Source organism: Amaranthus tricolor, chromosome 11, assembly GCF_026212465.1.
Source record: "Amaranthus tricolor cultivar Red isolate AtriRed21 chromosome 11, ASM2621246v1, whole genome shotgun sequence".
NCBI classification, from domain to species: Eukaryota; Viridiplantae; Streptophyta; class Magnoliopsida; order Caryophyllales; family Amaranthaceae; genus Amaranthus; species Amaranthus tricolor.
Genome location: NC_080057.1, coordinates 26,713,182 through 26,833,388, shown reverse-complemented (window position 1 = coordinate 26,833,388; position 120,207 = coordinate 26,713,182). Strand labels below are relative to the sequence as shown.

Below are 120,207 nucleotides of genomic sequence, written 5' to 3'. Positions count from 1 at the left end.
CATAATAACCTATTTAACTCCTTCGTCTGAAAAAAAACGGAGGAAGTAGATGTATTACTGTAAGATGATATTTGCAATAAAGGTCAATCAAAACTGTATCTTATTCTTATAAAGATAAAATTTTGTAGGTACATCTGACTTCAGCAAATTCCGGTGAAAATCACCGGATAATGACATGATTTTGTATATGAGAAAAGGTCTTTATTACAAGTTTACAATTTTAGTTAACTAAGTCAGGTAAGTGCTGCCAACAACCTTTTTAATCTACATCTCAATGTCTTACCTAAATGTTCGGCCACTTAATTTAAGAGTAAAGACTTAAACTTGACTTTTATGCAATTATGTCCTTATTTAGAACTTGTTTACTAGTCTGATATACTCAATGTACCTTACTTTTTCCTATTGTATTATAATTAATCTGCATTATTTTTATTTTTAAATATGATATCATCACTTTTACTTTTCACAAGATTTTTTATTTTTATATACGCCACTATTTTAAACCATCACATTACACACAATTTTTTAGTCGTCGTGCCAAAAATAAGGAGTAAATTGGATGCCACGAAGGAATAATTTAGTGGATTTGAGCTTAACTAGTTGGTAGAATTATACACGATCTCATTTTGTTTATTTGACTTATATAATCATCAATATACTCTCTTTGTACTGTTAATATTGTTACACAACTACAAAAATATCATTTTGCAACACAATTTACAAAAAATTCTTACTTTGATTTCTACAATATAGCAAAATTAACAAGACTAAAAAGTATATATTATTTGTGATTGGTCATTAACAATAAACGTGTATATTCAACTTTACACAAATTTAAAATAACCCAAACATGATAAAGTAATATAAATTGTATGAGAGTCTATAGCATATCCTTGATCTTACTCAAAACACATATTTCTAATTGACTCTTAACAATATATGATGTCTGCTAGACTGCTACTAAAGAAGGTCAATAAGAAATAACTTTTTATTAGTGTTCACCAGCAACAATAAAGTTGCATGGCTTAATACACCTTTAAAAGAATCATGAAGAAATTATATAACAAAATGAGAAAAACAAAACAAGTCATTTTTGCTAAATATCATACATCCTCAAGGGTTATAGGAGTATCTTATAAGTAGAGGTGAACATTTAGTTGTCATGTAATTTATTATTCGGGTCAAAGCTTGTACCTTTGTAAACAAGAGATGATAATTCACTTTCATGTTATCGGGTCAGAAACAGATTCAGATTAATAAACTCATTTATCCACCTCTACATAACAAAATGGAATAAATATACTTCAAAAGTTCCTTATCATATCAATCTTTGGACTAATTCCTGATTCAAGTACAAAGCAATATATCCGCTTGCAACTCGCAACCTTACAGTCGATCAACACCAATTTCATTTAGTAGGCTCGAATCTGTTCAGAAGCAACGAAAAACTACCACCATCACCTTATCCTTCGTCGTCTATCCTTGTCTCTTTGGCTATCATCCCTTTCAAGACCACCACTCCTCTCGCGATCTCTACTTCTGCTCCTGTTCCTCTCGCTATCTGAATCATGAGATTTAGCCCTCTCTTTGGCACGGTAATCCCTATCGACATCTTCCTTCTCCCTATTTGACCCTCTTCGGGGCAGGCTCCCACTTCGACTCCTGCTGCGCTGTCGTTTTCGAGAAGATTCACGATGATTTCGCTCAGATGTTCTTTCTGCAGCAGTCATTGACACAATACATCAGCATCAACTGATGAACAGTGAATCAAAATTAGTGTAACATAATTCACTAGCTAATTTGCTTTTTGAATTTGCAATCCGCTCAAATTTTCCCAAGAATAGCACAAAACCGACCATAATTGGCTTTTTTCGATTCGCGGTTAGCAAGGAGATTGGCAAATCATATGACCCTGGTCAAAATATAAGCAACCAAAATAAAAGTTCCACGACTTCTAGGTCAGCTAATGCATTCAACAAACCAAAAAAGCTTGGTTTAGCTTATCAAGACTTCATATAAAGACCCCATACCAAGATCCACTCCAAATAGAAGCTTTTAGACTTCAGTGTGTAAATGTTGACAAGAAACCAAAACCATGCTCCATGACACGACAATTAGTGACCACCATTAACAATACTAATTAGCATACTAATTAACCCGATCATTTAAGTTGGTTTTAGCTATGACATTTAAAATTATCCAATTAGCATGGCTCGCATAAAGTTACTAGCCCTTATCTGATCTTGTTGGCCCATAATAGAATTTATAGTTGTCAATTGCACTTGGGCAACCCTTATTTGAACCTAATGCCTTTATTCACTCTTATTCAAACTTACTTGAACTTAATGGACCGGGAAAACCCACATATTGGACCTGTAAACATGCTTAAGCTCTTACTTCTGGAAGGGAGGGTAAAATATATAAACCAACAGAAAAGAATAAATAAGAATTTAAGGACAAATGGAATCCAGCAGAAATATAAAATAAAAATAGTATTAAACAGTATAAAATAAAAATCTTGGCATGTATAAAGTACAAAGGGAAAGAGCTTACTACTCCTGGAAAGATCTTTGCCCGAATCTGACAAACCGTACTCTGATTCCAGGCGTTTCCTATAAACAGCAACCTTCCGCTCAATGTCCTCTGGACTTTTGACACCTCCTTCCTCCAGTGACTCCCGATATTCCATCAATGCAACTTCTAGACGTCTCATTTTTTGTCTGAAGGAATAGAGCCAAACATCAAACATGTATGAAGTCACCATATATGCAACTACAATTTAAGAAAATGAAAACCAGGCACACTGGTGATCAGGGTTTAATAGTCAGAGGGAAATAAGATTACAACCATGTCGTAATCATGCAATAATTAACATCTCTTGGAGTTCTTATGGAAAATACAGACTAATACAAGTGAAGAACCCAGTAAGGGAGCCATAACAAAATAAAACTGAAAAAAGAAATAAGTAAAACAGCAGAACTAACCGCTGTTCTTCATTAATGGTGATTTCAGGTTGAGTTGCAGTACTAGTCTGAGCTGCAAGCTCGTCATCCTCAGCATTACCAAGATCATCTGCAGCATTCTCACTCCCAGATGATGAGTAACTTAACCCCAAACCTCTAGAACTTTGATTAGGCTCACCATCATCGTCCTCACGAGCCCATTTTGAAGCTGGTAAAAGATTTTCTGCTTTCTCCTTGAATGCTTTCAGTTCAGGTTGTGGAATAGAAAGTGATGCCGGCAGACTATTTGGCTCTCTTGCTTCAGAGATCACATCATCCCCATAATAGTTCCAAGCTGATGATCTTCCAGCCTCCATCTCAGCATTTGTGTCTTTCTGCACATTCGCATATCTATTTGTGCTTAGATGGGTCTGTGCATATTTCAAGTCCTCTTCCAGTTCAGATCCCCGTTGCTTCTCAGCTTCTCCGAGATAAAGTAATCGTGCAACCATCATTTCTCTTCCCCCAACAAGCGAAAGTCCATTGTGCCTACAGCGCCTCTCCAGCTCAGGAAGAGGGAGACTTAGCAGCTCTTTCATGGCAGCTCCCTCGCCCATAGCCAATGCCACATCCTGGTTAGCCTTGATCCCATCACTCACATTTTCAGCACGGCCTATCTTTTGTTCCAGTTCTGGTGCATCACCACTTATGGAATGGAAAGGAACAACCCCAGAAGAACTAGGTCGAAGAAAAGTAGCTCGCAATCCATTTACATATGCATCTGAAAACAAAAACCAGTCTGACCAAACCTGAAGCACTTTCAGCACCTTCTCCTATAATTGTTCAATCCACATTGGATCAGTGCAAAATAAATGTACAATGCCAAAGCTTTAATTTCCAACAATATAGGGTTGGCTACACAAACCAAAACAAATCGATGTGGGAAATCGTTGAAAGCAAAGATTATTCGGCCCTAACAAAAGAAATGTAAAAAATAAAAGAAAGCATATATAACAAAACAATTACCAAATCAAGGACAAACCTTGAGAGCTTCAGCAGTAATTCTTCCACTTATGCTACGGTACAAATCATTGAAGCTCTCCATAATGGTAGGCAATGTAGCCTCGAATTTTGTACGGTATGCAGATGCATTCTTCACAGGAGCGCTACTATTATGAAGGATGTCAGACACAAGCATCAATCTTGCAACTTTTGTGGGTATTGGTGTTTCTTTGAGGGTAAGAGATTCGGTTAGAACTTCAACTATCTGTCAGGGAAACCAAGACAATTTCAGTAAACCAACACAGAGGATCTGTCAGTGTACATTGTAGAATATGTAACTAATCTAAAAATGCACTACTTACGCAAAAGAAAGCTCAACAATATATATATATATATACACACACACACACACACAGATAGTGACACAACTATCAAGTACTAGAGTCTAGCCCTTACACACATCTTGTTCATCTACAATACACTGCCAATTTTATATTTATGGAACAGACACCATAATTTTCATATCTGCAAAACCACATTGATTCACAACTGCTACTAACTTACTTCCCCAATGTTGAACACACAGAATGCATACCTCCCCTGCAGCATCAGCGTTATCCAAAGAGAACCCCATAGCATCTTTGATCTGACTTCTCTCCAGTGTCAACGCACGTAACATATCCTCAAACTCATCCCTCTGAGAATCCGTAAGTGTCCTTTCAAGCTCGACACGCTGCACAAGAAAAGCAGAGTTCCCCTAGGTCAGAAGAGAGACCAAAATTCAAGAGCAAGGAGCACGGATGCATATATCTAGCCTACAAAAGAATAAAGCTCGCCATGAGCATAAAATGAAGAACTACCCTGCTTCGTCCTGCCGCATACGTTGCGCCTGACTCCTTCTCAGGGTCTGGGCTTTTTTCTGTAGGAAGAGAAGGTGGCACCCACCTGAAACCAAACACAATATAGACATGCATATAAAACAAGCGCAAAGATAAAACAACTTCCTGCACTCCCAAGATTCTAGGATAATACAAAGATACAATTAAGAAAAGAAGAATAAATTTACCTCCCACTACCAGTTATCATAATGAAAGGTTCTGTTCTCCATCTCTGGAGTGTGTCACCCTGAAATAAACAAACTGTTTAAGAGAACATTTTACCTGAAAAGACACTCCATACTTCGGAAATACAGAGCTTGCTAAAGCGCAGCAGGTGTTTAGACCTTCAGTCAATATATCATGATTGCGCTTAAAGACTCTTAGTAATCATTTTCCATAAGGCTATAAATTTACTAGCTCCATTTACAGTGTTCCATGAAACTCTCACTTCACTTCCATCATAATATACAATTTACCAACAGATATTAAAGTTCTTAAATATAAAATTTAAAACATGTTCATTATCACTCAGCTACATGACGGCACCTTATAAATGTTTGAAGATGATTAATGACAAAACAAAAAAATTATTAATTAGAAAGATGTATTGCAAATTGCAATAGACGTGAATATATCAATTCAAACAATGACCACAAACCAAGCTGTTAGAATCATTCACTTGCATCATGCTGCATGACTTTATAACAAGTTTCTGTAAATAACTTTGTAATAGTTGATTGCAAAATGAAGATAATGTCTTCTAATTGAAGGAAAGCCAAAAGGAATAAAGAAGGAAAAAGCTCCGATATGCTCATTGTTCACTTTCAGCCACTAACAAAAATTAGATTTTGAGATATCAAACGATGTAGTAAATTATATATGCCCAGTGGCCAGAATGCTCCATATCAATGATAAATATCACAAAGAATCAGAACCTTTTGGTACAAAAAGCAATATGTTATATTAAAACATGAGAAATAGACCAATGAAGCAAGAATTCAATAGTAAGCAACTAAGCATACATCATAAATTGAACCATTTCAGATAAGTACAGAAGAAAACACACCTGAGCAAAGGAATAAAGCCTCCAAACATAATACATATGCTCCTTCGAGCCAAGCTCGAACAAGAAACTAAAAAGAGGATTACCACGGCCACGCTCCATAATTGCTTGCTCAAAAGCACAACCTCCATCTAAAACATATAAAGCCATGGTATCAATGACATGGCGAAGATGTCTATCTTCAGGAGGTACAACTGTTATATCAGGAACATTAGGAGTAAGGACCTAAGATGGGAGCAACAAAGGGTCAGAAATACAAATTAGATGCTGAACATTAATAGTTTCAAAGGACAACTTATAACATTTTACGCATTTCAGAACAAAAAAGAGTAACAATTACAACGAAAATAATTTTTTTTATTTTGAAAAAACCTAGCATGCTTAATCAAAAAAGGAACGCCCACATCTTTACCAAATAATTGGGAGGAATAATCCTCAACTTGAAATTAAATTTAGATGAATAACCAAATTGGTACTCGTACATGATCAAGAAATGGATAGAAGCACTCATAACATATTTTACGTGGATTTGAGTACCAGGCTAGATAAGGCACGTGCCGAAATGTCCAGAGCACTAAATTTCAGCATACAGCACGAGATTGGAACAAAGTATAGAGACATGGACATCTAATAATCTTTTTTCTTTAATTTATTTGTATTGAAGCAGTATAGTATTCAACAATATATATTATATTCAATGAAAATGGTTTCTATTTTTTTCATGTTTATTATTTTTTGAAGGCAAAAGCTAACGAAATAATTTATTTATATTGAAGTAGAATTCAAAAATATATATTATAGTATACATAAAACATAATTTAGGAAACTGTAAAACTCATCCATTTTTAACCGGGACTATCAAAGGAAGAGTGGTGTATGTGGATCACACAAGCTCTTCAAATGTTCTTCAGAATGAAAAGACATTAGGCAAGTCAGAGGAGAGCATACCAACTCAGAGTTCTGATTAGGGGCAGGTGCCACAGGGGTGCCTGAACCAGACAAGATTACTGTGCTACCCTGTAAATCATACAAGTCAAATCCAACGAGAAAGACAATACAAACAGCTAAAGGTGAATCAGTTAAAACAGCACAAAAGCATCTAAAAAAGCATTGAGTGAAAAATAAGCAAGCCAACCTCTTTACTTCTGATTGCCATATGACCAGGTGGGGGTGCAGGTAACGCCTGTGATGGAAGAGAAACCGATTTACCCCATCCCATCTTCAATTCATTATCATACACGATGACCCCTAAAGCATATATCACACAGTTACACATATTAGTACATTTATAAATACGATATGCTCAACCAATAACAATTTTAAGCAAGAAAATACTCCCTTTGTCTCAGATAGTTTGCCCATACAAATGGCATGAAATTTTATAAGTTAGGTATAGCCATATAGTGGGTTAAGTAGGGTGTTTAGATATGAGAGAGAATATAAAGAGTGAAAGTGGTGGGTCATGTCCAAAAATAAAAATGAGGCAAATCCATTTGAACGAACTAAAATGAAAAATTAGGCAAATTCACAGGGCCAGTGCGAGTATATCTTAAGGTGTTGGAATGTCACTTCAGAATCATTTGTAATGATAGCAAGCTCTAGCCAATACTTCAAGACTTGGTAGAAAGAATATCACACATAAATTGCTTCACGTAATTTGAATGCCCTAGCCAAATAAAGGAAAGATCTATGGAGAGGTTACCAGAGGATTAGCCATTAGGTACTACGGGGGACGAAATATTGACATAGTACAAATTAAAGAAGACTGAACACTTTAGTCCTTAAACAATAATATCAACCAATAAGCCCTCCCAATGCAATAGACTATGCCCTAGAATTCCAACGTGATCAATGCCTTCTCCTGCAAACCCCCCTCCTCAACTTTACGCTCTTGTTATGTAGCTTGGAAAAATTGAACTAAAAAGTGGACACTATGCCTTCAAAATAAAGGGAAACACTACACAAAGTATTGAGGCAACATAACAAGCAATCAAATAAGTGAAATCTCACATTCTTTGCTACGAAGAGGTATGGTTATAAATGAAACAATAACTTACTAGAAGTATAGCGCAAAAATGCGGTAATGGTCGAAAATGCAGAAATGGACACATTGAAGCAGTAATGGGGGTTATGCAATTGTCATATCGCTAAATATAGGCCAAAACCATGAAGTATCCGTTGAAGCATCCTAAAGTGCGGCTTTTTTTACAACCTTATGATGCAAATAATATGTGTTCGGTAAATTTGAAAACACTTTTACAATAGGGCTGATACGATAAGACCTAGTTTTTGCACTAAGGCTAGTCCAATTTGACAACATGAGTGAAAACGACCAGGGCTCAGAGACAGCCCACTTATTATGTTCATATATACTCTAAATTATCACAAGGAAGAGAGGAAAGCTAACAAAAAAAGGTTATGAACAATAATAGTGCATGAGAACCAGGATGCTATTATATCTTACCTTGCATTTCATCTTTAGCAGCCTGTGCATCAGCCCTATTCATAAAAGCAACAAACCCACAATTCCTTTGCCGCCTTCGTTCTTCGTCTGTCCTTGGCCACATAATTTTTACACTAGCAATGGGTCCAAACCTTCCAAAGGTTCGCAAAAGAAAATTTTCATCAACCTATATGATATAAAGCAATTACAGTCTCATTATCTCATATGCCAATAAAGAATATTGTTCATACTAATAAAAAATCTATACCAGTATTTATTTTTAAAAAATTCCTAGCAAATTTAAGACGCTTAAAGACCTTTATACAGGCAAGGAAAGAAAAATAAAGAGGACCAAGTTTAGAAGCACTTTCACAAACTAACCGTTGGCGCTAAATTTCCAACATATAGATTTGTTGTTTGGGGATCACCATCGTCAAAAGAACCCCTCCCACTTGCATCAAAATCTTCAGGCAGCTCATCAAATCGAGTAAGTGTCTAGCAAATAAACAAAATTATTACAGTTAAAAACCATATGAGTTGAAAACTCCATTAACGATTACTCCAATGCCGTTGAAGAAAAACTATTGGCTTGCTATAGTAAAAACAAAATGATATTAAAAGGTGTAAAACTATAAATTAAGAATAAACCATATCATTAGTTTGTTTTGTACATAAGGCCTCATACCCAGCCATATTAAGTTTAAACTACTTCTAGCCCCCCCAACCCCTCCCTCCTCCCTCACAGCCTTCTCTCCTTCTCCAACCAAGCTGAACATATTAACAAGCCTATTAAATCCATCACTTTGAGAAATTAAGCATCACATGGTTGACTTAAGGAATGCCTATGGCATTGGGTATATGCACTCTACGCTCTAGATGCTAAAAGAGCAAGTCCTCTTCAGCAACAAATCAATTTGAAGATAACACAAAATGAGATCAAATGAAGCCCATTCCCATCTCTCTTTATATAATGGTAGGCGACAACCACAAAACCAAGTGAAGTCATGGTTAATTAAATAAATCATGCTTCTTTTTGTGTGAATTAAGAGATGATGTTTGTGATCAAGGATTAACCAAAAACAACCTTAATTAGTACAAGGGTGAGATTGTGTGCATCGGACCCCAAATTAGCAAGTGATACTGGTGGGTTGTTGCATATCGTTGTTTGTTTTCTTATATATCCACCATTGTTCCTTTTGAAAGTTTCTAATAAGTGCACCATTTTCTTATATGGATACCTTTTAGCATATAAAAGATAAGTTTACACTTGGGGGACCATACAATCACTTCCTATCACACAGGCATTTTGGTACACAATCACTCTCTTGTCATTCCTTATTTTTTATGCTCAAACCAAATGGTAATCAAACTATTTTGTGGGCCACTTACATTAGATTGTTCTTCATTACGACCATCACGCCATTTTCCACGCTCTTGATTTCTCTTTTCTCTCATCTCTTGCTCCTGCTTTAACTCCTCCATGAAGTTGTCAATATTTCTTGCTCTTCCTTTCTCCTTTTCCTTAGGTTTCTCCCTGGTTTCCTGTAGGAATCAATTAACAAAGAATCAAAACACCAACAAAATAGAAAACCAACAAGAACGTAGACACAAAGTTTCCTAACCTCCCTCTCTATTTCTCTGCCTTTAGTTGCCATTGGCGGTGGTAGGAATGATGGAACATATCTGCCAAGTGCGAACATTGAATTCACTCGGAAATACATGAAGAGAGTCCAAAAGTGACCATTTCAAGAAGATAAGAATACACAGACAATTTTTGGAAACAAACTAGCCTTACAAGTGATACAACATGAAATATAAACCTAATGAAGCAACATTATTAACATCACTTAAAAACTTCTACCAAAGAAAACAACAATGCAAAAATCTTAATTCAAAAATATCACGAACGAAAACAAATCAACGTAAGAGAATATCGATAGCACATTATGTCTTATCATATCTTCTCCCACTATTTTGACCAAATTTTATCTGTATCTCACATAATAATATACAATTATCTCTTATCATATAAAATTTTGTCCCCTAATACCCTTTATCTTTAATCAAATATAAAGTTTCTTTCATTTTAATATGAAATAAACCACACATTTTGATCAAAATAAATTCATATTGCTATCAAAAAATGACCCACTCGAGTATCTCTTTTGTTGTTCTAAAACAACAATTAGTTGTAATAGAAGGAATACTCCCGAAACAATTTTGCACAAGAGAAAACTATCATGGAACTTAATTAATTTTCATAATAATGCTATATAGAACACCCAAAAGAAAATTTGCAAGCTGGTCAAGTTTGCGCGACATAGTCACATGGTAGGTATAAAACAAACAAGGAATGCTTGGTTGCTTGTGAAAAAAGCATATGGGTGACCATAGAATAAGAGTCACGTATGGCGTCGCGACTGCACTAACAACCGCGATGTCGCAGGCACGACACCTCCCACAATTACGGCTCGTTTCACAGATATAGCAAAGATAAAATTTAACTTGAATAATATTCATTTTCTCATACTAATTCAAGTTTGTAGTACATATATTTAATTTAAAGATAATAATAAACCTTTTAGAATATAACACATATTAATAAAAGATTACATTGGCTAATATGTTAAAATAACAACCATTATTTAACAAACGGCCTCAGTTTTATTCAATGATATGGGAATCTTGAAATAGCATCTTATATGCATATACATATATAGATTATACACACTTTTATCTCCATCTTCCTCAATGACTAGGGTTTTTACTTTGACATATGTGTTGTGGTGAAGATGACTATGGGACGAGTAAACTTTCCAATCTAGCACTTACCTATTCACTGATTATCATGGTGCAAAATTTCAGATGCAATCAAGCCATCATACTAGTCATGGAAACATTTTCATGGACAATAAGAATGGTTTACAGCTATCGCAGCATACAATGAGACCAAGACTCAAGTTAGCAGGTTTCATATAATGCTAGCAACATTACAGTTGGTGAAGGTTAGAGTTCATGTTGTTGAAAGCAATTAAAAAACTCTAATTCTAATCCAGTACAACAATGATTGACCTATAACTCTAGAATAGAACAATCTTAAGTATTACATATTTTTGTTATTTTCACCTAAAAACTTTCCAGGGGATTGTCTCAAGTTTTCTGAATTAAAAAAAAAATTATTGTAAATTAACTTGAAACACGTCTATACTAACCAATTTATCTAATGAAGTAAAACCTAATGACTTATCTAAAATGATTTATTTAAACTAATTTATTCAAAAAATGCCTAACTATTAATACCATATCATTTTAAGTATAAAAAGTTAAAAATGGAACGAGTAGCATTACCAAATATTTAATATGAGATAAGCATAAGCCATACAACTATATGAAAAAGGTCTAAAGCAACACCATATGGTAATGAAATACATAAGAACTTAAAGAACATCGGTAGTAGCTGTCCAAGCACTAAATTCTTTAAAAAAGATGCCCCCATAGTACATTATAAGAATTTTTCAACACGCATTGTCTTATCAATGCAGCATTATAACATGTATAATCTAAAAGCATGCATTTACCTACTCCCCTTCTTGGAACCAGATACACCATCTTTGGAATTTCCACCTGCCATTTGTGAATGATAAAAGGCCCATACATTTATTAATGTACCCAAAGTATAGTGTAAAGCATCTCCATAACACAAATGAAACTATCAACTATTAAAAGTATGCACCAACCAATGTACAAAATTAATATTGAATGATTGTAACAAATTTCTTAAACGCACGATGCTAACCTTCAGAGTCGGCCTTTACTTTATCATTAGGATTGATTAATCCTCCACGCACAAACGCTTTTGAGCCAGGAAGATCCTCCCCTTGGAATGATTCTAGAAATTCTTCATATAGGCGAGCTGTTTCATCTTCAGCCCTCTATAATCACAACACAGCCCAACATAAAAATATGCTTCTTTTGATCCAAACAACAAATAATCAAGCCAATTAAAACACTTTACCTTCTTTTTTGCTTCTTTTTCTTCCCTATGCTTCTGGAAAGGAGTCTTCTTCCGAGTGATTGAAAAAGAACTCATCTTTCTGCACAAAGAGAATCCACATGGAAGTTATACAGAATCTTTAAAGAATTAAAACCAACAACCCAAACCACAACTAAGCCAACAAAATTATTTGGTATTAAGGGGATGTTTGGTTTTCCCCACTTTCGGTTTTTCGTTTGACAAACGAATTAAAATGGAAAACCTTGGGTGTAAAAGATTTTTCCATCTCTTACACAATATTTCATAAACCAAATTTCCTCCACGCTTCCATTCCCAACACCACCATTTCCCCGAGAGTTTTCCATCAAACCAAACTAAGTAAGATCAAGTATCAATTACAAATTCCATTGAAAACATGTTTCACCAGACCGAACACCCCCCAAGTTATACCACTATAAACAAGTAATTAGCTGTTATTCAGAAAGAACAAACATGTAGCTGATTAGAGAAATCAGTTCCAATAAATACTTCTACTAATCATCAATATGACTACAAATCTTGTTTACTGATCTATCGAAACTTCAGATTTGTAAAACTACAACAAAATCATATCATTCTACATTAACAGAAACCCTAGTCAAATCAAATATTACATTTATTTCTTTCTGCCCCTTCAATCTATTGAAGTTTATCTATCTATCATACTAAAATTTCAAAAAATCACCTCTAAACCAAAAGAGATATTCGGCGTCAACAGAAATGGCGACTGCGTGACTATTTGCAACAAAAGCTAGATCGATTCGGCGGCGGCGGATGAGATAACGTTTTAGCATCAAATTTATGCCCAAGATCTGATAATATGATGTTTGAATGTGGGATAATTACGGATAAATGTGTAGAGTAGGTCGCAAAATGGAGGTTTTGGCTTAAGAATTCTTTTTGTTTGGCTAATCTTTTTTTTCCCCTTTTCTTTACCTTCTTACCTTTTTCTTTCCATCATTTTTCCATTTAGGTTACTAATTGGTGAGGGAGATATCTTATTTGTTGTAAAACATAAATTTAAGTGATTATATCGAATTTTAATTGTTTACTAATTCAATTGAAATTGTCGAAATTTTATTCAATTGAATTTTTCTTATAACGTAGTTAGTGAAAATTTAGGTAAGAGTAAAGTTAATCGCTGTCAAATGCTTTTTATTTAAATCAGGACAGTCTTTAAACACGATTCATATATAATTTCCCAACCTGAATATAATCTATGTCGTGTATCCACCATATTTTGCGTTCTATACTTCGAAAAATGAGTTATTCTAATTGATGATTTAATTAGTGGAATAAGAGTGGTAGTTGTCTCTTATAGGTAGCAATGTAGTATATTTACACGTTATGACGCTTTTTACATTCTTTAATAAAGTTACTTAAAATGTAAACATTTTCTAAAATACCTTTTGATATCATTGAACTAATAACAACTACCATATAGTAATGTAACAATACAATAACGGTCGCGATCGCGGTTTCGTAACAGTGATGCAAAAGCAGAATCAATGTGGTTATTATAACGCTTAATTATTGGTTGAATTATAAGATATCTCTTAATACTACCTAAAACTCTTTTTTTTTTACACTTTACGATGCGAAAAGTATCATTTCACGTGTTTTAAAAACCGTTACAACGAGATTAATGCAATATGAATGCAGCATTATTTTTAAAGCATGGCACCTATATTCTCTATCCCTTCAAATTTGATAAAAATGATCAACATTTCTCCACACAACTTAGTAAGTTGTCACGCGGAACACGTCTTTTTATGGTTCGGCTCATCATCTCTACTCTCCAGACCAAACATTCTTCAACAAGAAGCTAAATCTTCCGATTCCGATTTTCGAGGTTCAGATTTCTCATATTTTCTGGTATGGGTAATTTTGTTTAGACTTTGATAAGTTTCAGCCGTTGATTTCCTTGTTTCCACCTTGTTTGATTCACAGTGAAGAAAAATGGCCACCTTCAAAGTTTCGCGCATTGATACCAAACCTTATGATGGTCAAAAACCAGGCACTTCTGGTCTTCGGAAGAAGGTTGTCGTCATTCATCACATTTATCACTTCTCAGTATTTTTTTCTTTCATAATAATTTTGTTTTGCTTGCATAGCTGCATCCCTGCATCCATTAGTTTTTATCAAATCTTCTGCATCCTCATATTTCCTGTCAGATCAGTCTGTTAACTTCTGATGTATATAGGTATTTTTGGATGTATTTTTTGAGCCCTTTAGTTTCATTTCTTTGTTGAATTCCACAAGTTGTTAGGCCTTGTTTGATTATGTCTAATGGTGACATTTGAAGTTTGTGATTGGATCAATTCATAAATATCATAATTGCTTGAATTTTTTAATTTAGATCAAATCTTATGCATAATTATTGTGTATTTGCGTGCATCCATTAGTTTTGATCAAATCCTATGCAATTCTTCTATTTCCTGTCAGATCGGTATCTTATTTCTTTTTTTTTTAAGAATATTCTATGAAGTTAGTATTTTTGGATATTTATATTCTGGATTATTCAATAGTTGTTACATTCCTCGGTTGAATTCCGCTGGTTGTTAGACCTTGTTTATTATGTGTAATTGTGACACTTGAAGTTTGTGATTGTTATTGCGTAAATTTTAACTGCTTGCATTAATGTGATGTTTGTGAGTTGTGATTTATCAAATGTCTGTTCCAAGCACTAAAATTGACATATCTGATCGTGTGATTGATGCAATTACAGTGTATAATATGCTTAAAGATGTGTCTGCATCAATTTTTACCCTTTGTGGACTTTCGTTATGGTTGGATAACTTGGATGACTGGATCGACAGTTGTTATGATTGTTAATGTGAACAAATTGCGATTGCTTACTCGATGCCTTTTCAAATAGGATGTTTCTATGATAAAGCTCTCTCAATTTCAGGATAAATAGACAAATAGTGCAATTAGAAATGAACGAAAGAAGTGTACATATGTTTACCATGTTGGCTCTTGATCTAGAATTGGAAGACGAATAGTGTTTGATCAGTGATACTAATCATGTGGAAAGTCTTAGAACTTTTTGGTTTTTTAATGTAAAGGAAGAGGCATGCTTCTTTAAGTGATAATTGATTGTTACATGTAGTTCATTTTTTTCAACTCTTGACACTTGTGCCTTCAATTTGACTGTATTTCAGATTGCTAGCTTAATGCCTTTCAAAGTATAAGTAAGAATAATCAAAAAGAAACTACAAATTATAATTTGAAATGTGAGCTGATTTTTTTTATGTTAAAGAATTTTAGTGACCATTTATTTTTTTCATTAACATTTTTGTGCTGCCTAAGACCTTCTTTCTTCCCAGTTTCCCCTTATGCTATAATTGATATGCATGGATATATGAAAGAACTGTAAATTAATATTCGAAAGATTAATTAGAGCTGTAAACACTATATATTGTAGTTATTAATTTATTCTTGATCTTTAACTACTGAGCTTGTACGGTTACTCATTGATTTGTGATAATCTTAGTTTCTTCTCATTGGTCTGATGAATGAGTGTTGTGCACTTTTTTGGCTGCAAGATTGTTCCAATTGTTATTGAAAATCTATATGTTTAGGAAAGGAAATGGCTAAAAGTATTATATTTTTACCTACTGATTAGTGAAATTGAAGGTTTACTCTTACAAACTCCCTTTATTTTTTGTTCATGCAGGTCAAAGTTTTTGCACAACCTCATTACTTACAAAATTTTGTTCAAGCCACTTTCAATGCCCTCACAGCTGATAGGATTAAAGGTGAGTTTGAATGTTTTCTTTGTTGTGGTTTTGTATTTTATGAGCAATTCAGTATTTGTTCATGACACTTTTTTTCTTATTATAATTATAATGGTGGTTGTAATGTGACAATTGTTACTTTTTAATGTGTGTTTTTTTAAATGTGGAAAAGAAATAGACAATAAATTTGATATAGAGTAATGATGACAACAATTTAAAAAAGTTCAGCAATCGTTGCTTCCCCAACTCACTTCTCCTCGTCAAATTCTTTACATAGCAATATGCTAATAACTAGTGCCGAAAAAAATTGTGTTTAATACCATGATGTATTGCATAATGCTACATGTGTACCATAACAATCCACTTTTAAACTTTTGTAACTTACAGTTTGTTTGAACTCAGGTGAAAGTTGGACAAGAGTGGCTAAAGTAATTTTTGACCTATTTTGGTGAAAGTATTCTAGGTATAGTAAATGCTAACTTAATCCAATCCAATTTTTCAATGTAACCCTATTTTGGTACGAATGATGGATTCGATATGAGTGTGTGATATCCTAGTGCTAAATATACTTCACTATATTGTGACAATTTTATAAAGGTTTTAAGATTATCGGGACCAAAGTATAGGCCAAGACAACCACAAAGTCATCCGCATTGATCATGAAAGCTTTTTTGAGACCATTATTGCCATTAAAACTGCAATTTTTGCACTGTGTTATATTGCAATTTTACTATTGCCTATTTTCTCATTTTCATTATATTTGTAGAATACATTCTTATAGATGATGGAAGTTAAAGATGAAATATTTGTAACGTGTAAATAATGGCATATACTCTCCTATTATATTATCGTTATTATTCAATTGTAATAGTTTAAGGACGGGAAAGAAAAATGGGCTAACAAAATAAAGGTTGAAAGAAGTGACAAGTACTAATTCTTGTGCAACATTTCCTTTTGGTTATGAAAATACTGGCATTTTGATTTTATTGAGCATATTTTCTTTTTACTTAGTTGCTTGAAATTAGTGGATTTCAACCGTCTCTTTCTTGAAGGATCTTTAGGAAAATTAGTTGTGAGTGAGGATGTCTCTGTAATTTTAGGGTATATAGTATCTGCATTTAGTATAAAGTCCTTGTGGTAGAGGTTTTCATATATGAATTGAGGTGATGAGATGGTTTGTAGTATTCTCCTACCTATGAACATGCTTTTTTCCAAGGGTAGGTGGATTAAGTGCATAACAGTCTTCGTTGCAACTGTTGTTGCTTTAGCAAAATATGGACTCTTGTTTGTCAAGATCATGAGGCATGGTTTCAATTTTGGTTGGTGAATGTTACTAGTACTTTTTATGTAGGTAGTAGATTTATCTAAAAGTATGTGTGAATGCAGGTAAAACACTTGTTGTTTCAGGCGATGGACGTTATTACTCCAAAGATGCTATCCAGGTTTGCTTGTTGACTTGACTTTATATATGATTTGTATACACATAATTGATGAGTTATATATTCTTCCCCTTCGTGAAGGGCCTAGAATGTTTATCAAGTTCGGGAAGCCAATATAATAATTTCCTAAAATGTTCAACTAGTACTCACTTCTCAGCCATAGGGATTCCTTGGACCTAAAACATCCATTCATCTGATAATTAAAAACTGAAATGGATAATTTCCCGTTGAGAAATTATTTTATTTACTGGACTCCTTATACACCTATGACCTATCAATGCACAATATGCCTGAACAACAAGCTTTTTGTATGTGGGCCTCAAAACAATGTGAACCTGGTTAAAAGATGCGTTTAGAGATCTTTTACGCCCCATCAAAATGAAATTCAATATATCTGATCTAGATTGTTTGTTCGAGCATTGTTTAGCTTTGCCTCTTTGTGAGGCCCCTTTGAATTTGAGCTTGTTCAAGCAAAATTTGCTTAAGCAACAGTTTGGCTTTATAGCATGTGTTCTGAACAGTTTGAGAATCTCTAAAGGTGACAACTACTGAGACTTTCTTTTGTTTACCAAAATGCTTTTGTTCGTACGTCACCTTTCTTCCATCTGTGGTATATGATAATTGATATAGTTTGATATGCTGCATTATGTGATTTGGTTGACCATTTTTTAAAGATGTGCACCTCACCTGAAGGCTGAAGCCCTAGGCACAGCTGCCCCAGCACTTCAAATGGCCTTGTTGAGACGCAAAAACCGCATCGAGATGCACTGGCTGCTTATTTTGTGTCTGCAACTTGTGTTGCACACATAGGACACTTATTTTGTGTCTGCGACCTGTTTTGCACATAGATTTGTAAAAATGTGAAGAATTTTGTATTGACCTTGTTTATGTGGAGCCTGGATGATGTATATAGCTTCCATTTGATTCTCTGTGCAAATGTTCTGCTATATTTCTTTCTTGAAACTTGGGTCTTGTAACTTATTACTTATAATTGTCTAATATTGCCTCTTTCTCAAAATACTACAGATAATTATTAAGATGTCTGCTGCAAATGGAGTCAAACGTGTTTGGGTTGGTCAAAGTGGGTTGCTTTCAACGCCTGCTGTGTCAGCTGTCATACGTGAAAGAGTTGGAAAAGATGTAAGTTGACATAGTTTCTGGTTATCTTTCTTTTTAGAAACAGTTCACGTTAGTCTAATCCTTGGGACTTCTAATGGTAGGGATCTAAGGCTTCTGGGGCGTTCATATTAACTGCTAGTCACAATCCTGGAGGCCCTACTGAGGTTTGTCATTTCATACAATAGTTCCTTCCTTGGTGGTGAATTCATTTACAGGATTTCTACTATGTTTATTTCTTGCTCTTTTAATTTGAATGTAGGACTTTGGAATAAAGTATAATATGGAAAATGGAGGACCTGCTCCAGAGGGAGTCACTGACAAGATTTATGAGAACTCAACTACCATAAAGGAGTACCTGATTGCTGAAGATCTACCTGATGTATTTTTTTTATTTTTGTGCATGATGGCTGTGAGTTTGTGATGATATCTTGTGTCAGATGATTGCTATTCTTTCCAGGTTGATATCTCTAAAATAGGCTCAACCAGCTTCTCTGGGCCCGATGGAGAGTTCGAGGTTGAAATCTTTGATTCAACTGATACCTACGTGAAGTTGATGAAGTAAGTTCTAATGATGGCTTACACCATCTACCTGTGCTTGCTTGATTTCATGTTTCTTATTTTAAAGTTCTCATTACTATGTATTGCACCATGAAGGAGTACCTATGAAGTTTCGTTTTTGTATTGTTTTTCTTTTTTCAACTTGATACCCTTCATTTTTTGAATTAATGGTCTGAAAGATTTATTTTGAAAGAGAACGGTTTACTTCCATTATCTCCTTCTAGTATTTACTTTTCGATTGTGTCTGAAATATAGTCTTTGTACTGGTCTAGGATTGCTTAGGGATGTGGCTGCTATGGGCCAAGAACCTAAGACAGTAGAAACCTGATGTACCAATTGATTGTAATGAGTATAGAAAAAAGGGTAAAAGTAGGATATATTTTTTTCAGCTTGACACCCTTCATTTTTTTAACATTTTCATTTTATGATGGCTCAACTTCCTTTCCGTGACACTTCTATATTCCTTACGGTGGGTTTTCTACCTCATTTAGTTCTAGTGTTTTGTTGCGAACTACTAACTGTTGGCTCTCGACATCGTCTTGGATAATAACATGTAACTTTTTTGTCGCATAAGCAGGTCAATTTTTGATTTTGAGGCAATTAAAAAGCTGCTTGCATGTCCGAAATTTACATTCTGGTAATAGCATTCACATTTTGGAACGCTAATGTTGCAAACTTTACCTTTGCTGATTCTGTTTTCTGCTCCCTCACATATTCTAGTTATGATGCTCTTCATGGAGTTGCTGGTGTTTATGCTAAGCGTATTTTTATAGAAGAACTTGGTGCTAGTGAGAGTTCACTGTTGAATTGTACACCAAAGGTTAGATGGCTATTATAATCTCTTTTCTTGAGCCAGCTGGTCTAGAACATCATAGAATCTAAAACTTACACTATTGCACGTTTATAGGAAGATTTTGGGGGTGGGCATCCTGATCCTAACTTGACTTACGCAAAGGAGTTAGTTCAACGCATGGGATTGAGTAAATCAAACTCAGAAAGTGAACCGCCTGAATTTGGTGCTGCTGCTGATGGTGATGCTGACCGTAATATGATCCTTGGTAAAAGGTATATTCTACATTTCAGAATGAAGGTATATCTTCTGGAAACTTCTGTACTAACTCACCCTCTTTCTAGGTTTTTTGTGACCCCATCAGATTCTGTTGCTATTATTGCTGCTAATGCAGTAGAAGCAATTCCATACTTCTCTGGTGGTCTGAAGGGAGTTGCCAGGTACATTTAAGGCTTATCGCTTTTTCCTTTCTTGTGTCCTTACTCCTTACATCTTGTTTTGGTATCTTGCTTCAGCTTTTTAGATTCTGTGAGTATTGGTCCCTTGGTTCTAGCTTTTTGCATCTCTCTGTTAGACTCTAAATTTATACCTCAAAAGTGTCAATACCATTGAGTATGCTTACACATAAATTCATTTTCTATATTAGTGATGTTGCTATACAGCTACTATGAATTTGCTGCATTTAAGCATAGTCAAACCTTCTCTCTTCAACTTAATCAATAAATATCTTTTGCAAGCAGTAAAAATAGTTACAAGCAGTTCCATGCTGTGCCCTTTGGCTTCATGGTGCTAGGACATCTTTCAATGAGCATTTAAAAAAAAAAAAAAAAAAAAAAAAAAAAAAAAAAAAAAAACTATTTAATCATGAGTACAGTTTTGAGCTCTGCAAAACTAGGAGAAGAGAAAGAGACTGGATACCTTGTCTTTCTCACCTTTATTTCCTTCAACTGATGAGATACCAATTCAGTGATAGTAGGTATCACATGGTGAGGCAATGATGTATGTCATTGTGGTTATCTTAATTTGCTTTCAGGCCTTTATGCCTTTTTTAAGTACCTGTTTGTGCATTGACTTTTCAGGAGCATGCCTACTTCTGCTGCTCTGGATGTTGTTGCTAAAGCTCTAAATTTGAAGTTCTTTGAGGTAACTATTACTTATCTTCAGTTTCCTCGAGTAATTGCTTGAGCTTTTCTTCTTCCTTCTCTCTGTTATGGATTCTCTTTTCCCCAAAAACACGGTTCATCAATGCTTTAGAAAGGCATGTAAGCATAACCTACTTGATTTTAGGTGCCCACTGGCTGGAAATTTTTTGGTAATCTGATGGATGCAGGACAATGTTCAGTGTGTGGTGAAGAGAGTTTCGGAACTGGTAAATCTTTATCTTTGTGTTCCATGCTCATTTGTGATGGCTACTGAATGTTCTATGTTTAAGTTGACGATGAGCTTCCTGAACAGGCTCTGATCATGTACGTGAAAAGGATGGAATTTGGGCTGTATTGGCCTGGCTATCTATTCTTGCTCAGAAGAACAAATATAAACTCGACGGTGAAAAGCTTGTGACTGTTGAAGACATTGTTCGTCAGCATTGGGCCACCTATGGTCGGCACTATTACACAAGATATGATTATGAGGTACTTTCCACTTCAATAGTTTTTTGACCACTAGTTTTTTCAATCTTTATTATCCCTAAGTGATAAACAATTGATTACAGATATCTGTGATTTACCTTTTATTTTCGTATCTTTAGAAAGTGCATTTAACATATACATGAAAGTAGGAAGAGGCAATAATGACATTTAAAATGTCAACCCATTATTACATATTTGTATAGAATATGGATGTGTTGATTTTGAATTTTTAAACGTGTAAATATGCAATGATGAACATACTTCTTCACGCTTTATCTTAAACGGAAATGAAATTTGTTTGTAAGGAGTATTTTGTATGCATCTTATGAACATTCTCTTGATTTAAAGTCTACTCAATTGTCACCGAAAAGATTTTTCTAGAATGTTGACGCAGGTGGTGCAAAAGAACTAATGGCACATTTGGTCAATCTGCAATCAGATCTTCCTCAAGTTAACAAGTAAGCTGGTGTTTGCTATATTTGGGTCCATGCTATTGTTTTGTGAATGAAGTAGTGAAGCTCAATCGATGCACCTAAGGTTTTTTTTTCATTTCTTTTTTTTAAAAAAAAAAACATCATCATCATCATACCCAGTGTATGCCGCTCATAGAAACTATGGTCAGGGTCTGGGGAGAGAAGAAAGACGGTAGCTCATACCCATAGAGGAGAGTGCAGTCAAAGAGTCCCTGGGCTCGAGAAAGGTCTTCCAAGAGAAAGAATAAAAAAAATTTTAAAAAAAACATATATAAATTTAATAAATTTGTAAAATTACTTATTAAATTTGGAATTAAGGCTCTGGCATTGTTGTTTTTGTGTGTAAAACTACTTATTAATGGATTAGAAATTGACACGTTTGATATAGCTATTTATGCTCCTTGCTTAACGGAGTTGAATCTGTTGATTATTCAAGAACCAAACACCCAGTGGCTTTGTTTGCTACTAGTTAAGAGTCATTTTGCATTTTTCTGTGACAAAGCAATTTGGAGGGTTGAAATTTTGGCAGAAGGTTTTTGGCAGCTAGTAAATGGACTTTACTAATGTACATGCTGGATTTCTAGAGAAAATTCTATTATTTTGAGGAGTTAAATTTTGTTGAGATATTGTCGATTCTTACCAATTCTCGCTCGTTCCCCTAAGCAAAAAATTATTTTTGTATATTGTTCACGATCTGGTATATGTTGTCTGAAATGGTTTTTAAATTCTTGTTCGGAACAGGATTGTGAAGAAAGTAAATTCAGCAGTGTCCAATGTGATTAATGCTGATGAGTTTGAATACACTGATCCTGTTGATGGTTCAATTTCTAAGCATCAGGGTATTCGCTATCTGTTTGAAGATGGCTCACGATTGGTAAGGAGCTTCTGTTGCACAGAAATATATAAACCTGTGACTCAGTGGCTAAGTCTGAGGTTCAATTTTTCATCATTTCTTAATTGATTTAGGTATTCCGCCTTTCTGGAACTGGCTCTGAGGGAGCGACAATCCGTGTGTACATTGAACAATATGAAAATGACTCCTCAAAAACTGGCAGAGATTCTCAAGAAGCACTTAAACCTCTTGTGAGATTCCCAACTCTGATATGATTCTGGCCTCATTTTTTCTCTTATTTGATATTCTTGATCATAGTTGCCCGATTTGTTAACCCCCTACAAGCAACAATTGTTGATTTAGGTTTACTTTTGGCCTATTTTAGGCAAATTGCGAATTCCAAAGGTGATTTAGACAGCGAATTACATAAGACCGGATTCTGATTTTAAGCTGTAAACACTTTCTCTGTTGCAGGTGGAAGTTGCTCTAGAGCTTTCTAAGATGCAAGAATTCACTGGGAGGTCTGAGCCAACTGTTATCACATAATCGCAAATTTCCGAGATGGATGGTGCCTCCCTTATTGAGCCCAAGGTTTTGCCTCTTTTCTTAGGAGGCAATAGTACTTTTTCTATACCATATTTTCCGAATCAAACTCAGTTTTAATGATCAGCGATATAATTGTATAAGAGGGAGCTCATTGCTGAACAGCTTTGAGTTCCAGAGTTGACAGTAGGCAACTCTAGTGGAGATGTGTCCTTTGCTCGAGTTCATGAGTTGACACTCAATGAAGGAATATCAAAATAATTTTACTTATACTTCTATATGAAAATTAGCTTTTACTTTTTTTGTGGTTTACCAACCAAATATTCCAACTTGTGTGCTAATCATCTGTTCCTTTGATCTGCTATACTGTGGTTTAAAAATTCTCATATAAATTACATTGTACCAAAATTCAAAAACACAGTAGTATATTATATATACATGAATGAGACACTAGCACATCTTGAATACTCCTCATGACGTGATTCTCAAATTTTCTTTATAAGCATGACTATAATAAAGTACTTAATATATAACTCACCATACATTATATCCATTATCATCGTACCCAGTCGTACTCAAAGTATTCTTCCTATAAAAAACTATAATCAGGATCAGACATTATATCCATAGAAGATATATACAAAATGAAGAATTACAACCAAAGTGGTAAAATAAGAAAAAATATGTATTTTATTGTAAATAAAAATTAAATTATCAAAAAATTCAAAAAGAAAAAACTCTAATATACTACCTCAAATTTGTGTCTTCTATTTTAGAATCACCATATCCAAAATCTCGTATTCATATCGTTCCTACACAGGTATTATGCTACTGTAGAAAGTCGTTGAATAACAGACGGATTCAATTACAAACTTTACCAACTTGGCTAATAACCCATAATTAAGTTTTTTGGGGGGTGCAAAGTGTACCTCCAAAAAAATATGGCCATTGCGCAATCACAATTTACCACGTATCATGTTGAGCAACAAATTGATCTAAGCCATATACATTTCCTCTACAATGAAGTGAGTATTGATGTACTATTGACAACTTGTGTATTTCCTTTTTATTTCTAAACATGACCATGTTTTCCAACTAACATGCTATTTCTTTCAACAATTCTACTGAACTAACCATCATTATATTTTCCGAACTAATCGGGAAAGTATTACACAAAAAAAGTCGATGGGCCCGAAATACCTATTTACCGAGCATAAATCCGGTGCACAATTCGCTGCCTTTCTTCATTACAAGTTCTTCGACCTCCTTGTAGCAGCGAAAAGTTGGCGAATGAACGAGAATTTTCCTTTCGCACGTGCAGAAAACTCTGTTATAGCACCATTACTTGTCGAAGCATCTTGATTGACGACAGATTCAGGTAGACGCGGCTGTTGAGGAGGTTCGGGTGGTGCAACTGTAAAGATATATTCGTTCAGCATGCGGATAATCTGACTGAAACTTGGTCGTAAGTTAGGATCCTCAACCCAACATGACTGTATGATGAAAGCGAGATCAGAGGCTATATCATCTGGTATAGTTGGCCTCTCTTGCTGCAGTTAATGTAATATTCATCGGTTCAATACAGCAAAGCGAGAAGTGTCGCAACTTTAGATAAAAGAAAAAAGAAACGGAAAAACAGTCTGAAAAAATGGATTCTTTCGACATAAACTCGGTCCCCCTCCATTTTTTTCTTTTCCACTCATAATTTTCAAAAATATGACAAAATATAAGTTTACACACCTTAAATGCAGCAGCATATGCAGCTTGTAAATTGGACATGCCTTCGAAAGGCATACGATTCGTCAATAACTCCCATAAGACGATTCCAAAACTATAAACATCTACCCGGTTGTTGTAATGCTTCTTTTCTCCTTGGCGCAAAGTGACTGTACTGTACAACTGTGAAAACGAATCCATTATAAATATACAATAATACAAATAAAATCAGCAAGAACCAATAAGGATGACAGAAAGCTGAAACTCGGCAAGAGGGCGAGGAAAAACAAAGATGACCTGGAGGCAAAAGTGAAACGAGATATGGAGGTTTAGGCTTACCTATAGAGATGACAGAAAAATCGAAATGAATAGAGAAGAAAAATTTATGTGAACGACCACTGGAACTAATGCATTTGTTCATGTAGCCAACCCGAATCTATCGGGATGATTTGTCATTGTTGTTGTTGTGATGTAATTTGCACTCTGTCATTGTTGCTATTTGTCCCACAGGAAGTACCAAAGTTGTTAGGATCGATCGTCTATTTTTGGATCGTAGGATCGTATAAATCTATATCAAGATCGGGATTCTAATAACCATGATTGCTACATTTTTTTTATGAAAATGATCCGCACTCCCCACCATTTTCTTTAATTCACATTAGCACATTTATTCTCTTCTAATATCATCCACATAATTCAATTTTTTTTCTTATTCGCCAAACAATTAAACTACTTCCTTACTATCTGTGCCAATCTCCTGAGTAGCAAACTCAAAGTGACGTAGGAGTATATGCTTAGAACACAAATAATCTAAAAGGCGAAGTATTCTCTATAAGATTAAGCAATTAACCATCTTTTCAAAATAACTTGACACAAAGATAATGCTATCACCCAAAAAAAAAAAAAAAGAAATCCAACAAATACAAAACCAACCTCAGGAGCCATCCACCGGTACGTTCCTGTTTCGGCAGTCATCATCTCCGTCAGAGTTTCTTCTCTCGCAAGACCAAAATCTGCTAGCTTTACCGACTTCTGATTTGCAGTAAGCAGCAAATTATCTGCAAACAACCGACAATGGATTGCAGATATAGAATATCCGCAATGAATAAAAGTATTGCATTACAAACTGAAATGGCACAAAATTCAACAGTACATCCAAAAGAACGAAAATAATCCTTGGCAACAGAAAATAGAACGATATAGTAGGCAAACTTTCGTCATCTAGTTGAGAAAAAGATCAGAAAAGAAGGAAAAATGCCGGTTTGAATGCTTTTATCGCATTAAATCCATGTCGTAACAAACAATCAGCCTATGTGACGATTAGATGAATTAAATAAATTACAGACGACAATTCTAAAATGTGAAAAAAATACTAAATTTTTAAAAAGCCCATGATACCAGGCTTCAAATCTCTGTGTATGATTCCATTTGCGTGCAGACACTCCATCGCACGAGCAATGTCAAGCGCATAACTCAACGCCACATTGAGTTCTAACTTGTTTGGACGAAGGGTGTTCAAGTATTTCCGCAGAGATAGTCCTGGTAACAGTTCAGTAACTATAACCATCAACGGATCTTTGCATGCTCCTATAAACTGCAAAGAAAGAGCGTATTAGCTGATTTACCAAGCTATTTAAAGTAAGCCGTTATGAAGATGTTTGGTAAAATTTGTTGTTGCAGTTTATTAAAAGCAAACTTATCAGGTGGCTTAAAAGCTATTTACCGATCACTTTTTCAAATGTTTGACCAACCCAAAAGTCAATCAGAAAGTCATTGGCTAAACACACCTGTAATAAAAACCACCTACCTTGACAAGGTTCTCATGTTTTACTCTACACATCATGTTAACCTCCCGAATAAAACGATTTTCAAGCACTGCCCTTTCATCGGTTGTACTTCCCCGGTTAAGAACTTTGATAGCCACAATTTTGTCACCATATCTGCATTCAAATACAGGTAGTATGAATTTCTACAACAAACAGTCATAAAATACTAATGAAGTGATGCGATATTTATACACAATACCCATCGTGAATGTAATTCAAAATCGTAATAAGACCGTCACTGAGTTCACTTTCAGTGCATCAAAACGTTTCTAACTTTTTAAGTGTCATTCTTTGTTCAATACTCACCTCAGAGTTTATATGCGGTACATGACAGTATTAAGTTTTTAAGCAACTCGGATTTTCTTGACAATTTTCTTACAATCCAAAGATTGGAATTCTGCAAGCAGGGTAGATAGTAGATTAACTAGCCTATTTGGATATCAAATTTTAGTTTTCCCTCAACCTATCTCTCCATCAACGAAAGAAAATCGAAATGAATGGAAAAGATGATTCACGCGAGCGACAACTGATTTTTTGGTTCATATAAACAAGCCCAACTTTTGGGGATTAATGCTTTAGCATTGTTGTTGTTCTTTTATCTCTCCATCCTCCAAAGGCTATAACTACCACCCCTCCTAAACAAATAAAGACATTCTTACACTTTATATTTATGCTTTCTTTCATACCTCTAGTCTATCCCCAAACATCTCAAGACAACAATTGTACTAAGGCTAAAACAACTTACTTCTAGGCCTCCCCAAAACATGTCCTAGCAACATTACCATGGTTTTCACAGTTTGACAAGGTGCCTATGGCGTGTACTGAGCATTTTGTTTTCATTTTCAGGTTATGATCGAGTGGCAGTCTCACTGGTCGCAACCTCCTTATGTCATTTGATAACGGTCACCCAACCTTATGCAAACCGTAACCAATATGATATAGTGGGTATGATGATGATGACACAGTTTGACAAGGAACTAATACTGCAAACACATCTACCATTTTATTGGCTAGCATAACATAAGTAAATACCATTAAAATTATACAACTATCAAACTAAGCAATTAATCCCCTAACAAGACAGAAGAAGAAACAAAATTCAACAAATATGTACACAAATCAACAATTAAACAGTTAAAGAGAAGCCTAAAACAATAACATTCTAAGTCAAAATAAGTACAACATAATTAAAAAAAACAGCTTATAAAGAAGGAAATATAATCTTCAAAATCAACCAAAAAAAAAAAATCAAACTTGTTTACCTGCCTTCATAAACCTTGCCATGAGCTCCTTCTCCAACCTTAGACCCAATAAACAACAACTTAGGGTCAACAAGAAGACTCTCATCAAGTGACCCGGTGATCGGCCCGTTTCCTGAACTCGGGTTTGACCCACCATCATTCTCCTCTCCACAAAAATTCATGCTTTACTTCTCAAATAATTTCTGAATGTCTCATTTCAATTTTTCTTAAAGACCCACAAAAGGAAATTAAAAAGCAAATAAAACCCACCAATATTTATCTTAAATGATGCATCAAAAGAAGCAATTGGGGTTTATCACCCCAATAAAAGCCAAAACTTTCTCTCTCTTCCCTATGAATAGTCAAGTCTTCCCAATAATAAAACAGAGAACAAATCAAAGTAAATTTACCTAACTTTTTTCAGAAATTTTTTGGAAATAACATAAAAAAACAAGAACAACCCTTTTCTTAAAATTCCTGATTAAAGCTTATTCAACTTGAATTCTAAGCTTCTTAATATCCTTCAATGGAAGAAAAATTGTCAATGATAAAAGGTATTAAAAAAAAAAGAAAAAAAAAGACTTAAACTTGAAGCAAAAAATGAAAAAAGATTGAATCTTTAATATAAAGATTGAATTTTTTTTTTAAGTTGGAACAGTGATTTGGGGAAGAAAATGAGAGTAAAATATCAAATAAACCCTAATTTAGTAGGAAAAAAGGAATAATTTGGGATTTTTGAAAGCTTGTATTCTCTCTTTAAGCACTAATTTTCTTTGTTTCTCTCTCTAGAAAGAGAAATGGAAAGGTCCGGTGAAGAAGATATTCAGAAGTATCTGTTCCGGTGACTGTTTTTTTAGGTGTATTTTTTTGAAAAAGAAGAGAGGTAAAATAATAAAATTTTTAATTTTTATTTTTTGTAAAAGAAATATAATATGAAAAAGAAAAAGGTGATATAAAAAGGTATTACTAAATATCGCCATCTTTTTTATTTTATCGTCACCTTATATGTAATGAATTTCTAAGATTGTCCCTGCATAATTTTCAAACTCAAAAACTGTAACATCTCTAAAACTCTCTAAAAACACTATGTTAACTTAAACGAGCTAAAAGTGTACATCGAATAACAATGGCGAACCAAAACGAGCATGATAACGATTCGGTAAATAACTAATCGATCGAAATTTTTCAAAAAGAAAAAAAATTTCCAAAACCCCCAGTCGCACAAAATGTGCGACCAGACCTAGGGAGAAATGAATCGCACAAAAAGTGCGACCCCTCCTAGGTCAAGTCGCACTTTTTGTGCGACTGGGGGTTCTGGAATTTTTTTAAAATTTTTTTTTGAAAAATTAATTCTTTTTATTTATTATAATTATTTTTTAAGTTATTATTATTTATTAAATATTATAGTAAATTATTTTATTTACTCATATATTTATATATATTTTTGTATTTACTTAAATTATTTATTTATGTTATTTTATTTTATATCTGTATTTTATTTAGTAAAATTTTTTATTTCATATTTTTGTATTGATATTGTTAATATATTGAAATTTGAATTATTAAACTAATTGATATTATTAATATATTAAATAGTTTAATCTTTTAATTATTATGAATAAATTTATATTTGCAGGACTTTGAAAACTTAGGGGATAATGTAGATTATTCTGATAGATTTGTTACCGAAAAGGAATTTGATTCTGTAGATGATTTATATGCTTGGGCTGATGAGATAGCACTAAGAATTGGTTTTTTCAATTTACACGTGCTTCATATAAACAAAAGGAAGGACGTTCTAGAGTGAGTTTGTACTTAAGATGTCACCGCTATGGTAATATAAAGGGTGATTTGCATAACTTAGGCAATGCTGCCCGAACTGGTTCCAAAAGTAGGGCTTGTGGGTGTAAATTTATGATTTTAGGAAGTAGTTGTAAAATAGGGGAAAGACCTTGGACGGTAAGAATGTTTCCTGGTGAAAAAGGAAGACATAACCACCCGTTCTTGGTGTACAAAGATGGTCAAATAAGAGTAAATAGGATGACTGTCGATATTAGGCAGCACATACGAGATCTCAGTGCAACTGGCATGCAACCAGCGTTTATAATGACTTCAATTAGTTTGAATTCAGCTGCAAACTGTACAAACAAAACAATTGTATTACCAAAAAATTAGACAACAATTTCAGTAATGACACATAAAAATGAAACAGATAAATAGAAACACTAACGTATTCAACTCTGTTATCCGCTACACCAAACGCAGCAGTAGTTCCTTCACCGGGGATGAGAAATGTGTGGGAAGACACTCTAAACCAGTCGATATACTCAGGGACAGCCTCTGATGGAACAGATGCTCAACGCAGTGCCTGATCACCAACACAGGCACAATAGAGGAACCTACTCCACATCTCCGTGTGCATAGACGGAGAAGCGAATGTCACTGAATAGGAACCCTGTGCTGGTCGCAGAGCTTGGGTAGGTCTCAACAGAGGGGGGGAATAGCCTGTACAAAACCAAGCTGTCTGACTGTCCTCTCAGGCCAATACACCTCCACGATATCAAAACAGGTGATATCCCTGATATTGGCAATACGTGGGTGCTCGTTCAATAAAGCCCTAGGAGAAGTCATGTACGAAGTCCATTCCACCTACTTACAAAGAAAATTAACATAAACAACATAATATAAAATTAAAATAATTGGGATAACGATGTGTGAGGTCATGTACAAAACCTGTGTCTCAGTCATGGAGTCCAGTATACTCTTATAGTCTCTCAGTCTGCTCAGCTCACGAATTGGCTTCTGCGGGGACCACATCTCCGCCCTAGTCTTGTTAGGCATATCAGCTTGACGAAGATGGGGGCGGAAGGATAGGAAGTACTCGTAAATTCATGTCTGCAACAGTGTCAGACAACCAGCAATAGTCTTGCACCCAGTTCTTATCGCCATACCTAGTTGGCGATACATGTTAGCCAGCGTCACTGCACCCCAAGCAATCTCATCATGATCAGCAGTCACAACATATAGGGTGAGGCCGCATCCCGACTCTAGTCTTATCCACCAGCAGTGTGGAACCCACTATAGCCATTTAATACGCAGTAGTCTGAGTCTCCAGAGACTGAGAACGGTGGCATAGCTGCAACATTTCACCAACGTTAATGCTCCCGCTGGTGAAGTACCCCTTCTTACGCAGCTCCGAAATTGGCTCCCCAAACAGACCGACCAGGCCAAGCTTCCAGTCACCATCAGCAGGTTTAGCGGGGAGTGAACCATCAATGCCAACTCCTAAAATGCGTTGCACGTCGTGCAACATTATGGTCATCTCCCCCCATGGCACGTGGAAGGTGTTGGTATCAGGCTGCCATCTCTCCACAAAGGCCGTAATAAGAGCACTATCAATGTGATGGTGCATTATGTACAGCAAACGACCTAGAGGAGTGGCAGGTAACACCCCGTATAGCTCATCAGACATGTCCTGCAGTCTGATGATCGCCTCCGACGTCCTCTTCCTAGGGCGACAATCTAAAATCAGAGGCGTGCGCTCCGATCCCTCAGATATAACCGTCGCTACGCGCTCACCGTAGCTGGGTATTAAACTGGTGTCAACAAGGCCCCCGGGCTGGGGTGATGTGATCAACCAGTCCATATCCGCGAACTGTGAGCGCCTCCTCCCCCATGAAGCCGCATCCTCAACCTGGCTGACTCCTGCGTGATCAGAAATGTCAGCCGTGCCATACCTTCTAATCTTAAATTGACCGGCATGCCCTCTGACAAGCGTCCAATCAACAGGATGCCTGACAGACTCATCCTGACCGACAAACTCTTCCCGACTGACAGACTCGTCGTAATCAGTATCATCATCACCTGAGCCGATCGTATTACTACGCAGGCTAGTCTGGAGCTCAAAGCGACTACGCACATGGTCTAGAGTACTCGAACGTTGGGCCTGACTATGTCTGGCAGCCTGTTCATGTCTGGCTTGCCTTACAGAACCCATAACCCCCCTCTCATGGGAATCCCCTCTCAGTAAACTCGGCCTAGAACTATTCCTGCTCAATAACCCTCTAAAAAAGCCTTTTTCTTTTCCCTGATTTCCAGCCATTTACTACAATTTTCATATTTTAATAAACTATTAATAATAAATTAAAAGCATAAAAAAATACATTAAGTTATATTCATTTTAATTACACTTACAATATTAATTTAATAAACATTTAAGTAAATTTAATAAACACTTACAATCATATAAATTATTCACAACAAAAATAATTCACACATATAAACAAATAAACAATTATTATATTAATGAATAATGAAACAACTAAAATTTAATTAACAACTAAACTAAAATTTTATTAACAATTATTATATTAAAAAATAATTAACAAATAAATTTTAATTAATATATTATTATTATATTAAAAAATAATTAAGCATTTAAATAAATTATTTAAATTTAAAACTAATTATTATAATAATATTATCTTAATATGATAACATATTAAAATAAAATAATTTATTACAACATTTATTAAATAATAATAACTTAAAAAATAAATTAAATAAACAAAAGGAATTTCAAAATTCAAAAAAAAAAAAAATTACGAGTCGTACAAAAAGTGCGACTGAACCTAGGAGGAGTCGCACAAAAAGTGCGACTGTTCCTAGGTTTAGTCGCACTTTTTGTGCGACTCGTAATTTTTAAAATTTTTTTTTTTTAGTTTGGAATCACATTAAAATAGAATTTACCTCGAGTTTTTGTTAACGGCTTCTTGTAGGTTCAATTGCACTTTAGCTCCGATTAATTTTATGTGTAGATTTTGTGTTTTTTGAAGTGATAAAAGTGTTATTGAGTGAGTTTGAAGTGTTTTATAAAAATTTTCAAATTTTTAAGTCCAAAGGCATTTTCATCATTTTTTTAAAATTAATTTAAAATATGGATGACGATAAAATAGAAAGGGTGGCAAAAAATAAGAATTGGGTATAAAAATACATGTGGCAAATGAGACGACCACACGTGGTTTCTTGAAAGCAAAATGTCAATGATGTATTGATGTTATTTGGAGTTTCAATGAAAATGATTTTTAATGGACTTGAGAAGAATTGGATTGTAATAATTAGAATAGGTCAATATTAATATTAATGTCTTAATCTTATAAATTAGAATTGTCTATAATCATCCATTAAATATAATTGGATGAAATGAAAGTAAATTTGGAAAATGTTGAGAATAGAATACAAGTTTTACTTCTAAAAATACTCATAAATTATTCATATACTCCTATATTGAAAATAATTTTCGCCATTTGTGTTATGAAATATGTACAAGATAGATAGCTAAATCAAATGAATTTTATAAGTTTTAAAGTCAGCTTTTATAAAATTCAAATAAGTTTATAAGTAACAAAATTTTACTTTAGAAAAATGTTAACCAACGAATCATATTGATAGATCGAAGTATCCTTTAGTAAACTACTCCATCTGCTCAAAGAATGAATAATATTTTTTTTTTTGTTCGTCACATAGTTTTATATTTTTTCTTTTAATTTTCATTTATGTATATAACTTACTTTTTCATCTTATTAATTAATTTCTCTCAATTTTACATACATTTTTAACACTTTTACTCAATATTTTAAATTTTAGCTTATCTGTATTTGGGGTTTATAGATTTGTAAATATGGTCTTTCAAATTTATTTTTGGGGATTGTTTTGATGAGATTGGCCATATTAGTATTAGTATATTAGTATGTTGGATAATATAAATAAATGAAGAAGTTTGAATGGATACAAAATGGTAATCGTGGAACAAAGTGGTATAACCAAATAACAAAATGGTAATACTTTAATAATTAGGTATTACCTCTAATGGATACACTCTACTAACACTTTAATCAAACACTACCTTTTTTAAGTCACTATCTTTTTTATCCGCAGAATAAATATTTTTTAAATATTTTTTATTTTTATAATGTTTTTTTAAAATAAGGCATTTCTAATATTTCAAAAATGGTTACTTAATTTCAAATCTATTTATATTATTTCACTAAACTCATCCCTTAAGTTGTGAGAGTTTGTTAAGGTTTAAGTTTTAAGTTTTTTATAGCAGTTGTTATCCACAGTTAGCAAGATAATCTAAATAATTAAAAGAGGTTAATTAAAAGATGTATAAGAAATATTATACTTTATTATCCAATTAAAATGCTATATAGTTTTTAAAGAATTCTTAAAAGAAATGAGTATATGATAATTTAATTGGAAGTAATTATTACTTGATCAATCCATATTTTATAATCCATAAAAGACTGTCGATGGAGATAAATTATTACTTTATTGCATTAATATATTTTATGGTCGCGTCTTTTACGCGACTATACAGCGGTCCGGTCCCGTGTTTTACTCGACTGCATGTACTTAAAATCACTGTAAACTTTAAACGGTTGTTATTTCTCGCTCGGTTATTGGAATTGGGCACATAATATATTCTTGGAAAGCTCTTGAAGTGCAGTTTTTAATGCCGCAAATCTTGAATTAATGCAATTTTTCTATATAAAGTTATGACTAAAAGATTGAACATGTGTTAAATTTCAGCCTAAGCAAACTTTAAACTATCGTTATTTCTCACTCGGTTATTGGAATTAGGCATATAATATATCATTGAAAAGATATTGAAGTCTAGGTTCTAATGCCGCAAATATTCGTTAATGTGATTTTTCTATCAAAAGTTATGGGCAAAAGAGTGAACATGTATAAATTTTAACACAAGCAATTTTTATTGAAATTAACGATCGTTATCGATGCTTGCCGAACCATTTTGGTGACCATTTTCATTTTCCATAGTGTAGATATTAAATTTATTGGGTGATTGTTTTTAGAGATATATTAGATAAATACAAGTTATGAAAAGTTAAAAAGAACAAACTTAAAAAATCATTATATAAAAAACAGTGACACAATATAAAATGTGGCGACTTTTAATAATATCATTATATATAGCTTGCGTACGACTTATTATTATTAGAAGTATTAATTATTATTTAATAAATAATTGAGTAAATTATGATAGTAGAAGAACATGTCGGCAACAATGTATGTCTACCCCATGACCATGTCCCTTTACCCTTTGATAAGTGATGTGTGATGATTGATATGTGAAGACTGCTGTGACAATCACCGAGTATATTATTCCCTCATGGAAAACGTGTAGGAAATTTTTACTAATTTTTTTTAGAGTTAACTGGAGTGTAAAATTATACGTATTTTACACCGCATTCGTTTCAATTGGAGTGGGTATGAGTATGAATTTAATGGATACTTAGTGAGTGGCAGATATGAGTATGAAAAATTATACCTACTATGGGTAGTAGATACTAGATAAGTTGTGGATATTAGATTCTTACTTGCCTTATACCCATCCGTCCGCATCATATTTATAATATATTACTCGCTTTACATCAATTTATATATTTTTGCTAAAAAAGTTACTATAAAATTTGTAAAGATTTATAAAATATGTAATGTGAACTTATAAAGAATGTAGGAGAGTATAAGGTGCCTATACTGATGCCTACTTGAAGTATTATATTGTATCATTATTCCTCTTGCTTTTTCCCTGTCCAATAAATACTCAATATGTTTCTTTATTTGGTGTTATATAACTCAAATAAATAAGATCTTTTTAGCAAGTCATTTAGCAAAACAACCTAAAACCAAATAACTTATATTGTACATTTTGTATTTATTAGACTATTTAATTTATAAGTAAATCACCTAGTCTTTTGAGAGAGAGAGAGGGGCACATTTTAAGTGTAACTCATTAAAGATTAATGCCTAATTATCATATTTTTAATATCTACTTATATTATCCGTAATGCTTATTTAACGTATCCTTAATGCCTACTTTTAATATTTAAATGTCTACTTACTTCATTTTTAATGCCTAATTATAATATTTTAAAAAATATATAATAGAACGGTTTAATTAGAAATAATTTCTCAAAAAGACCGTCTCTTACCAAAATGTGTGAAAATAAAACACGTCATTGTTTAATAGTATTTGTTTTCAAATTTACGTTGTGGCCCACTTACACTATTTGTATGATAGAGTGTGTAGGTCTATAGACAATGATTCCTTTTGGATATCGTTAGACTCTAGACTTCAAGGGCCCAATTATTTCATCTCATTTCGTGTTACATAAATTCTTAATCGATCTTAACACTTGACAATATTTAATTAATTAAATCTATATATAAAAATATCTCAAATATTTAAATTAGTATTTTTTTTTGAATTACATGTATATTTAGGGGAGTGATGCATTGTTAAAATCAAATTTAAGATTTTACTTGAAAATAATAATATTTGTCGAACTAAGAATAAATTTAATTTTTTTTTGTCATTTTAATTTACTTTTATAAAGTTTAACAATTTTATGTAGAAAACACCTATTCTAAAATGTTATTTTATAGCATATTTTTTACTCACTCTCATACAATACCTTTATTTAAACTTTTGAAGATTTATGGATTTTTTTATTGTGCGTGCCCAATTATTTGTAAACGGCTGAAATTTAAAGTATTTGAAAAGACAACGAAAAAGATCATAAATGATCTGAACAATAAAGTGGAAAAAAATATGAAAATGACAATCTTTTGTAAATATATTCGACACTATTTTACTTGACTAATAATAAAAAAAATACATCTCAACCAAAATATAATAACCTAAAACTAATTATTTTTGTCAAAATAAAAAACCAAGTTAAATAATGGTCAGATTATAGTTCTCAATAATCTAAATTTTGTTTTTTTTTTATTATTATAGAATAGACTGAGGAAAGAGAACCTATAAATTCTAGTCGGATTTTAAGTTACTTTTAAATTAACACAAATTCTTGTGAGATACAGTCTCTTTAAAAGATCATCTCTAAATGGGTCAGCCCACTATATATTTTTTGAAATATTGTAAGTAGAATTAAAAATAATGTAAGTAGACAATTTAGAAATTGTAAGTATACATTAAGGATATGATAAGTAGGCATTAAGAATAATGTAAGTGGCCACTAAAAATACGATAAGTACACATTAAGTTTTAATGGATGGGCTTGAGAGACGACTCTCAAAGAGACGGTATCTCAAGAGACTAGCGGTTAAATTAAACTAAAGATTAACAAGTCAGTTTTTTGAACCGTCAAAAGCCCACCTTAAATAAGTCATTATATTTACAACAATTCTTACTTGAGACCGTCTTTTCTAAAGACGGTTCTCAAAAGCCCAGCCCATTATGTTAATTTAAAAAAAATTAACACGTGCGTACAAGTATAATGTGAAAAGTTACATAATATATTTAGGGTTAGAACAATATTTATTTGGGGTTATAACATAATATATTTGGTTTTATACCAACATATATTTGAGGTTTATAACATAATTTATTTTAGATTATAACATAATATATTTGAAGTTATAACAATATATATATTTGAAGTTATAACATAATATATATGGGGTTATAATAACATATATTTGTGGTTATAACATAATATATTTGGGGTTATAACATAATATATTTAGAGTTTTAACAATGTATATTTGAAGTATAATATAATATATATGGAGTTATAACAACATTTGGGGTTATAACATAATATATTTGGTGTTATAAAAATACTATACCCTCAAACACAGACCATTATATACCGAACTATATATTATGTTATAACTTCAAATATAATATGTTATAACCACAAATATATGTTGTTATAACTTCATATGTATTATGTTATAACCTCAAATATATATAATGTTATAGCTTCAATTATATTATGTTATAACCTCAAATAAATTATGTTATAATCCTCAAATATATGTTTGTATAACACCAAATATATTATGTTATAACCCCAAATAAATGTTGTTATAACTCCAAATATATTATGCGACTTTTCACATTACAATTAAGCGCGTGCATCAATTTTTTTTAAATTAACATAATGGGCTGTGCTTTTGAGAACCGTCTTTAGGAAAGACGGTCTCTAAAGAGGGAGTCCGTTATAAGACAAACATCTTAGTGAAACGGTTTTGCCTTATACAATAGTTTATGTAATGTAAATTGGGCTTAACCCAATTATGTTCTCTTTAAATAAGTCATTATATATTTATATGTATCACCAAAACTCGGCCGAGACCGTCTCAAATTGAGAACAAGAGTAGGCCGCCCCAATTCACACGAGTAATAACATCATACATTTTCTCTTGTGTTTTTTTATTTTTGGGCATTTATCAATTTTGACCTTAAAGGTATCAATTTCAACATAAACTAATATTTAAACATATCAATTAAAGTAAAAAATTTCAATTTGAACCTATAAGTGATCAATTTCTACCTAAATATAGTTATGTTTCACAATTTTAGAACGAAGTTATATAAAATGATATTATTTTATCATTCTAATTTCTAAGGATGAATTTTCAAACAACAAATGAATGGTCAACAAAACTATTAACATGTTAAATTTGACCTAAATACTATACAATATATTTATAAAATTTGAATACTTATTTTTTAAAACGATAATTGAAGATTGGAAGTTCAAAATTGAGTTTGATGATAAAAAATCATTGTCAAATTATATGTTATAATTTAACTATTAACATATTCAAGTTAAACTAAAACATATACAATATCTTTATAGACTTTGAAATACTTTATTTTGAAAACGATAATTGAAGCTTATACATTCAAATTGAGTTAGATCATAAAACATCAATTGTCAATTTATGTGTTATAATTTAACTATTAACATATTCAATTTGAACTATTTACAAATATATATAAATGTGTTGAGAAAAAAGTAATATTACTATTATTGATTGATGATTAAAGAGTACAAGTACTCTTATATTCCATTAGAACCATCATGTTGCATTGAATAAAAGTACTTGTATTTTACAATATTTTAACACTATTATTGATAGTGTTATTGACCATTCATTTGTTGTTTACAATTCATTTATAGAATAATAAAATAATACCATTTTATTAACTTTATTCTCAAATTGTAAAACAGAATCATATTAAGGTAGAAATTGATCAATTTAACATTAAAATTGACCACAAATAGGTCAAAATTAAAATTTTTTATGCTAATTAATTTGTTTAAATTAGTTTAAGTTAAAATTGATAACTTTAAAATTAAAAATTAAAAAATGTCAAAAAAATAAAACATGCTAATTGGTCGGACCAAATTGACAGTCCCGTCTCGTACAAAACCAGGTAATATATGTGTATTATGTCCTCTTATTTCCTCTTCATCTCGTAAACCCCACAAAAAAAGTCCGCCGTGTAGTGCGAAAACCTCCATTGTAGGGATTTTAAGCTTTTTCATCGACATGGTTTGTATTTTCGAAAATATCTCATTTTTTTTTTATCTTTAACTATTTAATTATTTCTTCTTTTTAACCTGTTGTCTATCCGTGCATGGTAAAATCAGACTGTCAAGAGGAGAAACGGAGGTCGAAACAAGCATGGCCGTGGTCATGTTGATTTCATTCGCTGTTCCAATTGTGCAAAATGTTGTCCCAAGGTTATTTCCTTGATTTTTTTTTATTTTTTTTACTTTAGAATCTGAATTTATTGGTTAATTTGAATTAGGTGAAATTATTATGTAGTTGTATTTATCTGGTTGATTGGGATGGATTTTATTTTGGTGGGTTATTAGGTTGATATCAGCTATAAGAAAATGTGATTTATTTAGTTGGATTAATGGCGGTCTTTTGATCGACTCTTGATGGCGATTGCCCTGTACGTGATGTTGCCTTCTAATGATAATGAATATTGATGACTAAATGGTTAGCATAAACGAACAAGTATTTTACAGTGTAATATCTGAATTTCCCTTAATTACTTGTATTCTAAGAAAAATGTTCATATCCTAAATGCTATATACATATGTGAATGTATGTTATCTTATTCTTGTAAAAGCACAAATGATGTTTTCGATGATTCAATCGACTCTGGATGGCAATTGGCATATGCCATTTACTCAATTGTACATGATTTTGCCTTATAATGCTGGTTATATGGTTCACATGAACAAGCAAGTTTTTACAGAGTAATAATTTGTGAATTTTCTCTACTTGTAATTTAAGAAAATTTCCATGTCCTAAATGCTATTTACGTTTCTGGGCTTAAAGGACAAGGCAATCAAAAGGTTTGGTGTGAGAAACATTGTGGAGCAAGCTGCAGTAAGGGATGTTCAAGAAGCTTGTGTTTATGATGGTAATATTTTACCTGAACCTTGTCGATACTCTTTTTCATACTCATTGCTTTTGAAAGTCTGATATACTGATTGTAATATGTATTCTGCTATATGAATAGGCTACCAACTTCCTAAGATCTACACCAATTTGCAGTACTGTGTCTCTTGTGCAATCCATTCACATGTTGTCAGGGTTCGCTCCGTTGAGGACAGAAGAATCCGTGAGCCACCCCAGCGCTACAGACGTCGTGTAATGTCTCTTTTCTGAGAATTGAACGTTTGTGTGGTTAAGAAGATGCGAACTTGTTGTGTTTTTATGTGTGATTGTAAGAAGTTTGTACATCAACATTACACTGTCTTGTTCCGACCTAAGTTTTTTTGCAGGGTTAAAATTATTCTATGGTCGGTTTAAGGATGTTTTTGGGAACCTTTTTTTGGTGATCACATATTCAAAAAGCTAATTAGTTTGATAATTATGCTATAGTGGTTAAAATATGTTACAATCTGAAAAGCACTTAAGGTGTATCTTACAGCACATATGCTATGCTGAAAAGCCCTGCCTATATCCTTAGGTGCTTTTCGACATGATTGCATACCTATTTTCTTCAAACGTATATGTACCTTTGGAAATCACTCGTGTATCTCGGTGGAGTTGTAATTCATGGTGCTCGAGTAACTAAGGGGATAGATGTTCACAACTTTATCATTGTAGCATTGTAGGGGACTAGGGGTTGGTGGTATTGACCCTTGATCACAAAAACAATCGCAAACGATTTTATGAGCCATTTAGCCTCTTATTGTCTTATGTTATATATATTATTCTAAACCAAAGAACTTAATATTTCTAGCTCGGTCGGGAATGGATATATATTATATAGATATGGGCTACATGTGATTTCTTACTTACCCTTTCAGTTTTGAGTTAGCTAACTCAAGTCTACTGCATGGGCATGGCTGTATGCCTGTATGTAATAAATGAGAGGTTAAAGCTTTCTGTAATAGTATCAGTCCATGTTATACGTCTTTAATAATTACATCTATTGTGAATTTATTTTGCTCTTGTAAATTTTGAACTGTTCTGTACCTTTTTTTGTGTTTTCAAAGAACCACTCATAAGACGTTTGGGTTGTTAGCTCATATCTCTGTAGTATGTTTGGAGGGTGATTAACTTATGGATTTTGTTATCTCTGATCAGGACGATTCAGCCAAGACTGGTGCTCAAGGGCCTCCTCGTCCTGGTGCAACCCCTGCTAGATCTTGAGCTTATTCTACTAGCTGAGGCAGTTTTACTTGACAGACTGTTTCTAGGAATTTGTTCTCTATTGATTTCATGAATAAAATTGAGACAACTTAGGCAGTTACTTACTCATATTTGCTATTCGATCAAAATACTACCCGAATTTTGATGGCATTTTTGGATTTTTGGAACATTATGGTTATATATTCTAATTATTGCTGACACTAATACGTCCCATTTTATTGTTTTATTTCAACATAAACAAATTTAGTTTATGAGAATTTACTTTTGTATCGGATGAAATAAGTATCACATTTTTTTGGTAAATTTTGAGTTTAATTTTCACTTAGTATTCCTCTGTAGTTAAGAAAACATAGTTTATCATTACAAAATAGACAATATTCTTTCCCATTGGATATCTAATTCATGCTAAGGTTATACTTCGTTTGTTCGTATAATTTTGCTATACTTTTGTTTTATATGTTTTCATTTACTTTGCTATATTTTACTTTTATGAAAATGTCTCAACTATTTTGTTTAATTTACATTCACCCGTTTCACTTTCAACTCTCCTCTAATATAATAATATACACAATTTAAATAGTTTCACCATTTCTTACTCATTATGTAAAGAAATATTTTTTGTCTAAAAGGCAATCTGAAAGTTATCTCCGTAACCACAATCATGCTATTTCAATTGTTGATTTATTTTAATATATCAAAGTTGAACTAGTTGTTTTGCTTACCAATTCAATGATAAAAATGAAAAAAAAATAATATAAAAGCAGCAAATAAATTCTAAAAAGTTCATTTATTGATCAAAATTTGTAAATATTTTTAGTTATCACTAATAATCTCAAACTCAATTAAAATTTCATAAATTATTGTTTAGCTAAACTTTTGGTGATTGTCCTTAACGAGTATTTAATCATAGTTCATTATATTTAAAAAAAAAAAAAAAAACTAAAATTTTGGAAGATACCACATATATTTTCATGAAAGATAAATATTACACATGGTCATAGCCCCAAAAAAACATTGGTAAAAGTAAAAGGGATTCTGCATTAGTGATTGTTGAAATTCTATTTGTTTGTGTCACAAATAAGGCTCTAACAGAGTAACAACATAACTACATAAGTACAAAACCCATCTTAAAAGTACAAATTTACAGCAAGTATCTTTGTGTTCTAAAATTACTAAGAGGCCAACATCTTAAACAATGCAGCACAACGGGGAAGGGACCGACTCGTAGACCTTCCGATGCATTTCAGATGCGTGACGTATCTCACCCGAGATTTACGTAAACAAAATCTTGCTGATGTTCATTGTGTATCATTGAAAACCGACCAATTCTTAAAGAAATCCATTCTACAGCACGCTGACGATTTACAAACACAGCGAAAAAGTTGCACGCACTATTCGACCTTCTCGACTCCACCAGGCAGATTATCTTCTGCAACAGTTTCTTTCACAAACCTGGAACAAAGAAATATATAATGGAACTCATAACTAAAGGACGTTTTGTGAGAGATTATTAAATTGTCGGACATTGAAAATCTTAGTGACAGCAAACAGAGATGCGGGACGATACTGTACCTTGCTATCTTATCTTTAGATGATTGCAAAATATAGATTGAAAGAACAAATGACAGCATGAGACCTGCTCACAAGCACAAGAAGGTCATATTATTTAATGGCTAGATATTCAATGCTATAGTTGGTTAAAGAAAATGTTTTTTGAGTACAACCTTTCCCATCGTTATCGTTATATCTTGTTTAAATTGTTAATGCGCAGAAGCGATTTTTATATAATGAGAGTCATATTCTCCTACCCCTCTTTTAGCTTCATTTCCTATTCTTTACTTCCATCTATCTCTCATTTTCCTTTTTTTTTTTATTTTTTTATTTTCAAATAACCAAACAAGGAAAATGAAACTTCCACTCCTGCAATGATCTATAAAGATGAATAACATGATAATTTTTACCTGAACCAAAAAGGACATAGAATCCCGAACTGACATCTATCTCGGAGCGTTCCTCCCTGTAATACATCACAAGACACATAAATTAATCACAAAAGGAAATTCAAGACAAACTAACCATCAAGACAAATTGATCATACTATCGAGAAAAGAGCTGAATTCTCAACATCAGACAAGAAAAGCAAAAAGTCAAACGGGCCCTGTTTAAAACAAAGTAGCTTCCGGGGATGGCATTCAATGTAGGTCTTTCGGAGTAATCAAGCAAAAGCAAACAATCCATGAAACTCTCGATAGAACTAATTGCACAGAAGTTTGGAGATTAATCTTCCAAATGCTTGTATATAGACTCTAGCCCTGGTTAATAGGCGGGTCAGAGGGGAGTGGGGCAGGTCGGATATGGGGCTAGAGAGCGAGTTAGCAGGGGCTAATCGTGGGTCATGAAGGTTGCGGGTCAAGTGTTTTTCATGTGGGTCATTGGGGGCCAACCATTCCAGACACTAAAATTGCAGGCAAGACCAAGCATAATACTAACAGTAAACAATAATAAAAAAGTTAGGCGAAATCTCCCTAGTGATAGGATGTCAAACACATACATTCTAACAAGATAGAATTTCACATGGAAGCCAATAAAACTCAAAATACTATGTTTGATAAAACACAATTTATGGAGGGTTGTGTGACCAACTTGTCTTGAATAAGAGGGGTTATATTGTCCCAAATATCCCTCCTATGACCCATTAATGGTATCAGTATGGAAAGTGTTTCAAGGGTAGGACTCAAAATAGATCCCAATACCCTCTTTTTTAAGGCTATAATTTATGATTTCAAGGGATTTTGAGAAATTCTAGGAGCAAAGTGACAAGGCAATATAAGAAGCCACATTGGATCACCAAAGGGCCTAGTCAGCAATAAATGGTTCCAAGAAGGCCACATAGAGATCTAGGAGAGATTTATACGTCCTAATAGACACAACTTAGGGAGGATTGCATAGCAAATTTGGCTCAAATAAAGGGTTTTATCAACCCAAATAACGCTCATATAGAAAGAGTTTAAGAGAATTACGAGTCGAGGCTCAAAACTGGTCAGAGTAAGACAATCATCCATACAAGTACAAAGTAAGACAAAACCACAACATGACATGGAGTTTGTAAGATGGTGTGTAATATGGTGTTTCACGACTAAGGAGCACACACAACACACTACGTGAAGAGACTCACCATATGCTCAGAGAAAGACTAAACTAACATGACTAGCATAACCATGAGTCCATGCTAATTTTTTTCATTGTGCAAATCATAGCACACAAATTTTAAATCTTAAACTATGAATTAAAGGATACCTTGATATCAAATATTCCCTATACTTTTGAGCCCTCAAAGCATAAGCATTGATCAAATAAGAGCAACTTTAGAAAAAAAATGAAAACTCGATGAAGATATTATTATGCTCAGTTCAACATGAATACTAACCACGTGTATCTGACAAGCACATGTTTTGGCCAATGAGCACCCCAGAATTGCTCACGTATGTTTGGATGAATTTCGACATCTGCATGAAAAAATTGCAAAACATTAGGACAAACCTCTAAAACCTTTTAAGTTCAAGTCTTACCCCCACCTAGCATGCAATTGTGATGAAGAAAGCTTTGACATGAACTATAATATTATATTATTTCAAGCAGCACTCATATAGGAGGGTAATGTCAATGCCCCAAATAGGAGGGTAAGGACCGTGAGCCGTAACGTTAAGTGAAATCTGCTAAAATACTTCCCTCCCTAGCAAAATAGCATTGTACGGAAAAAAAAAATGAATTACTTGATGGATAAAATTAACGTACAATGGTGAGGCATATCAACAACTTTAGCTGTTACACCGAGCAAATCACCTCCTGAATATCTCTGCCACAAATATAATTAGAAATAACAGGTCAAATATAGCTCCAACATATAAGATATTGGGTTAGAAGATTTAGATCTACATAATGTCAAGAAAAAAAAAGTAACACAAAGCATTAAAATGTCTCGACCCTATTCTGAGAAAAAACACTGCATCAAGTGTATGAACAAGGGATTGTGGCTTTAGTATCAAGTCATCAACGCGTCACGCAAACAGAGCAACAACGCTAGGCCTAATTCAACATTAAACTGACTAATGGGTCCAATGGAAACCAATCTTCCCTTCATTTCTTCTTTTTATTTTCAATGACAACCAAGCCTTGTGTTTAAGCAATCAAGAGCTCACAAAAAACAGCATTTCTACAAGTACAAGAAATGGCTGCAAACGTCTCCCCCTCCAAACTCCTAATACACTCCCACCTCCCCAAACAGCAAGGAGAAGCAAAAAGATAATGACATTAAAGTTTATAATGGAGGTTTTGCATGCTATTTTTCCCTAAAAAAACATACCAAGTGCATGTCAATCATTGGAACCTCAGAACTCTTTCGATTGACGATGTAAAGCCATGGTAATAGGAACTTTTCTCTCCCAACTTGGAATGTTCTATTGACAAAAAAAAAAGAATTAAAAATTGGCATAAACTTCAAGTTAGAACAACAATAAGCAAGTATCCACAGTGATACACAATAGATTATATTCATATTACTATAAAATCACAAAAAGAAGACATAAAAATACGATGATTGAATCTTTCAAGGACACCATGTATCATAAGGTTATTAAAGCACATAGCAAAAAAATAGATCAAAGTTTTTCAATTAGAACAAAATGTTACATGTCAAAGGAAATTTCATTTGAAGGATCATAACAATCCAATCTTTCACTCATCTCATAATAATCCCATCTTTTGTTGGTGTATTTCTAGAACGATTAATGATTTGTCAATCTAAAAGCAAGGTAACAACTATGCCAAATATGTCAAAATCTTAATCCTAACAACATGGGTTGGACTATATGTGACAATAAATGAACGTCAAAATTGTCGTAAACAAAAATTGTGCTTTACTCGCCCTATCTAATATTAAACTACAACAACAACAATATCAAAGCCTTAATCTCAAGAGATTGAGCATTCAATATAGTGTCTCAAAGGGATCCACAATAGGGGAACGCTAAGCTTCATTGACATTAGGATTTATACAATTAGATATCAACAAGATAGAGATTGATCTGATATCCTTACCCTTAGAAGCTAGAAGTTAGAAGTTAGTCATAATCAAAGGCCCAAATCTCCCCTTAGCCCCCTAAACCTTTACAACCCAACAAGTAGAAAAAGGAAGGCAATCAAAAATTATAAATCCATCATCTCCTTTCAAAGTTCTCTAACTTTTCAAACAAATGAATCCTTTTGCAAAATCAAAACCCAATTCACTACTTTAGCTACACTCCACTCCAAACCTTATCAACCAACCATTTATCAACCCCAATTATGCCTAAAACCCACTCTTTTCTTGATTGCACTTCAGGAACAAAAATTCAACCAGCAAGCATCAAACTTTCAACTAGATTGCACAAAAAATAGAATACCCAAATGATAAAACACCAAATTGCAAGCTTTGAACAAAAATCAGACATTCAAAATGCAAAAAAAAAAAACATACATTTTATAAGGATCAGCACCAGTATACCCAGTTGGTTTTGGTATAGGAATCAAAACCTGTTCAACAATCAAATTAGTACTCATAAATCGTCATCACTAATAATAATTATTAAATCCAAACAATGTTAGGATCGGCTAAAATCAACCAATAGATCACTTTTAGCCATGAATTCAGCTCCTCTATTCATTTCCATTTTCAATCATTTTAAATCTAAATTCTTCACACCCCTTCCCCTCCTTCCCTAATCCCTTTAATTCATCTTCAATCTTCTTCATCCTCGTCAATTAATTATCCAATAATTGAAAAAAACACATAAAAATACCTCACGATTAACAGCAAACATAGGGCAATGACGGCCAACCATATCATGCCAAACAGTACGACTCTGAAATCAAAATACAATCAAATCAGAAAAAAAGACAGATAATTTATGGAAAAAATTATGTAAACAGTAATTTAGAGAAGGAAAAAGAGATAGAAAGAACATACAGAATGGTATTGACCCATCCTACTAAGAGGGACGATGTCGCCTGGTCTATATGCGCAAGAAATGGAAGCCGTTGTTGACAGTAAAAAGAGCATGGATAATACAGTAAACTTCGCCATTGATTCAAAGTTTTTTCTCATTCTCATTTTTTGTGATGCAACAGCGAATAATTTTCCAAAGTCTATGTTTGGGGGTTATTGGGAATGGCAGTAGGAGATGAAGAAAATATGTGGAAATTTTTGACAACCTATTTTTCAAAAAAGATATTTAGTGAATCTTGTTTGATCGGTGATAACGTGTATTTTATTAATATTAATTTTTTATAATTTTTAATTATGTATAATCAGGAATATTAATGATTGAAGTTGTATATTAATAAATGCAAAAGTTACATATATAACTAAATTTTAACGATATCTTTTTATTGTAATCTCGTATAAGTACGTAAAGATAATTGTTTAGTGAAAAACACTGTTATGGATGAGATATGCAAGTTCGAATCAATGATAGAGCGTTCTTAAATAAATAAATATTTAATGAGATTCACCTATTTAGAGTTATGTCCTCTTTAGTGTGCTATTTGTTTCGTTTCATCATATTTAAGAGTTTTTAACTCTAATTGCTTGCCCAAGCAAGTATAGTGATTTGAGTGTGCAATTGCCCACCAAAAGCTCCATATCTTGTCCATACTTAACATCTTCGACACATCTCGTTTCGACACAATCTAATCTTTATAAAACTCAGTCCATTGAACTATGGTCTCAAGCCAGAATTCACAATATCATTCTTTTCGTTATCATTTGTTGCACTCAAATAAAAAGCTAAAATTGTTAAAAATATAATGAATTTATTATAAAATTATAGACAATTTCAACGACAAGCAATTGATATACTATCATATTTTATGAAGATATTTGAATAGGGTATAACGACCCTTGACAAAAAAATTTTCCACAAGTCAATAACTCGATCTAACACAAGCCCGTTTATTGTGTTACGTGTGTCAAGCATATATATATACATATTTTTTTATACAACACATTCAATTATTTATTTATTTATTTATTTTTTTGAGATAACATAAACAAATTTCTTGAAAGTTTTTATTTCAACATGTTTTATTTTAACACAAAGCTTGCTAGCCTAGCCCATGGCATGACAGAGCACAGCCCATTGCCGCCAGTGGGAAGAAACAAGCAGACAAATGTGAAATGCCCTTCAACTACAATTGGATTCATCTGTTATTAAAATACAAACAAGAAACAACAATAAAATAAAATACTTTTTTTTTTAAGAAAAACACAAACAGAAAAATCTACAGGGTGTGAAAATTTGACAAAGAGTAACACAAAGACAAGGACCCATAGCAGAAAATAAAACAAAAAAACCCCAAAAAAAAGTTTGCAGAGAGAGAAAAAATCGAGTGAGAAGGGGAGAATCGAGACAGATTGCTGATATTTGATTGCTGATGATGAGTTTGAATACCGAATCTTCAATTTAATGATAAAAAAAAAAAGAGGGGTAAAAAAAATTCCATTTTTCCAGATTCCAAGTTCCTGCTTTTTCGAAAAAAAATCAAGATTCGATTTGTTTACAATAATTTGTGTTTTTTTCAATCAAACCCATGTCCAAGAATCTGATTTTTAGCTTGCCCATTTGAGGAAATTGATCAAAAATTTGGGAAAAATTTTGTGGGTTGATGAACCTTTGTGGGTTTGTTTGTGTTTTAATTTTGGGGGTTTAGTTTGAGTTGTAAAGTTTGTAGGGGGTGATTGAATGGGTGATTTTAGGGAACAAAACGGTGTCGTTTTGGAAGAATCACCATCATCATGTTCTTCTTGTTCTATCTCCTCTTTTAGCCCGGAAGTGTGGGCCCAGGCTGAGCAGGCAACCCATGAAATTATCAAGCAGGTTCAACCTACCGTTGTTTCTGAGGAGAGGAGAGGAGATGTTATTGATTATGTTAAGAGACTTCTTAAAGGGTATCTTGGTTGTGAGGTTAGGACGGTTCTATGATTTTACTTACATTTTGTTTTTCTGCATTTTTTCTGCTTAATTTAGTAGTGTTTGGTTATGGTATAGTTGTTTATTTTCAGTTATATGTGTCCCTTATTTCGATGGGACAATGATTTATAGTTCTTTTTTTATTTTGGATTATAATGAACTACTATTTCAAAATGGCTCATATTTGTGTGAAGTGAAGTTACGGACGATGTTTGCTATCGGAAAGAACCTTTTTGTTATCACTAACAAGGTAAAGTTGTGTACATGCAACCCTCCAAACGCCACCCTATGTGTGAGCCACTTGATGGAATTGGAGGTAATATGATGATGTTGTTGTTGCTGTTGGTTTCGGTTATACATGAGTACAGTAAAATGGGTTATCAAACCATGTATAGTTCTTTTATGTATAAGTAGTTGATGATGTATGTAATTGATTGTTATCAGGAAATATCCTATTTGTCACTGCAAGGTAAGGTTGCATATGTATGAACTTCTGACCTTCCTTGGTGGGTGCCATTTGTGTGGTGTTGAGGCGATGTTATGTGATCACTAACGTTTGATTATTGTAAACTAATTAGTATTTGTTTGTTTATGTGAAGTTGCAATGATGTTTGATACTAAGGGTTAATTGGAAACAACCTCTTTATCACTAACAAGGGTATGATTGTGTAGCCCCCAAACCCCACTCTACGTGGGAGCCTCTTAATGGCATTAGAGTAATGAAATGAAATGTAATTAGTATTTGTTTATTCTGCTGTCATTTATATATATTGTTGTTTAATCGTTCATTTTGTTTGGTGTTTGAGAGCGGTGGAGAAGCTTTGGTGATGCTTATGAGAAATTAGCTTGTTCAAGTGTGTCTTTGTTGCAAACAATGATCGTTCTTCTACAAGGTTATGGTTGATCTAGTGATTTATTAGGACAATTTGTGAATGCATGTTTGACGTGTTAATAAGTTTATGGTTACATGCTGAAGGGATCTTATGAGTGAACCTGGATCAAACCATACAATTGAAAAGGTGATGGTTTGTAGTTAGGTCAATCACAGTGATTGTTAATTAATTGCATGATTTTAAAGTTAGTTTTGGAGAAAACTATTGATGAAACTTATTAACTTTTGCCTAAGGGAGGGGGAAACTCAATATCTAAGAAGTACAATTAGAAAGGTTGGAACTATAGTAGAGGTTCAACTTAATTCTTAGAATAGCCACACCCAAAAAAGAAAAAGGAAAGAAAAGAAAGAGAAAAAGAAAAAGGAAGTGAAATATAGCGTTAGTGAAGTATTCTAGAAATCTTAGAGCGGAATTTATGCATGGTACTTAGCTTACTAAGGGCATACTTTGCAATTTGTTTTGCTCAAAGAATGTTTTAGTGTCGATTGGGAATTATTGCTAAATTTGAAATTAATGTAATGAATGTAGTTTCGAAAGGTGACATTTTAGTTTCTGACCGTGTCAGATTTTCCCTTTTGGATCCGTACCATTGAAGACTTATCTTCCTGATGGAGACATTGATCTTACTGCATTTTGTGGTTTTGAGGTCGAGGAAGCATTTGCAAATGATGTATTTGCTGTTCTGGAGGCAGAAGATCATAACCCTGCTGCTGAATTTGTTGTAAAGGATGTGCAATATATACGTGCTGAGGTTCAGCTTCTAACATAATTCTTTTTTAATACTTTCTCTTGGTTCTCTGAATGCTTTTTAAGAAAATTATGTCCTCTGGTATGCATTGAGTTAACCTCTGTCCGGTGTTTTCTATTTACAAGGATGGAGTGAGAATGTTTTTATGGTAATTAGTAGTATAATCTGCTCAACAAATTGCATATAGATTCAATAGCGTTCTTACTTTCCATATTGAGTTATTGGCTAGTCCCTTACGTTATGTCATAGCCATATATGCTGCCTTTTAAGATCCTGACGCCGATATTGCAGAAGTTTTAAGGTTTGATGATTATCGTTTTTTGTTCCTTCCTGTATTTTTATGTCTATGATTCATTTCCTATTCTTGATTTGATCCGGAATTTACTTTAATTATGTTTGATCGAACATAAAAGAAAAATGGAGAAAAATCGTGAGTGCTTGGTAAATGGCTTTTGCCTTTTTGATTGGTCAAAAAGCCAAAAAAACGTGTTTGGTAAATGACTTTTCAGCCAAAATGAAAAAGCTAACTTGATTGATTTTTTTCATTGGCTTGTTGGCTCTAACCAACCAATAACCAATGCATAATTTTACCAAACATCGTCTTAAACAACTTGATTATCTACCTAGCTAGCCAACAAAAAGCCAACACTTTCAACTAGTCAAACAAGCCAACTAAATGTTATTTGACAAACAGGAGAGCTAGCCTATTAGGTGGGGGAGCCCAAATGCCGATAAACCCCACACCAATTGCATTCACAACAGATGTGGGACAAGTCCCATACCTTGCAATGGGCCATAACAATCGACCCCCCATAAGTCCAACGTCCTCGTTGGGTCACGGTTGCATTGGGTCACGGTTACATTGGGTCACGGCTGGCTTTTCTAGGCCACCCACTCCGCAAGCCACCCACTTTGCAGGTCACCTACTCCGAGTCCAGCTGTGATACCATTGTTATAGGACGAACGGGAGAGCTCACCCAATAGACTAGCCTATTAGGTGAAATAGCCCATTTGCCTGTAAACCATTTAGGGGAAACCTACATGCTGTTTCCACATTCCGACATGACTTCAAGGCCAAGACATTGATACTCCTATACCTTTTGCAACCATTTTGGACAGACGAGTTATTAAGCATCAAAACTCTCCCTTAATACATTATCTTGTCCAATGGCAACCCTTGACAAAGACACAACTACATGGGAAAATGCCATAGATTTTGAGAAGCGCTTTCCACACTTTGATTTCATTAACTACTAATGACTTAAGGACAAGTCAATTCTCAAGGGGGATGGATTGTAATGGGAGGTCTTAGTTGTAGTCCCTTACTCAGCACGTGTCATTCTTTCTTGAGTTAGTTAGTTAAGGTTGTTATTGTATTATTTGGTTTTGGCGGGAGCATTAGTTGTAACTAACTATAAGTCCTTGCCTTGCATTGTATTAGATTCATGAATAATAGTTTAATCTTGATTTCTCCCTCTCTTCCTTATCTCCCTCTCTTGTTCTGTCCTGCCCTCTGCTTCCCTTCCCTATTTCTTCCCCATTGCTGTTAAACAACACAGTGGCTCAGTCCCATAATCCCACTGACACACACACCTACTGTTGCACTAAAAAAATTAATAGCCAACAACCATTTGCCAAACACCTTATGATATTTAATTTGTTGTTTCTTCTATAGATGGATATGCCTCTTTACACACAAGATTTTAGGTCAATTTACATGTTTTGGTTGTTGTCACCACACCTCACGATCCCTAGAGAGTACATGTTATCTTAACCATAAATGGATTTTGCGTTAATGATAAGATCAAAGACATATTTTAGCTGTAGGTGCAACATTTCTTTTCTCTATTTTTGGTTTTTGGTTAAACGGATTTGTTGATGGGACGAAAAGGTGCATATTCTATTGTCTAAATAATTTTATGGATGAAGATAAGGGAAACAAACTACTTTAGTTGTAGTGGTATCTGCTTTTGAAAGGATTTATGATGCGATTTTCTCTGAAAGGGTCTTGAGTGAACTTTGAAGTTTACGGTAGGCAACTTTCAAATACAACGACATTCCATTATCCTAATGCCATTAAGTGGCTTCCTCAACATCAATTTCTAACTCTGTTGTACTGCTAGCTTCTGATCCCCATCGCAGACTTGCTATTTATTTTTGTCTTTAATAGCTTCTATTGCTTGATTGCAGGTTAAACTAGTAAAATGCCTGGTGCAGAATATCGTTGTAGACATTTCGTTTAATCAGATAGGAGGATTGTGCGCTCTTTGTTTTCTTGAAGAGGTCTGCTTTCCAGCTTTGAAATTATAATATGCCATAACTTTACATATGTTGAGTTTAATATATAATCTTATCCTCAGTTGAACTTTCGATACCTTTTGGTTTGTCTAGAATTACAAACCAGTGACTACGACTCGCCTAGTTATGTAATTTGTTTTATTGAAATCATTTTTGATTAACTATGCATATCAATTTGTATACAGCAAGTCTGGGACTGTCTCACTGTGAGACAGGCCCCTACAAGCAGCCCAAATCATATATATTAAGCAAACAAAATTTAAAACTATCTTTAAACCGTTTTTTTTTAATTTTTTAAATAAATTAGAATTGGGTAAGTCCATACTCCATATTAAGCCGTCTTAATAAAGAATTTGTCATTTGTATAGGTCCTCAAAAGATTTGGTGAAGCATCTTTCTTGTCCTTTTGTGCCTCATTTCTCTGTGTGTTTTTTTTCCTTAACTTAGGTGATGCAAGTAAAAGATTTTCTCTACTTTAGAAAATGGTGATTTGTTGATATCCAATGTTAATCGTATGGTGCTCTAATGCATATAGGACAGTATCGCCTTTTTGGGTATGATATTTCATGCCATGGTTTGGCCTTGTGATTTTCCGGGACTTGATTTAGATCATCTTCATGGTTTTTCTTGCAGGTTGATCGTTTAATTGGCAAAGATCATCTTTTTAAGCGAAGCATTATTTTAATCAAGGCCTGGTGTTATTATGAGAGTCGTATACTGGGTGCACATCACAGTTTGATATCGACATATGCCTTAGAGACGCTGGTGTTGTATATTTTCCATCTCTTCCATTCATCTTTAGGTGGTCCTTTGGAAGTAAGTCAATCATGGATCGAAAGTGGTTTTAGGGCATGTTTTTGGGGTGCACACTAATGTACTCTGAATGTTCTAGGTTCTTCATAAGTTTCTCGAATACTTCAGCAAATTTGATTGGGATAATTTTTGTGTGAGCTTAAATGGTCCGGTTCATTTATCCTCATTACCCGAATTTGTGGGTAAGAACTCACAGCTGTGTTCTGTTACTTACAAAACATGTTGGGTTATTATTATTATGCTTATTCTTGTAGTATGTCGGCTTTTGCAGTTGAGAGACCCGAAAGCTGTGATGGTGATTTATTGCTGAGTGATGATTTTATGCGGGAATGTGTGAGCAAATTCTCTGTTCCTTCTCGAGGGAATGAGACAAATTACCGGACATTTTTACGGAAGCATCTTAATATAGTTGATCCACTAAAAGAAAATAACAACCTTGGTCGTAGTGTTAACAAAGGTAAAGGCTTTCGCTCTGTTAGTTCAGTTCTTTTACTTATCCGGTTGAACAGTGTTCAGCCTATGTTACTTGGTGTTGATGTTGGATACTGGTACATGTCCAAGTCAGATACATCTAAATATTCAATTTTACGCCTAAAATAAATTGTCTAAGTGCCATATCAACGTCCGAGCCTCAAGGGTCGGACATGGGTACGTGAAGCAAAATGAAGAATCCGAGTAACATAACGTTTAGCCAACTCTGAGAAGCTTGGCTATAAACAATTGTAGAATTTGTGAATCACATTAACAATCATGCAAATGTATCTGTAGATTTATCTCTTTCCACGAATTTTGATGATTCGACACAATTTGCTCATTTATGTACAGGAAACTTCTTCCGCATAAGGAGTGCTTTCTCATATGGAGCTCGAAAACTCGGTCAAATACTGTTGCAGCCTCAAGAAAATATAGCTGAAGAAGTTTGTAACTTTTTTACAAACACACTGGCTAGACATGGAAAAGGGCAGAGACCTGATGTTCAGGACCTTCTGCCAACACCTGGGTGCAGCGGGTTTGTTCCCGAGATTTTCATTTCTGGACCCGAACCTAGTTTAGTTGATAATGGACACGAAGAAGCATCTGTTGACTTCAGAGAACCAACCGTTTTGGATGGAACTGAAGTTGAAAATCATAGAGAAGTAAACAGATCACATCCTTCTAGAAATTCACCTGCAGCAAATGACGAATTCCCTGCTTCTCCTACCTGTCTTTCTGGGAATGCAATCGACCACGCAACGTACGGGGTACAGGATCTTAGACTTGGAGATCATAGACATAATCCTTCCCCATATTTGGAAGAGGATAGAATATCTCAATTTCCTAATTTAGATCATGATCCTAATATAAATCTTTCACGATGCTTAGAGAACGGGAAGATGGAAAATGGAGATTTAGATCATGGGGAACCCACAGATTCTACGCATTCGACTATCAGAAGAATATGTCGGCCTCACACATGTCATGATGGAAGCAATTTGGCATCCGAGGAGCAAGAAAATGATCGTTTATGCAACCACTCGGACTCAAACTCTTGTTATTCGTCCAAGAGTGTTGATTCACACTACTTTCAAGACTCGCATTCTAGTGGGCATTCCTCTAAGCCTGCGGGAAGCTATAAACCAGTGATTCTCCTCCATGATCTCTCTGGGAATGTTAATTGCAATCTTAATAGTTTACGTTATGGCAGGTTGTGGTATGATCATGGGTTGCAAATGACTATCCCGCCCATGCATGTTACCTTGTCTCCATTGTTCCGACCAAAGAATCCATGGGATACAATCCGGCAGTCGATGCAATTCAGGCAGGATGTTATCCCTCAAATGAATCTCCCAAGACCCACCTTTTTCCCCTTGAATCCTCCTGTTTTACATGGTGCTTTTAGTGTGGATGAAATCCCCAAGACCCGAGGGACAGGAACGTACTTTCCCATCACGGTAAAACACATTTTCGCTGCATTATTGTTAATTTACTTTGATTTGCTCTATGTAGGTCATAACACAAATCGTTATCAGTATTGATGTGCTTACAAATAACTCTTATTACGACAATTTCTTGGTTCGATCCCTATAAGACCCTCGCGATATGCACTTCGAAGCATTTTACGGTTAAACATTTGTCAACACTTAATAAATGTCATTTCCTACATGTTTTGCTTGCTTTGTTGGGTTGACTTCGGTTCATCGTTTTGCAGAATCATCAGTCGTACAGGGATAGGTCCTACATGACAAAAGGAAGATCACAGGGACAGTTGAAATCTCCTCGTACCAATGGCCGAGGTCCAATACCTTTTGATAGAAACCCACAAGTACGTTCTCCTGGCCGTCATGGTGTTGGGAGGCCCAAGTCTTCGGATTCGCACGAAAATTCCCCAATGGGGAAAGTCTACAAAGAAGTTAACGGTTTTTCTCATAACACTGAGAAGGCCGTTGAATTTGCAACTTTGCACCCTCCGATAGAAGATGTCTTTCGGGAGAAAGAAAGTTGCCAGCTGCTAGATTCTGTTTCCTCTCCTGGGGGCCAAAATGGGGAGTCGGTGTTTGTTGCAAATGACGACAGGTACTTCAATCTTTACCATAGTGCAAAAATGCCGTAATAGTTGCAATCGTGGCAATGACACACTGATGTGGTGGTGGGAGTGATGCGATTATTGACATACCATAACGTCAAATATCGGCCAAAAACATGAGATATCTCTCATAATGGCCAAAACATGGTTTTTTACACCATTATAACATGGGAATTATCCGTTTGTTATTTTTTGCAACCTTTAAGACATGGCTGATTCTATGCGGAGGCCTTATTTTTGTGCCATAGTCAAGTTGAGTCGGGGGACTCTTTATCCGCATCTTCCTTTATGGGTATGGGTTGCCGTCTTCCTTCCCTCCCCAGACCCTGCTCATAATCTCTATGAGCGGGATACACTGGGTATGATGATGATAATGAATCAAGTTAAGTTAATTTCAATTTAAGAGTTTTCTGACCCGAAATTTGCTGATGCATCTCTTTGTGTTGGAATATTTAGGCTCTCGATGAAGTCTTTTCGCCTTAAAGACGATGAAGACTTTCCGCCTTTGTCTGTTTGAAAGAGACATAGCAAAAAGCTTGATCACATAGCAGAATACCAAGTAGAAGTTAAGGCAGGAGTTTTAGAGGCAATTTTGTACATTATTTCTCGGTCGTATTGCGTTATGTTCATCGTAGAGCTTCATAGCCTACATTCGAGAAGTTATATTACTGAATAGGAACTTAGTTGAAATTCTAACGTCGTTTTTGGTAATCCTTATTGCATTTGTAGATAAATTTTGAAATGCAAATCTTGTAGATTTTTAGAGCAACTTTATATATGAAGAAGGAGTGTTTTTTCGAATCTGAAAATTACTGTTAAATGAGTGTGCATCTTGCTCAACAACAGGTGCATATTAGGTTATATAGGGTCGTCATTATCATCATACTAGTGAGTTCTGCTCTAGCCAGGGTCTGGGCCGGCTAAGTAAGAAGACAAATTAATATTCTCATCATTAGGAGGTGGCAAATTTAGATTCTCAGATCGTGTTTTCTCCAATTTCTTCCCATTTTTTGAGTTCAGACGTGAAGTTACATTCTAATCGAATAGACTATAATTGTTGAGACACTTTTTATATCTCGAAAATATTAAATAACAACAATAATTGTATATTCATTTTCTTTTATACGCGATTTTTAACATTTTAATAAGTGATATTTTATTTAGAAATGTTACTCAAAAAGCTTTCAATCAAATTCCTAACAATTTAGAGGATCACGAAATGAGCTCTGCATAGACGATGGTTGAATTTTTGTTGTTAGACTTTTATTTCAAAATTCAAAACATTTATTGCTTTCATCTCATAAATAAAACCAAGACAAAAGATATTGTTAAATTGGTTATTGGACTTATATAGGACAAGACTTACGTACAGAGGATAATCTACTGCATATAAACTTAATAAAGTGTGATCTTAAAAGCTAAAATCAATCAATTGATAATATGAAGAGTAGTCCATCAAACTTATATGTTAGTCAATTTTTCTCATAATTTTCAATTTAAGATTACAAGTGTGTTAGACGACTTATTTTTTCAAACATATGTATCTTTTATTTAAGAAAGATAAATCTTCTATATATAGTAGTTGTCTTTTATTATTATTATTATTATTATTATTATTATTATTATTATTATAGAGTGAGATTTGATTTCAGAATCTTATTTAACAGTACTTATTCTAGCCTTAATTTTACTAAGAGCGAAATATACTAGGTAGGATGATGATACCTTATTATATATATATATATACACATTATAGCATATAATCAATAAAACATTTAAAATCATGCACCAATAAAAAGATTATTGATCCTTCTCAACTAATTTTTTTTCAAAATAGTTATGATTATTATAATGTTTTTCTTTTTATTATCACTTTGTTGTGGACTTGATGGAAGATTAACTCCTGATCACCAAGCCCTTACTACTACTATTGAGAGGTATTGATCTTTGTCTTGCTTCTATTTTTTTTTTGACATCATGTTTGTGTAAATATATATAGAACTAATTCTATGGTATGTTGAATGTGTATTATTTTTATTATGGAAAAAGTATGTGTCCATGAACGGCATACATACTTGAATAATATTAATGACATTTTATACTTTATTTGATGCCTTATTAATCATAAAAAAATTCATTTCATTTGTATCAAAGATTATGATAAGGTAAAAATGAAAATTGCAATAGTTTTAGTAGAGATATGAATGTTGAATGACACATCAAGATAGATTAGATTACTTTGGGTTTTGAGAAAGGTTAGGGATTACACTCAATTTAAGATGTGTGAAAGTTAATAGCAATTGTTTGGATATGTACAACGAATCGGAAAATTATTGACATATGTACCTGCAAAAATAGTGAAAAACGTCGCGGTTGATGGATATAGAGAAGTTATGGTGAAATGAACGGGTTTTATTTCTCTGAAGATTAGATTAGTAATAAAATCGATTAAGACTCTGAATTCGTATCCTTGACAATGAATAGTTATATTATTTATTACTTGCATTGTCTTGTGTATGGCGCATTTTAGGTTTTTGGTTTCATTTAAAAATCATTCTCGAGTCAATAGGTACCTCAACCTTTTAATATCTCCTTTGATAAGAGTATGATCCATCGCTTTTCATCACCTTTTAGATTTTGAAAATTTGATCTTGTCGGTATTAAGTATTACTTTTTAGAAAAAATTATAAATTCAATTTTTACATAAGTATTACTTTTTAGAAAAAATTATAAATTCTATTTTCACATATTCCTTCCCTTCATCAACCTAACTTATAATATAATATAATAAATGTATTAAGTATTAACTAATATAAAATAATTGATGTAATTACCTTGTACAGGTGAGTCGACCAAGCGATGAGAAATCGTCACTAAGGAGAAAAAAGTAGGAGCATCAAAAAACTAGTTCATTCAAACAGTTCTTATACTAGTGTTGTCCCAGCTGATATGTGGAAAATTTGAAAAACACAAGTGAAAAAATTAAAAAAAATAACAAAATAAATTAAGAATCAAACTTATTCCAAAAGTAAGCGAGAAATACCCAAACCTAAGGTTTGGGGTTGTTCGCAGTTAGTAACTGCGAACAGGCCAAAAAAGACAAAATAGTTGTTCGCACTTACTAACTGCGAACAGCTATTTGACCTAAAAAAAAAAAATCAAAATAGTTGTTCGCATTTACTAACTGCGAACAGCTATTTGAACTAAAAAAAAAAATTTTTTTTTTTTTTTCTGTTCGCAGTTAGTAAGTGCGAACATCTATTTTGTCTGTTTTGACCTGTTCGCAGTTACTAACTGCGAACAGCCCCAAACCTCATGTTTGAAAATTTCACGCTTACTTTTGGAATAAGTTTGATTTTTAGTTTATCTAATTATTTTTTTTTAGCCTACAGATTTCAATTGTTCCTGATATGTGTGTAAGAATACTTTTCAATTACTATATTAATCTTAACTTATTTAATTATTCAATCTGTTCCTAAGAGATCGACTTATTTTTCTTTTTAGTTTATTTTTTTTTACCTTATTATAATTTTCTTTAAATTCTGTAATTATCGTCTCCACATTTCAACTTAATTATTTTCTTTAATATCATCTAGATAATTCAAATCGTTCCACCATTTCTTAATCTTTGTGCAATATGATAATTTTATGAGGACGGAGAGACTACTAGAAATATTAAATTAAACATAAATTTTTAAATGAGACGGTTTTATAGTGAGACTATTTCTATTGGACTGACTCATGTACATTTAGTCTATTAAAGTGATCACTTGTTATTTTAAAGTAATTAGTTAGAAAAATAATATAATTCTATGAATTCGTCTCATGGTGAGTCGGTCTTATTGCAGGACGAGTTGTAATTTATATAATAAGATTGTATGTAATGTGTAATGCATATGAAAATTGCAGTCTGCTATAATTAGAACAAGCCAGATCGGAATAAGAAGTTTGTAGGAATAGAAGGTGAATCAACTGTGTACAAACCTAGTGTCATTGGCGATAGTCAATGGTCTAAAGCGAGAATGAAACTTCTAAATGGACCTGATATCATTGAAGTTGGATGGATGGTAAGCTCTTTTCCAAAATGTTTGCATTATTTTATTATTTTATAAAAATAAAATATATAAATGTGATTGTTTTTATAAAATTTGATTAAGTCAGAATTTAGTCTATTATTTAAAGAATATATAACATATTATGAGATTTTAACAAAAATTTAAAATATCTTCCTTGAATTTGGTCTAAAATTACAAAAAACTACAGTAAAATAACTCGTGTGTTTTCGTATTTATGCTTTATTGCTTCCATTATATAATCTTTGCTAAAGAAGAATGTAATAATTAATGAATATTTAATTATCAGGTAAATCCTTCGGTATTTAGGAATAATGAAGCTCACTTATACGTACAGTTCACAGTAAGTAAACATTATTTAATTTGTGATATCTCATATGTTTATCAATTAATTTACTAATTAATTAATTAATATTTAATATTTATTTAATTAAAAATGCTAAGAAAGTGGATGGTGGATTAAAAAGGCAGGATCAAATGGATGCATTAACACAGAATGTACAGGTTTTGTTCATGTTGCTAAAGAAATTATTCTGTAATTGGCATCCAATCCTATAGTTGGAATTTCCGCATTAACAAGGTACATTTAATTACATATGTTTTTTATTGTCTTATTGCTCTTACTTTTTAATTAGTAACTCTCTCTGTTACTCTTAAAATGCACTAGTTATATATTTTCTTCGTTTTTTAATTTGCACTCAAGAACACTTTCACACGTCTCAATGCACTAATTCAATCATAGTATTAGTAAAAAAATCTGAATAGCACAACTGATTTAGGCCTTGCCTCACAAATCGTAGCTCACAACACATAGTTGATGTTATTTTAAACAATTATACAGAACAAATGAGTTCATTAAAAAATAAATAATAATTAAGTTTATTTTCAGCAGAACAAGTAAAAAATAGTTTATTTTAACAATTTTTCATATATTAAATTCATTAACCTAGATAGAATCAATTAATTGTCAATTTGACGCAATTTTCATCTTTATATCATTCTACTAATATTTTCGATTGTTTTTGACCGACTCTTGAGAGCAAGACGACGGAAACTGGTGGGTATCCATGGGTGAACAAAATGACAAAATAGGATATTGGCCAAAAGCCCTATTCACTGGACTAACTGAAGTGGCTAATCAAGCTGAATGGGGAGGAGAAGTTGGAGTATACCAAGAAAAATGGTCTAACTTACCAGGCATGGGAAGTGGGCTAAAGGTAGGCTATGACATACGATACTCGGCTATGTGTATGCATCTTAAAGCAGTTGACACAAATCATGGTAATATTGATCCGGAAGGCACTGAGGAGTTTGTGAATTGTGATCATTTATACACACTTATAGATTTTGGTGATAGAGGACCCAAATTTGGACGTATAATTTCTTATGGTGGACCCATTGATTATAAATACTCTTTATTTGGTTTGTATTTGTGTTGAGATAATGCAAGATAGCCTAATTTAATAATAACTATGTATTTATGATATAATGATGTTATCAAAAAAATAAATATTGTTGATTTGTATATATAAACTAATTACAAGTTTTTAGAATGTTATTTGACTTGGGTTTTTGTAAAAAGTTAGGAATAAATTTTAGAATTATTTGTAAATTGTTGGCTTAAAGTTTAGGTCATTTGTGAATTACATTTTTAATTTTTTTTGCAAATAAATTATAGTCACCAAAATATCGATGTCTATAATGTTCATGTCAAATCAGAAAAATTCTGATCGTTTTAGTGGTCGGCACGCATTTTAGGTTAAGTGGTTGGGATCTTGTGATTTGATCTAGATACTTTAGATATTGATACTTTGGTATTGTAATTCACAAAAACAAAAAAAAAATTTAAAACTGTAATTTGCAAAAGGTCAAAATTTTAAGATTATAATTCATAAAATATTCTAAATCTTATACACAACCGAAAAATTGATTTGGATTTTGGGAGTTATTGATGCTATTTTTTTATATCTCCATTTTTTAATATTCCTTAAATCAAATTAGAATAGCAAAATTGTTAATAATTAATAAACTTTCTCATTTAAAATAAAATCATTTATAGTTCATTTTCAAATATAACCCCTTACTATTTTTAACCTTCGTCAAACATTCTTTGTAAGTCAAATAATTAAAAACAAAAAAAAATTATTTTCAGCAATTGTACTTATTATAAATGACTTTTCTACAAAATGAATAGTGAGCTAATTTTAGTGGATCAAACAAAAATTAGTTTCCTATTGACAATTTTACAAATAAAATAAACATTGGCCTTAAAATAAATTATGCTCAATTCTCAATCTCTTTTCTTGTGAGGTGGAGATTAGTGTTAGAGTATATAACATATCTTGGGGCTTCAACCATCAGTTTAAGTTTTTGGTTGAGTTGATTTTTTGATATGGTATTAAAAACCAACGTGACAAGAGGTTACGATTTCGAATCTCAACCACCCCTCGTTTAAAGTGGATCATTCAGCGCATATGCGCATCCACACTTATAGTCCAAAGGGATCTCATGTGAGGGGACATGTTAGAGTATATAACATATTCTGGAGCCTCAATCATAAGCTTAAACTTTAATTAAGTTGTTCCTCCACAATTAATTAAGTTGTTCCTCCACAATTAGAACAACCATTTTCCAAAGAGTTCCATGAAAGACAATATTCCAATCTGCTAAGTTAGACTTTATGTTCGGCTTTTCAATTATGTCTAGGGTGGTTGTTTAACCTTTCTCTAGAAAAATATAAAACATAGGTTAGGTGAAAGATTTTATGTGTAAGCAAGTGGATATAAAATCTTTACATTGGAATTTTCCAAATATGGTCATAACTTGCTAAGAATTTAACCAAATAAAGAAATCATGCACAAAGACTTCATTTGATCCATAATTTTACACTTTGTGTGTTAGATGACTTTTAATTTTGAGGTTTGGCCGTCTTATAGCGTGTAAATAGTGAGAATTGAGTCTCTATTAGCAATGTGAAAGGAAATTCCTATATGCACAAGGTAAATTTATGGTCATATTATACTGAATAGAATTTGAATAAGTTTCAATAAAGTGAACATCTCTTACGTATTCAATCTATTTCAAGTCTAATACATTAAGATAAAGATTATTAAGTTTAGATTACGGTTAATAAGTTTATATAAATAAAAATAAATTCATTAGTAAAGGTCTTATATGACATATTTCCATGAGAATTACATGTTTCTTATAAACTCAATTAATCATAATATATGATGTAAAGTTTTAACTAATGGTACGTGATGATAGCTTGAAAGATGAGTTTGATTAGACGAGAAAATTATAGCATATGGCTAATGATTAGTTGGTAAATTGTCTAAATTAAATGATTAAGTGGAAAATGGCATCATTATTTAAGTGATTATGTTAAAACATGTCCAAATTAAATGATTGATATTTGAAATGAAAATCACATCCTTATTGTTGCAAATATAAGCCGCAGATTCAGAATTGTAATTATAGGATTAAAATTAACTATAAGATTCGAAATTAATTATAATTAGAAATAAAAGGAGAGAATATGACATATTAAACATATTTTAGGATTAAAATTAATTCCATGCCCTTTAATGGGTCCGACAATGGTTATAATTAATTAATCCTAGCCAGCGTCGTCAGCTCAACTACCATGTCTTTTAATCTAAGTCTTGGTCACCTCTAATTACATAATTTGACATGAAATCATGAATTGATGTGAATATTATTATTATGGGTTAATTGATTGTTTAGTGATTTGTAGTTTTATAGGAAACTATTAAACATTTTGGAGTATTTTTGAAATGATCAAAAACAATATAATTGCTGTTGATAATATGTTGAATAATGTCATTATTGTTGTTGTTGATTATAGACTTATAGTACTCATGATAATAAAAAGTATAACGTCAAAAAAATTGTTTCAAGGACTTTGTATGGATTAAAGTAATACTCCTATCTTGCATGCAAAGGGGGACCTGCTATTTTTATTAGGGGATTATTGAAATTGTAAAAATTATATGGCAAAATCATTCGAGTCATTGATCCGGCTGATTTCGGTAAGGTATTTCAAGTCGATTTAAAATCCGATTTTATGTCCAAATTAATTTTTACATAATTATAAATTCATTTTTAAGTCGAATCAAATCAAATTTACTTACAAAATTAAAATATCAAATCGTCGAGTCTGTTTAAACATACTATTTAGTAATTAGTGATCCATCCATGGTAATCAATAGCCTAAACATAGCATTGGAGGTTTTCAAATGTCTCATAAAGGAAAAACTTTTGTAGTTAAATGAATAAATGTGTTAATCCTTTTTTTTTTTCCTATAATGCATAGAAAACTTAGCATCTAGACTCTAATAATATGGTTAAAATGTCACCATTAGGTGGCCCCCTTAATCTATTGACAAGATAAATGAAGATTTGTTTCATAATTATTCATTATAAATTCAAATGATAAGTGGCTTTAAATTAACAAACAAAATCACATCAAGTAAAACCCTGGAAACTTAAGTACCTTTCAAATATTATTTAAGATTGTACTCTCGTATAAGCATACTATACTCCCTTCATCCGTTGATATGTGTCATTTAATTTGGCACATATGTCATTGTAATTATTTAAGTTTTAATATATTTAATTTAAAATATTAAATATTATATAAAAATTGATATTAATAATTTTTATATGCATAAGATATATAAAACAGATCTAACTTAATAATATATTAGTTTTGACTTTTATATTAGAAATAAAATACAAATTATTAGCAAAAAAATTGTGTTCATATAGCCAAACTCACATAATTTGAATTAAAATTTTTACATTATTAGAAGTATATTGTATTGATAGTTGTGTTATTATTTTCTCTAAGTTTATAATATATTGACTTGGGCTTTTAATACTTTGTACTCCTAAAAATTAAATAAAAAAAATACGCTTTTAGTTTCTTAGACTTTTATCCGATTCAAACAATAAGCTCTTATATTACATTTATTTTAAAATACTTGCAATTAATAGTGACTTATTTAATTAGTAATAAAATGTCATTATGATTGAAAGATACAAGGAAATAGAAAAAGTATAAAAGGTCTAAAAAGATAAATTTAAAGTGATAAAACAATATAAAAAAAGTGATAACTATATGAAATTCATGTCAAATCATTGACTTAGGTTTTTATTTCTTGCAAAATGCAATCCTAAAAAATATGTTTATCTTAAAATTATCTTAAAAAATTTGTATCCTTGATGGAAAGATATTGAAAATAAATGTGAAGAGCGAAAAAATAAATATAAAAAATATTCTCTTATTTTTTGAGTTTTGTCCACAAAAGAAAGGTGATAACCATCACCGTATTAAATTCAGGTCAAAAAAGGCTGATGCCAACCGTGTGCAAAACTTGTTCTATTCCCTCTGTCGTCGTGGGATCCTTCAAGATTTTCTTGTCTACTTCACCATATGGTTGTGAATTTGTAATTAATTGTAAAAGTATTAGTGTATTAATTATCAGTTTAAATTTTTATTTAAATTGACTTTTAAAAGGTATTAAAAGTCATGGTTTAGAGTTTAAATTTTATTTATTTTTTTTTCTAAATGCAATCATTAACACTGTGTAAAGGAGAGTTGTGACACATTGTCGTTTTTACCCTAAAGGAATTTCAGGTAAGAGAACATAATAAAATATATAACATATATTAGAGTTTTAACCATCAATTTATATTTTTACCTTTTTCAAAAAACAAATTACTAAAAATCATCAAAATAAAACAATTATTTTAAAGAAGACTATTTTGAACTTCAATATGTCAAAGAGCCAACTAATTAAACAAGCATTTTAAAAGCTTGAGGTAATGATTGTAGACCGAATATACGTTGTGCTTTATTACGAAGCCGTAATTTTTATGTCACATTGAATTCTAATAATATATTAAAAAAATCAACTAAATCTAAAATTTGAGCCAATAATTGTTGAAGCCTTGATATTTATTAATAAATCTATACATATTATCTAAATTTTCTCTCCTTTATCAATGAGTAAGTTATGCTTAGATGTTCCTAAAAACATGCATATGGCGGTAAGATACACACACTATAGTAGTAAATTATATTTTCGCACGTGTTAGTTGGCCTTTTATTAGTAAAATAACCTTTGTTGATTACATTAAAAAATATACGTAGTGTGAAAAAAGAAATTTAGCACGAATTAGGTTACAAACGCACATGTGCATTCGTGCTTAATTCATTATATTATTATTCCAATTTTGTAAGTTTCCTTTAGTAGTCCTAGTTAAATTATTAGTCTCATTTACTTTTTGTACAGTTTTCAAAGCAAATTTTAAACCTTAATATTTCTAAATATATATAATAATAAATTATTAAAAATACATAATAAAAATATACATTTAGACGAATCTAACGAGATCTCACATGGATATATTTTATCGTCTAAATATGTGTCAAAAAACAATAATCAAATTTCTCTCTACTTAAAGTGGAATATTCCAATTAAAAAGAACATTAGAAACGAAGAGAGTAATAAAGTACTCCTATAAGCTGATTAAGAGATAAAACCAATTTTATTTGTTTTTATTTTAATTATTTTTTACTTCGAATTAGTCAATATTAAATTATACTACTATCATAGAGATATAATGTTGCTAATACCGTAATACGGTATCACACTTATTTTTGCACAAAATTTTAAAAATGTAACTTTATCGATATAAATTGAAGTTAATAAAGGGAACTTAAATAACTATAAATTTTAAATAGCTTTTTAAATAAAGAAATGAAACTTTTTTTCTGAAATTACTCAAAATATAAATAACACTTATTTTAAACGGAAAGAATAATATTCAAAAGAAGTGTCAAAGTGACTTTATTAAATTACAAATACGAAGATTGTTTCTCACTTGTCAAACTAAATGTCATTATCCAAGTTAGTTTTACATCTCTATAAATTTAAAATGATGTCACATAAAAACTGCAATATAATAAATATAGCAAATTAAAAGTGACAAAAAAAAAAAGAAAGTAAACATTGCATATACAGTATACACATAGAAATAGTAATGGGCTATTTAGGGACTAATCAATACAACCTAGAAGTAGTATCAAACATAGCTAGATTAGATGAGCCTAAAAAACGAATTTTATCTTAATTAAAAAATAACTATTATTATTATAAACAATTAAAAAATTTAGTTAGGTTCAATACTTAACTATTTTCTTCTCTCGAGATATCCTGTAAGCAAAAAGAAAAAAGATGGCTACTTGCTAGACGAGCCAAACACGTATAGAGTAGACTATAGGATCGTTTAAATGGCAAATTTAAGAGTATATGAGTCAAAACTCAAAGCTCAAGGACAATTCTAGGAGTTAGGGTGGTTTTTTTAACTACCCAAAACAAAATAATATAGTTTGGTCAAAACAATTATACATTTTAATTATGGTAACTTTTTTATAAAAAAAAATATATCCTATTGAACTTTTATGAGCAAATTATGAGTGAGCTTTAGAATATGATAAAATTTTTAAGTCCAATTGTAAATAATTCGAAATATATATACTTATAATAATAATAGTAACAAATTACACCAAAATTATTCTTAATTTCTTCCTTTTTAAAAATACAATGATATTACAAAATTTCATAACAAAGAAAAGAAAAGCAATTAGGTGGGATATAGTGAATATTTATTGATGATTTTGTTTGATCATGACTATAATAATAATGATTTTTTCAACTAAAATGTGCTACAAAGAATAATTAGCAATGATCTTGACTTTTGCATGTACCCTTAACACCTACATTTTTTTAAATTTTAATTGTTTATAATTGTTAATAAAGGGTAATTAATAAAATTTGTCATTGAACAGAAAAATGTCTATTTACTACTAAAAAGCTCCAAAAAATATTGACTGAAAAATAAATGAATTAGCATAATATTATTAATGTTTATGATGAGTTATGACAACATGTAAAAAGGACAGAACGATCAAAAGCTATTACGAGGGACCGAATAAATGGCAAAATTAGTAATTGCTATAGAGCATCTATACTCTATAGCATCCATATCTTAAATTTGTTCACAAACAAAACAATAAAGGTGACTCTTTTAATGATAAAAAGTACTCAATTAATTGGTTTAATAGTTGATCACTTTTTGAGAGATAAATTCATTTCTCACTATCCTATAAAATTTATTTCCCCGATTTTCACTTACTTTTATATACCGATTTTCTAGTCTATTTCTTAATAAAAAATATCTTTCGAAAGAATATAAACATTTACAATACTTTTAATATTTACAATCATATATTATACTAAAAAACTTGGAAAATTCCAAGTGTCATAATTAAAAAGAGTTTTGTCAAATAGAACTCAATTATTCGCTATCAGAAAATGATATGACATTCAATCTTGAGCAATCTATTTACCATTAAAGTGTTTTTAAATAGCATTTATTTATAGTTAAATTGAGTAAGTTAGATATACAGCATAATATACCATTTATTTATAGTATTATGCCTTGAGGAACATAAGAAACTTCTAGACCTAGGAAGTAATGCAATCTTCCTAAGTCTTTGATACTAAAAACCTCATGTAGATGATGCTTGAGCTGAATAATAACTGCGTTGTCATTATCTGTGAGTATAATATCATCAACATAGACAGCTACCACAGTTAGAGAAGAGTCCTTGTTTTTGAGAAACAAAGAATAATCATTCTTGGATTGCTTGAAACCTTGGAGAAGTAACTCATTGTGTAGTTTTGCAAACCATTGTCTTGAAGCTTGTTTCAACCCATATAGTGATTTTTGTAGCCTACAAACTTTATTATGAGGATTAGAAACACCTGTTGGAAGTTTCAAATAGACTTCCTCATGAAGTTCCCCTTGTAAAAAGGCATTGTTGACATCAAGTTGATAGAGTTGCCAACCTTTTGTAACAGCAACAGCAAGGAGGCTTCTAATAGTGGATAGTTTAACTACAGGAGAGAAAGTCTCATCATAGTCCACCCCATGTGTTTGTGTATAACCCCTTGCAACTAACCTTGCTTTGAACCGTTCGATAGTAACATATGCTTTTAGTTTGATTTTATAAACCCATTTGCATCCTATGGGCTTTTTACCAGGTGGGAGATCTACTAATAACCAAGTATTGTTTGCTTTTAGGGCTGTAAGTTCATCATCCATAGCCTGTATCCATCTCTTATCTTGTAAGGCTTGTTTATATATTGTAGGTTCAATTAGACTAGAGGTAGCATAAACAATAGATTTGCTGTTTTCAGGTATGTTATCCAAGGTAACTAAATTGCACCAATGTTGATTAGTATGGTCAGAAATCATATTGGAGCAAACATAATCATTTAAGTAAGAAGGAGGATAAGAGACTCTTGTGGAGGTTCTGATTGGAATAGGGACAGAACAGTCTGCAAGTTGCTGTTCATTTTGTGAGGCTGAATTGGGAGGGAGAGATGGGGGAGAAGAGGAAGTGGGTGTGGATATGGGAGGAGTTGAAGAAGTTTGATAGTAGTCATCCGTGAAGGGATCAAGGAAGTTGAACTGATTTGTATCTGCAGGAAGGAAAAATTGAAAAGGTCTGTGTGAAGCTGTATTCTTATTCTGATTGTGGTAAGGGAAATGTCTTTCATGGAAGACAATGTCTCTACTAACATAAATTTTTTCTTGCTTTGTAAGTTTAATACCTTGTAACCTTTTTGTATAAGAGAATAACCCAAGAAGACACATGCAGCAGACCTAGGATCAAATTTTGATCTGTGTGCTTTGGAAGTGGAAACACAACACAAACAGCCAAAAGTTCTAAGGTCATCAAGCACAAGGGGGGATTGATGTAGTAATTCATATGGTGATTTATTTTTAAGAACTAACAATGGCATTCTGTTTATAAGATATGTGGCACATAGCAATGATTCTCCCCAATAGGTAATAGGTAGATTAGCCTGAAAGAATAAAGCTCTAGCAGTTTCTAATAGATGCCTATGCTTCCTTTCAACCACACCATTTTGTTGTAGTGTATCACTGCAGCTAGTTTGGTGATTGATGCCTTTTTTATAATATAATTCTTGAATTGGACCTTCACACAATTCCTTTGCATTATCTGTCTGATAATGTGAGCTGTTGTGTTGAATTGATTTTCAATGTAAGCTAGTAACTTTGTTAAAACATGAACATAATCAGATTGATATTTAAGTAAATGAACCCATGTATATCTAGTAAAATCATCAACTATAGTAATAAAAAGATTACAACCGCTTGGGGTAACATGTCTATAAGGCCCCCATACATCAATATGTAGTAAATGAAATGGTTTAGTTTTTTTATTTCACTTGTAGGAAAAGGTAGTCTACATTGTTTAGATGGAGGACAAATTTGATATATGGCATCTATACATTTTGGTTTATTTTGAAAAAAAGGAAGAGCATAAGAAAGCTTAGAAAAGGGTAGATGGCCAAGCCTTAGGTGCCAGAGTTTTGCTTGTTGTATGGATGTGCCTGAATGAGAATTGGCTGTGCTAGCAGAAAGAATGGGTGATACTGGCTATTGTGGACCACTGGATAAGTCTTCATTAGCATAATAAAGGCATGATCTCAATTCACCAAGAACTATCTTCTTGGGAAGGGTAGGCCCCTGTAAGAAACAACTGTGATCATTAAAGGTAATTTCACATCTCATATTATGACAGAGTTTGTGAACAGATATAAGATTGAAGTGAAAATCTGGAACATATAAGACATCTTGAAGTTGTAGTGTACTATTTAAAATGACAGTACCAATATGTGTTACTTACACCTTTTTGCCATTAGGAATAGTAATGAAAGTTTGCTAATTCTCAAGAGTTTTGTATGTGTGGAACATTTATAGGTTAGAATAGAAATGATCAGTGGCTCCACTATTAATAATCCAAGTATTAGCAGAATGTGAAAATAGACAAATGTTACTTGCAAAGAAGGCAGTGTGTTTACTCTGATCAGAAGGAATTTGTTGTTGTGGATAATCTCCAATGTGTTGGTTGTCTAGAAGATTGAGAAGCTGAGAATATTGCTCTTTGGTGAAACTTGTATGCACCATATCAGCACGTCTCAGATCAGGGGAAACCTCTTCTTGTAGATCAGTTTGTGTACAATGTGCAAACTTCTTCTGAGTTTGAGACTTAGAGTCCTTAGGATATCTATGGAGCTTATAGCACCTATCAATGGTATGCCCTGTGTAATTGCAATGATCGCAGTATAGGGTAGAATTTCTGTAACACCCCGATATTTTCCGATATATTAAATGATTTGCTAGTAATATTATTATTATTATTATTTTTTTAGAAGAATATATTATTTATTAAATTATATTAACTTATTTATTTTGTTAGTAGGTTAGATCATGAGACTTCAACCTTTAAGGCAATTAAAACCATTTTAAGTCCAAACCTTTTTCCTAATCTATCTTTAATTTAAAAAAAAAAAAATTAAAGTGGGAAGGTGATTGGATTTGGCCGGCCATATGGAGAATTAAGAAGGATTAGTAACTTCTTAGGAAGATTGAAAGATCAAGGAATTATTGCCTTCCATAAGTATTGCCTTAATTTTCCTTAATTGCCTTATTTACCTAATCTCTTAATTTTCATTACATCTTTTCATTCCAAGCCATTGCAAGTAAGAAAAACACTCCCTAAACCCTCAAATTCCCACGCCTAATCCTCCTTTTGGTTCATCAATTTTGGTGTTTTGTTCTTGAGCAATTGTGAGTAATTCTTAATCTAGTTTTTATTTTTAAGTTTTAATTTAAATTTCTATGATTTTTATGTGTGTTATTTTATAGTTATGATTTGTTCATGATTTTAAAAAATTCATGTGTGAAAGTATGATGTATTTTCTATCTAAATTAATTTATGTTTTTTTTTTAGGGTTTTGGATATGTTTACATATGTTTGATGGATAATTGAAAATATATATATATATATAAATGGATGTTCATAGAAAAAAAAATGTATGTGGTGTTAGGAATTTATTTATTTATTTTTATTGATTAGTAGAAGAGATTTATAATGTTGGTAGGAAAAAAAAATGTATATGTAAATATGTGATATGTATGTGTGTATACAATTGTGTAAAAAGAATTGTATTGGAAAAAAAAATAATAATAATAATAATTCATTAAAATTTATTTTTTATATAAATTTTGTTGTTTAAATTTTAAAGGAAATAAAGCATTGATATTTATATTTTTGTGATAAAAAAAAATGATGGAATGACAAAATCCCGTAGGTTTTGAAAATGGTGAAAAAAATGTGTTTTTGGAGCATTTTTGGCTTTGAAATTAAGTTAAAAATACTTATACTATGTTATAAATTATGAAAATTGGTACCCGGGGGTTTTGATGCCTTCCGGACGCAACGGTAAAGTCGGATTTTCAGTTTGACAGTTTTAAGATGAGTTTCTGGACAGATTGTATAGGCTGTCCGGTTTTGTGTATATACCATGTCATAGTATGTGATGGATGTTCATGTTGTGTGTAGTATTCTAGGTATGGATGTGATTGTATATGTGTGTTATGGATGATTTGAGGAAAATGTGTATGTGTGCTTATTTCCCGAATACGATTGAACCTTGTAGGAAGTCGATTCGTGACCGGGAATTGATTAAGACGCTTGCGAGTTGGTTATCTTGCTTAAGGTATGTACACGCAGCGTGGTTCACATTAGTCCGATGTATCATATAATAATGAAATACAAAAGTAAAGCATGGGTATATAGTTCGAATAATGTTATCTTTCGAACCAATGATTTTTATACATTGTTTTGATAAGCAGAGGTAGTATGACCTCACTAACTTTAAAGTGGACGTAGTATGACGTCAATTGGTGGAAATGAATTACTCGCGGTTTATGAGGGCATTATGAGCCACCGCGGGGGTATGCATACTTAACCATAGGCACCGAAGTAAGGCGAGTGTCTATGGTAGAGACTTGCTTAGGGGTTAGCTCCCCCTAATGTATTGTCTCACTTATGGAGTTTGGAGTGTACCGGCAGTATGGCCGGATAGTACAGCAGTATGGCTGACTAACCTTTACATGAAAATAATTATTCTTAATAAGCATGATCGAAGCGTAAGGTTCTGTGAATTGTCAGCTAATTAATTAAAACTTTCTCTTGTGTTATTATTTATTTGGTATGCAACGTTTGCTGACGTGTACTTTTGGTCTTAACGACCCTGCGATGATGTTGTTACCTATCTGGGCAATGACTAGCAGTAAGTGAAGTTGCAGGTCTGGGGAGTGAGGATTGTCCCCTGAAGAAATAAATTATTAGGGTAGAGAAGTCTTAATAAGAACTTCAAAATTTAGTTTAAAGAACATTTGGTTTTTATGAGGCGACTTTCGTTCTCAAGTTGTAATAAGTAGATTTAACTTTTCGTTCTTATCCGCTGCTAAGAATTTCTTATTATCTAGTAGTTCTTAATAACGCTAATAGAACTCGATCCGCACGTTTTCCTTAACTTCAAAACCGTTTTAAACTGTTTTCTAACATCCCGGTTTGACTCGGATTATAGTTGTCTCGTTTTTAAAAGGTCATTTTCTCTTTTCGTACGACCCGAGTTATTCCGAGATGTTACAATTTCTTTTAACTCCTCCTTTTGATTGAGTAAAACCTCCTCTATTAGAGTTGTATCCACCTCTGCTGGGATATGATCTGTAGGATTGAGCATGATAGGGTTTTGGTCTGTCAGCAACAAATGCAAGTGGCTCAGTACTGGACTTGTTGTTGCTTATCCTTTTATGGTGCTGCTCCTGTAATATAATCTTTTATGCTTCTGTAATTTTAGGCAATGGATGCATCATAATGACATTACTTCTAGTCTGTCTGTACTCATCCCTTAATTTCATCAGGAATTGCATTAATCTTTGATCTTGCAGGATCTTAAGGAATTTGGAGGTTAAGTTGCAAGTGCAGCGGTTGCATTCACAAGTTGGTAAGGGACAAACCTCATCTAATTCATCCCAAAGAACTTTAATTTTTGCAAAAAATTCAGCTACATCATCATTTTCTTGTTGTATGGTGGCTATTTCTTCTTGAATGGCAAAGAGTTGTGTTGAACTAGTGTGTCCATACCGTTCTTCTAGATCTTGCCACATTTCTTGAGCAGTCTTGAAAAAGAAGACACTCTTGGCAATAACTGGACCCAAAGACTTGAGAATCTAACCTCTGACCATATCATTACATCTTATCCATGCCTGATATGTTGGAGCAGTAGGTGATGGCTTGTGGTGAGTGCCATCTACAAAACACATTTTATTTTTTGTAGAGAGTCCGATGATCATAGAGGATTTCCAGGTGATGAAATTTTGACCTTCAAATTTGTCAGAGACAAAAGATTGGGCAGTAGTGTCGGAGGGATGTATGTAAAAAACTGTGCTAGGATCAGCGGTGAGATCTAGGGTTCTAGTATTGGTACTATTTGAGGTAAAATCGTTGGTTGTGTCAGCAGACATGATTTGCATGTATGAGTATAAAGCAGAAAGAAAGATGATGGAAGAAATGCAATGAAGGAAACAATTTTGACATGCAATGAAGGAAACAATTTGGACAAAGGCTACTGGAATCAAAGACAAGTTATATAAAAAAATGATATATCAATTAAATTGTCAAGAACAACAAATAAAACTTATCAAAGATATAGGAAATCAGAAAAAAAAAATCAAGAATCAATCAAGTACTTAAACAGGAGGATGAACAAGGAAAAAGAAATGAGAAACAGAAATTTGAGGAACAAAGAAGATGATCCTTACTGGGAATTTGGAGCAGATTTGTGAAAGAAAAAAAAAATGAGATAGTATCAAAACATCTTCAAAATACTCCAATGGATCGAGTAGTTTCCTGGGACTGATACCATGTCAAGATCATCATGATAATGCAGCAACCATTGACGCAAAGCAAGAGATGAAGACAGAACAGAATTATGCAATTCTTTCATAGAGATTAATCTATATATGTCTATTTATTACAATAAGCCTGGTATATATATATATACCAGTTGGCTGAAAAAACTTAGGCTAGGTACGGTTGTCATAATAGAATTTTGTTATAACAGGTTATACAACTTGTAACAGATTAGGTATGAGCTGTTGTGGCTTATGTGCATCAGTATTGGTGATAGCATTCTTAACACACAGCTTGTACAAGGTTTTTCAGTTAATAAATCACCATCAAAACCAAAAAAAAAAGTAGTACATCCTAATATAAACCTTAACTTGTCCATATTCAAAACACCACAATCACTTAAACTCATGACAAAAATTCAAGTTATCATACTCAAATTTAACAAGGATAAACTTTAAATAACAAGAAATTAAATATCAAAACTTACAAAATGAAATTGAGTAAGAGATTGCTCACAAAGGGTTGAGAAGATGATGAAAAAAGTAAAGAGCTTTAAGCCATGTGAGAGGAGGAGTGCCGGCGGTGGCGGCTTCTGGTGGCTGCCGGCAGTGGCGGCTGGCGGGGCTGCTTCTGGTGGTGGTGGATGTTCTTGGTGTTGAGGAAGGGAGGTGAAGGAGAAACAAAGAAAGAGATGGAAAAATGAGGAGTATGGGTTTAGGGGTTTTTATTTATTTTTTTTTCTTTCTGTTTTTCTTAATTCAACATTCTATTTTTTTTTTTTGAAATGAACTGGATATCATAATAAATTAAAATCGGCCAAGATTTGGAGACCTTGGGGGAAAGGATCCATACAAATCTTTTCATTGGCCAACCCCGTATCCCATCTAGCTACTAACTCATCAATATAATCACATATTTATTTAGAAGCTCAAATTAATACAACTTTCAATATTCTAGAAAAAATTTGAATTACAAATATAAGTTTAATTTGAACATCTTTATTTGAACAATTATACTCTTAATATATAAATATGTAGGCATTCATATATAATTATAAATAATCGATATAAACTAATTCAAAATAATTATTAAAATTAAAAAAATCTCTTAAAAAATATTATTACAAATAAATAATGACGTAATTAAATGGAGGGGTGTTACAGATAATTTTCAAAATTACGGGTAGTTTTATGCATATAATTGTCAAAATTGAGTATTTCTACTGCATAATATCTCTAATTTTATTTTTTTAATTTCATATGTTAATTTCATATGTTTATATATACGGTGCTAAAAAAACCATGCATTGCACTGATTTAGTTATTTTAATATTTTTAGAAAAATATTATTTATTATTATTTTTCTATATTAGTAAACATAATCCCCATTTATATTCGCATATTGTGGAGAACTTAATATTTATATCTATCTTATTAACAAACTTTTTGACGCACTTTTTTGTCACTTTCTCTCTCGTTTTTCAACTAAATTTTAATGAATTAACAACAATAATATATAGCCAATTTCACAACATGAAAAGAATATAAACATTTAATCCAACCCCAAAAAATTAATTAAATTATTAAAGAAGATGATAATACAAACATTAAATTAATTTTAAAATAAATTTATTTTATTTTATATTTTGAAGTGAAATAAATTTATTGTATTAGTTTAAGACAGTTACACAAATTTATTTATAATTAGAATTAGATTCTGATTTATATTACCTTTTTTATGTTGTTTGAACAAGAATCTACATTAGTGCTCCATTCTTGTAAAAGCTTCAAGCAGTCTTCTTATAGTTTAACATCCATGTGACACATTTATTGCAAACATTAACATAAAAGTTTTCTAATAGAAAATTTACCTAGAATAATCCAATATTTTTAAGATTTTTTTACAATAATCCTATTTATTGATTAACTATGAATAATCCTAATTTTAGAGGTATTTTTCTAGAGTAAACTTGGGTAACCTGATTACCTACTATTTCAGGTAATTCGCCAAAAAAATAAATTGAAAATTAATTTAAAATTAGAGAAAAATTTTAAAAATTTACATAAAAAATTTTGAATAATAAAAAAATCATAAATTTCTTTCAACATTTTTTTTACATTTTTTTCGATATTTTATTTTTATTTATCTTTTTTTTCTAAAAAAAACTTGCTATAGCAAGTTATACAATTACCGGGTTTACTATATGTATGGTTGATCAATAGGTGAGATTATTGTAGAAAAATCATAAAAAGGTTGAATTATTCTAGGTAATTTGTCTTTTTTTCAATTCATAACATGGAAAAGCAAATATATTACTTCCTCATTTTCCCATTTCATGTTCTAAAAAGTATATATTAAAACTATATCTATAAAACAAATTTAACAGGATTTTGTTTTATATATTTAAATTTGTGAAAAATCATATACAAGTTTATCTCTTCTTAAATAGAAATATTATATATACGGATATTTCATGATATACTACTGAGTTTCTTCGAAATTCACCATATACCACACAAAATGTTTTAATTCACCATATACCATTGAGTTTTCATCCGTTAGCACAGAATATCATTAATGGCAACTGCCGTTAGTGTGCCGTTTGTGGTAAATTATTAATTCACCATATACCATTAATTTTATTTTTTTGCGTCAAATACCATTTTTTGCGTCATTTACCATTAATGGCAACTATCGTCAGATTTGACGCAAAAAATGGTATTTGACGCAAAAAAAATAAAATTAATGGTATATGGTGAATTAATAATTTACCACAAACGACACACTAACGGCAGTTGCCATTAATGGTATTCTATGCTAACGGACGAAAACTCAATGGTATATGGTGAATTTAAACATTTTGTGTGGTATATGGTGAATTGCGAAGAAACTGAGTGGTATATCATGAAATATCCGTTATATATATATATATATATATATATATATATAATATATATATATATATATATATATATATATATATATATATATTTATCCATTATTAATTATCAACTTTGAAATTGTTTGATTGTTTGTTTGGAGACTGATGAAGTTCTAATGAAAGAGAAAAGTAGTGATAATTTTTAATTTAAGTTAGTAGAGAACTACTTCCTTATAATTTATTACTTTAATCATACACAAACATATTTCGAAATAGAGAGAGTATTTTAAATCATAAATTAAATAACAATATTCTATTCTTATTTTGATAAACATTTTTCCCAAATTTGTCAAAATATCTTGCTTTTGGTAATTTTTTAATCTCCATTCCCAAACAATTTCATTCTTTGTATGCATGTTGGTGATCCAAATCTAATGTATCAAGTTTTGTTTTACTCTTATTGTTGAAAAATATTTATAAGTATTTTGTAAGTTTATTTGATAACCTTTGAAAATTTGAATTGCTTGTAATAGTAAGTCAAAAGGAGATTTTTCAAGTCTTTAACGTAAATATTAACCTTATAAAATAAAAATTCATGAAAAACATTATTAGCTCGGTTTGTTGTTTTTTTTTCATCTTTCCATTTGAAATTTGGAAAGAAATCAAGACAAATAATAAATATTAATACTATTAATGATGATTAAAATAATGTAAGAAAAAGATTGTATAGATTAAATTGTAAGTATAATAATATCATGAAATTTATTTGGTGCATATAAATTCATTATATAAAATAAAAGCAAATTACATTGGGAATTAAAATGTTAATTAATTTCTATATGTTAGAGTGTAAGTGAAATTTGCTACTAAAATAATTCTACCGTTTAATAAAATAAAATAATTTAAAATGAGAATAGCATTATGAAATTTTCAAATAAAAAATATGAGAAAAATTTAATACACATATAACTCAAAAAAATTAAGCAAATTTTTAAAAAATAAGTCGAATCAATTAATAATTATAAATCATATTTAATTCGATTAGATTTTCAAGTTGGGTCAAAAATTGGCATGCTTTTTGTTAAAATAAATTCATTCACAAATACAATTATATTAACATCCCAACCTTATTATAGAATAATTTAATTTCCAAATCCAATATACACTTAAAAAATTGCATGATTGATGTCGTATCAAACTATTTATGTTTACAATTTCATAAATTAATTATTAATCTTTTAGATTATATTAAAACCTAATTAAAAAGACAAAATATCATACATACAATAATTTTGTACTCAAACTAATACTAATCTACTATAATGGATTAGTAGTGAACTTACCTAGAATATTACAAATAATTAAAATAAAACTAATACTAATGTTAATCGAATATTATCTCAAAAAATTAATATTATGCTTCATTATTTTTGGTGCCTAAAATCAAACCAAATTTGCTTAAAAACCTTAATGATAACATCATGATACTCATCTGAATTAAGTGAAAGATAACAAGCAAGCAAATCTTCTAAATCCTTTGATGTTCTTAAATTATTTTGAACAATCATTTCCACCATTGATTCTTTAAAATCTCTTTGAGGATCAAATGAAGATTTCACAACTGCAAAACTTTCTGAAATACTTCTTCTTTTCTTCAAATTCATACTCTTCCTACCAGAAATCCCATTTATTCTTGGAGAATTTACCTTTAATTTCATTCCTTTTTCTTGAAATTTTCTTGGAGATGGGGAAAAACTTCTGGGTTTTTGTTCTTGTGTAGTAATAATTGGTGGGAGTTTTAAATCAAATGTGTTAATTTTAGTAAATAATGAATCTTTTTCGATATCGAAAACGATATCGAAATCCTCTGTTTTATGCTCTGTTTTAAGAAGAGTATCATCAAATAGAGGAGTAGAAGATGACGAATTTGATTTAGAATGGTAAGAATTTGATTTTTTTGATTTAGTGGATGATTTTGATCTTCGTGAAGGAGAAAAAGGAAGTAATTCTAGTTCTTGAGATGAAGGAATACTTTCTCTTGTAATATGGTATGATTTTCTAGGTTGAAAATGAGGTTCATAGTTCAAAATTTTTGGTGGGTTATCTTTAATATTATTATTGGTAATTTTTTTAGTGGAATTTGATGAAGAAACTGGTGGGATTTGGTCTTTTTTGAGATTTTTGGATTGGGATTTGGGATTTTTGGTGTTATTTATGTCTTTAAGTTTGTAAAACCAAGCATTTGGGATCATATTTGAAAGCTTGAATCTTTGATTACCCATTACTCTTATTTTAATTCTATGTATATATTGTTTTGTTTTTGTAATGGGGTACTTAGTTTTTGTGGGTTATGAAGGGAAAATTTACTAGAAAATAGGCAATGGAATGGAAGAAAATGGGTGGAAGAAAGATGGGTTTTTGATATTAAATAGAAGTAGAAGAGAAGAGAGTATATTTTGGTGGGTCCATGAAGGTTGAAAAATGTGGCACAATGTATAGTAGGCATGGAGAAAGATGAGGTGGGTGCATGATTTTAGTGGCATTGAGAAGACATAAAAAGTTTTATAGATTTTTGTTTATTTGTGTTTTCATTTTGACCATTTTATTATTTGTCATCTTGTTTGTTGATTGGAAAGCTAAAAATAACCATTACCTTTTGTGTAGGACATTTTTCATTTGGGTTGCTAATGAGATTATATTTCCTCTTTTATATAATACATTAATACTTATGTCAAACAAACTTTTATGTAATCTAATGTATTTGTCAAATTGTTTGTATCTAAAGTTATATATAACTAGAAACTATAAAAATTTGATATTATAAAAAAATGTGACAAAACGAATAAAACAAAATCCCACATGACTATGTTTTTTTTTCTCATATAATAGTAGAAATATGCAAATTACCATAGAATGATAAATAGTGCAATAATTGATTTGGTGCAAGTAATATAGAAAGAAGGAAGTAGTACTTGGTAAATCACTCAAGAAAAATTTAGATACAAAATACTATCAATGTTTATTCACAAATTATAAAATAAGGCGATGTCATTGTAAGACTATTCTTATTGGATTGATCTATGTACGTTTAGTGCGAGAAAATGATTACTTATAACCTTAAAATGATCACTTACAATTTTTAAGTGATCACTTTTTATATATTCTTAAAGTGATCACTTAGAAAATCGATTAATTATATGAACTTATTAAAATAAGATTTGATTTTGTTGCTTTAAATTGGGTTAATATATTAAGTTTTGTGCTAACTTTTATCTATACTAGTTAAAATTTCATGTTAGGATCAATTTTAGGCCAAATAATATCAGAAATTATGCTATTTCCTTTAGAAGTTTACAATTTAAGGTACACTAGAAAACTAGTGTAAAAGTGAATATTATATCATGCTCCAATCCCTTGAATTCAGCTCCACGACAAGCATGAAGCTAAAAAAGTTAAAACAAGTCCGATATGAATTTATCAGCCGTTAAATTCATGTTTGTAGAGTTGCATATAGATTAAACATCTTCATTCAAATTATTAGATCGATTTCGCGATAGGTATTTTAGATCGATTTAAAATTAAATATAGTGTTCACGTTGGTTTTTATATAATTTTAAATGTATTTTTAAAGTTAAATTAAAGTTAAAAGTTGATATAAACTCAGATTAATATTTAACACTTGTATTTGCACAAAATGAGAATATGATTAACCTACTTGATCAAAAAATGTTTGCATAGGAGAGCAATTTAAGGTTAGATACTCCTATTCAAAGGTACCTATGTTTGGCATCCTAGCCATTGTGCACCTATATTTGTGTAACCAATCTATGTGTCTATCCCATAGGAGTATCTAGCTAGTCATTAAGCATCTGCATATCCAATATTACGGTAATGAACTTCACCTTTGCAAGTCCCTCATTGAAAAATCAATGTATTTTTAAGAAAAAGGTAATTACTTATTTGGTAATAAATAAAAGAGAATAAATTGTGTAAATAATATATATATATATATATATATATATATATATATATATATATATATATATATATATATATATATATATATATACCATGTCCATAACATTATTGTTATTGTACTCAGTATATTCTGTTTATAGAATCTATGATTAAAGATTTAGAGAGGGTTAAAAGACGGCAACTCATACTCATAAAGAAGAATGTAGTTAAAGTGTCTCTTAATTTAGAAAAGACTTTCAAATAAAAAATTTCTTGAAAAAAAGAGTTTTAAACTGTCCAAATAAAACTGAGTGCAAAATTGAATTGAACAAATAGAGAAAGTTTTAAACTTTGTAAAGTTATGAAAAAATTACTAAACCAATTAATCTAATCATACCCCAATATCACAACTTTTCTTGATGAACCAACTTCACTTTTACACTTTTAAGTTGTAAATCACATAAAAATCATAAAAACTCAAAAAGTCATTTTAAAGTAAATGTGTATCGATTATGACACGCAATAAAATAATTAATTTCATTAGTGGATATAACATATAAGCTTGACTGATTATATGATTTTATTACATAAACATATTTATATGTCTTTACTTTTTATATGATTAAAAATTAAGTTAAAATCTTGCTGAAAATTAGTAGATAATCATAATCCAACAACTAAAACCTTTAATTTGAAAATAACTCCACTCAAAATAGTGGCTCAATTCGGACCGTAATTTGATTGACTTGTTTTAGCGTTTTACTTTTTCTTTTTATGTTAATTTTTGAGTTTCACACCATCACCTTTTAACAGCTTTTAAGTCATGTTTAAAAAAAATGTCACTGATTATATTTTTAGTGTAATAATTATTGATTTTATTTTAAGTTCTACTATAAAGTGATTTAGTAACATTTTATTTGGTCCTTAGTGACATATATAATTATTACTATAGTCTATAGTGACATTTATGAGAAATGTCACTAATCCTATGTCGCGAAAAGCTTTAGTATGATTTTTGTATTATATTGCTAAAGGGTCTAATAAATGCATTAGATCAAAATTAATGTAGTAATATTTAAATTAAATGTCGCTAAATATATCCCAGTAAAAGCAAGTTATATTGTAATGATAATACCATAATCTCATTTATCTCCATACACTAGTGGAAAAAATCTTATCTACTGCGTGAAATTTGCTGCGGGTTTTTTTTAACGCAGCATTAAATGGCATGAAAAAACAAGGGAAAAAAGGTTACATTATATGTTGCGGTTCTATGAAAACCGCAACATATAAGGTAATTTTTGTTTTAAAATAAAATAAAAAATACCTTATACGCAGCGGTTCTTAGAAAAGTGCAGCACAAAAAGTATTTTTTGTTTTTTTTAAAAATAAAACGCGCCTCATATGCAGTACTAGTTTTCATGAATACGCATATACTAGCTACTGTTTTATTCTTCAAACTTTCTTCTTCAAAACCCACTGTTTTATTCTCCAAAACACACAACTGTACTACGTCTCTTCTTCATTGTTCTTCTTCAAACTTTCTTCTCTACTTTTCATCTTCGAAGACCCACTGTGCTGCTCTTCTTCTTCTTCTCTACTGTTCTTCGAAGACCCACAATTAACCACCCACGAATTTCTTTCTTCATCTTCAAAGACCCAAGAAATTTCAACCCATTGTTGATTCTCCTTGTTTTAATCTACTACATTTCAACCCACCATTGTTGCTTTTCCTTCAAAAACCCACGAAACCCACGAAATTAGGGCTTAGTCTTGTTCTTCTTCAAGGTATAAATTTTTCAATCTTTATTTAAGATCTTCATGCTTAGCTTCATTGTGTTTTAGGGATTTAGTTTTTTTTATACTAATTTTGATTTTGTTTTTCATTGTAGGTTACATAATCCAATTGTAGAAGCAAAATCATCATATCTAATTACCAAGGTATGTATTTTAGATTTGAATGTGAATAATTTTAATTAATTAGGATTTTTAGGGTAGATTGAATATGAATAATTTAATTATGTATGTAGTTGTATATTATTAGTTTGTTAATTATTTTGATTTATGTGTATTTCGTTAAAAAAATGGTTTTTTTTGGTTATTTATGTTTTGTAATAAAAATATACATAATTTGAATACTTTAAATATACATAATTTGGTTATATATATATATATATAAATATATATATATATATATATATGTATATATAAATATATATGTATATATATATATATATATATATATATATATATATATATATATATATATTGATTTATGTGTATTAATTTTATTTGAATTAATTAATCACACTTAGGATGACAAAAGATCGTGCTTGGATGTATGGAAACATTGAATCATCAAAATAATTGATGGCGTATTAGAATTTTGTAGTATTGCCGTTGAACATCAAGTTAGGAGGGGGGAGTTGGTTTTTATTGCTCATGTGTCAAGTGTGGCAATGTAACAAAGGTAGATAGTGTTGATATCCTTTGGGGCCTCAGTTAGGTGTGGCGATTTAACTGAGGTTGCATATGGTGTGGCACAACCAACCAAAGAGGGCCAAACAGCGCATTCCATGCTTGTTACAGGTGCCCACATAAGCGTGACCGTAGAAACTATTGTAAAGGGGTTTGAAGATTTCTCACTCTTGGTTCCAATGCCAGAATGGAGCCTCGAGAAACTATTAGACGCCTAAGGTAGTTTCGTCACATGGCCATATGCTTGGGTCCGATTCACTACCAAGGTAATAATTATTTGTATCTTATTTATTTTTATGATTTTAATTGCATGCTTACACTAATTAAATTGTATAAATTTAAATAGCAAAAGAGACAAAGGGCTCTAAGAGAGAGATCGGTTCCTTATCAAAGGTGTCGACTGGTTCAAAGTCGATGGCAACCAATCCAATTTTGACTAATGCGGAGCTAAAAGATCTATCTCCAGATTGCAAAAGATTGCACACATGAGCATCTCGCATGTGTGAGAAGGACCCAATCATGCTACCCTTGCAGAAGGACCAATTTAGCTTTGCTGAAAACCCTTTTATAATTATCGATCCTAGTGATATTTGGCAATTTTCGAGAGGAGACATGTTGAATGTAGCTCTTATCCATGTCTACATGAGGTGATGTTTATTATCTTACAATTTAGGGTTTATTGTTTAATTGTTTTAATAACCGAATTACTGACAAAATTTTCTTAATCGTGAGTTTATTGCGATTTTTGAGGAACTAAATTGTTGCGAACCTCCAATAAAAATTGGATGGTTTTGTCCTGAAGCAATTTCGGGTATTAGATGTGTAAATGTGCTAGATTACGTCAAAGCATACATTGAGACTGCTTTGAAAAATTCACTTGCATCTAAACACACGTTCATTCTGACTCCATATGTGGAAGAGTAGGTTTTATTTTTGAAATTGAACTTATTTTTTAATATTTATCTAAGTTCACATATTCTTTACTTTGTTGATTTTAAATTTGCGTTTGTAGTTTACATTGGATACTTTTGGTCATATATATGTCCTTTGACACTGTGAACGTCTTTGACTCATTACATAAAGCTCAAGGTCCGCCTCGCAACACAAGATTAAAAGCCTTGTTGAATGTGTAGTTTTATAAATTTCACCAATTTCACTTAAGCGTTATATATATATATATATATATATATATATATATATATATATATATATATATATATATATGTATATATATGTATATATATATATATATATATGTATATATATATATATATATATGTATATATATATATATATATATATGTATATATATATATATATGTATATATATATATATATATATATATGTATATATATATATATATGTATATATATATATATGTATATATATATATATATGTATATATATATATATGTATATATATATATATATATGTATATATATATATATATATGTATATATATATATATATGTATATATATATATATATATATGTATATATATATATATGTATATATATATATATATATATATATATATATATATATATATATATATATATATATATATGTATATATATATATATATATATATATATATATATATATATATATGTATATGTATATATATATATATATATATATATATATATATATATATATATATATATATATATATATATATGTATGTGTATATATATATATATATATATGTATATATAAATATATATATATATATATATATATATATATATATATATATATATATATATATATATGTATATATAAATATATAAATATATATATATATATATGTATATATATATATATATATATATATATATATATATATATATATATATATATATATATATATATATATACATATATATATATATACATATATGTATATATATATATACATATATATATATATATATATATATATGTATATATATATATATATATATATATATATATATATATATATATATATATATATATATATATATATATATATATGTATGTATATATATATATATATATATATATATATATATATATATATATATATATATATATATATATATATATATATATGTATATATATATATATATATATATATATATATATATATATATATATATGTATATATATATATATATATATATGTATATATATATATATATATATATATATATGTATATATATATATATATATATATATATATATATATATATATATATATATATATATATATATATATATATATATATATATATATATACTTTTGCCATTGTATATATATTTATTATTTATGATATATATTATATATATTTGTTTATTCTAATGATCGAGTGTATATTAGTGATGACTTTATGGTGATTATTTGGCGATTGGAATTTTGTATATTTGAAATGAATATATGCATTGGATTAATAATTAAATGAAAAAAGCAAAAAAAAAAAAAAACATCTAGGGGAACCGCAACATATAGTGTGTGTTTTTAAATTTTTAAAAGAAACACACTACATGCCGCGGTTCCCCTAGAACCGCAGCATATAATCTATTTTTTTGCTACAGTTTAAAATTGCAGCATTTAAAATAAGCTATCTGCTGCTATCACTAATGTTTGGGGTCAAAACCGCAATATATAATGGCCAAAAAACCGCAGCATTGAAGGTTTTTTCCACTAGTGATAGTTATACTTTTCTATATTTAAGTATTGTGTTATATGTTATGTAATCTTTAGTTTCCGTTATTTACGTTATATATTTAAGTAAGTATATTGATTATTATTCTAAGTTATCTTTAATCATTCACTTTTAAAGTAACAAGTTCAAATTTATATTTAATGCTATTTATATAACAGTTAATGACTCACAAAGAATTATTTCTATCAATAGATGTGCAAGGTTTGACCACTGAAGAAATGTTAAGAGTAAAGAGAATTAGTATAGGTGTCCTTGTGAAGTTAATTATTAGGAGATTATTGTTGTTTATCACTATAAGCGTGTGGAATTAATTTGCTCGTCCTGCATGCAATGGGCTAGGGTACAAATTTAAGTTACTAATAGGATGGATCAAAATTTGAAAAATTCTTTGAAAAAGCTCAGTATGATTTTAAAAATTATGAAAATTTTTTAACAATTTTATATTTTTAAACATTTAACAAATACTACATAATTGAAATTGAGGCTTCTAATATTTCGTGATCATATGCGATCAAACATGTTAAATTTGCTCAGAACCTTCCCCGGTAGTAGTAGAGTTCTTAACACTAGGTACAAGAGACATTTGTAAAGTGTGATAAATCATCACTTTTAATTAAACTTAAGTTGAGATAATGACCATAGCTATGACTTTCATAAGGAGCAAATGGCACACGTCAGCTAGCTAGGAGGGTTCACTCCGAGGACCATATTCGACCATCAAGTCAGTAAACACTACTCATTTTCACCATTTTGGATTACGATCAAGTCATTATAAATTTTTTCCCCTCAACTAAATGTCTAGCCTTGTATCTATTAACTGTGTCATGGGTTTGAATTTTAACTACATCTCAGAATTTTAACAATATTTCAAATAGAGTGCAATATTTAGCGCCATATATGAAGAGAATCTGTACTGTATCCACACTTATAGCCCAAAGGATTCTCATGTGAAAGAGTGTAGAGTATATAACATATCTTAGGACCTCAACTATCAGCTTAAGCTTTTGGTTAAGTTGATTACTTGACACTAAAGGAATTAAGAAATGGTGATAACTAAAAATTGAGTCTCTCTTAGTGGGAACAAGTACCATATTCCTCAATTTATGGCCTTGGGTTGAATTATTCCCATCTAACCCTCCCCTTAATTTAGCCTATCTTGTAATCATAAAAGAATAATAATAAAAAAGGATGGTGATAATTAATTGCATGTTTAGCCCTTTTTATCTTAAACATTATAAAAGACATTGATGTTTATGTCTAAATACATGGTGGAAGTATTTGGTGCAGCAACATATAGCACAGCAGTATGGTGCGCAGAACTCTTAGACATCCTTCCTTCCATTATAATCATATTTGACCTATTACGTAATTCAGTGTGTTATTTTGATCATTTATACTTTAAATTACTCATAACTAAAAAAAATACAAAATTAATATTATGAAAATATGACGATTCAAATCAGATTAATTGCAATATTTTTTGTTACTTATTAGTCGCAAACCGCAATGTATAAAATTAATTTGCAAAGTGAATAGTTTCATTAATCGTAATGTAGCAATTATTTCAAAACGCAAAGAAGTGGAAGTATAATAGAAAGAATTATAGTGAGAATGTAGTGATTAAATCTAGCTTGACGATGGTCCAAGCAGGAAGATGATTATCCTTTCTCCCCATCCCTTCCTTCCTTTTAGAGGGGACCAAGAGGAAAATTAGAATGCTGATAACGAACTGTCGAATATGTCTAGTTAGTAGTTACTATGTCATTCAAGCTGTCTACATATGTTCGTACGTGTTAATTTAGGTTGTTCTGATAATGACCATTGATTCAATTTAGATATTTCGCAAAAACTATCCACTGTTATTATATTTGGTATCAGAGTTAACGTGATAGAACGATTACGATTTTAAATCTCATTTAATCCTCATTTTAAGTGGAATATTTTTGACTTGTTAGCTAATGCATAAATACTTATTGAATATTGAGTGTGTTTAGCAACTGACTGTTAGTTGTTGGATAACGACTTGTTTGATATACATTGCTTTTTTTGTAAATTGTTGATTCAACTTTTTTGAAAATGCTTGTTAAATATTATTGTTGGTTGTTGTTGGTTATATTTGTTTGGACAAAAATAGGTCAAAAACTGAATTATAAGTAATTTACGCTTTTTTAGCTATTTAATCAACCAAAAAACGATTAAAAAATTAATTTTTAAACACCATATATTTATATATCTCGATTTAGGACAACATACCTACAATATTTGTTGTCTACAACAAGATGGACAAACTCAACTAAAACATAAAAATTATAAGCAATAATTGGTGGCAACTTTGCTCATAAGACTAGCTTACTATACAAATTTTCTTCATGTGAGTCAACCTAGGATTAAACTAGCTAGCATTCAACTAGTCATATACTATGACCATATTAATTGGACCAACAATATGACTAAACTAAACTATGGACCAAGCTAAGCTAGAGTTAGGCTTGCCTAACCTATAGAAAGCAAAAGATAAAGTATGAAGAAATTTGGATGGACCAATTTGGTATATAAACCTAGGATTAACCTAATCTATAGTATTAATGAAGGACAATTGTTGAGATTGCTAATTGACAAAACAATACTCATGTTAGCTTATTATATACACAACTATCTTATGATAAGTTAATTTATAAGGTAGATTCTTGCAATAATTTCCATCTTTAATAAATATATACTTTTTTGTTAAAAGTTTTTAGCTGAATTAGTTTTTTCTATTTTAAACTAAAATTATTTCTATATGTTAAATTTCATAAACTATTTTACGTACACTTATACAACACATTCTCCTCTCGAATTGTCAAATGACTAACTCAGCGAATATGTTATGGTTGAATCACAAAATTAGTTTTACGTTAACAAGCATTTTGCAATGAAAAATAAACCTACTTTCTGAAAAGAATAAGAGAGCATTGTACAAAAACAAGATCGCATTGTATTGTATTAATTGCAACGTGCTTTTTAATTATAGATCTAATATAACTATTTATATTATAAATTGTGTAAAAAAACTGCATTTTAGATTACCCAAAGTGATATTTTTAGTTTTAGCCGACTGGTACTTAACTAGTTGATAACCATTTTAGAAAGTACAAGAGAAGAGCTGTCTCCCAAAACCTAATTTAGTGGGTAAATTGTAATGACAATTTAGTGGCATGGGTTGTGACACATTTGAATACAGGATTGTCAGAAATTTAACAGCTTATCTCTCGCAAGTTTTGGTAGTTCTTTTGGCTTCATTATGCTTCATAAAAAAAATGAGTCGGACCACAAAATTTAGTTCGTTCTAATAAATTTGTTATATTTTTATTTTTAATTATGATTTATATTCTTTATTTGATTCTCATTTAAACATCTAACATACCTTTCTAACTAAAATATTACTCTTCTATCCCTACTCATTTAATAACATTTAAATTATAAAACTTTTATATTTTTTAGAGTATATATAATTTATTCTGGGATCTCAACCATCAGCGTAAGCTTTTGGTTGAGTTGATACCTTGACAATGGTATCAGAAGCCAACGTGACAAGAGGTCATGGATTTGAATCTCAATCACTTTTCATTTAAAGTGGAATATTTTAGCGCTCTGCATCAACGCTTTTAGCCCAATGGGCTCTCGTGTGAGAAGGTATGTTAGAGGATATAACATATTCTGAGACCCTAACCATCAACTTAAGTTTTTGATTGAGTTTGTTCCTTGAGACAGTCAAATTTCAAAATGCGATAAATTGAGTACGAAAGCGTTACAAGTTATGGCACAGTTTTAGGGACCAGAAAGTAATTAGGAACTTGGATTATTAAATGGTTCTGAAAAATGTTGAAGTGCAGGTCTATATATATTCATTCAGTCAGTCATGTTCAGTTGTGAATTGTGGTTTTTATGTATTTATATAGTAGACATAGGCATGGCCACGGTCCGGGTTGGTCCGGTTCCGTTCCGGTTCCATCCGGTTCCGGTTCCACCCGGTTCCGGTTCCATTTGGAACCTGTCGCGAACGGTTCCGGTTCCGGTTCCGGGCGGTTCCAAACGGTTCCTTAGCGGTTCATGAGGCGGTTCCGGCGGTTCCAACTCACGGGACGGGCGGGTCGGACCATCGGTTCCATTTTAATTTTTTCTTTAAATTTTTGTATAATAAAAAAATACTATAATATCGCGGACGTACCTTTGATGATTACTTGATTATTAGCGAAATTCATTGCATGTCAAGTTGTCATCGTTATTGAAATATTTACTAAAATGAATGGAAAAAAATTAATTAATAAGAAACGAATCAATGATAATGTCGATAAAGATGATTAATAAAAAAAGAGGGAGAAAATGGACTTGAACCTAGTACCCAAATGAATACTAAGCTGCCTACGTATCCCGAAGGAATCAAAGCCCACGTAGTTCTTTGTCATACCTTTTATTTATAGTTGTTGAGTGTTGATTCATCGTTGTCGCTTGTCGGATTGATCCTATTCGTCTTCGTCATCATCATGTGGTTGATATTGATTAGATGCTTCCGCTGACTCTCCTCCTGACGATGATGAAGTTGTATCCATCATCATCCATGGATCATCATCGTCGTCTTGATCATCATCGTTCCTTAGTCCTTGTGTTCGAATCTCAGCTTGATCCCAATCTTTCTTGCAAACACATATTTGAATACTATGTGGAGCAAGACGAGATCGCTTTTCATCCAAAACTCTTCTACCTGCACTAAAAGCAGACTCCGACGCAATAGTTGACGCGGGAATTGCAAGGACATCCTTTGCAATTCTCGATAAAATGGGAAATTTAACAGATTTTTCTTTCCACCACTCCAAAATATTATAGACACTTGGGTCTATTTCAAAGTGGTGTTTTAGATAACTATCTAGTTCTAAAAATGTGGTCGAGGAAGAAGAAGATCCTACAAAACTATCATCTTGCGTCATTATGTTAGCAATTACTGAATTATAGAAAGAGGGACGAGCCGAAACGCTAGCACGCCTAGACATATCGCGTTTCGGGTTATATACACTAGCGTAAAATTCATACAGTTCAGCTAAATATTTTTTACATGTTCCGACATAATAAGCTACATCGGAAGACGGGCGATCTAACGCTTGATAATAAAATCCTATTACTTTGGTTAGGACCTCGGTTTTAAAACGTGGGTCCAAAATGGTTGCGATTCCATAAATGTAAGGAAAATCGGTAAAATATGATTTCCATTTTTCCATCATTTCAGCAAGAATCGGCCTTAATTGTGGGTTAGTATCTTCTTGTGTATGTTTAAGCAGGTGATAAAAAATAGTAATACATTCACTTATTACTAAGTGAACGTTCGGTTCATAAACATAAGAAAAAATCTTAGTCGCGTGGTCATACGCTTCTAATATGTTATGTACACCTATTGCTAATTCCCAAGTTTCATCAGCTATGAAACTATCTGTACACTCACTATATAGTTGTGTTATTACTGGGCGATAAGCAATCGCCTTTCTTAATAAATCGTTCGTTGACCCCCAACGTGTAGGAGTATCTAATGACCAATACACTTTTTTAAGTTGGTATTGGTCACATAATTGTTTATATCTTCTTTTAATCTTTCCGATCCTAAGCCATTTTACTATATCCCTAATTGGTTCTAATAATTCACTTAATTGTTTTATACCTACTTGACAAGATAAGTTAACTATGTGCGCACAACAACGTATGTGTAATAAGCTACCCCCAAGGATTAAACTAAAGGCGGGTTCGTTAAATAAAAGTTCTATACATTTTATGTTTGCGGTTGCATTATCTGTTGAACAACAAAATATTTTATCTAATAAGTTCCATTCCCTACATATCTCTATTAATCTATATTTTATGTTTTCGCCGGTGTGTCTTTCTGGCATAGTCTCAAAAGCAATTATTCTTTTTTGAATAATCCAATTTCGATCTATCCAGTGTGCTGTTACACACATATAAGATTCTAAATGTGGGGGAGCAGACCATATGTCAGTTGTTATGCTAACCCTACCATTAAACGATTTAAACATTTCAACTAGGTCATAGCGCATTGATTCGTATAATTTAATTGTTCGTCTTTTAAGAGTGTTCCTAGGGATTGCTCTAAATTGTGGTTGCAATTGTTGTCTAGTGAGACGCTCATATGCCCTACTTTCACCGTGGTTAAAAGGCAATTCATCGCAAATTACATACCTAGAAAATTCATCAATCATGTCATTACGATTATATCTAAAAGGCATACCTGTGTTGGGAATGTCCCATTGTGTCTGTCGGCTTCCACTTGTGGTCCCGCTGCCGCTTGATGCATGAGTTTCTTTTGTGATTCCATGCTTCTTTGCCAAATGTTTGTTAAAAGATCCCGTTCCACCACCTAACACGTATTCACAAAACACAATAAATAAATGTTTATAAAATATGAATATATAATGTATGAATGTATTATGTATGTATAAAAAACTTAAAAAGTATTTACCTCTGGCGAAATTGTATGAAACTAAGGGCTTTACTCCTTGACTTTCACAAATTTGACAAGTGCATAGGAACATATCTGGATTCTCGGTTGGTTCTTTTGTGAAATACGACCACACATGTGAAACAGCTCTACCACTAGAAGGTGGCATTGCCGGAAAAGGTTGTCTTACTGGTTCATCTTCATCTAAATAAATAATTTAAAATTATAAAACTATAATTAAATAAATAAATAATTTAAAGTTTAATTAATTTGAAGAATAAAATTATAAAACTAACCGATAGTTTGGAAATTGACTCGTTTACCACGAGCTTGTCTTTGTTGTTGTTGTTCTCCTTGTTCTTCATCTGATCTTGTTGATGACTGTCGAGATATATGTACCCCAATTGGGGTCGTTGGTTCTTCTTCTTGTTCTTCTTCTTCTTCAATTTGTATATCTTTTTCCACTTCTTCTGCATATTGATGTAACTCCGGGTCGTACCCTTCCGGATAATTAGGTTCATAATTATAATTACTAATGGAGGGTGTTGTTGATACCGACGGAGTAGAAGTGGCCTTTCTTTTGGAGGAACTGGAACCTCCTAATGATTTTGCCACTTTAGTAACTTTTTTTGTGGCTTTTTTCAAAAATGAAGACATGATTGATAGTATAGAAGTAAAAATAGAAATATAGAATTAAGAAATAAATAAATGATTAATTATGTAACTAACTAAATTAAGAAATAATTAGAAGACTAATTATGTAATTAAGAGAATAATTGCGTAATTAAAGAATTAAGTAGAGAGAGTAGGAGAAGAGATGAGTTGTGAATGAAAATGATTGAAAGTGATGAGTATTTATAGGATGGATTCCAACGGCTCTCTAACGGCTAGTTTGGCTCAACGGTTCCATGGAACCGGTGGGCCGGTTCAACCGGACCGGTCCCGGTTCCGGTTCCATGGAACCGTTGAGCCGGTTCAACCGGACCGGTCCCGGTTCCGGTTCCAGAACCGGTTCCATGGAACCGTTGGACCGGTTCTCCCGGACCGGTTCCGGTTCCAACCCGCGGGTTTTTTGGCCCGGTTCACGACGGTTTTTTCCGGCGGTTTCACGGTTCCGGCGACTTTTTTCCGGCGGTTTCACGGTTTCGCGGTTCGGGGCGGTTCGGAACCTGTCGCAAACGGTTCCGGTTCCAAGCGGTTCGGGACCGGTTCGGTTCCGGGTAACCCGCCCCGTGGCCATGCCTAAGTAGACATATTAATATAATTTACTCCTTGTTTTTTCTGTAGTTTTTAACTCAATTTGGGGAACTTTCAATATAGTACAATAATTCTATCGTCTTGTAGAAAAGTTGAGTAAGAATAGATGGTTAATGTTACAATTATGGTAGAGAATGGTTCTTCATTAGATAATAATGACCGTGTATTATCAGTAACACAAAAAATAAGAAAATAAAAATGTATTATATTCTCTCATTATTAATACACAAAAATGGACCTATATATATACAAAAAATACATAACTACTAATCAGGAAAGGATATTCTGTAATAGTTTGTTATATAGAGTTTATTACTAACTAACTAACTAATTATAGTAAAAATATTAACTTGCTACGGTTAATCATTAAGACCTTGAGTGTCCACAGTTAATTCTGTTTTATTATATTTGGCTTTTTTCATATTTTTTTAAATTTAGTTTGAGCTTTAACATCTATAAATATGTTTTATATAATTTTTTATTAATATATATTAAAATTCTATATATTAAGACAATTCTAATAAGACCTAACAAGGATAATTTTAAGTTCTTTATATCCTTGAGATCATATTTAATATTTTTTCTCTATGTATTGAATATTTCAAACGTAATCAATAATATAAATAGAAGGGTAGAATTTGTGAATTTAATTTGATATTAAGCTATTTTTGTGAGATAATATCTCTCGATAAGATGAATTTAATAAAGAAACTTTCTTAGTTAGACTATTAAATCTATATATAAAGTGTATCTCACGATAAAACTGTCGTATATAAGAATTTATGTCAGTAAAAACAGGTCATTCTGTGGAAATGATATTTCTAGCTCAGTCATAGCACAATTAAAACCTTATATACAAAAGCCCAAATCTTGGACATGTTTGTACGACGGTTTTGCTACTGCAATTGAACAAATGTTTTAAGTGACATCATCGTTGATGGCCCATTAACTAAGCTGTTGGTAAAACAATGTTCACAAAATCTCAATGAGACTCCACACAAGATTAGACTTAAAAAGAAAATTAAAAAAACTTTAAAATATTCTGACATACTAATTTTCAAACTTAAAAGGACAATTTCAAGACTTAAAAGGTCAATTTTAAAGTTTTTAATATTGACTTCAACGTTTGAGTTTTAAAATTGGTTTTTAAAGTATTGACATTGAATTTTAAGTTTTAAAACTGTCAAATTTCTTGACTTAAAATGTCAATTTCAAATCCTTAAAGTTGGTCTTTTAAGTTTTTAAATTAATCTTTTAACTCTTAAAATTGACCCTTTAATTTATGAAATTGGTAAAAAAATTATACAATTAAGCCGACCCAATGAGATACGTCTCACAACTGAGACGGTCTTACCCAAATTTTTGTGTTAAAAAAATTGGTGAAAAATATTCTCAAAATCTCCCATGAGATCGCGAGTCGCGACTGTAAAATTAGTAAAACCCTCTAGCACAGCCCAATAATTTAAATCCAATCCATGTAAAAAAAATTTATGAAGAAATTAAACTTTTTTTTCAAACAGCAAGTCTTGTATGAGACCATCTCACCGTAAGATGGGCTCATACATACAAGCAACCCAAATTAAAACTTACATAGTAATTACCTAAATAAAATATTTTTTTATTAAAGTTTAAGAAATTAAAAATTGAGCCAGCCCATATAGATCTTGGAATATGTATCTCAAGTTTTGGAATGAATAACGTTAAACCTATACATTATAAGGTTTGGAGTAGTTATTTTAACCCTTGCAAAAGGAAGGTTTAAGCTTGGAGTAAAGATTTTAAGTTTTAGAATGGACATTTTTATGGTTAGAGTAGTTTGTTAAAAAAAATAAAGTTAAGTGTTTGTAAAATGAGGGTTAAGGTTTGAAGTAGAAGTATTAAGCCTTGAAATGGACATTTTGAGACTTGAAATGGCATTCTAAGCTTTAAGTTTGAATGCACACTTTTTTTAAATAATAGTAATAGGCTGAGCCAATTGCATGCATGCAGTGGTCTCACAGGAGATTACTACGAGATCTTTGTATGTACGTGCCCATACGGCCCAACCCATTAAAAAATGTTTTTTTTTTTACATATCAACTTCAAGCCTCAAAATACTAATTAAAGATTTAATATATGTCCATTTCAAGTTTTAAACCTCTAGGTTAAGCCTTAACCTTCATTCTCTAAAGCTTTGATTTTATTTTTTATCTAACTACTTCAACTCTTAAAATGTCTATTCCAAGGCTTAAAGTCTCTATTCCAAACTTTAACCTTCCTTCATCAAGGATTAAAATGACTACTCCAAGACTTAAAATGTCTATTTTAAGAGTTTAAAGTTGTAAATTTCAAGACTTAAAATATCTATTTCAAGGTCTAAATTGCCTATTCTAAGCGTTAAAATGGCAACTCCAAAAAAATTTAAATTTAAAAAAAACTAAGCAGCGGAGTTGTACAGTCGCACATATACGATGATCGCGTAGGAGAGTTACTGAAATTTTTCTTAAGATCATGTCATTGAGAAACGGTCTCTAACAAGAATAGTTGTTTTTAAGCATTGGGATTCTCGAATTTGACTATGATAATTAGAAAAAATTACAAAATGTTTGGAGGACCAATGACATCTCATTTTACTTAAGAAAAGTCAATAAAATATTATATTTTATGGTGGAGTTTGGACTTCTCCAAACATCTACACCGGTTCATCACTAACTATAGACCAGGGGTAAACACTCTTCTTACCATGCAAATTCAATAAATATTAATGCATAAACAAAGTTGTATATATTTATACGATCAATTTATCAATTTATTGGGTACTACTTTTCGATAAATTTATTATATTTTTCACAATAACAACTTCAAATGGAAAGAATTTTTGTAGAAGGTTGTATCAATTAGCGAGGTGGAAGAGAATATTCAGAATTGTCAGATTTCATATACAACGATTGTAATTTGTTAATTTTTGAATTATATTTTGTTAAAGTTGTTATATGCATGTTAATTATGATGTAAATGTCGTATGACTTTTTATTAATGAATGTTGTAAATGTGACTTTATTATTTCTGATAACCATTATACGTTTGACAACAATAAATCAGGTATTATTAAAAAAAAATTAGTGATGACGACTAGAGTAATGGGAAATGGCATGTTAAATATGTAGTCAAGTTTGGCGGCCTATGTGTTTGTTGAATTTCGACTTTAATTTTTTTTTTAATGATGTAGTCTGTCAATATACAACGTGTAAATCAAGGAAGAGGTTTTTGGCTGCCAATATATACTCTAATATAGTGGTAGGTCTTAATAAACATTTTTGGGTGGCTTAATTTTAATACAAATAATTAAACAGATTTAATTTAAAATTTTAGGCATTCAGTTTTATTAAACAACAAAACATAGATGTATTTATTATAATTAATTCGTAAAATATAAGTTATTTTTGTGAGGAACTATCTCTCGGTGATACGTCCTCAAAATAAGAAGTTTTATCAGCTAATAATTTGTACTATTGAACTATTATTAAATCTTTGTGTACGACGAATCTCACGGTGAAATCATCCCATACAAGAATTTGTGATAAAATATTAAGAATTTTCTCAATAAGATTGCATTCGATTTCATAATAAATCTAAAAAACTAAGAAAAATACAATAGAGTAATACTTGTAACTAAATAAATATACAAATATTTTAATGATCAAATGATAAAAAAGGATAGATTGAAAAAATAAAATTATCTCACATTATTCCACAAGAATTAATTTTTTTCGGTATGTAAAATATTTATAAACTATGCTAATTTTAAAACACTGGACAATTGCTTATAATGCTCATCCAATCAAAGTAAAAAAAAAAAAAATTAAGCCTACAAATAATTGCTAAATTCGTGGAACTACGCCTCATATTGATGCTATGGGTTGGTCATCTAATGCTATGGTGATTGGTTACTACTTACTACTATACTTTTGAATTTTGATGGAATACTCTCTTTCTTTGTAAAACCTATAATTTGTTCTTTTAACAAGCTCATACTTTATTTTCTTCTTTGTGTTTATACTATATGATTTAAATATGTAAAAATATTTAATTATATAATAATTTTTTAATTATATAATTCAAATTTAAAGTAAAAGATAAAGTTACATATAATACATAATTAGTTTAAATTTATAAAGTAAGTTTATGGTAAAAAATATCTAAATATAACTAAATTCGACAAAATAAATATCAAACTCAATAGTGAAACAAAAAGAATAGGGGAAAGGGGAAAGGTCTCATATATATGCTATAGATTTTATAAAATTCAGTATTCCATAAAATAGTATGTATTGGAATAAAACTTGTTACATCAAAGTTTTTATTATAACTTCAACTCAACCAACTAAGTATAATTTTCATGATTAATGTACACATACAAAGTCACAATTCAGTAGATACAATATGAAAGAATATGAACTATTTCATTTTCCTAAGCACTAAACAAAAGAATAAAAGAATATTTGTTTGTTGACATGTATAATCAATCATCTTGAAAAGTATCTAAATTTTAAGAGGATTAATTTTCTCTAGAATTTTTTAAAGTATCAAATTAATTCTTAACTTCATCATTATATCATTTTAAGAATTGAACTCATTATGCTTCTTACTTGAGCCGGAGGAATATTTTTTAGAGCTCTTAGGAAGGGAAGCTAGCACCAATGCCCTTAAATTCTTGTAATTATTCTTCGTCTCACCTTCCACACCCGACACCATCAACACTTGTTCTTTGGTGTCGGCTATCTTGAGAAGTTGTGTAGATAGAGAGAGGTTGAGATTGGGAATAGATTCTCTGACCTCAACTGGATCATTGTCGATAAATACTTTTAAGAGTCTTGCATGACAAGTAGTAGTAGTTGTAACTAAAAATAATAGTAATGCCATTGAGATAACTACAAATCCATCTGATGCCATCTTTTTGAACAAAAGTTAGAAGAAAATTATGATTCTTTTAGGGCAAAGAAAGAATAATGATTATGGAATAAAGGGAAGGTAAGGTCTTAGGTAAGGTAAAGAGGATTATATAAGGAAATCTATTAGGAGTGGTTGAGATGGGGAAATGAGGAATATAGTATGCATGACCTTTTGTGAACAAAAGTGAAAAGTCTTCTACAAGGAAAGTTCTTTGTCAGGTGTAAGTAATCGTATTTTGACCTAGTTTTTTGGGATACTTTAAAATGTATAGGAGTAGTGCTAAGTTTGTCACACATTGGTTTGGTTGGTGGGGAGGACTTAGATTTTGATCATCAATTCGTGTCGGTGCATATAGACAAAGTGAATGGGCTTAGTGACTAGTTAGTTTGGAGATTTTATCAATGTTGTCACCGTTGGGCCTTTGTTCTCGTTGCTCTCTATGTTCTTTTGAATATGTAAGAGTTTAATTTTTACAAATTGTTGTATTAGACTGGTTAATTGAGAAACGATCTGTCATAGAAATAGTTTATGTTTTATTGTTTTAATAGGTTTATTAGATGGACGACTACTTGTATATATATAGTAAAAGGTTTAGTTCGATTCTCAATACTCTCTCGAACGTGCCATATGAGTTTTACGAGAGCTATTTAACTGAAGTTGAAGTAGTACTCATATGTGAAATTTGCTTGAACATAATGCTTAATCTGCCGACACCTTAACTTTATTGGTAGCTAGGTGATATGGAAATCCACATTTATTCATGTAATACAAATTTGAGTTGATTTATCTTCCATATATCAATTTATCCTATTCATAAAAGCTATGATCGAGGGTATAAAAAAGGATTAAAGAAGACAAACTATACCTTTATCGAAATTGATAAAGAGATTGCAATTATTAACACCCTCATGGCATTTAAATTTATCAACTTAAATTTTTATACCAGTCTATACTACTCATAAAAATTATGTTCTGGAGTACCCTTATGCAAGTAGATAAGGAGATTGCAATTATTGACACCTTCATCACTTTTAATTGATTAATAGAAATTTAAGTTGATATATTATTCTTATATCAGTTATCATATTCATAAAGCTATGATTGAGAATATGAAAAAGGATGAAAGAAAGATAAATCATTTCCTTATCGAAATAAATAAGAGATTGCAGTTATTGAGACCTTCGCATTTAATTGATTAATAGAAATTTGAATTGATTAATAGAAGTATAAAACATGGCTTGAAAAAGTCGGGTGGGGGAAAAATAATAATGGCAAATCTGTGTAATATTGTTGGCGGCACATTTAGTTTATTGTAAGCTTGGGCCTATTTGAAGACTTGTGGTTATATGGATAATAATAAAGCTTTCATTTCAATAATTGTAATAAGCAGATAATGTTTTGTAAATGTATTCGGTATATTGGGATGTCAATTTCACTTTTTCCCATCTTTTTAAAGGTCAGCTAGCCTATAATACAACCCTACGTTACCTATCAATGAACAAATGGACAACTATGAGTCCTTTTTGCTCTTGGTTCTTCTTCCCAACATGTTATATTCTCAATTTAGTATAATTTATTTATCATTTATTCAACATTTTTGTAATTTGTTTTATGGAGGTCTTATATAAAAATATATGTAATATAGCAATTTTATTGAAATATAGGTAGGTTAACATATTCTGAGAAATGAGGATACAGTATTAACTTAAATGTTGATTGAGATGGTTGTTTGACGTAATATAATACCAACATCGTCGAATCCTCGAAGCCATGTGTTCAAATTTAGCATTAGATATTACTTATGTGGGCTTTTATGTGACATGTGCATGATAGAGTATACTAGAACACATCCTAGACTACAACTATTAACTTATAGTTCCTCCGTTCTAAAATACTCGCTATATTTTTATTATTGACATCATTTACTGTTTAAGCTTATTTTATATATCACGGCTAATTTGTAAGAAAAAATATAGTCAAGTATAATCTTGTTTGAATTGTCTAATGCCATACTTTCATAATATTAACTTTTTATAATTTTCAGACGTGTATAATTCAATATATAAATGATTAAAATAACGCATTGAATTGCGTAAAAAGTCAAATGTAATAAATACAGTGGAATAGAGAAAATAATTGGTTAAGATAATCAATGGACATGTTAATTCTATATATATATATATATATATATATATATATATATATATATATATATATATATATATATATATATATATATATATATATATATATATATATATATATATATATAACTTCAATTCATCTTTAATTTCACTCTTAGATTTTCATTAATCTAAATCCATTTCTATTAATTTGGAAAAATAAAACCTAAAACAAAGAAAAAAAAAAAGATGCCAAAAGTGATAAACAAGCTTTAACCAAAGTGAAGTACATTAAATTTGGAGGATGGAGCCAAACAATCACAAACATAAGAGTGCAATATTAATGTTATCAAAAAAAAAAAGATTGGAAACAGTTGTTGCACTGAATCTTATCTTAACTAGTGGACGTCACGGATGTCGATAAAGCTTTATATACAAAATTTAATGGAATACAATCAAAGTGCAATAAAGTCGTGGGTAGGTTTGCCCAATTGCACAAATTGTGGCCAAATTTGGCACTCTGTTTTCACTCCTACGCAGTTCATTGTTTTACACTAACAAATTAACAATCAAAATAGACCCATAAAAGGGATAAATCGAATAAATCAAACCCATATATACATTAAATTATTTCCAATTTTAAATTACTGGTACATCACTACAACTTTACTGTGAATTGTGACAAGGATTCTATGTTTTATTGATACACTCAAAAAAATAGCTATTGACAAGGTTTGTGTATAAAATTATCAAAGAAAACAATTGAAACTATATAGGCATGTACATTGAACTCCAAATTCAAAGGGAACTAAAAAGGAAAAAGGAAAGAATTTTGATACATTACCTTAGTTTTTTTTGTACAATTCATGAGGTAAATTGACAATGTGATAATTTTATTGTAATGCTACCGTCATAGAGAATTCTTCCAATATATCTCCTTCCAAACCAGCTGCCCATCTTCGGAGTATTCGCATAAGTGAGGCAGCTTTCCTCTTAGTCCTCGCAGTGCCTGTGCCCATTAACTCCCATATAACCATCTCGATGGTCGTGATCCTAGCTAGTTCGGCCACAAAGTCTCCTCCTCCTTTACGACAAATAATTACAAGGGTAGCAATTGCGCTCTCCTTTGTTCTATCGGTCCCATTTCTTAAAGTGGCCACTAGTCTTCCGATTAAATGGCTAGCCGCAACAATTGCAACATATCCACCCTTTTTCACTACGGTTTCTAATATAGTTACTGCTTCTTCGGGTAGATTGCCCATAACATCCTTTACCATGTCCACGACCCCACCTTCGACAAGCCTTCCTGCGGTATCTCTATCACCGGCTAAGGCCAATATTGCCACTAAGGCATCCCGCGAAGAACTTGTGGGACCTTCTCTTGCAAGCTCGAGTAATCCTTTTATAACTCGTGTCTTCTTGCCGAGCCTTTTCCTATACGCACTAACCCCACACAGACTAAAAATCGTAGCAGCCGCATTTGCCTTAGCTTCCCAAGTAGCTCCCGTTCGTAACACTTCAATAACACCATTGAGCGCCCCATCTATCTCCATAATCCTATCCTTATTCGCCTCAAGTATCGATAAATTAAGAATAGTTGTCACGGCATTGATTTGTAGCTTCGGATACTCTGAACCTAAATATCGTACTAATAAGGGAATCGCCCCAGCTTCCCCTATACAAGCTCGACTATCCGAGTCTGTCTTGGCAAACACCCGAAGCTCATACACAACCCAATTTACCATCACAGCTGGTAGCAAACCTGAACCTAATTTCCCTAGAAGAAACGATATCGTCATTTTTGTCGCCTCAAACGCCGCCTTATTCAAAAGGACACCGTTTATCCCTTCACTATTTTCAGCCGCCGTGTAAGGAATTCTATGCTCCCTACACCACATAGCAATCAAGCTCTTCAACGCTCTATTTGATATCAAGTTGGTGTGGGCTAGGGTTTGACCTGTCTTAGGACAGGTGTTATGACCTGATTCAATCCACAGCACGATCGAGGTTCGATCGTACGTCTGTCCTGTTGCCACGACAACAGGATCAGACATCAAATCAAGAGTAATTGGACACCGGAAATCCGCCGGAATATTCATATCCGACGAATAATTCCGGCGAATTTGATAATTTTCGTCGGAAAATGAACTTGAATTACTTGAAGAAGCGCCATAAAGAACGCATTTCGTATATTTCACCAGTCCGATTAGCGAAACAACATCGGATTTTGATTTCTCATCGTTTTGACATTGAATTTCATCTTCTAACCACTCGATCTCATCTCTGCAACTCGCTGAGTCACTCATCCCGAGTTTCGAAAACAACTCAACGAGTCTCAAGTGATTGGGAACAATTTCCTTCTTAATCGAATCAAGCATGGATAAAACCTCACATCGCAACCAATTTTCGTTTGGATCAACAAACGATTTGTCTTCGCGACACTGTTTAATCACCAAATTGCGCAGTTCATCAACATCTTCGCTCAAATTAAGCTCCTTTTCAGGAAGAATTTCAAGCAAAGTCCATAAATCTAAAGTCAACTCGTGAAAAGTACCTGAAATCGGTTCAATTTGCATCAAAAGCCACAACTTGCTTCCATCATTAGAGCAATCTTCAATCAAAGTTCGGATTCGTTGAAGTATAATAAACATTTCTTCAAAACAAAGGAGTGAAGAAGGAGATAGAAACCTCAAATCATTCACTTGACGAAGAACATCTTCAAAAATCATTGAAAGTATAGAACATTTCCGGATTATAGATGACGAGTTTCGCTTGAACAGAAATCGAGGAGGATCCAAAGAAGAGATATCAGAGGATATTAAGTATAAAGAGCGAAGAAGATCAATGGTGGAAAATTGAGGAGAGAGAAATGAGGTGGGAGATGGACGACGTCGTCGTTGAGGGAAAATGGTCGGAGAAACCGCCATTGATGAAGGTGGAAGAAGTAGTAGTTGGTCAGAGTATTTATGCCTGAAAGTTTTTATTTAGAGGAAGAAATTTCAATTTTCTCCTTTTAGGTTCACCATGTCCACGAGTCATCGATGAACCGGTGTGAAAAGATAAATTAAATTATTTTTTAAATTTAATTAAAAATATAAATAATAAGGAGTGTAAGGGTGAAAATAAAATTAAAAAATTTAGAATTTTAGATTGAAGACATTGTAGAAAATTTTAAGATAATGAAATAGAAAAATTAATATGGATGATTATTCAAACTGATCTATTAAATTCTGTTCTAATATTTTAGAGCAATTATTTTTATTGAAAATTATATAGTTTATTATTGACAATTTCAATTTAAGTTGTTTGGTATTGTAATTGTTGTTTGTTTACCTAAATTATTTTAGGTCAAACTAATTTGGTCAATATTTTATTTTATGGATTTTACTCATAATTGTTAAGTATATTTCGGCATAGTTGCATTATTTAATTTTTGGAAATAATTTTGGAAAATTGATAAGGTCAAGTTATTAGTAATAAGTTTACATGCTTATGAGTTATGATATAAATCAAAATTTTAAAAAGTAATTTGTAGAATTGTTATGCCAAGTTTTTTGCAATAATTGAACTCAAATTATTAAATTTATAATTATTACATTTAAACTCAAATATAACTATAACTAAATCAAAACACGCTAACATAATCACTATTTAATATTGCTTACGTGTCACAACCTCAATAAAAATATTCCTCAAAAGCTCAATGATGATATCATTGTTTTTATGACTAATATTTATATATTTGACTTTATTACTTTCTAACTATGACTATAATATTATCCATATTGATACATTTTATACTTTTTAGGTCACATCATTTAATGTATTAAAAAAACCATATATTTTATTTTTTTTCAATTATTTATAAAATCTTATCAATTTTATTTATTAAATGAGTATTATTTAAGTGTATTGGATATTTTAAGTTCGTTAAAAAATAATATACTTTTATGAGGATTTTTTTATTTATACAATTGAAATTGGTTACTTAAATGCAATGAATAAGTCTAATATAATTTAAGTTGTGAATACCTTTATGCAAGTCACTTATATTTTTTATGACAAATTTTTTTTTTTTAACTTTTATAAAATAATTTTACATAAATATTTATGTTAAATTTATAACTAAATTTTCAGAATCATCAGGGGTATGCAAAATGGGACGGACCGGTTGCATCTTGTCCGAGCTCTAGGTCTTACTTATTCTTCATTCCGGGTTTTCGGTTTGGTCCGGTCTAAACCCGGAAAAATCCAGGTTAGATATAAAAGTAATTTTGAAGAGGAATAATATTTACAATTCTTATGTACATATACTTATTTAAACGGGTTTATATTTTTTAAATCTAACACAAAATAATTTTTAAACTCAAATATTTTAATTTTATAATAATTAATTTGTTAAAGTATTTTAAAATCTTATATTTTTTAATTTATTTTTGGTATTTAAAATTACTTCTGATCTAACCGGTCTAAACCCTGATCGAACCGGGAGGAAACCAGGTTAGATCGGGACCGGTGCAGATGGAACCGGTCCAGTCTTAGAATATTCAAAATTCTGGTCTTCCAGTCCAAAGGGTTTTGCCGGTCCGGTCAGGGTTTGGACCGGTGAACACCCTAATCATCTAAGTGCAAATGCAAAGTATGATACAAATCAAACAATGTATGTAATGTATATAATTATTCAGAGTGAAATGAGATATATCTATAATGTAAAATTTATTTCTTAAAATTTTAATTTCTTAAATGATATAAATATGTTGATAAATTTAAAAAACTTCAAGCAACAAGTCTTTAGAAAGAAAACTTCTGGAGTAATTGAAGTTTATGATTAATAATGAATTAATGATTTAACTATATAAATTCAATGTGATATTCTGAAATAAATTCTACAGCTCTTTTCCTTGTTGATGGAGATAGAAATTAGGTTTGATGTAATTTTGACATTTTTAAAGTGATAACTATTATTTTAACATATTTATCAGAAGTAAAGAATTAAATTTGTATCAATTAGATCATGTATTACTTTTTCTAAAATAAATTTAAGTTTGATTCTCAGTGCATTTTCATTTTTTTTTTCTATATCTAACATTTAAAAAATACTTGGTAATTCAAATAGTATTGAATACTTTTACCCAATAAAAATTAACCTTTTACTTTCCCTTTTTTAAGTAGGGTTTGGTTGTTTTCTTCTTAATGTTGAAGGGAATCTTGATTTATTTTTAGTTGAATAGTGATGATCACTATAAAGAAACAAAGTATACACCAATTTGGTAGAACTGATTTGACCCGAATTTAGCATCATATATTTTGCAAACATTGATTTTGGACATCCAACTTTGAATTCAAGCTGTCAACTAATATACTATTAATACATAAATTGTAGAACAAAACAAGTTGAGTTGTTGAATGTTGAAACCATGGTTTTTATTCAACTTTTAGCAGTTTGTTGTTTTATTTTTTTCAAAAACTTTTACTTATTTTTCACACGTTAACCGAGATAAGTAAAAGATTAGATGTAATTCGAATATAGATGTATAATTAGATAAACTAATACTTACTCTAATTAAGATAAACTTCGATTCTAAATGACATTGTACTCTGAGTAATTTTAGCTATTTTAAGGAAAAAAGTGTCCAAATTTAAATGTTTTGGAGACGTTTTCTTATGAATTTTCTTCATTGTCTTTTAAGTTTTGAATTATCTTTTTCGGTTCACACTTATATTTAATAATAGGTAACGAATTTTAAGCACTTATAAAATAAATTCTAGTATTATATTTATGATGTTTAAGTTTTTACGATGGAATATAGCCACACTAAACTTATAAATGTAGGTAATAACAATAATTTTTTGCTTTATTTCTCAATTCGTCAATTTGAATGTGCTTTATATGATGTAAAATATAGAAAATAAATAAAAACGACTAATTTTATGATGTAAAAAATTACATGGAGTTACTCAACTGTTAGCTTGGAGTATAGTTGACCTTGACATGATGACTTTAATTATACATTAATTTATACTAGAATTATACTATTATTTTTCATTTTCATCACTTAATAGTTAATACCGTCCAAAATCTTGGGTTGTGTTTTAATATCTCTGTTTTGAATTACTTGTTGTACAAAGATTTTTTCTTTTTGCATTGTTTATTATTTTATATAATGAGACTAATATGTACGTAGAAAAAATATAGTCAAAGGGATATTGTTTAATCATCTACTCAAAATTTTTTAAAATGTTAACTTTTATAAGATTTTATTTATGCATAATTCAAAATATAAATGATGAAAATATCTATTAAATTACATAAGAAAAGTAAAATATATAGTACGTTCAATGCAACATTGAAAATATCTAAGTACTTTTTGTATTCTTCATCTTAATTTTCAGAAAATGTGATGGATTAATTATGAAGTTTAGAGTTGCAAATTAAACTTGCAATTTTGAAGCTCTTGGGACGGAAGGACTAATTGATTACATGAGACTGGGTGGTCAACTAAGGGCAGTTGTGATTTGTGATAGTAAGCAAACCCTCTATCATCACATAATTATTTGCCCTCACAAAAGACAAATGAATAAGATATTATTATTCCATATAATATGATACATTATGAAGTGACCTTATTCCTAATCCTAACTATGAAATGGTTTTTGAATGGATAATTAAGCGGTTGTGGCCCTGCTGCTGATGCTATTCTTGGTTGCATTGCTAATAATTAATATAACAAAATAACTTCCATTAATATAAATTTGTATTTTATATATAGAATAAATATGGTTCAATAATCTTTTATACCATCATCCTTTTTGTTGGAGATGCAATGGATTGTTGCCATCTTCCAATCATGATGTATGTACTCTAACTCTATGTGTTATAGGTTATGCCAAAATGAGTATATTGAATTTGTCTAAGTGCATTATAGTATGTTTTGAATTTAGTTATATTGTCTAAGTTGTGTTGTAGGTCGTATTTTGAATTCATGTACTTATTTAAAGTGTTGTAAGGTATGCGGAAATTAAATATTATGAATTCAGGTATATAGTCTAAGAGTTATAGGTTATGTTGATATTAGTATTTTGAATTTATGTATATAATCGAAGTGCTATTTGGTATGCGGATATTAGTATTTTGAATTCATGTACATAGTTGAAGTGTTAAAGAGTACGCAGAAATTAGTATTTGAATTCATGTACATAGTTAAAGTGTTATAGGATATGCTGATATTAGTATTTTAAATTCATGTATATATTCTAAATGTTTTAGGGCATGCAAATGTAATTAGTATTCTGAATTCATGGACACACTTGAAGTGTTATAGGGTATGCATAAAATTAGTATTTTGATTCGTGTATGTAGTATAAGTGTTATAGCTTATGTGGATAATAATATTTTGAATTCTGGTAATTCGTATCCTCACAATCTACATAAAAAACTAATTACTTTTCCCCTTACTAGAATAGATTTTCAAGTTTAAAAAAAAAAAAAAAACTATCATCTTACACGTACAAGAGTATTATTTGGAGAATCATAGGCTTTGCGGATAGTGTTCGGTGTTCCATGTTTGGCCCATGAGATCATGTCTAAAAGGGGCTAAAGTCCAAGACTCACATGTGAAACTAAATCCTCATATGTGAAAATTTGCCAGCTAATTAATCTTAGGAGAGACCGACCTAAAAAAAAAATAATCATATTTTCAAAATTTGTATAATTAGTTGGGTCATTAACTCATATATGATGCGCGTTTCATTGTGAGATCGTCTTATATAACAATCTGTGAAAGATTAATATCTATGTACGAGTTAATATTATCATTTCGGTAGCTTTGATGAATTAGCTTAGCGATCCAACACAAGTATTCTAATTGAGAAGAAGTACGTTGCATGAGTTCTATCATGAAATATGAGTTATCAACACGATGAATTAAGGAAACTAGGATAAAATGGCACGACACTCACCTCTAATATATGTTGAACTAACTCGACTCACCTCTAATATATGTTGAACTAACTCGACTCACCTCTAATATATGTTGAACTAACTCGACTCACCTCTAATATATGTTGAACTAACTCGACTCACCTCTAATATATGTTGAACTAACTCGACTCACCTCTAATATATGTTGAAGTAACTCGACTAATAGAATTTTCAATCCTTCTAGAAAAAGACAACTGTAACAGGCTCAAATTTCTTAACCTTAATCTTCCGATTAATTATTCCGAAATTTCTTTTCGAATTCCTAATCCTTTGGTTATCTAATTCAAATCACCTTTAATTCCTAAACCTTATTCCGATTTTTGTAATTTCTTCCAAATATTAAACTTAAAAAAAAAATATATATTCTTAAATTTCTTTATAAGCACTAAAATATTATTTTATTATTTTATACTACGAAAAGTAAAATTTTAATATTATATTTACGGTTTTATTAAAACGTTACGTTTAAATTTCGTTTTCTTAAACCAACTTTACTACTTATCATTTTAACTTTACAACTTTGATTTAATTATTTTATACCTAAAAATTAACTATATTTTTCTTATTAACTTTAAGTATAGTTTTAACTAAAATTTTCTAAGTAAACTATCATATTTTCATAATCAAACCTTAATCATACTTTCCCATTAATCTAAAACATTTCACTAGCATAAACTAGAACAAAAATTTGATGAATCAAAATCCTTTCTACATCAATCCATAATGTTCATCACTTACACAAGCTATCACCATTTCCTTACACAAGTTATCCTTCTTCTACACTCCAAATTCTTACACATCCACTTACACACTCCAACTCTTACACATTCACTTACACACTCTAAATCACTTACACAAGTTAACCTTCTTTTTCATACAATCTTATGAACTAAAAAGTTGCCCAAAACCCATTATAAATACCCCTCCTTAGCCATGAGATCACTTGCACCCCCATCATCAAATCTTTCTACCATTCTTTCTTATATCTTCACTTCATTAACATCTTACTAACTTTATACCCTTTTTATTTGTTGAAGAATCAAATGAAGATGGAGCTTGATCTTATCACTTCTTAAGCCAATAATCATCAACTTTTGAAAAGTCAAGTATTATCTTTTGAAGCTTGGATATCATTTTCTTTTGGGTAATTGAAGATCTACTTCTTCGAAGCTTTCTTCGAAGCTTGAAACCTTGAAGACTTTCTCTTTTGGAGCTTATTTCCTTAAGTTCTTATTATCCTATTATTATTCTCTTACTTGGTTTAGCACCACCTTCAGAGGAAAATGGTACACATTTTCTTAACTCTCTCGTTATGTGATATTTATTTATGGTTACTCGATAATATAAAAGCATGATCAACATGATCTTATTTTAGTCATTTAAACTTTATATGGTAATATTAAAGTCATATCCAGTTTAGTGATATTTTTGTCAAAACAATAATACTTTTGGGACACTCGAAAAAAAAAGTCATATATGGAAATTTTTGATTAATATGATAATATAAATATATATGAATTTTACTAGTTAAATAAACTTATGTGTTTAAAATGATTCCATATCATCTTGGTGTTTTGATAAATTTTTAATCGATTTATTGGTAAAATAGTCAAACAAATTTGTTAAAATGCTTAGCATTGTTTTTCTCTAAAACTCATTTCATATAGATTTTGGACCCTTAATAACTTGTCGGATTATGTTATTTTTATAGTGATGATAGATCCGTTTTACTATTTTACTAGTTATTTGATAAAATATGTTATTAAGTACTTAGAAATATTACCCTTGACTGTTATGATTATTTATGACACAATAATGACTTAGTTTAGCCTCAGGAATCTTAGTATAGCTACGAAAATTTGTTATTTAATTAATATTAATTTATTAGATACTAGTAATTTGTTTCTATTAAAAGGGTAGAATTGTCAAAAATTTGACTAGTGGAAGTTTGACTTATAAGAATGTAAACTATTTCGGTTTAGAGTCTTGTTTGATATTGCATGATATTGATTGTATGACTCTGATAGTAAGGTAACGTCGAACCATGGACCGGCATGTAAAATCCCGGCGTCCGTGTTAGCCGGCACGTAAAATGCGGTGTCAGACAGGGGGTCCGAGAAAAACCCATCCTGTGAAGTCTCGAGCATAACAGTATTGAGAGGAGTGACGACTCCCACTACAGTTAGGGTTTAGGACTATGGTCCTCACCTAACCAGACCCTTACATATATCAGTTGTCATTATTGTTGTGATCTTGTGATGTGCTATGATGGTAAAAGAGGCTTAATTGAACTTGATTAAATAAGCATTAAGGTTACCAAGTATTTAGTATCAGTAATGAACTTCTGCAAGTATTGAGAATGTAACTTAATGGCTTAGTAAAGGTCAATAATGAGTAATAACCTTCTATATTGTGCTTGATGATTATTTTGTAAGCATGATTTAACTATCGCATCATAAGCTTGTTGAGAAAATTTTACTCGGCTTTATCGCTGACCGATTTAATCGGTTGTCATCCGTATTATGGATGACAGTATTTTGCAGGAAAAATTAGCTCAGGTTTCGATCCAGGCCGCAACTTTAATTATTCTATCGAGGACTTAGCTTCAATGATTTTACTTGATGACTATATTGTACTTATGTTTTTTTATCGTATTTAAGTAAACCTTATTTTATATTTTCTCAGTTGTAAGATATATTTTTACTTATGTTTTGAACATTTTTTTTATTTCAAATGGTTTTTAGCAGTTCGGCGTTTTACACTTCCGCATTATTTATCTTAAGTATAATTATTAATGTTAATTATGTAACGAGAGTGCCGCTCCTGCTACACGTGGTATCAGAGCAACCCTGCGACCGTGGCTGATAGTGTTCAGTGCACCTAGCGGGGGGAAAGATCCTGAAGTTATGGTCCAACGAGGACGTTGTATTCTTAAGTGGGGGTGAGTGTAATACCCCAGATTTAGCTTGAAAAATGATTGATAGACTACTCATATCAACAAGGTGCATCTTCTTTTCTTGGGAGTCTATTTGCTAAGAACTCCACAGTTAAGCGTGCTTGGTGGAGAGCAATCTTAGGATGGGTGACCTCCTGGGAAGTTTTCCCGGGTGCGCACGAGTGAGTCCAAAGTGCGCTGGAAAGACTTGTGTTGGTTTGTGGGGCTAGTCTACAGTCTCCAAGAGTAGTCATCAGCGGTCTAAGGGGCCGGGGTGTTACAAATGGTATCAGAGCTAAAGTTACTCGAATCTTGGAATTTTAGTTCCATGTGAAAGGCTCGATAGCTGACTAAAAAAATATATATATATATAAATTAAAAAAAAAAAAAAAGAAGAAAAAAGAAAAGAATTTCAAATGATTTTCAAAACAAGTCTTCCTAAAAATTCTATTTGTTTTCTATGTGCTTATGTGACTATGTGTAAAAACGTGCCAGATTAATTAAGTTAATGTGAAAGTCAATCACATGTTTAAAAATTTTTTTTAGGTAAGAAACGGCGTAACTTCATCTGATCACGAAGCTAGAGTTCGAGAGCTAGAAGCACAACTAGCTCGGATGGAAAGGACAAATGAGCGACTGATCACCCTCATGGAGAATCAGGCTCAAGAGGCCAATGACGACGGGAAATACTTTAAGAATATGGCATATCATCGTCCGCCGCAATACGACGGAGAAGCTGATCCGGTTCGCTTCGAGAATTGGCTCGCAGAGATGGAGAAACTTTTAGAGGTCATTAATTGTCCAGCGCACCTAAAAGTAAAGCTGGCTTCCTTCTACCTATCTGGTCCAGCAGAGTTATGGTGGCGTTCTGTCAAGGCCACTATGACTGATACCTTTTGGGATGACTTTCTTATGACTCTTCGTCAACAATTCTATCCGCCATCACTCCAACGGAAAAAGGAGAATGAGTTCTTACATCTTCGTCAGGGTCTTATGACCGTGATTGAGTACAGTTGTAAGTTCAATGAGCTGTCTCGATTTGCTTCTGACATTGTAAGCAAAGAAAGTGTTCGTGCATCCCGCTTCTTCGAGGGTCTTAATCTTAAGATCCAAAAGGGGATTGGGAAGTATTCTGACTTCCGAGATCTCTACGATCGAGCGCTTGAGTATGAGAGGATCCTTGACAAGGAGGACAACACCAACAAAAGAAAATTTGGTGGAGGCAACAACAACAGGAACAAGAGGCCAACCAATTGGGATCGCAAGCCGTTCCAACCAACAACTTCAACAAGAGTCACAGTTTGGAAGTGTCGCTTATGTGGTAAGGATCACCGAGGTCGTTCATGCACTGGGAAGATCATCTGCTTCAAATGCAAAAAGGAGGGTCATGTTTCCACTAACTGCCGAGAAGGGATCCAGTTGGGAGCTAGTAGTACTGGTAATTATGGAGCTCCTAGTTCTTCAGGAAATGTTCAGAGTATTGCAGCTAGGAGGACTGCCGGTTTGCACGCTATTAGCAACCATGTAGACAATCTTCATCAGGCGTTTGAGGGTAAGGTCATTTCTGGTCACTTTGTCGTAGGAGACTCTTTGGCTCATATTCTTTTTGATTCAGGAGCTGACCGATCTTTTATCTCTTCTTCTTTCCTTCATAAATCCTCTATCTCTCTTGAACCTCAAAAATTTAATCTCCAAATTCTATTACCTGACGGTTCACCATTCCTATGTGACCGTATCTTTCCTAATTTCCCTCTTAAGATTTCGGACAACCATCTACCTGCCGATTTAATAGTGTTTGAGTTGGGTACATATGATATTATTTTGGGGATGGACTGGTTGGGACGTCATCATGCGGAGATTTTGTGTAAAGAGAAGATCGTTCGGGTTAAGGCTCCAGGTGGAGAATGTTTGATTAGGAAGAATTTTGTGTTTCCCATTCAAACCATTTCTGCAGTTCAAGCCATTGAGATGATTAAACATAGAGATAAGGGATATTTGTGTTTTATTACTAGTAGTGAGGAGAAAATCAAGTTAAGTCTTGAGGAAACCCCAATTGTTTGTGATTACCCTGATGTTTTCCCTGAGGATCTGCCTGGTTTACCTCTAAGGAGAGAGGTTGACTTTCATATAGATCTAATTCCTGATGCTACCCCTATCTCTAGGACTCCGTACCGTTTTGCTCCAGCTGAGTTAGCCGAATTGAAAAAGCAATTAAATGAGTTACTGGAGAAAGGTTTTATCCGACCTAGTGTGTCACCCTGGGGAGCCCCTGTTCTATTGGGGTTTCTTGGGTTTTACATGAATTTTCCCAACGTTTGCACAGCATATAGCTGATATCCACCCTAGTTCATAATGCAAAATGTTATCTATGCATCATTGCATCAACATATCATAACCAGTGATGGACTTAGAATTTGAATTAGATTGCGCGCTTAATAAAAGCATCTTGATTCTCATTAACAGTCATTAAATATTAGAGGGAAACTGAATAGTCAATAATTTTCTTCTTTTAATAGTCATTAATTATAAGCTCTCACAAAGTATTAATAAAGTTAAATTTAAAAATTACCAAATGTGACTGTCGTAGCCTAGTGGTATTGAAATATCCATATTTACTAACAGGTCTTGTTTGAAGCCTAAGTATTACTTATTGAAATTTTTTTTAATGGGGTTGCACTACATTGGGTCCGCCACTAATTGCAACCGTATTGCAAGGATTTTTAATTTATAGATATAAACTGCGACAATTGCAAAACCAGCTGCATTAACCATAAATTTTGTTTAACAAACATTGTTGTAACCACAATCGAAATCACATTTTTGCATTATACTTGAGTCTCAACTGCATTGTTTAGAGGAGTATCCATTCCAATCTTGATTCTTTTGATAGCAACAATCTACTGATGCGATTGTTCTTTTCTATGGGGCTCAACAACTAATAGTTAATCAGTAGGAAAATACTTAGGCCCGTGTATGCCTAAGTCATGATGACCGATGAGGGTGTCATTTGATTAGAACCCATTAATATTAAGTTGTGTAACATATAACGCAAATAAAAAGCAGTCAAGTTGGTTTTATATACATGCAGAAATGAGTATCAGACGTACATTATACTAATATCTAGTATTCACCCATGTTAAAGTTAGAATATCCAAATAGTGAATGCAAAGATGAGTATTCGATACACATTAATTTCAACATAAAAAAAAGGAACTCATCAAAATGTGAATTTTGTGATTTAAAAGTGGAGGTTGATACGTTGTCAAACTAAAAAAACTCAAGGCAAAAATTATGGTATTGACGAACAATTAGTCATTAATGCTATTATTATTCCTCCTACATGGAAACATCTTAATTATTAGTCTACAAACAAGCAATTAACAACATGATTAATACAATGAAGCTGAACAAAGAATCAATAAGAGTTGAATAAGTTTGACAATTGAGTCACGTATCAATTGAAGTAAGTACCACAGTTTTGAAGTAAGATTTGATTCTCATCAAACTCTCGTCTTCAGAAAAAACAAAGTTGAATAACCCAAAGAAAAGCAATAATTTATAGCCTCTATGGCAATTTTCCTAATTGCCATACTCTTTGCCATCGAAAGTTCAAATAAACTTTGTTTATAATTATTCCTATTACACAAAATATTTTGGATCCAGAAGTACAATATGAATTAAAATAGGCATTAAAAGATATATATAGAATGCTAAAATATTAGATTAATCTTCTCTATTTCAATCATAAAAAGATTACAATTTACAACTTAATTTTAATTTGACAGAAAAATTCAATTTGACATATTAGTGTTTTCTTTTTTAAACTGATTTCACAATATTTCATTTGTTTTTGCTCACACATTTTACATCTCTTTTCATTTCATTCACATGTTTTTTTGTCTCTTGTTACAAATCAAAATAAAACTTTTTAAATATTGTGTACCAACATATAAAAAATGGATAAATATTTTAAATTATAAGATTAATACGCGTATTTTTCAGAATTAAACTGATAAAAACTAAAGTATTTCTACTCTAGTCTATCAAGAAGTATGCCCACAAATTTCGGGTACTTTACTAACGATTGGCACCTTTTCCAAAGATGATTGCAACTGTAGTACTTTTTGGTTTGTAGACTGCAAAGTGTGCCCACAAATTTGGGTTATGAGATCTGAATTCTGAAGGTGTTACAATTGTTCATGGATTGTGAGTTGTGAAATAATAATCTTATTTACTTCTAATGTTAAAAAAATATAGCTTCAATTATAATTTTCATGAAAATCGAGAAAAAATAAGTAAAAATAATAAAAATATACTTTTTTGTTTATAAGTTGCTCCCAGACGCTTTTATAAAAAAATTATAGCTGTAATTATTTATAATTAAAAATTATAAAAATTTATATAATAAAAATATGCGGCGAGACGAATAAAACAAGATCTCACATAACTATGTTTTTTCTTGTATATTAGCCACGATATGTAAAAATATCATAGAATGATAAACAATGTAAAAGTTGGTTTGGGTGCAACTTAAAAACGGAGGAAATATATATGTGGATGAGATGAAAATATAAATTAATTGCATAAATTAAAAATCAAAGAAATAGTGTGGATCATGATCGAGATTAAAACAAAACATGTACAATAGAATAGACAAAAAGGTGAGGCTAATTTTTTTTGTGACACACATAATACTATTGTGTTTTCAAATATCAAATCATCAGCATTATTATCATCATACTCAATATATTTCGCTTATAGAAATTATAATCAAAATATAAAATGAGTTAAAAGATGATAAATCATACTTATAAGGAATAATGAGCCCATAAAAGTTAATTAAGTTGAAAAAGACTTTATTATTTTCATATTTCACATGCAAAATAATAATGATGCCGAGTCATTCATGGAAATGCGTAGTGATTGGTTGTATTAGGCGCTTAATTAAAGTGATTAAAAGAGACAAAAAGGGTGTCGTAATCATACTGCTTTATTGGAGCTCCGTGCCAGGCCGTCGTTGGAATTTTGAAGCCCATACTTGCGGTGGCGGCCAAGTAATTTGTGTTTCCTTCATGCATTAAAAATATCTACGTGAGAGACGGTCTTTAAAAAGGATAATTTCAAAACAAAAAGTTTATATTTTTTTCTCTTTAATTTGTATTAATCGGGTTATTTAGTTTATATATCTAATGCGTCTCTCGAAAAGACCGTTTTTCACAATAATTTGTGTAAAAATGGAGGATCACAGGTATTAAAAACAGACTCGATGATCAGATATTCATCTTATTTTATGAACGAATTCTATTTGATCCGACTTAAAAATTAATTTACAATAATGTAAAAACCAATGTGAACACAAAATTCAATTTGAATTGACCCAAAACACCTGTCTCGAAATTAACCCAATGACCCCAATGAATACCTCTGTGAGCATAAGTGGATCCATTTATTTTGATGTGATGATTAGAAACTACTAGGTGATTGCCCGTGCTAGGCACGGGTTATTTAATACTTTTACATAAATAAATAAATAAATATTAAAAGAGATGAATAAGATAAAAAAATTAATATTGATACGCAATTTGAAATATAGGTTTGTATACCATAATATATATTAAGACAGAAAATAAATATTATATGTTAAAGTATAAATATTATTATAATCATCACATATTAAAATCATTAGTTTTTGCCTATTTTTGACCCATAAAACAACCACATATTATCTATCACGCATTAATAAGTATTAAATATCGCTCATCTCTAAGCACGACTTATTTCACCTCAATTTGAATAAAGAAATCAGTTTTACCAGTTAAATAAACAATCAATAATAAAAAAATATACATCAATCAAAACCTCCAATAAATAAAATCCAAGCAATTCATATCCATGATTTAAATTTAATTATTTAATTAATAGTTAATAAAATTTAAACTTAGTGTAAAACCCATAGAAAAATATCAATTAAATGTATTTGGTGTTGTTACTTGAAATTTAGTGTCTAAAATGTCCTTCATTCATTGTTAATTAACTTGCATTGGAAAAAATTCACTTTTTAAGAAAATGCATTAATTTAAGATTTTTATTAGAAGAAGTAATATTTAATATTTGTAAAGAATGTAATATATGTGATACTTTATATTTCCTTACATGTATATATTATTATTCGATGTAAATAAGACAAGAATATATTTATTATACAGTATATGTATAAATTTAATAATAAAATGATAGTAAAAGTTTAAAAAATTTGCCACAACAATCAATTTCCCAAAAAGATTTAATATAAGAAAATTATAATAAATAAAGGCACTTCTTTTATTTCAATATATTTGCATCTAGTGTCGGTCTTAAAAGGGGCATGAGGGGCCTATGCCCCGGGCCCATAA

At 31.5% G+C, this 120,207-nt stretch overlaps 8 protein-coding genes across 10 annotated transcripts; 3 read left to right on the top strand and 5 right to left on the bottom strand.

Annotated features, from left to right (window-relative positions):
* Nucleotides 1-1,140: 1,140 nt before the first annotated feature.
* On the bottom strand, nt 1,141-13,348 carry LOC130827836 (protein RRC1-like). 2 transcript variants are annotated; one of them, XM_057693699.1, is made up of 18 exons: nt 13,047-13,348; nt 12,344-12,422; nt 12,125-12,260; nt 11,907-11,952; nt 9,951-10,011; nt 9,718-9,870; nt 8,710-8,823; nt 8,350-8,515; nt 7,021-7,133; nt 6,834-6,902; nt 5,889-6,110; nt 5,011-5,069; nt 4,805-4,889; nt 4,540-4,677; nt 3,985-4,209; nt 2,985-3,775; nt 2,554-2,720; nt 1,141-1,717 (listed from the first exon to the last, which is right to left on the bottom strand). In XM_057693699.1, the coding sequence occupies exons 2-18, from the start codon at nt 12,416-12,418 to the stop codon at nt 1,458-1,460; spliced, it is 2,880 nt and encodes a 959-aa protein (XP_057549682.1). In that variant the 5' UTR covers nt 12,419-12,422; nt 13,047-13,348; the 3' UTR covers nt 1,141-1,457. The 2 variants fall into 2 exon arrangements, with proteins under 2 accessions (XP_057549682.1, XP_057549683.1); XM_057693700.1 differs by lacking the exons at nt 11,907-11,952; nt 12,344-12,422; nt 13,047-13,348 and having other exon boundaries at nt 12,125-12,262.
* Nucleotides 13,349-14,055: 707 nt separating this feature from the next.
* LOC130827834 (phosphoglucomutase, cytoplasmic) lies at nt 14,056-23,783 on the top strand. The gene is made up of 19 exons (XM_057693696.1): nt 14,056-14,213; nt 14,312-14,401; nt 16,041-16,122; nt 17,488-17,543; nt 18,567-18,680; nt 18,761-18,823; nt 18,919-19,038; nt 19,117-19,217; nt 19,795-19,854; nt 19,938-20,037; nt 20,125-20,282; nt 20,352-20,447; nt 21,087-21,150; nt 21,295-21,376; nt 21,463-21,638; nt 22,017-22,093; nt 22,850-22,982; nt 23,075-23,191; nt 23,415-23,783. Exons 2-19 carry the CDS (start codon nt 14,321-14,323, stop codon nt 23,484-23,486), a joined length of 1,752 nt encoding a protein of 583 aa, XP_057549679.1. The 5' UTR covers nt 14,056-14,213; nt 14,312-14,320; the 3' UTR covers nt 23,487-23,783.
* A 716-nt stretch (nt 23,784-24,499) lies between these two features.
* On the bottom strand, nt 24,500-29,158 carry LOC130827835 (serine/threonine-protein kinase STY13). Its single transcript, XM_057693698.1, has 6 exons — nt 28,288-29,158; nt 27,007-27,139; nt 26,598-26,793; nt 26,133-26,257; nt 25,224-25,382; nt 24,500-25,033 (listed from the first exon to the last, which is right to left on the bottom strand). The coding sequence occupies exons 1-6, from the start codon at nt 28,446-28,448 to the stop codon at nt 24,731-24,733; spliced, it is 1,077 nt and encodes a 358-aa protein (XP_057549681.1). The 5' UTR covers nt 28,449-29,158; the 3' UTR covers nt 24,500-24,730.
* Nucleotides 29,159-39,535: 10,377 nt separating this feature from the next.
* LOC130827833 (40S ribosomal protein S26-like) lies at nt 39,536-42,082 on the top strand. The gene is made up of 5 exons (XM_057693695.1): nt 39,536-39,660; nt 39,759-39,851; nt 40,462-40,546; nt 40,646-40,776; nt 41,722-42,082. Exons 1-5 carry the CDS (start codon nt 39,658-39,660, stop codon nt 41,785-41,787), a joined length of 378 nt encoding a protein of 125 aa, XP_057549678.1. The 5' UTR covers nt 39,536-39,657; the 3' UTR covers nt 41,788-42,082.
* A 650-nt stretch (nt 42,083-42,732) lies between these two features.
* Nucleotides 42,733-48,047, bottom strand: LOC130827832 (uncharacterized). The gene is made up of 9 exons (XM_057693694.1): nt 47,792-48,047; nt 47,625-47,687; nt 47,303-47,358; nt 46,151-46,244; nt 45,583-45,643; nt 45,215-45,293; nt 43,749-43,804; nt 43,360-43,423; nt 42,733-43,239 (listed from the first exon to the last, which is right to left on the bottom strand). Exons 1-9 carry the CDS (start codon nt 47,933-47,935, stop codon nt 43,179-43,181), a joined length of 678 nt encoding a protein of 225 aa, XP_057549677.1. The 5' UTR covers nt 47,936-48,047; the 3' UTR covers nt 42,733-43,178.
* Nucleotides 48,048-48,988: 941 nt separating this feature from the next.
* Nucleotides 48,989-58,289, top strand: LOC130827830 (uncharacterized). Of its 2 annotated transcripts, none has more exons than XM_057693692.1 (9): nt 48,989-49,787; nt 51,252-51,437; nt 53,625-53,717; nt 54,366-54,548; nt 54,625-54,727; nt 54,817-55,002; nt 55,371-56,476; nt 56,734-57,098; nt 57,565-58,257. In XM_057693692.1, the coding sequence occupies exons 1-9, from the start codon at nt 49,566-49,568 to the stop codon at nt 57,623-57,625; spliced, it is 2,505 nt and encodes an 834-aa protein (XP_057549675.1). In that variant the 5' UTR covers nt 48,989-49,565; the 3' UTR covers nt 57,626-58,257. The 2 variants fall into 2 exon arrangements, with proteins under 2 accessions (XP_057549675.1, XP_057549676.1); XM_057693693.1 differs by having other exon boundaries at nt 49,054-49,787; nt 51,333-51,437; nt 57,565-58,289.
* A 21,831-nt stretch (nt 58,290-80,120) lies between these two features.
* LOC130827829 (transcription repressor OFP1-like) lies at nt 80,121-81,440 on the bottom strand. Its single transcript, XM_057693691.1, has one exon. The coding sequence runs from the start codon at nt 81,235-81,237 to the stop codon at nt 80,380-80,382; it is 858 nt and encodes a 285-aa protein (XP_057549674.1). The 5' UTR covers nt 81,238-81,440; the 3' UTR covers nt 80,121-80,379.
* A 22,028-nt stretch (nt 81,441-103,468) lies between these two features.
* On the bottom strand, nt 103,469-106,026 carry LOC130827828 (U-box domain-containing protein 16). Its single transcript, XM_057693690.1, has one exon. The coding sequence runs from the start codon at nt 105,824-105,826 to the stop codon at nt 103,793-103,795; it is 2,034 nt and encodes a 677-aa protein (XP_057549673.1). The 5' UTR covers nt 105,827-106,026; the 3' UTR covers nt 103,469-103,792.
* Between the last annotated feature and the right edge of the window lie 14,181 nt (nt 106,027-120,207).

What these genes read in the sequence shown, in the direction of transcription:
- LOC130827836 (XM_057693699.1), bottom strand. Translation starts at nt 12,418, where the DNA reads ATGAGTTCTTTTTCAATCACTCGGAAGAAGACTCCTTTCCAGAAGCAT. An exon ending in AAAAAGAAGCAAAAAAGAAG is followed by an intron (nt 12,261 to 12,343) that starts GTAAAGTGTTTT and finishes TTGTGATTATAG; the next exon opens with AGGGCTGAAGATGAAACAGC. An exon ending in GTAATGAAGAACAATCTAAT is followed by an intron (nt 8,824 to 9,717) that starts GTAAGTGGCCCA and finishes TTTATTTGCTAG; the next exon opens with ACACTTACTCGATTTGATGA.
- LOC130827834 (XM_057693696.1), top strand. Translation starts at nt 14,321, where the DNA reads ATGGCCACCTTCAAAGTTTCGCGCATTGATACCAAACCTTATGATGGT. An exon ending in CTTCTGGTCTTCGGAAGAAG is followed by an intron (nt 14,402 to 16,040) that starts GTTGTCGTCATT and finishes TTGTTCATGCAG; the next exon opens with GTCAAAGTTTTTGCACAACC. An exon ending in ACTCCAAAGATGCTATCCAG is followed by an intron (nt 17,544 to 18,566) that starts GTTTGCTTGTTG and finishes AAAATACTACAG; the next exon opens with ATAATTATTAAGATGTCTGC.
- LOC130827835 (XM_057693698.1), bottom strand. Translation starts at nt 28,448, where the DNA reads ATGAATTTTTGTGGAGAGGAGAATGATGGTGGGTCAAACCCGAGTTCA. An exon ending in ACACAGAGATTTGAAGCCTG is followed by an intron (nt 26,258 to 26,597) that starts GTATCATGGGCT and finishes GGTTGTTTGCAG; the next exon opens with ATAATTTGCTGCTTACTGCA. An exon ending in ACCGGTGGATGGCTCCTGAG is followed by an intron (nt 25,383 to 26,132) that starts GTTGGTTTTGTA and finishes TCGTTTTCACAG; the next exon opens with TTGTACAGTACAGTCACTTT.
- LOC130827833 (XM_057693695.1), top strand. An exon ending in GTGCAAAATGTTGTCCCAAG is followed by an intron (nt 39,852 to 40,461) that starts GTTATTTCCTTG and finishes CTGGGCTTAAAG; the next exon opens with GACAAGGCAATCAAAAGGTT. An exon ending in CCCAGCGCTACAGACGTCGT is followed by an intron (nt 40,777 to 41,721) that starts GTAATGTCTCTT and finishes ATCTCTGATCAG; the next exon opens with GACGATTCAGCCAAGACTGG.
- LOC130827832 (XM_057693694.1), bottom strand. Translation starts at nt 47,935, where the DNA reads ATGAGAATGAGAAAAAACTTTGAATCAATGGCGAAGTTTACTGTATTA. An exon ending in TGTTTGCTGTTAATCGTGAG is followed by an intron (nt 47,359 to 47,624) that starts GTATTTTTATGT and finishes ATTGTTGAACAG; the next exon opens with GTTTTGATTCCTATACCAAA. An exon ending in CTATGTCCTTTTTGGTTCAG is followed by an intron (nt 43,424 to 43,748) that starts GTAAAAATTATC and finishes GCTTGTGAGCAG; the next exon opens with GTCTCATGCTGTCATTTGTT.
- LOC130827830 (XM_057693692.1), top strand. Translation starts at nt 49,566, where the DNA reads ATGGGTGATTTTAGGGAACAAAACGGTGTCGTTTTGGAAGAATCACCA. An exon ending in TGCAATATATACGTGCTGAG is followed by an intron (nt 51,438 to 53,624) that starts GTTCAGCTTCTA and finishes GCTTGATTGCAG; the next exon opens with GTTAAACTAGTAAAATGCCT. An exon ending in CTCATTACCCGAATTTGTGG is followed by an intron (nt 54,728 to 54,816) that starts GTAAGAACTCAC and finishes CGGCTTTTGCAG; the next exon opens with TTGAGAGACCCGAAAGCTGT.
- LOC130827829 (XM_057693691.1), bottom strand. Translation starts at nt 81,237, where the DNA reads ATGGGTAATCAAAGATTCAAGCTTTCAAATATGATCCCAAATGCTTGG.
- LOC130827828 (XM_057693690.1), bottom strand. Translation starts at nt 105,826, where the DNA reads ATGGCGGTTTCTCCGACCATTTTCCCTCAACGACGACGTCGTCCATCT.